This window comes from Tachypleus tridentatus, chromosome 6 (genome assembly GCF_004210375.1).
Source record: "Tachypleus tridentatus isolate NWPU-2018 chromosome 6, ASM421037v1, whole genome shotgun sequence".
NCBI lineage: Eukaryota > Metazoa > Arthropoda > Merostomata > Xiphosura > Limulidae > Tachypleus > Tachypleus tridentatus.
The window spans coordinates 46371524-46515702 of NC_134830.1; the positions used below are offsets into that span (position 1 = coordinate 46371524).

Genomic DNA, 144179 nt, shown 5'->3' on the forward strand with positions numbered 1-144179 from the left:
ATAACAAAAAAAAAAGAATTTGAAAAGGAACATTTTAAAGCATTTCATATATTATCTTATATGAACAATAATGATGTAAGCTATATTTTTATGTTTTCTTCGTTTGTTTCCTGAAGGAATCAGCTAATTACGATGATTACGTAATAGTTAAAAAGTTTACGATAAGATAATAATCTAGAAACTTAGCGTAATGTTTAGAAACAAGAGTATTTATAAGTACGACTAGTGAGTCAATGAGTAGCTATTGAATAATGAATGAATGGTTCAGTACGGTATCAGAAAAGTGATTTAGTGGTAAAAGTGAGAGATATCGCATCTATTAAGTTAATTGATTAGCAGAGAAATTACAAAAGTTTTGTGTTTTTAAGTCACCATGAATTTCGGAAATTTTGTTACATTATTGTTTGTGAACTTGGGTCTCAACATGAGTGAAAATAAAATAGTCTATTGAAACATTATAATAGAAATAAACAAATTAATGACAGAACTAGTCAAATGATAGATCACGTTACAAACATTTTCCTCTTCATTTGTGTTGAGTAGACAACAGACAGCCCACTGTGTAGCTTTGTGCTTAGCCATGAACAATCTTCTCATGCAACGAAAGGTTTGGAAGTGGTTTATTTAAGTGAATAGACAGTACAGATAGAAATAAAATTCACATAACTATTAACGTATGATTCATTGTATGTTCATATAACATAATGTCTAAGGACAACAAGGGACCGATTAGCCCACTTAGACTATCCCATCTTCTTAGCTAAACTAAATATACTAAACAAAACTCAAAGCCAGCCATTATAATTTATTTAATTATCAAGCTCTCACTTAAACTCACTTAAATTTACTGCCTCCATTACATCCGCAGGAAACCCATTTCAAAGACTAAGGACCCTGTTTAAAAATAAAAGTGTCTTAACTAAAGATGATTTATATCCTGACAAAAATTAAATTTGTGTTTTCTAGTCCTATTATTCTCATTTTTAACTATGAAAAACGATAATATATCAACATTATCAATTCCTTTTACAACCTTTAACACTTCAGTCAGATCCCCTCTAGTTCTTATTTCTTCAAGAGGAAACAATTTCAGAAACTTTAACCTTTCCTCGTATGACAACCCCTCCATCCAAGACACAATTCTAGCAGTCCTCCTCTAAACTCATTCCAACATTTTAATGGCCTTCTTAAGATAAGAAGCCTAAGACTGAATACAGTACTCCAAAAGTGTCCTGTTCCACCCATGGCTTATACAATGAAATTATCACATCTTTAGACTGGTATTCAATAGCTCTGTAAATAGAAACCTTTGATGTGGCACCTTGTCAAATGCTTTCTGTACCGTTACTCTTATCTATGTAAGCAGTAACCTTTTCAAAGAATGTCAAAAATGTGTAAGAAATAATTTTCCTTTAATGAAATCATGTTGATTATTTAGTGAAAGTCTAAACATTGTTAAATGATGTGAAGAAACATCTTTTATCAGACATTTTAAAACTTTTCCCACAGCTGATGTAAGACTAATAGGTCTGTAATTACTGGGAGAATTTTTATCATTTTGCTTGAAAAGAGGCGTAAGCTTAACCAATTTTTGATCCTCTGTCACCTACACATTATCCAAGAACTTACAAATATACTAACAAGTGGCTTACTTATCTAGTCCTTAACCTCTTTCAAAACCCTTGGGGAAATAGTGTCTCGTCTAGGAGCCTTATGCTCCTTTAAATTTCCCAATTGTTTTTTTTAACAAGCTCAGAATTAAAGTGATCATCTTGTTCAACCTTGTTTCCATCTATCAACTGTTAAAGATGTGGAATATTGTTTTAGTCTCCATCAGTAAAAACTAAATAAAAGTAGAATTTAATAACCCAACTAGCTCATAATAATCAGATATGAGCCTTACTTTATCATCTATCACAGATTCTACACCATCTGAATATTTTGTTTTTCCTTAATGTATTCAAAGAAATCCTTAATATATAAATTGTTATATTTTCAGCTAACCCTTTTTTATGTTTCAATTTCCAGCTTGACCAACATTCTTGAGTTTGTATAACCTTCTACATCTCCTTTCATACCAGTCAATTTAAATTTCTTAAATTTGTGATCCTTTTCTTTAATTTTATCCTTTATACACTTTGTTAGCCAACCTGTTTTTTCTTTTTTGTACCTGCAGTCAACTTTTCTCTCTCTAAGAAATATACTTATTTTAAATGTTTAAAAAATAATCCTAATTTCATCAGTGTTTCCATGTCTCCCAGCAAGCAGTTTACAAGAGGTAATCATACAGTACTTCAACTTCTGCTTTTTGTGAAATTTGTAACCAAAATATCATTATTCTTGATCTCTATATGCAGCAAAACATCGAACCTAATAGAGCAATGATCACTTGCACCTAAATATTCCCCACATTTCACCCTCATGCCATTTCTATATTAGAAGTTAAAAATAAATCTAAAATAGCATTCTTTAGTAGATTGCTTGACTAACTGGTGAAATTTGTGATCCAAAAAACTTTTCGCCCTCATGGTTTGTCTTCAACGTTTCCCAATCTATATGCTTGAAATTAAAATCACTATAAAGTACGACCTGTTAAAAATAAAATCTTTATCCCTCCTGCAAAGGTTTCATTAATTCCATCAATATCATCTGGTGGTCTTTAACAAATTTCCACTAAAATTTTTTTTCCTTATATCCGTCAAAAGGAACTCAAATTAATTCAATTTCTTTACTATTATCTTTAATATCCTCAACTTCAGTAGGATGTATTTCACATTTTACATATAAAGCCGCATTCTTTTTAGTAATATTCTTATTAAATAACCTATAACTATGCATTTCAAATACATTTTTGTTATCAAAATTGTCTACATTCAACCACGTTTCAGTTATTCCCATTATTATCAAAATATTTCATTCATACCAGCGCTGTAAAGTAACCTATTTAATTTACTAAACTTCCAACATTACATTTGTAAAAATTATGTCTGCTGTTAGAGCTACTTCTATACTCATGTGCTATGCTAAACATTTCTCTTGTTATTATTTTTTTTGTATTTAGTTTATCTTGGCCATCACCGATGTCCACTCCCACTTTAAACCTTCTTTTACAGCTGAGTTGATAGCCCTTGCAAAAGGGATACTCCCTACCCTATTTAAATGTAAACCACCCATTTCAAAAATTATCCTGCTATTACCGTTAAGTTCAAGTTACAGCCAAGTCCAATCTCAGTCTCTCCCTCTCTTCCTTTGTTCTCATATCACGACTTTTTCCGTTTGCTGTACAATATTTATATAGTTAGTCTGTTAGTATTAGCCACCTTAATAAGTAATAATTAACAAATGAAAGCTTAAAACTATCTCAGTATGTATCATACCTGCCATGTATTTTTCATATTTTTCTATCCCCAGTATGATCTAGCCTTAACTAGTAGTGGGGCTGAAGAGAAACATTAGTTTCTGAGCGCCCTATGTTCTCCTCCTCGGGGCTTATAAGATACAAAAAATAAAGTAATGCTAAGTTACTTACTTACTCCAAAAAGCTTCCTTCTTCCACAAGTTTAAACAATGATTCTGCTTATCCTTACATATTAATCTAAGCCTAGCATTCAGTTCATATTTATGATTTTATACCCACAATTAATTATCGGAAGTATACCTGACACAATTAAGTTATAACTCTTTTCTTTAAACGCGTGTATCAACTCCTTGTACTTAACATTTAGCGCCACAGACAGACCCGGCATGGCCAGGTGGTTAAATCCCTTGACTTGTAATCCGAGGGTCGCGGGTTCGGATCCCTGTCACACTAAACATGCTCGCCCTTTCAGCCATTATAATGTGACGGTTAGTCCGACTATTCCTTGGTAAAAGAGTAGCCCAAGAGTTGACAGTGGGTGGTGATGACTAGCTGTCTTCCCTCCAGTCTTATATTGCTAAATTAGGGACGGCTAGCGCAGATAGCCCTGGAGTAGCTTTGCGCAAAATTAAAAAACAAACAAGCTCCACAGACCAACCTTTTCTTACATCATGAAGTAGCTATTATCATACAACAAAAACTACATCATTGCTCGTTCCCTTTATTATATCTGGCCTGGCATGGCCAAGCGCGTAAGGCGTGCGACTCGTAATCCGAGGGTCGCGCTAAACATGCTCGCCCTCCCAGCCGTGGGGGTGTATAATGTGACTGTCAATCCCACTATTCGTTGGTAAAATAGTAGCCCAAGAGTTGGCGGTGGGTGGTGATTACTAGCTGCCTTCCCTCTAGTCTTATACTGCTAAATTAGGGACGGCTAGCACAGATAGCCCTCGAGTAGCTTTGTGCGAAATTCCAAAAAACAAACAAACAATTATTATATCTCTTACTTTTTCTATTACATCCTTCATCTGATTAGCATAATATAATGTATTTGTTTCGCAATTAAATTTAGTAATGTGTGCATTATATAACATAAATATATTAATAAAGTAGTAAAAAAAACTTTTAAAATTATGTGATATTCTAGATTTTGACTGCTTCGCCGCCTTTCAGTTCATAGTCGAGTTACCAATATCTTTGGTGGAGGTCAAACAGTTATATTACAGTTTGGAAGACAATAAGAATTAATTGTAATCGTCCTAACATTATTTAACATTAACAACATAAGTCGTTATGAATTATTCTCGCGTAAGTACAAAATTTAAAGACAAATATTTTATAAAAATGTAACTTTTGTAGATGAACTTTAAAATTTAGTTTTTCAATATATAGGCTTCGTTTAACTCCATAACTTAAAATTTTGAGTCTAACCCTAAACTAAAGTACAGAGTTGTGCAATTTGTTTCTACTTTACAAATTGGGGGATAAATTGGATATTATCATAGTAAATAGTAGAGGAGATAAAGAGGAATCTAAACTGTGGGAAATGGCAGCAAAGTTTAACGTGAAAGGGAGGCTGATCTTGCACTAAATAACATTAGCCAATCACTTCACACGAGTTCCAGGAAGTTAGAGCGTTTATAATTTGTATTAAGGCGAGATCTTAGAATTAGTTGATGTAATTGCAATTACCAGGCTCTGTTAAGTAACAAATTTCAGCCTTGCGGAGGTAAAAAGTTATATGCTGAAAAATAAAATTTAAGAAGATAACTGAAATTGGAATGGTAATGAAAACTTGAGGCTGATAGTATAGGTGATTCTTTGATATGGTACATGGAGAGATTGGTTTGCAGAATGTATGAAAAATAGATTATGCTGTGCATGTAAAGTGGAGGAGGATAAAACTGATAGAACAAGTGATGTAGTAAGGGGTGATAATGGGATTTTAATCTTTTCAAATTTATTGTGTACAAAGGAGTTAATGATGTAAAGGATGGATTGATTAGAGGAGTTAAATGATATGCACAGTGGGGTTGAAAAGGACACTTAAAGAAAAGCTGTAACTTAAATTTGTTGGGAATTTTGTCAAGATGTAACTGTGGCAATGAAATTAAAGTAGATTATTAGGACTGAATGTTAGATTTAAGTTTGTTTGTAAGGACGAACAAACTGGTTGAAAAGTAAAATAATATCAAATTTTCATATTTTTTTTAGATCCAAGTACAGCTTAGTTACTAAGTTTGATAAATGCAGTAAAATTCTGTAAAAGCTGAAACTTAAATTTGTTGGGAATTCTGCAAAGACTTAACTATGGTGATGAAATTAAAGTAGATTAATAAATGCAAGTACAGCTTAGTTACTTAACTGTGGTGATGAAATTAAAGTAGATTAATAAATGCAAGTACAGCTTAGTTATGCAGTTAAGTCTTGGCAGAATTCCTAACAAATTTAAGTTACAGCTTTTACAGAATTTTACTGCATTTATCAAACTTAGTAACTAAGTGGTACTTGGATCTGAAAAAATATGAAAATATGAAATTAGGACTGAATGCTAGATTTAAGTTTGTATGTAAGGATGAACAAAGTGGCTGGTTGGATCTGCCAGATGTGTTTGATGGAAAAAGGAAGACATTTGGAATGGATTGTTAAAATTTAAATAAGGTATGGTTGGCTTGTTTGCAAAATATATTAATTTAGCTGGAAGAACAGCTTTAACCTAGGACTAGATTGTGGTGAGAGCCAGAATAAAAGTAAGATGTGGAGGAAAGTGTGGTATTGGAATGACATACAGAATTATTCTTGAAGATAAGCTAAACTCTTACTATTATAATACTAAAAGTAAAAGAAATAATTATTTTAGAGCCCTAAATGGAATGGGGTATTTTGATGTAATTAGAATAACTTAAACTAGGTTATTTTATAAAATTTTTATGACAAAAATTTGTTTGAAGTGCAAGTTATTTAATAGGGGGTATAACTAAACATAGGGAGGATTGATTGTATTTTTAAAATACCAGTTGCATCTTATTGAAGTTGAGGATATTAAAAGTAGTAATAAGAAAATTTGGGTTTCTGTTAATGAGGATGGAGGAAAAAGGATTTTAGTTTTAATTTCTTAGAGAACACCAGATGCAACTGATGAAATGAGTAAATAATTTTAGAAGTCAAACTCAAATTTCAGCTGTTAATGAAGTCATAATTATATGAGATTTTAGTTTCAAACATGTAGACTGGAACATTTTAAGATTCAAACCATGTAGAAGACCGGTTTCCAAGAGACTGTTCTTGGTGAATTTCTTCAACTGCTCAAGGATCCTGCCAGGAACATTGCTATTTTAAATTTGTTTACTTCTAATATAGAATTGGTTGAGAGGATAGAGATTTGGCAACATTTCTCAATTAGGTTTCATGTTTCCTTGCACATGGAGTTCAAGAATAATGAGGTTTTGGTTTCTTGCAGGTTTTAGAGTGGATAATTTGTTAGAAATTGAACAATAATTATCTGTTGTGAATTGGACAACTGGATTAATTAGAGATACTGATGATAATATATTTTAAATTATCGAGTTAGATATGTTCCTTACACATGGAAAAATGGTAGTTGAAAGTAAGACTGTTGGATTGCAAAGATTGAGGAAATAAGCCTCAAAAACATTAAATTTAGGTTTAAACTGACTGTTATAATGGCAAACTTGGAGAATTATGGAATATGAAGAGTTGAACATTAGGAAATGCAAGATATATGGCAAAATATTGAAAGTATTAAAACTAACAGTAGGAATTCTTTTCAATACATTAAAAGTAAGCACAATGTTAGGATAAAAGTAAGTTTTTTTTTTTTTAGGGATGATACTCATTTCTGATTGAGGATGTTTACTATTTGATAAGTTGAACTTATAAACAGTAGGTGGCTTTTAATTATAATAACAATAAGGTAATGCATTGGGATTATCATGTTTGTCTTAAGAGTAATTTTGATAGGAATAGTCTTAACATTTTTTATGGAAAAAATAACTGGTATTTTAGTTGACTACAGAAGCTACTGATGGTTGGTCAAACAGGATTTAGTGGTATTTGCAGAAATATTATTGAACACAAGTCTGAAGAAGTTATAATTTCATCATGTAAGTCACTGATTAGGCCTTGTTTGAGGTATCTATCTTGTATTAAGTTCTTTATTTTGGAAAGGACATTGAATTGTTGGAAAGAATTCAGAGAAGCTTTACTAAGATAATACCTGGATAGAAAGGATATCATAATGGAATCCCCAAAATTGTTTTGTCTTGAATAAAACTATAGGGATCTGATTGAGGTGTTTGGTTTAAGGGAATTGATAGTGGTGATGCATTATCTTTTTTTACCCTAATCTCTTAAAGGAAGATCATTGCATTTGTAGACTTGTTAAAATTTTATTGACTTGCTATTTTATGAATTTATATCACGAAGTTTGGTATCAAATTGTAGATTGTAGTTTAAATTTTATTATGATTTGTTAGGAAATATTTTGATTTAAAAGTACATCTTACAAAATAATTCCTAAATATTGATCTTTGGATGTCATAAGGGATGTTGTATTCAGCTTGTATCACTTTAAATCATTGTGATGCCTAGAAATAAAGTCTATAGTTTTTGTGAAATATGAACTCAAATTACTGATATTTACATGAAAGAATATCAAATAAAAACCTATTTTCTATTTGTTGAGATAGCTGCAAGAACTGAACATTGAGGCCTACCCGCCTGTTCATTTTTAGAAAGACATACTATATACACTTCTAAATGTGTGGAAAGTAATCAACCGTTCAAAATGTCCCTTAGTGACTTTCTTTTAAACCTTGAATTTGAAAAGTAAAATATCAAATTTTCATATTTTTTTTTAGATCCAAGTACAGTTTAGTTATTAAGTTTGATAAATGCAGTAAAATTCTATGGGTTTGATACAGTAACTTATGATGTTTGGTCATTTCAAAATGTATATATAAAATTAAAAAAAAAATTTATTTCACATCCTCCAGGTGCAAATTTTGATCCCCTTGGTGTGGATTCCTGTACGTGGTGAGGAGACCTCACAGGGAAGGTTCTGTTCTTTCAGTTTTTCTCCTTTGGGATCTAAACATTCACCTACATGTTTGTGGTGTGTGGTGACCCATGAAGGGGAGGAGAGGATCCTGGTAGTTGAGGAGTCCAACTCCAATACATCACTTTGGCCTTGAATTCCTGTAGACAGGTGGTCTTAGGGTAGTCCCCCAAGATCATTCGGCTACTCCATTTGAGCCAAATCCAACTGAGTGCCAGCATAGGACATTCTCAGCAGGTGTAGTGGACATTATGTCTGATACTGGTGTTTGGGTATAGTGTTCACGAAACCCTGGCATTGCTGCAGTGACCTTATATGACACTGTAGTGTGTCCCCTTGTAGGACTTCCTGTTGGGTGGGGTCAGTGGACACAAATATTCTTTTTTTATTATGGATACCCCTCAAATAAACTAAACAAGCATGACAGCATAGAGAAAAATCTAACTAGTGGCAAACGACCAGGCATTGATAACTCTGTATGGTCAAACTCACAACTTGAATCTCTCCTGCGATTTTTAATTATACATTCTTTAACTGAAAAACCTTTAGGGCAAATGTCTCCATTTTTTATTCAGAAGGGTTTGGAAAAGCTTACTAGCTCTCCTAAATCAGTAAAAAAATTAGTCTGGGGACATTTTAGTGGAAACATTTTCATCACAACATTCCAAAATTCCTCTTGAAGTCAAAGGTCATTGTGGATATACCCATTGAGGTTACTTCTCATTCTACTTTGAATTCTTCCAGAGGAGTTATAGTTGAGAGGGATTTAAAAGCCAATTCTCTGTCGGAGATCCTCGCAGGATTCACCAGCCAAGGTGTTACAGCTGTGCACCAAATATTTACTTGTAAAGACAGGATTATGGAGCCAACAAATATTAAATTTTACAACATCACATCCTTCCACCACAATCAAGGCTGGATATCTGAATTGTAAGGTATGGCCTTATATTCATAACTCTTAGATGTTTTCATTGTCAATGATTTGGTCATTCGAAAACATTTTGCTGTTGTTCCTTGACATGTGCCCATTGTGCTGGTAAAGACCATGATGCTTTTGAATGCCAATTAGAACCAAATTGTATTAACTGTAATGGTCCACATCCTTCCTATTTTACTTTTTGCCTTGAATGGGTAGAAGAGAAAGAAGTACGTGTAAAGACAGTTCACAATATTACTTACCCAGAGGCTCGAAAATTACTATTTCTAATTCCATCTTGGACTTATGCTGCTGTAATCCGCTTCACTACTACATAGGAGTCCAGACAGACCTTTCCGTACCTCCTAGAGAATCCTTAACAGCACATCTTAACCTAGTACCCTCCAAAATCAAAAAAGTTAATGAATCAGTATCTATTTCTATCTCTGTCCCTATCATATCTTCCAGTTATTGTACAACTTCATCTTGTTCAAGCCCAGATGTTTTCATGGTGTTTTTCTCTCTTGACACCCCAAAAATTAAACCATTTGTTCATGCCCTCAATCACTGGAATGTATGCCTACAAACACCGACCTGCCTACTCAATCCAGAGCAGGATCAGTAGAGGGTGACTGACCCACATCCAGTAAAGAAAAAAAAAAAAAAAAGTGGCCACAAGTAGAAGGTATTTTTGCCATATTCTCCTCCAAAATAAATAAAATGGCCATGCTAATCCAATGGAACTGTTGAGGTTTTCAGTCAAATGTGAATGACATCAATGATTTGACTTTTATCATCCCAAATGTCTTTCTTTGCAGGAAACATTTTTAAAATCTACTAATACAGTCACAATTTGATAGTACTCCTCATACCGAAATGATGTAGGACAAGGACATAGGGGACTAGCACTGCTGGTTGATTAGCATGTGCCCACCCAGTACTTGTCATTGAATATGCCCTTGGAAGCTGTAGTCATCCATATCTCCTTGGGTCATACCATCAATGTTTGCTCTCTGTACCTTACCCTGGAAAAAAAGTATAAGCTATAAGACTCTGATGCCTTCATTGAACAACTGCCAGCCCCCTTTTTAATTTTGGGGGATCTTAATGGGCATAATCCCCTCTGGGGTGGTTCTAGTATTGATGTGAGGGGTTGCGCTATAGAGCATATGTTCTTGAATCACAATTTCTCTCTTCAATACACTTGTTTTCATGCTTCTAGTCAGTCATTTACTGCTATAGATCTTTCTGTCTGCTTCACTTCACTTTTCACTTGCTTTTCTTGGGAGGTTGACATCAATCCACATTTTCCTATCATATTAAGAGAGATTGACTATGATCAGTGCCAACCGACGCGTGTGCCTAGGTGGAAGTTGAACCAGGCCAACTGGCCCTCTTTCAGTGCTCCCTCGGAACTTGATCCTGCCATCTTATGTAAATCATTGATAGGCGATTGTGTAGCAACACTAACTAATTGTATTGTCCAAGCAGCTGCTCATTGTATCCCCAAAACCTCAACATCTTTCTCACGGCTTTCCCGCCCTTGGTGGAATTCTGCTTGTTATATAACACAAAAAGCTCAGATATGCTTGGGATAAATTTCGTAGATATACCACGCTTTCAAACTGCATTGGATTTCAGCAAGCCTGTGTACAGGCTTGGTGAGTTAGACATCAAAGCCAGAAGGAATCTTGGTTTAAATATACCTCCAGCATTTCTTAAACCACCAGTTCAAAAGTCATATGGGACAAGGTTTAGAAGATCAGTGGATGGTATACTACTGCCCTCCTCTCTATCTTAATATCCAATGGCCATGAAGTTGCTAATGCTCAGAGCATTGCCAATACTCTTGGTGAATGTTTTTCTCATGTATCTAGCTCTTCAAACTCATCTCCTTCCTACTTAGCTATTAAAACACGAGTTGAACATCTACCTCTTTCCTTTTCAACTGATCATCCCTATGACTACACTCACCCTCTTACACTGGTGTAACTCAAACTTGCCATTCATTGGTCTGGCAATACATCCGTTGGACCTGATGATATATATTATGAGATGCTATACCATCTTTCTCCTGCCTCTTACTATTCTCCTGGCTGTCTTTAACTATGGCAGAAGAATGTCTTTCCTGATGCCAAGCTATTATACTCCCTATTCTTAAACCTGGGAAGGATCCAAAGATTCCTTTGAATTACCATCCAATTACTTTAATGGGTTATCTCAGTAAGATCTTAGAGAGGATGATTAATGCTCATGTTTGGTTCCTTGAGTCAAACAACCTTCTCTCATCTGCTCAATGTGGGTTCTGAAGACAATGCTCCATGATATACCACTTAAGTTGCCTTGAAACATCAGTCAGAGAAGCCTTTTTGAAGTGACATCTTTTATCTTTTTTTTATTTATTTAGAGAAAGCTTATTATACAACACGGAGATATGACATCTTGTGGAACCTTCACTCGTATGGATTGTGTGGCAGTTTGCCACTTTTTATTAAGTATTTTTTAATGAACTGCCGATTCCAGGTCCATGTGAACTCGATACTTTCCTGTTTTTTCCTACAGGAACTTGGAGTCCCTCAGGGTTGTGTTCTAAGTGCCACACTTTTTATTATAAAGATTAATGCCATCAGTGAAGAGCTACCCCCTACAGTGGCAAATGGTCTTTTCATTGACTTTCACATCTCATTTCAGTCATCAAACATGAGGTTTATTGAGCAGCAGCTACAAACTGCAATCAATTATATACTTAAGTGGACCACAGCAAATGGTCTTCAACTTTCTCTCCCTAAAACTGTTTGTGTACATTTCTGCCACCAACAGGGTATTCATCCAGAACTTTATATTGATGATGTCATACTTCCTGTCATTCCTGAGGCAAAGTTTTTAGGTTTTATATTTGACTGTAAATTAAACTTTATTTCCCATATCAAGCAACTTCGTGTCAAATGTATGAGAGCACTGACCATCCTCCGTGTCCTCTTTTTCACTTTTGGGGAGCAGATCGATACTCCATGCTTAAAATTTATCATGCCCTTATCCGATCCAAACTTGACTATGGGTGTATGGTTTATGGTTCTACCAGAACCTCAGCACTGAAAATGCTGGATCCTATACATCATCAGGGGTTTTGGCTTTGCACTGGGGCCTTTTGTACTTCTTCAGTCCATAGTTTGTATGTGGAGTCCCATGAATACCCTCTATATATACTCTGTTTACAACTGTCTCTTATGTATGCTTCCCAACTTCACTCTTTACCACAGCATCCTACTTGGGGTTGTATTTTTCATCCTCAGTGGGCCACACTTTTTTATAATAGAAAATCTGCCATTGTTCCTTTTAGTCTTCTTATCCAGGTACAATCAGAAAAATTGGATCTATCTTTGAATAGCCTAGCAGTATCCACAGATCAAACTCTTCCACCATGGCTAATTACTATCCCCAACTGTGACCTATCTTTGAGTCAACTGAGGAAGGCAGATACTCCTGATTGGAAATATCACTCTTTATTTGTTGAACATCTTTCAAACAATCCATCCATTCCCATATGTACAGATGGTTCAAAATCAGGTGATTCTGTAGACTGCCATGGTTTGTTACAGTTTGGTTACAGCACACAGAATCCCCTCTACAGTTCTTGTATTCACTGCTGAATTGTATGCCATTTCTCTTGCTCTGAATCATATTGAAACTATGCAATATACGAATTGTATGATCTGTACTGATTCACTCAGCTGTCTTTTGGCCCTGACATCATTCCATGTTAGTTACCATCCTATTCTTATCAATATCCAAAACAAAATAGTTTTTTTGGATACCAGGTCATGTTGGTATTTGTAGGAATGAGCTAGCTGACAGAGCAGCAAAGTCCATCTGCTCTGGCCTATCACCACCGTACTTATTCTATACATGGACTATGGTCCAGTTATCAAAACACAACTGTACACCAGTTGGTAGTCAAGCTGGATTGAGGAATGAAATAATAAGCTTTTTCAAATCAAGTCTTCTATAGTTCTTTGGCCATCTTGTTTCTGTAAAGGTCAAAGGGAGGAAGTTGTTTTGGCTAGGCTACGCATTGGTCACAGTTTAACTCGCCACTTCCTTTTGTCTGGTACTGATGCACCAATGTATGGTCTGTGTGGCACTTAGGTCACAATCATACATATTTTCATGTCGTTACAACCAAGAACGACAATGCCATTTTAAACATATTTTTAAGGTAGGTTTGCCCTTGACATTAGCCAATGTCACAGCTGATACTGCCCACCTTACTCATGTTTTTACATTTTTAAGAGCCATTGGTCTTTTTCACTTAATTTAAGGTTTTTATTGGACTATATACTGTTTTAGCATGATTTCTTTTACACATTTTAATTTTTATTTTAACCTGAACCCAGGACTGGAAAGGCTAACTTCAGGTGACTGACAGCAAGTTTAAACTTAATGCTTTAGTCTTCCTGGTGGGTCTTAATTTTACACATTTTGCATATTTTTACCTTAATTTCCATATACCATTATGGTATACTACATCTTGTTTGGCACAGATAGTCTAGTAGCTTTGTGCCAATAAACATGAAATACCTACCTACCTGGCACTATCACTGGTGTGCTTGTTCCATATATGGACTATGGTCCTGTATTCAAGGCTAGGCTTTGTGCCAGTTGGCAGTTGACTTGAAGTGAGCAACATGAAAACAAGCTTTTCCAACTAAAACCCTCTATTGGACTTTGATCATCTTGCTTCTGTAAGGATTGGAAAGAGGAAGTTGTTTTAACTAGACTATGCATTGGTCACAGTTTTTTAACTCATCGTTTTCTTTTATCTGGGACTGATGTACTAATGTGTTGTCTGTGTAACACTCAGGTCACAATAAGCCACATTTTACTTTCTTTCTGTCGTTATGACTCTCAAAAACTGCACCATTTTAAACACGTTCTGTCCCAAGGTTTATCAGTAATGTTAGATGGTATTATTGGTGATAGTGACACTGTTCACCTTAGAAATGTTTTTAGTTTTTTAAAGGCCATTTATCTTTTTAATGCTATTTACGTTTTTCAATTTATACATTAGACATTTTTTTTAATGTGATTTCCTTTTAAGAATCACAGTCTATCTAGTTCAATTTGAAATTAGAAAATGGCCATAATGTCAAATAACTTGAAACCAGGACTGGAAAGGCCAACTTCAGGTGACTAATGGTGGTTATTGAACTTACGTGTTAGTGTCTTCCTGACAAGTTATAACAATTAAAATTATGCTACAGAAGTTCTTTACAACTTTTATTATTGTAGTTTTTCTCTTACTCCTGTAAACTAGATATAAAAATTGGTTTTAATGTTTGTTTTTAATTCAAAAATTAAACTTTGTTTTGTTTTACCTTAATTTCCTTTTATGAATTTTAATGATTTTACTTTAATTTTAACTTTTACCAGATGTTTGGTGCAGATAGCCTTGTTGCTTTGTGTCATAAAACACCAAACCAACCAATCAACCAATTCTACTTATCTTTTACTTGGTTTATATTACCAGATGTAATTTTGGTTTCCATTTTTTGTAATAATCATATATAAGAAGGTCGACAAACACTTTGAGAAAACTAGTTTTGCAAAATGTTTATTTTTAGCTAATTTTGGAAGAGTAGGAACGTTAGCCAATTATATTTTTCATATTTTCTATTAAAAAGCAGTTTATTTAGTATGTTAATTTGCTTACTTGTATATGGAATAAACTTTTGTTGTAATGTTGCTTTTTGTAGGTATGTCATGTTTAATGTCTATGTAAATTTCTGAATACACAATGTAAATATGGCTATATTCATTGGTTGTAAAAGGTAAGTATATTTTATTTATAGAAGGGTAGGCCATCATTCCTAATTACTTGTGTAGTTTATTTAAAAATTATTTCAAAGTTAATAGATTAAAAGAAAGGCTTGGATAACCTTCTTTACCTGTAGACAGACAGGATGCATAAAATGGCTAAATCTATTACAATGCTTCTCCAGATGAGTAAATTCTGTTCAGGCTCCTAGCATTGAATATGTTTTCCATCAATTGCAAGTTAAATTTGAAGTCTTGAGATGTGTTAAAGAGTGTATTAATGATTTTCCTACCAGAGATTCCTTTAGGTAAGAAAAAATATTTTGGTAATCAAGAAATTCTTGAAACATATCAGGCTACATATATGTTTAAAATAATTCCACATACTATATTTTGTTTGCTTTTAAAGTGTATTAAGGTTTAAGTGATGTTTGTATATATTTATATCTTCTCAGGCTCTTGCTCGAATTGCCCAACAGAGTCGGAAACTTACTACAACTTCTAGTTGTCGTGCATCAAGACAAGCCAGAATCAAAGAATTGCAGAAAAAATTTCAGGTAGAATGATATAAACAAAAGACAAGCATTTTATCTTGCATTACAATACTCCATTTAGAGTAACTTACAAGAATAATTATACCTCTTTTTACTTGTATGTGATTTGTTTTAATTGGAGCACTCCAAATTCTCTGTCTGTACTTTCATACTTGTAATGTTTGTTAAAAGCTTGTCAAGTTTTGTGAAGATATGCTCAGTGTGTATAGCTGCAGAATTACATTGTGATGACAAGGTTGATTAAGTTCACTGAATGTGTACATATATTTAAAGATATTCACAAAATATTCCTCATTGAAAAGATTTGAAGATCCTTTCAAAAATAGTACACATCTTCAAAAATATATTTTTAACTTACAGAAAAAACATTCACTTTCATCTTTTTATGTTTATTGGACAGGGATTTCTGGTATTTTTTTAGTTTTTCTTCTAAACTTTGCATCTTTTCATTAACTATTTTAGCAGCTCTGGAAGCCTGGTCTTACAAAAGCTGTTTTTAAATGTCAAGATTTTATGGTAGATTTTATCAATAAAAAGATGCCAATTTGCACATATTGCCTGAATTGTCTCCAAGAACATTCAATTTACCAAAATGTCTTACTGTAACGTAGGAGGTTATGAATATTTTTTCTAATTAACTTTCTAAATTTGGTGGGATTCTCCGAACCAAGTGATGTATGCATCCAAAGGATTGTAAGAGTTTGTTTGGTCTTTAAGTATCCACCAGTTATATCAGCAACAAGCTGATATTTTTGGTTCTAGAATATATGGCTCTGGCAGTTAATGGTTGATTCAGTATTAGCTTAGATTGTATCTATGTGCATATCTTTAGTTCATCTTTGTTTTGTCCTCTTCTCTTCTCTAGTTTTCTTTACATATATAAAAAACAAGTGTTGCTTTTCTTATGCATCAAGACTTTATTTTGTGAAATTGTATGTATTTTTGATACTTCATTAGAATTTCAGAGTTCACTCATAGGTTAAAAAAACCCCAAAACATTGATATGTACAAGTTTTGTTTAAGCTTTATGAAACTCTTTAAAACTGTAAAATGTCAACTTTACTTTCATTGCTTTAATGTTTTATGAACTAATACCAATCGTAGAATAGTTAAACGAAACAAATCGTGTGTCACTGAGATACAGGTTGGCTGACGTGACCTTTTGTTGTTGTTGAGTCTGGGCCACAAAGCACAGTTAATGTTCCAGTAAAATAATATATAGCAAAACAATAAAGACCTATTTGTTTCAGATGCAAAGTGCTCCTTTATTGAAAGTCATTCTTTTTAACCCAGTTTTTATGAAAATTGCTTGTTTAAAAATTCTGATTCCACTTTCTTTAATTACCTTGAACACTTTGTGAGTCCTGTGGAATAGTATATTGCTGACTGGCAGTGTTTCTTTACCTTTGTTAATATTGTACAGAGAATCATTATCCCATGAATTATGATTTAGTTTTTATTTCTTCTCGGTACATTCAGTTTCGTGTTATTTGTGACAGATTTCATCATGTAGTTTTGTGTTATTATGGTAGTATTCTCTCCACTTCTTCATTCTACAGAGTTTTCTTTATCTTAAGGTTCTTCATTTTCTGCACATAATTTTTACTTTATGGTTGCCTGATGTCACCTTTAATGATTTCAAGTTGATGAATACACGAGTTGTTTTTTTTCACCTTGTAATTTATTTCCAATACTTCTGTCATATATAAAATGATGGTGGGATTGCGATTACTTAATGTATGTCCTATGTCCGGTACATTTGTCATTACATGACAGTAGTATAATCGGTTGTACAGATGTATAATCATTGGCTGAAATGTAGAAAACATTAATAGATAATTCTGTATTTTATCCTCTTGTTAGTTTAGTGGATGTGTGATAAAGAAAAAAAACTTGTTCAAAAATATTTTGTTGAAACAACACAAATTTGAAAATGTTCACAAAATTTGAGTGTACTTCTAATTGTACTTTTCGATGGCTATGATTGCATGGATTGTTTGATAAATATTTTAAGAGTATTTTATCAATCATAACTTGTTTCATCTGCTCCATCTCTAAAAAGTGCTTTGTTTAGTACTGCTTGTTTGCACTGTTTTATAAACTTCTAGAACATTTCAGATATACACAACATTTAAGAAGTATCTAGAATTTTCTACAGAAAATAATAAGAAACTTTATTGATTATTCCATACTGTTCTATAATAAGAATGGTAAGATTCTGAAATAACCTTGAACACACAGTAAACATGGAGTATGAGCAAATAATTTGTAACATCACATAAGAACATATTCTTACCAGATATACTGTCAGTTGGATTTACTCTTAAGACATAATTTCTTGTATGAAAGAATATATATATGTGAAATTATCCTTGTCTGTTAATAGGCCTGAAGTTACTCCAGTAAAATGGATTGCTGGAGACCCATATTTGTTATTCAGAAGATAAAAGGATAATTTTGAAATTATTTTACAGGCCTTTTCAAGTTACAGTGTTATTGGTCAATGTTTTTTTTTAAGTATTTCTTATCAGTCAAAAAGAGATATTGGTATATCTTTAATATTCAGTCCAAGTAATGTGCAATCAATATATTTCATGTGAAAATGGGTGAGAAAGTTCTATTAATAGGAAGAAGTATATAGTGTTAACACTAGTTTATTCAATATCAACTGAGTATTTTACATATGTATTTTCACAAAAGATTATTTCAAGCAGCTTTAACAAAATGTTGTTTTTGTATGAACTTAACATTAATTCATGGAAGGACTTTATATTTTGTAGTGAGTTTGAAATTATGGTTTGGATTTTCCTCATTTCAATCTATTTGGTTGTACCTGCACCACTAAGTTTCCCTGGTATTGCTTATACAGACTGAAAGAATTAATTTAATTAAAACCTATTAACATATTTTGGTGGTTTAATTTCATCAGCTTATCCTAACTAAGTTAACAATCTGTATTTCAGGATGGCTGGTATGGGTATTAACACTTTTATTAATAAAACCGAGAATAACGTTTTGACCTTCTTAGATCATCTTCAGGTTAACAAAGAGAGAGTTTGCAACTGACTGCTAGTCATGTCTTAGGGACAAGAATATAAATGGATACAGGATTGTAGGGGGTGTTGCAGTTAGATGTTAAGTTATTAATTAATATAGGTATAAAGGTGTTCCTTTATAGTGCATTAATTTTGGTTTGAGTTGTTGTATAAGTAAGGCTTCTTTGATTTTGCATTTGAGTGTTTCCTGTGGTAATGTTGTGTTTATTTGATTTGAAGTGTTCAAAAACGTGTGGTGTTTTTTGTTTTTTTCCTGCATTCTTTGAGTATAGTTTCCATTTTTTGCGTGTTTCTCCAATATAGAAGTCATGGCAGATGTTGCATTGTATTTTATAAATAATGTTGGTGTTGTGTTTGTCAGTTTAGTTTTTACATAGTATGGACTTCAGTTTTGTACCTGGTTTTTGAATAAACTTGGTGTTAACAATCACATTAGTGAACTAAGTTTCTTATCTTGCATGGCTGAAGCTTGATAGATTTTGTGAACTACTGTATTCTTTGACCATCAGATATGATTGTTTGTAATTGGTTCCCAATCCCTGAGGGAAAGTTATTGATTTCTAAACTGTATACTTACACTATAATACAATTGTTCCTCTTGACCCATTGGCACAGTCAGTACCACTCTGAAAATGGATCATTGTCTGAAGTTTGTAGAATGCCTTAACTTTGAAATAATAATAATTATTAATCAATTATCACATGCCTAAAGTTGTAACCTGCACTTTAAGTTATAAAAAGTAGATTTAAAGCATAAACACATTAGTTTGGAACATGTATGTTCTGCAGTAGTTAATTCTAACTTTTTCTTTTTTAGGTTGATGATGGTCAACTTGTACATGTTAAGGGAGGAACATTTGATAGATTGATGTATCATGGAACTCTTGGACTATGTGTTTTTGCTTTGTGCTCTTGTATTTATACAATAGTAGATCTTTCTTTCCCTCCAAAACAGCAATAATTATGTAACTTTGTTTCATATCAAGAAAGAAATTATAAATTGGTAGATATGGTTTGGTCAATGTAAATTACCACCAGATCAAATACAAAAATATTAGACACCAGAATGTAATAAAATTAGAAATGATTGATGTTAAAAATGATTAAGTTATCACTAACCAGAAATAATGGAGAATAAAGTATAATAAAATAGAAACTGTTTCCAAACAGTTTATTTGCCTGATTTTCCAAACTTCACTGAAGAAAAATAAAATCTAATTAACAGCACTATATTAAATTTTGTGTATATAAATATTCAGACTATTTTGGTAGAAAGTTTCTGAAGTTTGCATTATGCAGAAGGTCACTTGTAAATGGGAATGTGCCAGTAGGTTAAAATTTACTTGTTAGGTGTACAGACATCTAGTGAGACATTATCAAAAATACAGCCAAAAAACGTTTCTGAATACACAAATTAATTGAATCATACAATAGATAAATGGGATATTTTCTGTAATGAAAATATGTAAATCTAACAATAGATTTCCCATACATGGACTGCCCACTTTAACTAATCTGTTATTTACAAAACATATGCAAGTAACATTTAGATCTTAAGCCAGAATGTAAACATAAGCCTCAAGATAGTTTGGTAATATTATTATTACCTTTTACAACAGTTGTAAATATGGCAAAGAAAGCAATTAGAAAAAAAGTTATATAGCTATTGTTAACTGGATATACTTAAGAGTTTCAATGAATGGGAGGTAAAACCAGTAGTATTCAAAACACTAAAGGTGTTCAATATTATCCTAAACAATTAAGTATTTATGATATTCAATAAAAGAAACCTAGTTAGTGAAATTAGTGATTTTATGAGTTCTGTCTGAGAAATCTTTAGCTGTGAGACAACATACATTAAGGACTTCAACTATTGACACAAGATGCTAAGGTTTGTTTGGTTTGGTTTTTGGAATTTTGCACAAAGCTGCTCGAGGGCTATCTGTGCTAGATGCTAAGGACTGAAGCCATTAAAGAATACACAGTAAGGACCTCAAACATAAACACAATTTACATTTATTTCAGCCATTACTAAATCTGTCAATCAGTTTAGTTTTTGTAATTTTTTCCATATTTTTAAAATTGATTGTTGATTTAGAACTCACATTTTAGTTTTTCAATCAGTATAAGAACAGACTACTGTTTAAAAAACAAAATAGCAAACTTTTGTGACATTAAAATATGTAAAGTTGAAAAATAAATTTTAAATTAAACAACTTTCAAAATATTAGAATCAGAAACAGGAAACCAGATGTATTAATCCACTTCTCACATTTAGGTGATAAGGAATTTACCAATTCTTGTATAATACCTCATATACCTGTCAAACTTCCAAAAACATTATAAATACCATTATGAAACTTGGCAAGCTTACCATATGATCCATTCTTTTGCTTGTACTGTAAGCTGAGGTCTAATATTTATAGTTAATGGCAATATTTCATAGTGAAAAATACAGTACAAATATTCTAAGTCTTAAAATGTTCAATATATGTTGTGTGTGATTAAAAATAAAAGTATTATCCAACTTTCATGAGACTAAGCAACTGACACAGACAGAAATCAAAACATTTTTAATGAGATTTTTATTTCAGAATAAATAGCATTTTACACATTAAAAAAAAAGTACTTACATCCTCATATACATATGAATTATTGTTATTTGTATGAGGTATTGAATTACTGGGTAACACAAGAACACTGGGCTGGGGATTCATTAAACTTAAAAATAACTGTTCAGAATGTAATTTCAATAAAGATACATGAAACAAGGTGGAATAACTTCATTTCCTAAGTCTTGTAAACATGTCTTCTTTATAGTAGGAAACAATCTGGATTTGGTTTTTGTCATCAAAATAATACAGTGGTGAATGTTTAGTGCACACATGCTGTTTCTTCAGTGTTCCACGTAGCCCTCTACAAAAGTGAAAGTATGGATGTCAAACTAGATTTTATCTTATGTGGATCCCAAAATGTACTATTTAAAACAATGTGATATTAAAAATGGTATTTTACATTAAACTATATAGATAATGTGAAACTCAAACCTGTTTTAAATGTCCATTTAAATAGTGGCTTATAAAATTGCTTCCTAACAATTTAATAACTTAATTAAATATACTTTTCCTTATATAATTCAGTTTTGTTTTCAAAACAAAAGGATACACAGGATTTGATGTTTTTGTTAACCTTGTTTTAACTAAACTTACATACATTAATGGTTAGTTTGGTGTGGTTTGAACAGAATGCAGCTTGGTTTTGTACACAGCAAGCAACATATAATATTCTACTAGGCCAGTCACACTACTAACACAAGAAAATTATTATATACATATGTACAAGCTTGATGAAGTATCATAAGGCACTTGAGAATTGCAAACTAAACAAAACAAGAGTTATTTCCCGTCTTTTTCTCGTTTTACTGTGGTTAAGTACTGTTGGCTGTGGAGTCTATTTGCTCCTGAGGTAGTCTTGACAGTTGATGATGAACCATTCTGGCTGAAGCTTTGGAACAACTGCTACTATGACAATGGTACAAGAAAGATATTAAATACAACACATATTTACATTATTACAATAATATGGATACAAAGTGACACTGAATATAATATTACCATATACACAAATATAGAAGCACAGTAACACCATCAGATTTAGTCAATTTTCTAGTATGCTATAAATCTTAAACATGTATCCATACGTGCACTAGTATAAAATGGAGAGAAAAGAACTGTTGGGTAGTAATCAAAATAATTCCATTTGGCAAAAATATATAAATAAATAACATTAAAAATCTAACATTTAAAGTGGTTTTTAAACACAATTATTTTAATGTACAAAGGATGGCTGTAAGTTTAGTGATATTACTGATAACATGGAGTTAAAACAGTGACTAAACTGACCTAATGAACAATGAACCCACCTGTTGCTGAGCAGCTGTAAGTGTCACTGGCACTGGGATTGTAATGAACTGCTGACCACTAGCTGCAATGTAACAGTCATTTCAAAAAACCTTTTAGCTACTTTTAGCTTCATATCATCCACTGATAAATAAAATATGGTAAATCCAAAATGTCTCACTTAAGGGGGATATTTAACCACCATTGAGGGATATATTTGTCAACTTGATTCAAGCTTATTAATTCATTTAAGAGGAATTTTGACTGTTCCTAAGGGATATATTAAACTGCTTGACCCATTTGTTTTTTTAAGGAGAATTTTGACCATTACTAAGGGTATACTACACTGTCTGGCTGAAGCCATGTTTTCATTTAAAGGAAATATACTCTTCAAAAAAAGAAACGCAAAAGGCAAAATATGAGACACATTGTTAACAAGTTTATTCCGGGTAGTTCTGTATGACGTGTGAAAATTTGCACATTCACTGCTGAACATCCAAAGTCTGCAAATGCGAAGTCCACGCTCACTAGGTGAAGTTTAACGTCAATAACGAGTATGCCCCCCATGAGCATCAATAACTGCTTGGCATCTCCTGCCCATGGAAGTGATGAGATGACGAATCACATCCTGTGGAATGGTTGAGGTTGTCGCCCTCGCAGACGTCGGTCCAACTCGTCCCAAAGATGTTTGATGGGGTTTAAATCTGATGATCTGGAGGGCCAGGGAAGAACGTTGATGTTGTGGTGTCTCAAGACAGTGGTGATTCGGGCTGTGTAAGGATGGGCGTTGTCATGTTGAAAAACGTTGTTGACGTTCACCATGATGGGTTGCACATGGGGCCTAATAATCTCAGTTGCGTACGGTCTGATCAGAAATCCTACACAGCCCTGGTATGGTTGAGGCAGTAGACATTGCAGTGGTGGTCCTATCCCGAAGGTGACATAACTGGATGTTGCGATCTTGTGCGGGCGTGGTCACACGAGGTCTGCCAGATCGTGGATGGTCACGAGTTGATCCATGTTGTTGGTGACGATTCCATAGCCTTGTGATGGTACTTGGGTGGACATTCACAGCTCTGGCAACATCTGATTGAGATTCGCCTGCTTCCAAGCGATCAATGGTTTTGTTGCGTTGTGCTTCAGTCAGTCTTGGTGTAACTGTATTGTGTGTTGGTGGCTTAACACTGAGCTATGGAAACCGAGAACCTGTCACTTTTATAGGGATTTTGCACATGTTGCACTTGCAGATCTCTCAAACAAATTTATTGGACACGCATGCGTTTTGGCGAAAAATCCGATGTTTTCCTCCGTTTTCAAAGTGCACAACTTTTATTGTCATTTTGGTCTGACAATCAGTGCCTTAACACGTGTAACATCACATACTCTGAGCTTGTAACATTATTACATATATTTCTCTTTAAAATAACAAAAATATCCCTTTTGCATTTCTTTTTTTTGAAGAGTATATTTACCATCAATGAGGGATATATTTGCTTGACTTAAAGCAAAATGATTAATGTAAGAGGTGATCTGAATTATTGTTAAGGGATACATATGACAACTTGGTTAAAATCAATTCATTCATTTAAGAAAGATTTGGACTATTAACAAATGACATATTCCCTGCTTGACTGAACCCCATTAATTAAAGATACTAATTTTTATGAGAAAAAAATCTACTAAAGTAAATACCCAGTCATTGTGCTATTGTATCATCACAAAAATTAACATTAAAAGCTTGCTAATACCAGAAATATAATAATAAACATGTAAATGTTCTTAAGTTGATTTAGTGTAATTAAGTTCTATCTAAATTATTCTTCTGAAAGAGATACTTTCAGAAATGTCTGAAGTAAAATATATATTAACAGACAATATTGTTAACACAAGCATTATAAATACCTGAGAAGATAAATTAATGTTGAAAACTGAATTTATGGTTTTAAAAGAATTTATTAATAAAATTCAAATGAGATTGTGATGACTGAAATAAGTTATAAACATGATAATACATTAAGCAACTTTTTGACAGCTCTAAAAAAAGTTGTGATAATTATATAAACAATGATCTATTAGTTATTGTATAAATCACAGAATAATACATATAACCTTAAAAAATTAATATTTATTGCTATAATTCAAAGATTTGGTTGGTTCACATAGTATGTTGTAATGGCCTTTTTTACTTAAAAAAACCTACTGAAACTGAAAAATTTTTATGTGAAAGAATTTGTTTCTCAGGTGAAAGAACACTTCATTTTTGAAGTCCAATGACTTCAAGTTATTCTAATAAAACTGCAGTTATTTTCACATGCTAACTGGAACACTCAAACAACAACTTCCATGTGCTAAACTTTCAAAGTTTATTTATTAGTTTCTTTTGTTTTTGAATTTTGTGCTAATCTACAAAACAGCTATCTATGCTATCCATCCCTAATTTAGTAGTGAAAGACGAGAGGAAAAGAGCTAGCTAGTCAGCACCACCAACAAACAGTGGAATTCACTGTCATATGACTGAAAGGGCAAGAATGTTTGGTTGGGTAGAAATTTGAACCTGCATCCTTCAGATTCCAAGTTGAGTCCCTGTACTTTCTGTCCATACCAGGCCTACCTTTAAAGAGCAACAGTATTGAAAAACTGTCTAACTTTTAATCATACAGTAGCAAGGCTATATTAAACAACAGGCAGAAAGTTTATTACACATTCCAATAAGGAAAAAGGATGAGAATGAGGTGGGTGATATTAAGCATTATTTTGTGTTGTAAACAACTGGCATTTGTCTAAAGCACCAGAATGTTTTGAACAGAATTGACAACTGGTTGCATACACATATATTTGCTCATAATGCTGTTTAACAAACATCTGTTGTTAGGTTTACATATAACTTGTCTATGAGCACCAAAAACAACAAAAGTTTATAGAAATATGTCAGAACATTATATCAACAAAGACTAATGAACAACAACTAACAACTTTGAGGCAAAGTTGTTTTTAAAAAGAAACAATAATCTAGTCTGATAGTAAAAGATTTAAATAATGTGTAGGTGCATCTACACTAAAAACATATGAATTACCTTGATTCTGTGGGACAGTAAATGCTGTTTGAGAAGACTGTCCAAGGTTTAAAATAATCTCTGGTAAACTACCACTTGCAGATGTAGCATATACAACTCCATGCTGGGCATGGTACATGACTGTGCCTAAATAAAGGGAACAGGAAAAAAAATATGCATTTTATTGTTACAATAACAATGTAGTGTGGATTCTGTAATAGATAAATTTCCACAATCTGTTCTACTAACTTTAGTAATAAGATGAATCATATTTCTAACAGTAAAGATCAGGAAAAGGGAAAGACGTGTAGTTAACCCTAATATTTATTGATAAGGTAAGTTACTTGGGAGGCTTAGACATTTGGGATAATTTAATGATGAATTTTTCTTATACTGTATGCCAAAACGTTTCTTGTATCTTTATACCATGGGCTGCAAATTCTTTACAATAACAATTCTTTTACAATATGTTGCATTTTGCTCACTGCAGCTGGGGTATGAATTATTGCAGATCTCTTCTTGGATGGTTCTTATGCTTCATTTGATCCACATTTCTTTGTTTTCCAATGCTAGTAAGTCACAGGCATATGTCTATATTAAGAATTCTAAATCCCAAACTGGAAAACATTTTTTTTAATCTAAACATATGTATATTTTTAGATTAGAAAGGGCTCTCAGTTACCTTTCTCAAAAGTGATCAATTTTTGGTGGCATCATCTTATGTACAAAGTGCCACATGATGCCAAAATTCAGTTTTGATACATGCTGTTCTATCACTTCATACTGGCTGTAGTTGTTGCATGACTTGCTAATTTTTACGTTCAAACTCACTTTAGCACAATGCACAATCCTCTGTGATTTGATAGTTTCCACTGTTGAATATAACATGTAGCTCAAGAGAATTCTTACTTACCTGGCATAACTGAAAGTTCTTGTGTACTGGGAACCATTGTAACAGCAGTAGGTTGTGATGCTCCTGAACTGGAGGCTTGACTATTTGATGTCCGAACTCCTTCGTTATGTGATAATGTGTAAAAAAGGAAGAAAAAACCTTTTAATCAATTTAACCCCAAAACAGAAATATTAAATGTATAATAATTAAGATCAACACATATAGGGAAATATGGGAAGTCTTGAATAGATATTGGTCATTAGTTGTACAGTGGAACCCCTCTAAAGCAACCACCTTTGGGACTGAGACAAACTGGACTGATTAGAGGGGTTCCACTGTACATAATTAGGGATTATGTAAACAAAAAAAAGGAACTGTGATTGAATGACCGCTTTCAAGGGGTGACCGAATCTGAGGGGTGGCCACTTAGAGGGGTTCCACTGTATTTGCTTCTTGATTAATTGATGGGCCCATTAACAGATTAGTAAGGTGTTCTTCAAACTGTAGTGTACACTCCTCTGCTCACACATCCTGCTATAAGGAAAAAAGATAGAGAGTGAAAAAGAAAGAAAGAAAGTACCCCATAAGCTGAAAGGTGGGTAATAGCCACTTACCTTCTCTCTGGTCAGCAGACATTTTTAATAGCTTTCTCATTACAAATATAAGGTAAGTAAGTTTACTGGAGATGGATATTGAACCTGTGATCCATGAAACACTACGTCATGCTGACCCCAAGCTGAACATGTTTGAATTTTAAAAAACATTATAATGGAAAAAACTGAATTTCAGTACCTCCAGTGAGCAGATCAGATAGCCCATTATAAAGCTTTGTGCTTCACAATAGCCAAACATAATGGCAATATTTTAATTAAATGGATAGTTGCAATAACAAAAATAGTGACAACTAGATGATCTAGTTTTGATCAGTTGTTTTTGAAACATGAACCAATTTTATCATAAAGTTTTAAGAAGCTATTAATTTATGGGATGCTAATAAATGTAATCAATTAGGTCACTTGGCTCAACCCTTGACCACATGGGAGGCTTGACCTATCTTTGAGTTTTCTTGGTTTTTTAAGAGATGATACTGCTTACCACTTATAGGAAATTATCAATACTGTTGAGGCAGAAAAATATCAAAATGTGGAGGGTGTGAGTTATGATACTGTTGAGGAATTCATGTATTTATTTTTTCTGTTTGAAAAGTATTTTCAAAAATATCTGCAAGATTACAAAGTAGCTTATTTCAAAAAACATAAGAGTTGACTTGCTATGTAGAAAATGGACTGCCAAATATTGTAAAGATAATAATGGAGCATAATGCTGTATACTTAATTTTCAAAATGGTCACCTTGGAAGGCTTAGTTATGGTCATGCTTCCCCCACCTAGAATTTAAGTTGCTGGAAAACAACAGTAGAAAAGGAGTTATGAAAACCAAATAATAAAACAAGAATCTCTGTAAATTCTGTGTCTCATAGTGAATGTTCAAGTTGTGTTTCTTTAATCTGAATGAAACACAGGCTAGAGTTTTGCAAACACATAATTTATTCAAGATAAACATATTCTAACTCTTATTTGTCATTTCAGAATGATATTCCTTCAGAAACCAAAAAGGCAATGTAAAAAACATTCACCAGAAAGAATGAAGTTTGCAATTAAGAAAGTAGTTATGTAGGATTAACCATCAGAGCTGCTGCCATGAACTGTGCATCACATAGGAGTGTGATGTTAAAATATATAGAGATGACATTTGAAAATATTTAGTGAAGACTTCAAAGCTTTATGACAGGTTTACATCTAAAACTACTTGCCAATCTATGTGCCTGTATGGAAATGCAATCAACATAAAAATACCAACAAAAAGTGGGAGGTAGGTAAACTTGCCAGCTGTGGCTCATTCAGATGTTCATGTGCAGACATAAGTATCTGTAACTGAGAAAACTTGAAGCTATCAGACTGAGAATAGCAACCAGGTTCAATAAAATAAATGTTAGATTTTTTTTTACCAACCTTAAAAATGATATAGAGAAATGCAAGTATAGTCCTGAACCAATATATTAGTTAAAAGAGGTGTGAGCAAAGTGAACAAACTTGGTAAAATAATTTCAACAAAAGGAGAAAACAGGTAACTGTATTTACATCTAAGAAGCGAGGTACCATAGTAACAGTGTAATTTTCTACTACTTATGTTCTTCCTCTTAGGAAGGACATTGAAATGGGAGATTTTATTCTTGTAAAACTTTAAATGAAAACAAATGCATTATATTTTGTTGCAACAGTGACTATAAAAGAACCAATCCCAAATGAATATGAAATTATGTTTCTGAGAAGGTATACATCAGGTTATTCCTTACCTTGAATGAAACAATGTGTCTTTAAAAAGATATTATCAAGTAACCCATTCAATTTGAATTTCAATTCTTTTCTTTCAAGAATGTAAAATAACTACACATGAACCTCAAAGAAATACCTCCACATGTTGAAGTTTCTTTTCTTTATTTTGAGAGGTTAATTAGTGTATAATTTTTAGAATTAATATTTTTCTTTGTAACATGCATAAATGTTCAACTTTGAAATAAAACATTTTAATTCCCATAAGTTTTTATTGTTCAACTTATTATTTTCAACTTGGGTTAAGCCTTCCTAATTCTTTGTCAAGACTGCTATACAAAAGGACAAATGGTATACAAAACTGCTTTCATCCTTGGATAGGAAGAAAAAATAAAAAATTAAATATTTATTACAAATATGGACAAGGTTTCCCAGATTTCCATACCTTTTATAAATGACTAAACAGAATTCAAAACCACTGAAGATACTGGATAAAATTTTGTAACAATATAACACTGACATTGTAAAATTGTGATATATGTTACAAAAAACAGATGTACAATAATTCATACCAAGTAAAAATCAGAGTAAACATTATTACATTATTAGTATACATGTCAAAAATTAAAACTGTTAGAAATCCAGGTATGTACCCAAACAAATTAAAATGTTCTCTCTAAAAGGATTAACTTTGTAACAGAGAACACATATGACAATAAATTGTGATAAAAGTCAGTATGCATTCTGATTGTAATGTAGCAGATATACACAATATATTGTATAAATCTAATTTAACTTTTGGCAAGAAATCAGGAAAGATCTGCAAGGATGGCTCTTAGATTGGAAGGGGTTATTATATAAGGATAAGCTAAAATCCACTGACTTGCTTTTACTTGATAAAACAATAGCTGAAAAGAACAAATAAAGTATTTTAATACTGTTTAAGTTTTGGAATTCACAAGTCCAGATGTTAGTTTAAAGTGTTGAAGACTCAAATTTCAGATACAAGACATGACCCCAGTATGCCTCTAAAGAAGAAAGGTCCACCTTTCAAAAGTGCTCAGCTTATAAGGTTTTTATCATTTTATATCAACACTTATTGAACCTATATGCTTTTTCAACACCATGAATGACTCCAGTTAAGGTGGTATTACTTTTCTTAAAGGATGTTTGGCTTATTAAAATATTTTGCCTTCATATGTAACAGAAGCTCCAACATTGATAAAGTTTAACAAAAGTCTGCCTAAGCATCTCAGATATAAGGGTTGTATATACTGGGTTTCTTTATGCAGTTTGGAGTACAGTGGTATTAGAAAATGGAACATCTTAGATGGGATTAAAAGCTCCTCATTATCCCTTGGAATAAACAAATAAACTGGGATACTTATAAATAATAGAGAGTACCTGCAATAGAGGCTACTGAACCTTGAGGAATCCTGTACACTGTCTGAGTCTGTGAACTTGAGCTGGTTTGCTGGCTTGTGCTGTTCTGAGTGGTTGGTTGAAGATTACCCAGCTGTAAAGCTGTACCTGAAGGCACAGTCCCACCTAAAGCAGTTTAACTTAATCATCAATACTGAATTTTAATTAAACTACTACATCTCAAATGAGAAGTATTGAAAACAGTTGCTTCACAAAAAATGCATATTTATTCTCTTTTCATTTGCACTTAATTTCACTGAAGCCTGCTGAACATCTTTGTACTTATTAATGATAGTTAAATTACACAAATACTATACTCCATTGTCCCTTAAATAAGAAGAGTTTCTTCCTAGTAATGGACAGAAAATTGTGCTGGAATATTTTATATTACATTCTTTAAATAGCAAATACAAACAGGACCTTAGACTCAAATTTTCCTGAAACATCTATTTCAGATTTATAGCAAAAACTTCTTTAAATTACTTGTTTATTTATTCAATGTACACAAATCATGTCTCTGTCTCGTTTGAATTACAAACATACCTTGTCTGCTTTGATTAAGTCATGAGGTTAAGGAGGTAGTGTTGATACTGTATTCTAAATGGTTTAGCCTGTGTTAGAGAAATAATGCTTTTTTTTTATCATTCCTGAGAATTTATCACACTGAACAACTGTCAAAGATCAGGGGTGTTGTCTGTGTGAGAAATATAAACTAGTTGTTAGTCACCTGGAGCCAGTATTGTTGCAAAATTGGCTGTCTGGGGGAGTTGCATGGAAATAGTAGGTGAAGTGGTCCTGGAGGAAGAGGAACTTGTAGTGTATGTTGTTCCTAATGATGAGAGTGCACTCTGTGGTAGGAGAGGCAATGAGGTGATAGGGATTAGACCTGGCATTGAGGATGCAACTGTTAGCACAGGAGGAGACAAGGAGGCATTTGCACTGCTGCCACTAGATCCTCCACTCTGTACACCAGTATCTGGACTCTTTTCTGAGCACCCAAGAACTCCCTGCAATGCGAGTCAAAAAATGTCATTGTAATTTTTTTGGTGTCATCAAGTTCCTTCTTTGTAAAAAACATATTTTTATAGTTAAAATAATGTATTGCAATGCAATACAGAGGCTAATCTGTAGGCTGTACTAAAAACAGCTCTTGTAGGTAGTTTGAAATTATTACTTTTATACAAAAATGGAGCTTGTACAATATAAAAAATACAAACTTTGAACTCTCACATACTACAAGGGTGTAAAAAAACAAAATATCATTCTGTAATTAAATCATGTGGTAAAATATATTTGTATAATCAGAAACCAAAAAAATCTTAAAATTGTATATCATCAAGTTTGAACTAAAACAGAATTTTTCACTCCTTACATATGAATTAAATATTAGTATAAGAAAAAGAATTTGACATAGACATTAATAAAACAATATTCAATGAAGTGTGATAAACATTCACAAACTAAAGGTTTTGAAAATTATTCAATATAAAAAGTAGGAAAATGATAAAAAGCACAAATATTTATATAATAAACATCAAAACTATATTGACACAAAAAAGCCTAAAAAATTAAAAACTGTATAACTTTATACATTGTGAAAATGAAATATGTTGATTGTGAAACTGTATTGACAGGCAAAGAGTTATATAATGGGCTATCTATGCTATATGTGGGTATCTTAAACAAAATATTTACATGACAAAATAAAAACAGTATTAAAACTAGATCATATAAAAAGGTGTGAAAATTACATAAACAAATACAAAAGAAATTTATATATCAGAAATATAATGCATAAAAACTTGTAGTTTGTTGTGTTTCTTCATAATGTCATTATTAAAATATTTTTCTTAAAAGATACAACACTTTAAGCCATCTGAAATACAACAGCAACAAAATTGGAAATACTTAAAATTAAATTAGCAATCACACAGCTCACTTCAATGTAAATTTGCTGTTACTTCACACATAATTTGTGCAGCTGAGAAATATAAGCAAAATTTAATTTTTTTACTAATGCACAGTGATATACAAGGACTCATACATGAAAAATTTGTATACAAAGGTTCCTCTAAGTATAAAAACAATTATTTATACCTTTGTTGCAGTGCTAAATCATCCTACTTATTTGAAGGATACATTGTAAGTGACTAAAGTCTTATTGTTAAACTCGTATGTAATCCCATTCTCAAGTCCTTATGTATCAGATACAAGGGTAGTACCCACTTCAAACATTTCTTCTAACAAACACTGATAGTGAATCTGACTGAAGTCAAAATATATTTTAAAAGAAAAACAACACACATAAATAGCTTAATGGTTTCAAGTAGTATACTAACACTGTAAGTATAACATATTTTATTTATGTTTTCTTTTCTATGGTGGCTGTAAAAATTCATTTTTTGTTTTATACAATTGTCCATGAGATACAGTTATTCAAGTCTTGACTTAATGTTTTACCTCACATGTCATAGTGATGAAGTGATCAGCTTTTGAATAAATATATTCTAAGCATAAATATCTAAGTCAAAGCAAATTTGTTTCTAGCTCTGTGTTTCCCACATCACACGAGTATGCCACAAATAAGATGGTAATATGCCACTAAACATTCCACTTTTCTACAGACATTTTAATAAAATAACCAATTACAGAAGTATGTTAGAGGAACTCTAATGAGGTAACCAAATGAAAATATAATTACAAATCAGTTTATTTATCACTGCTTACTTTGCTATGTTTTGTAGTTTCAGGTGTGCCTTGGAAAAAAATATGTTTGGAAAACACTGAGTTAGTTGATACAGAAAAGAATTCACTGAAATGTTTTTTTTTTTGCTTTGATTAATATATTTAATGATTGTTCCAAAAACAAATTAAATTTGATTTTCTTATTTCCAAAGTATCAAACAGATGCACATGGCAACATGATTTACACTATGCCTTTCTTGACTGTTTAAAGTAATATGTAAATAAAATACAGGGTGTTCGGAAAGTCACTGTGCAGTTTTGAAAGCAGTGATAACAACATTCATTCAGTCTATTTCAAGCCAGCAACTGATAGCAGTGTTTAGAAACAAAATAAGAAGGATCCAGGCCTGTATTGATGCCAATGGGGTTTACTTTCAACATTGTTTATAATTGTCATACATATTTACCTCCTGTATTCTATATTGAAACATGTCTGTTAATAAATATATAAGTGCACAGTGACTTTCCAAACACCCTGTAGTTTCTTTGACCATTTTCTTCATGAAAAAGCAGTTAATTTTGAGATATGACTAGAAGCTTCAGAGTCTTCGTCAACTTAAAATCTTTATTGCATTAATGATATGTTCAAGAAGATATATCCAGCCTCACTGCAATGACTAATTTTTGGGCTGTGGGGTTCTCTAACTTCACCGAAGCCTCTTCCACATTGCAGAAGAGAGCATTTATTCTGTCTGGCTTGGGGTGTAATTACAAGTTTGTTGTTGCTCTAAAAACCCACTGTGAAACTTTTTCACTTCCATGGAGATCACCAAAGACTCCCTTCTATTGTCCTCTGGTTCTACACAGTTTAGTAATTTGGCTATATGAATATTTCTCTTAGGACAAAATGATTACTGACCATGTTTTGGGATGAGATTGGTCAATACAGTTCACTTTACATCTGAAACAGATTTATCACAGGGTATGCTATTGAGCTATTACATTATTTGAGGAAATCAGTAGTTACAGATTCACCACGTGAGAATTGGAGTTCAATTAAAACCAGTGGCACCATAACAAAAATTTTAAATATATTTATTCAAATCACATCAAAATCTACAGACTTCATCATCACCAATCTGCAAAAATAAAAAAAATATGTACAATGTGTAAAAATATATATTTACAAAATGTATGGAATAAAAGAAGTATACAACTGTTGTTTCTGTCTTTGTTCAAAACCAGTAGTTGACTTACCTATATTTTTGTCATCTGTAAACAATCCTATGTATTTAATATTTGAAAAATCAAGTCCCAAATTTTAGCACTGGTAAGTCTGTAAACATATCACTGTTCTACCAAGGGGACAGCATAAATGCAACATATTACTTATTTTAGCTCAATTTTTTAAACAAAATGCTGCTTAAAATTACACATTTTGTTTGTGATACTAGTACTAGCAGGAATGTTTAAAACTATGATCATGCAAAAAAATTAAAACTATTCAATACACTTTATTTCTATGCAGAAAATACAAGCTGGAATTGTTAACTTTTCTTGGTTATAGTCACCGTTATTACACATTCTCAAAAATCACTAAGGTAAACCACCAGGACCACTAGACTCATAACCTGAGGGTTGCAGGTTTATATCCTCATTACATCAAACATACTCACCCTTTTAGCTTTGGGGGCATTACAGTGTGATGATAAATCTCATTATTTGTTGGTAAAAAGAGTAGCCCAAGAATTGGTGGGTGGTAATGACTAGCTGCCTTCCTACTAGTCTTACACTGCTAAATTAAGGATGGATAGCACAAATAGCTCTTCTGTAGGTTTGTAGGAAATGAAAAAACAAACGACCAGAACACTATATTACATTTACCTTAAAATATTAATTAGACGAGCAGTAAATTTAATAAAGTTGTGCCATATTGTTATTAGTAATAATATTTCCTAAAATGCTAAAAAGTTCATACAGAAATGATGTAATGGTGCCATTTTAAAAAAGAAAGGAAAGAAGTTGCACTTCTATAAACAAGAAATGATGCTAGTTGTGCCATCTTGTAATCAATAATAACTTAGCAGTGGATTCACGATGGAGAAACTGAATATAACATAATGATTGGTTTATTTTACTTTTTTATGTTATATTGTGTTATAGTTATAGTAATAATCACCTCTGTAACATAATTTTCAGATTTTGCTGATGATAGAATAAGTTATCAATAATAACTTTAAATGTTTAGGTATCTGTGAAATACAAACAAGAAGCACATCTGTCTCAAGGAAGACTTGTCAGTGGTGTGTTCTGTGATCAGTAAAAACATTTTCTGAAAGAGAAAGTCTGATGTAAGGTGTGCACTGGCTTATATTTTAGCTAAAATACTTTAATTACCCCTCAGGTACTTTTTTTAAATTACTTTTAATTTTGTTATTACCAAATCACCTAAGAAAGCATTATATTTATTGTAGTATACTGAGATCACCACAGAATTGCTAACTTTATGGATCAAACATTACAAAAGAAATAAGCCAATGAAAGTAATGTAGAAGTAGAGGAACATATATCGTATTCCATCAATAAGTAAACAGAGCTACAAGAGTAGATAAAGCTCTAAGATACATAACAAACTGCATGCTAAGAACTACTTAGCATAAATGTAGATTACAAATCAACTTTCATCTGAAACATTTGAAAAAACTTGATTCTTTAAATAATTACAAATTCAAGTAGCATACAAGTTAATTTTTTAAAAAATCATTTAAACTAAACTTGTATTTCATAATAACAAAAACTATGTTAATATTGCTTAAAGAACTTAGAAAAGTACAGAAGAATTACATATCCATTTGAAAACTTGCCATATATGAAAATATTCTCAGAAGTTTATTCTCAAAATGAGAAATTGACATAAAATATCTGATTCTATGTATGTGTCAATTTGATAAAACAAACATGTATAGAGTTAATTTGCATTACTTGTTTGTTTGTTTGTTTTTGAAGTTGAGCACAAAGCTATACAATTGGCTATCTGCTCTGCCAACCATAAGTATCAAAACCCAGTTTCTAGCACTGTAAGTCTGCATGCACACTGCCGTGCCACTGGGGACATTTGTCATCAGTTAAATTATATTTGAATCATGTAATATTATTTTAAAATTAAATTCATGAAGCATTATGAGTATCACTAAATATAGGGCAACATATAAAATGGTCAAATCCATAAATTTTTTCAACATGTATATGTGTGTGTATATATGTATGTATATATTTTAGTGAAATTAAACAAATATGTGTAAATTAAGTTAAAGTATACATAATCATGAGAAAGGGCTGCATTATAAACAACAACTCCCAATCTCTGATTCATTATATTATAACCATAAATTTTTAAATGCTAAAATAAAACACATTACAATTAAAAAATTAAGCAAAACATGCTGCATTTAAAAAAAAATCCTTGTACAAACTACAATGTGGGATTACAAAGTGTATCCTAGGTTTTGAAGGTGACTGAAAAAGTAGGACGAACATTGCAATGGGAAGACACCATTTATCAGTCTTAACCTCCAATTTGCTAGTCTCACATAAGAAATATACACAATTAGACTAGAAATTTTAGTGCCTCTACCATATTGGGAGCAGAAATGCTAACATAATGAGGTTTCATCTTACTTACCACCAAATGGTAGTACCTTATTTCCCTTATTTTTATCTTTCTACCTTTATCTTTTTCTTATTTTTATTTTAACTTGGGAGAGTAGTCACCTTTCCACAATTGTGATATAGATGTGGGACATTGTGGGCTTAAGCACCCACATCTCACTCTCCTAATTTCTAATCTAATTGTGCCTGTTTCTCATGTAAGACTAACAGATGGTGTATCCCCACCTCAATGTGGGTCCTACTTCTCAGTCACCTCCAAAACCTAGGATACACTTTGTAATCCCACATTGTAGCTTGTACTCAAATAACTTTTTTAAAAAATGCAGGGTATTTTGTTTAATTTTTTAAATTTTAATGTGTTTTGTTTTGGCTTTTAAAAATTATGTGTGTGTGTACGTGTGTGTGTGTATATATATGTGCGTGTGTGTGAAAATATATTTTTATTACGGATATGTACATCAAGAAACAAATAACTGCACCAGCAAACCTTTAACAAAATGATGTATATATACACTCTTTATACTTTTCTATAAAGTAACTAAACCATGACTTATACCTACAGAAGGTAACTTTATTAGCTCAATATTTCGCTATTACAGCTTCATCAGGTGCTACCAGTACCATATAAATTTACTAACTAATCCAGCGGATGAAGGTGTAACAGCGAAATATTGATTTAATAAAGTTATATTTTGGAGGTATTGATCCTGATTTTATTTACGTTTATAGAAATGTTTTATAATAAACTCCAATTTGCATTAAACAAAGTTAAAAAAAAATGCATAATTGGTCTACGGCCATATCATCCAAAAAACTACTGGTGCTACAATCCATAACATCACAGATCCTAAGCCTGGCATGGCCAAGCGTGTTAAGGCGTTCGACTCGTAATCCAAGGGTTGCTAATTCGAATCCCGGTCGCACCAAACATCCTCGCCCTTTCAGCCGTGGGGACGTTATTATGTTACGGTCAATCCCACTATTCATTGGTAAAAGAGTAGCCCAAGAGTTGGCGGTGGGTGGATATGACTAGCTGCCTTCCTTCTAGTCTTACACTACTAAATTAGGAACGGCTAGCGCAGATAGCCTTCGATTAGCTTTGTGCAAAATTCAAAACAAACACAGTTCCTAACTTTTACTGAATTTCTAGATACTTTTATAATTTTTCATCTGTTGCTTTGATTATGTCTTCTATCTGCTAGACAACGTACCCCAAAAGCTTTTGGCTGTTTTGGCCAAAAACATTTTCACTTTTGTATAAATGATATAATTTTACATTGTTTTGTTACAGATTTGCTGGTGCAATCATGTATTTGTTGGTACGTATATCTATTATAAAAATGTTGTATTTCTATGACTATCTCGACATGGTTGTGCAGTTCTCAGTAATCTCCTTACACCTTTTGATGCAATACAGATAATTGTGAAATACATACACAAGCTTTTAAAGTGTCTCTCAATTCTTCAGCATCTTAAAATACTTAACATAATATTCATTTATCCCTCAACGTGTTATAAAAGCTTGACATGTTCTTCAACGCCATCTGTACACAAGAATTAGAAGACTGATCAGCGTAAATGCCAAGTACGTATACTTGTGTGAAATAAACCACTCTTGTACTTCTACTTGGCAGAGTTACAGTTACACTACCATGTGACGTAAATAAACTATCAAGAAAATACGCGAGGAATCAGAGCATGTAAATGAAAACAATTAACGATACAATGAAAACTAACAGTGCAAGCTGATAAAAAGAAATAAAACCAAAAACTAATGTAAAACATGCTTAATTATTTATTTACTAGTTTTGAAAACTCTTAATGTAGAAAATAAATGCATCGAAGCACATACTATGCACCAATCCATTTATGTAGTTATTTATGGAAGGGGAGCTACGTAAGTATTCGTCGTAAATTCACTTATGAATTATGCCCACAATGAAGACTGTTGAGACTGTCCAAGATACACACTTCAAAAAGTGTTAGCTTTTTGCTAGTAAACTCTGACTCATTACACGTGATCATTTGTTCTAAGCACGTCTCCTAGACAAGGTACCGTACAACTTCACTGTTAACATGACACCCAAACGTTTCGCACTTTTAGCTTGGGCGGTACACGTGGCCTTTCAACGGTGACCCTGGCAAAGGTGTATCTGGTGTGTTCCAACCTCATTTCGCAGACAGAATCCATTACCACAATGCTTTGAATGTGGGGTGAGAAAGTAGAACATGTAATTATCTATTACTAGATGTATTTCCACAGGGTATCCGAAAATGCTTTGTTTCGAGAGTAAATAAAACCAAAATTAAGAGTAAAAATGCTTTTATTTCTTGTTTTCGAGTTAATACGTCATGCTGTGTTGTAGCCTACAAAGAGTATAACTCCTCTCGTGATTCATGGCATACGCAAGTTTTACTGACAGTACAAATCGCAACGGAAAGCGTCTCTTATGTGACGGCATTTTATTAATTCGTGACCGACTTGTAGACAACACTTTGTTGCATAGTGGTGCGAATCGTTAAATAGATGATCACTCCCATGCGACCTCAGGCCCTCTTTCAGAGAAATAAAGATATTCTTTGTTATAAAATAGGTTTACGGAATACTTTATAAAGCAATCACGCTAAACGAAATATTCAAGAAAGTTAGAACAAATTAAAAAAAAGAAACGAGAAACACCTCTTATAAGAAAGTTACTTTTTTAATAATCACGTTCTTGAAAAAAAATATATATATAATGCTGAATATGCTTGTCTTGGTGATGATAAACTGAATCAAGCACATTGACTAAAGTTATCTGTTCTAGCTGTCCCTAAGTTTAAACTGATAAGACTAGATTTTACCAGTCAAAAGTAACCAATCATTATCTCTTGGTATACTTTAATCAAATAGTAGGAATTTACCGTCACACTTATAACACATAGACGGACCAAAGGCGTGGATTATGATTTTTTGGTAACGGAACAAAAACCGCAAACCGGTATGCCAACCACTTGATCACACCCAGTCCTTCATCTTATTAGAATGGTGATATCACGTCTTCATTTCCTCTTTTCTAGTCAAAGTAAGTTACACTTATAAGATTTGACTGATGTAAGAGCTTTGAAGACTATGTTTACTTTTTAATATACTAATCACACGTACATATATAACTATCTATATATAAACTTATCCCGTTTCGTATCATACAAGTGAATATGTTAGTTGGTGCTTATTTTATCTTGTAAAGCCTACTATGCGTTTAGGAACGGCTAGACTAAACTACGCTATCATACTAAATTTCGCATTCCTAGCCAAAAAACAATATAAAAAAGTAACATCCCCCCACTGCCTTTTAAAGTTTAAAATGTTGGGGCCACTTTCGATACTGAGACTCTTCGCTCTGTAAACTCCGCAAAAATTGTTCAAGGTTAACTTGTATATATACATCTGTCTTTTGTTTCAATATCCACTTTCTTTTAGCAGATTAATTATGTCTTTTGTTGTTATTGTTGTTTACTTCAATGGTGTGATAATAATTTCGCTTCTCCTTGTCCTGGTTTTGGTCTTATAGACCAGGGAGGGTCAGATTCGCTTGGACCTCTTCCTCCTGAGAGGATGTAACACGATTTGGGACGAACACACGCGCGCTAACTTAATTAATCTGTTAAATGCAAGAGAAAGACAGAGTCCCTCACCCTCAAGGTGACATCTCAGAGTTGGTAATAATCAATCTAGCGTTTACACTATAATTGCGTATTCACTCTTATATCCTGGTCGAAAAACTGCATCATGATAATAAATTAAAATATTTCTTTAAAATAAGTTAACGGTGCTTTATCAATGAAGATTTCGTTTTGAGGTAAATACAAATAAGCACTAAAAGTTATGCGTTTGCGAAGTGCTACGTAGACGTATTCGAAACTAGAAAGTATCGTCATTAGACAAGTGAAATATATATATTTATTATGAAATACAAAATAGGCCCTTCCATAAATGGAAGTCAAAAAACGAAGCACCCATATATTTGTTGTTTCTTTACTAAAACACGTGCCAGATAGCCCGAGAGAGGCATCTATGACTCACGTTTACCAAAAACGTTCCTTCCTTCTCAAACATATGAAGAGTTTAGCTCTCCAAATAGGCTTCCTTTCGACGTCAAGACTGTGACTGAAAAGAGCCACTGACTTTAAACTGTGTTACCTATTTTGGGCTTTCGATGTGCAGGAGGGTTTTTATCCAAGTCTACTGGTAAATGTATAAACGTTGATGACGTCTGTTCTTTAAAAACACAACACCAACTTTGTCTCACACGTCAACACTAACATCTTTAGTCCAGAAGTGCTAAATTAGATCGGTAAGTCTATTGAAAAATCCTAGAGAAACAGTGTAGGTTTACAAAATCAGAATTAGAATGTACAGAATAGACAATAAGTGGAAGCTCGCTCGCTACAGCCCCCCTCCCACTAGGAATGTGCATGGGTTATACCAAAACGTAGTTCTTACGTGTAAGATCTTCATTTCAAACTAGAGCCGCGAGCTTAAATATAGCCTTTTAAGACCTGGATCTCAGAATCCATATTTAGAAGATCCCTGCTGCATGGCAATTAGAAAGGGGAACCAGGTCGCGGAGCTACAGTGAGGTAGTTTACATAAGCCCATACAACACTCGGGGAACAATATTTAATATATATTTCTGAAACAGGTTCTTTGTTGTGGCTAACCCTAGACTTACAAAATTGATAAGAATTACAAAATACTCACTTCATATGCATAAAACATAAAAAATATTTAACTATGTGTTCGTTTTGTTTTAGCTCAAAGCTAAACAACGGACTATACACGTTTTGTCCATCGTGGAGAATCAAACCACGAATTTTAACGTTATAAATTCATAAACTTATTGCTGACACACCAGGGAAAGGACTCTAATAGCAATAAAAACAAATAAGAATGTTTGTTTTTAGTTTCTTTTATCACAAAGCCACACAATGAACTATAAGTGGACTGTCCACTTCAGAAAATCAAACTCCGGATTTTAGTGTCACAAGTTCGTTAGCTTACTGGTGACCCACCAGGGGACTCTTATGAAAACTGTTTGCTTTTTAGCACAAAGCTCACAATGAGCTATTTGGGTTTTGTCCATCGCAAACGAATCGAACCTCGGTTTTTAGCGTTATAAGTCCGTTAATTTATCGCTGACTTACAAAACGACAAAGTGTGAGATAATATTATAAATGTAAGATAAGCTAGATGCATTTTTCACGCACGAGACAATTATGAAGGGTTGTAGAATAAATAATCTTTAAAGTACAGATATCAAAAATACGAATGAATACCGCTGTTAGAACGTACAAGAACTAAAAATATGTAGATAAAAACCATAAATAAATCTACAAATGTTAAAATCTGTTGCAGGTTCATATAACCCCACACTCAGTTGTTAAAAAGCATCATTACTATTATTCACACACTCACATTATACGGCTATTTAGCTACATTATTATTCGCTTCTTCTTTGTGGATATTTGGGTATTTTTAAATACCCAGGAAGGTCAGGTGCACAAAACCTCTTCCTCGATCCCTAACTTTCATGTCGGCTACTACTATGTTGTTGTAGTGCTTTTGGGTCAGAGTAACCCACAGTAATCCGGCCCTTTTTGGGGCAATGTCTATGTATTGTCTTGATTTGCCCTTTTTTTCTTTTTTATGTATGTTCTATTTTTTTCCATTATTACTTTTATTTTTTAAAATTATATATATATAACGGAAAAAGAGAAAGAAGAAAGTAAAAAAGAAAAACATATTAATAATAATCCACATTATTGTCCTTACATCAGTTTGGTTTGTTTTGAGCTTCGCGCAAAGCTACAGGTGGGTTATATGCGCTAGCCGTCCCTGATTTTGCAGGGTAGGTAAGACTAGAGGGAAGACAGCTATTCATCACCACCTACCGCCAACTCCTGGGCTACTCTTTTACCAACGAACAGTAGAATTGACTATCATATTATAACGTCCCCACACCTGAGAGGGCGAGCATGTTTGGTGTGACGGGGATTCGAACTTGCGACCCTCGGATTACAAGTTGAGTGCCTTAACCACCTGGCCATGCCGGGCCTTTTACATTAGTTTACTAAAGCAGTCCAAATTTCATGAAATAAAAGATCACCAACACGAATAAAACACTTGAGATTTCAGAGTGGGCGTAGCTTCTAAAAGTCGAGGGAATATGGTATAAGTCAAAACGCTCACGTTCCAATCAAGCACGATGAATTATACAATCTTATAGGTCGTTTGATACATGTGAATCTGACAGTAAGAGATCCCTACTTGTATTTCAAAGCACCGGTTACAAGTAGGAGTTGATAACGCGAGTAAACCTCAATAATCTGTTTTTGTTTTTTAATCATTCCTTTCTAAGTTGAAAGTTAATGTTCTCACCTAAACATAACAAAGCAGTATCTATTTTAATTACCTCTCATCTGTGAATACGTGCATGTAAAAAATCTGGAAGATCATATACAGTGATATTAATTTTCTCAGTTGTCGAAATACTATCAGTTTGGTTTGAATTTCGAGCAAAGCTACACGAGGGCTATCTAGTCATCACCACCCATCGCCAACCCTTGAGCTACTCTTTTACCAAATAATACTGGGATTGACCGTTATATTATAACGTCTCCATGGTAGAAAGGGGGAGCATGTTTAGGAAGACGGGGATTCGAACCTGCTACACTTAGATTGCAAATCAAGCGCCATAACCACCTGGCCATGCCGGGCCCCGGACTGTACTATAACTTAATCCAATTCGTACAATTTGTGTACGGAAAATTAGTTAAAGACTATTTCAATACAAAACTGCTTTTCGTGCTTCAAACCTGCACGACGAGTTAGTTATAATACTACACAAACGACTTCGTCGGAAACTTCATGAAATGTGTGGTTATGTTGCTTTTAAATACACTTTTTCTCGAAACGTTTCTGCTAGCTCAGCGATAAGTCTAACTGTTTATAACTCTAGAATTCGGGATTCGATCACCGCAGCAGACACAGCGACGATTACCCATCATGTGGTTTTGCGTTAAACCAAAAGAAACCTCGTTTATTTGTTTTTTTCTGTACAGCAGATTTATCTCAGTCCAGTCCGCCGACGGAAAGGATTCCGCGAGACATTAAAGCTTCTTAAAAATCGTGGGGTAGCATCAAAATTACAATCAGTCTTATCAAATGAATTTACATGATCACATATGTATCTAAGGTAAAAAAAAAAGGAGGGTGAGAGTTTAAAAATAATTGTATATTCCTCTTTACGTTTTGTAGTGTTATTAATATATTTTATATATATTTCCGTATCATGATTTATATCAGCACATGTTAAGCACGTGCTACTTAAAATATTATTACTATACTACGTGTTGACTAAATAAACAAATATTAGTGTAAATTCTTATGTAAATACGATTATACTGTGTTAAATCACTTCTGTTCACAATCGTCAGTTACCGCGTGCCAGATTTCGCTACAGATATTTATGTTTTAAAGTGATTGGCACTTACCCGCCAGAGCGTTTTCATTTTAAAAGATTTCGTATTTCTCGAAATGGTCGGTTTAGCTAAGGCATATAACAAAAAACACAATAAACCGAAACAATGCTACATACACCTCCTGAGTTTTGTTACTTATGAATTACAATGATACCAACAAGCGCAAATCTTGAATGTTTTGTTCTTAATGATACAATTTTATTTCGTATACACATTGCATAAGCTTTGGGCTTAATTACACTTTTAATTGTAACGTACTGTAAATACGTAAAAAATTCAAGAATAACAACAGCCTTTTTAGTAATTTTACATTAACTATAGGTTAGGCTCAGGTTAGGTGGTTAGAGTGCTCAGCTCAGAATCTGAGAGTCGTGGGTTCGAACCCCCATCATACCGAACATGCTCGCCCTTTCAGCCGTGGGGGTGTTATAACGTTCGATCAATTCCACCATTTGTTGGCAAAATAGTACCCCAAGAGTTGGCAGTGGGTGGTGATGACTAGCTGTCTTCCCTCTAGTCTTCCACTGCTAAGTTAATAACGGCTTGCACAGATACCCCTGGTGTGGCTTTGTGTGAAATTCAAAAACAAAACGACAAAAAACAGAGAATATTTAATTGCAGCTTGTAAAGAAATAAAAGCTTCTTTTAAGTATTATGTAACTTCCCCTATATTTATTTCATAAACAGCTACAATTAAATAATGTATCGTTTTATGCTTATGTACTGTTGTTTAACTTGTCATTTAATACCCATGTTCTAATAAGGATGAATCCATTAAAATGATGGGTTTTATTATGAACAAGTTACATGGAAATTATGGCATTTTCTAGAGGCTTGACACTTTAAGTTTTCTTGTAAAATTACGACCTGATGAAATAAATGTTGACAAATTATTATGCTCAATATTTGATGTTTCCCAAAACAAACCTTTCTCATGTCTAAATCTCACTTCATCATTTCATAATGCATGTGTGCATCCATACACAATGGGCAAGACATAGTTCTGACAGACCACAAAGATATCCTCGTTGATATATTCTTTGCAAATATACCAATTAAACCCATGGAAATTAGGGATTACCTGACATTACTTGTGGCTGTATCAGTGACAGTGAGGATCAAACAAAGTACCAAGAACAGAGAAAACCAGCAGCAACTTCTACAAATGCATAGTTTCTAGAGATTAACAAACCTTGGAGACATCAAGCCAAGCTCAATACACCAGCAGATGTAGCATCACAAGAAACTTGACATCACCTATGGGATAGGAATATCAGTATCCTGCACATTTTACTAGATCACAGGTGTGACAGAATGGCTATTATTACCAGCATATCATAAAATTGAGGTGAATGTTTCATCTGTGATTATCATAAGCACTGAAAACAGACCAGTCCATGTCAAGTTCCTTTTCAGACTAGGAAAAGGTATAATCCATTTTGTCTCAATATCAGGCCCCAAGTTCCAAGTTGAGTATGGTCACCAATCTGGACGGAAGGTTAATCTTCATGTCAATAAGTGTAATGGTATGCTATGCACAAACTAGTATCTAACTTATCCTACACATGGATGCATGGTTGAACAAGAAGAGTGTTGGTCCATCTTCTTACAGTTCAGTACTTTCAGTAAAACCATCATTCAACCTAGTGAGCACCAACACTGAAAGAACTGCACTGATATTTGTGTTTCTCTTAGTTCAATATGTTTTGTATATGACCTTTAAGAAGTAAAAGAATTTACTATGATGGAAGTATGGATGGTATGTCTGTTTTTGACCTTTAGCCATGCAGAAGTGTATCATAAGACAATGATATGGATTCTGCATAGCTTGTTTCATAGTTTACTGTTCAGAGTACAAATGGAGACACATCTGGTACTAGCCACAGCCTTGTAGATCAGGAAACCAAAATCAATAATGCTGATACCATTGACTTACAAGTACCTATGTAATTCTGGTTTATAGTTTAATTATCTGTATATTCACAAGAAAGAATGAAGTATGGCCCACTTGCTGGAAGTGGTATGTCTGATGATAATAGGAAGAGAGAGGAAACTTCTTGCCATGAACAAAACATAGACACATTTGAAGTTGAAGCACATAAGTGTCAAGCCATACTTCAAAATAAATAGATGTTTTATAAGAGAGAGAGGTGACAAAAGACACTGGAATTACACTAATTCATACACATACCTGCTACATACCTCAATACAGTTCCACTGAACTTTTGTACCTTTGTTCTTTCCAGGTCATCTTGGAAGTTGTAGCCCACATAAGTAGAAGATCTGTGAATAACTTATGATGGATGTATGATCTAAGATTGATATTGATTCCTTCATAGAAGAAAGCTATTGAATTGGGCTTGCAATGCTCTGTAATAGTGACATCAGTTGTGTGCAACCAATGATGGAAGTAACAGTTTCATAGAACTTGAAGTATCATTTTTATAATATGTAATTAATATTAAGTATAAATCTCTGAACATGTTGTGATGGGTATTATTTTCCCACATTATCTGCAGTGTATATTTCAATGATCAGCAGTGTATAAGATGATGTACATATAACTAATAATAATACTATATACATATATAGAAACAAAGTTCAAAAACACAAATTCTTAAACAGTACTCAGACTACTAAGATCTTTTGCTATTTAACTGTAGCAGCAGAAAGCAAAGTTTCACTAGTGATAGTCTATACAGTAAAAACTACGTAGCACTGAGAGAATTACTGTGACAGTTTCATATTTTCAACACCATCTACATTTTAAAAGATATTTATGTTAAATTATTTAAAACAACTAATGTATTGAAAATTTTTAACTAACATCATACTACTCATAAAATTATCATGCCAAATTTTGGGTGTGTTGGTGTTTTTACAAATACAATAAAATTTTCATGCAGAACTTTGATTATGTTTTATAAGCACTATAAATTTCTTATTAATTTATTCAAAGCTTCTGACTAAAAATTATACATTTAATCTTCTGTTTTAAAAATTAAATTATCCAATTTTAATGAAAAAAATTATTTTTTTTCCACATTACTTAATCCAAACTTCAGAAACATTATAACAATATTTAAATGACAACTATCACAAATACTAAAATATACTGTTGCAATTATAAAAAACATAGTAATAAAATAAGAAATAAATGTTTAATTTATAAACATAACATTTTGGGGCAACATGAAACATAGTGGTCTGTTTGGTTCCACATTATAACATTAATCTATTTTGATCAATGTTATAATTATTCTGAAGTTTGGATTAAATAAAGTGCACAAAATAATTTTGTTCATCGAAGTTGGATAGTTTAATTTAAAAAAAAAAAAATTTATAATTAGTCAAAAGTTTTGAATAAATTAATAAAAACATTACCAAAGTTTCACATGAAAAATGAGTTACTGACTTACTTTCACATTCATTAAGGCATTAGTGTAATTTTGACACTGCAACAAGTATTTTATGGGAGTGAAATTCCTCTTGTGACAACACTATACAACAGTACCCTGAAATGTACAGTTACGACAGAAAGTGTTCGTTCCACTGTACCGTGAGTAGTTTTTTCCTCATAACTTAAAAAGTATCACGATTAGGATAATGAAAGTACAGTATATTACAAATATTATACTAACATACATCTACATAAATTTTTATGTACATTGAATGACAAATTATGACAGTTATGAGCAAAAACCACTCAGGACACAGAGGTATGAACACTTTCTGTCTAACTGTATTACCAGCATCCCATTTCTAAAATGCTATCATAGATGCTTAGGTATAAACTTTATTTCTGTGGGAGGTACCAATAAAAAAACTAGTAAAATAAGCAACAGCCATTTTAATTTAAATATACTTACCAACCTGGTCATTTTAAGTTTCACAAATGAAAATAAATTGTGTAAAATAAGTAAATTATCTTGGATGGTTATTCCAGACTTTGTAAAAAGCTACACAGAACCCACCTGCAAATACTATCTTTAATTCAAAATCGATATGGTTTGGTTTGTTTTGAATTCAGTGCAAAGCTACATAAAAGCTACTTGTGCTTGTTGTCTCTGATTTAGCAATGTAAGACTAGAGGGAAAGCAGCTAGTCATCATCACCCATCCACCAACTCTTGGACTACTCTTTTATCAATGAATAATAGGCTTGACCATCAAATTATAGCACTTCCACAGCTGAGAGGGCAAGCATGTTTAGTGAGATGGGGGTTCTATACCACAACCCTTAGATTATGAGTTGAGCACCCTACCTCATAAGAGAAGGGGAAGATAGCTAAATGAGAGCATTCACTATCAAATCTTGGGATATACTTATCAGATCAAATTGTAGGATTTGACCATCATTGTAACAATGCATCCATGGCCCCAGAATTTGAAATGCATTTTTGCATCAATGTTATAAACATTAGTCTCCACATTCACAGCCTGAGTACACTAACCACTGGGTCATATCCAAACTACAAATTATCTTCTGAAGTTAATAACCTCACTTAACTGCACTCTCAGACTTGTATCTGATAAGGTACTTAAAATGTTGTCTGTGGATTATTCTTTTAAAAATTATGTTTTGCTAAAAAAAAAAATCCTCACAAGTTCTTTTAGAATATGGGCAAAAAGAATTTATTATTGAACAACAACCATAAAATTATAAACAAAATCTACTATCATTTCAACCTATTTTTGAAATATAATCATGATATCTAACCTTACAAGCAATTCTGTTTTTACGTGGTCTGTAAACAGTAAGAAAAAAAAAAAAGGTGTTCTATGTAATTTATAGTATGTAAAACAAATTAAATGTTTCCTATGACAAACAGTTTAGGAATTTCAACTTTATTAAAGAAGTCATGTAACAACTAATAGCTTGTTGGCTAATGTAGCAACATTATAGTAGCATTTGAAGAGACCAGACATTTTTTATTAGGTTAATATATTCCTGCTGATATTTCTTCGAGCTGTATTTCTGCATGTATATGTGTTCCATTGTTCATTCAGAAAGCATTTACTCACTGACACTCAAATTGTCATTATTTTAATCTTTACATGTATATATTTTGTATTTTTTTTAAAAATGTTCATCTCACCTGACTGAGTACTCTACTTTTTTGAGAACTTTATCCCTGATTCCAAGTGTATATTCTGACATAAAAGACTTCCAAGAACAAGAGCTTTCTGCATAATAGTTACTTAGCAAGTAAGTATCCAAGGGAAAATAGCCAAAATTTCATGAAATTACATAGTGCAAAGTAGCATTCAGAATAACAGTGCTTGCTACAGAAACCTCTTCTAGTAAATGTAGAAGTACATTATTTAACATCATTCAAGAGCATGAAAAATGTAATAAATCCTGAATCACAAAAATTACTGTAAAAATGTGTTTAAGACAGAATGACATATTCCATGTAACATTCCTTGTTTTTATTCTAGTTTAATCCAAAAGAAAAATCAACTTGAATTCTACTAAGTCATAAGTATATTTTTGACTCAACCACCTTTCTGGAAAAAGAAAATGTTAAACAATCAAGTAACAACTTCTTGAATTTCCAAAAAAACAACCTCTCAATAAGTGAACAGGTGAAAATTAGGATCAATGTGCAGCTTGCTCTAGTGAGTTCTAAGTATCATAACAGATTAATTTAGCTGTTAGTTTCAATTAGTTGATATGTTTAAATGTATATATGAATGTATAAAACTATCCCATTATTATTATATATATTAATACACAAATGGTTGTAATTTTAACAGTGTGTAATATTTGTACTTTCTAGCAAATACAAATTATTTTTACTTGAATACTCTTTCATTTATTTTTAGACATAAATAAAATGACCATTACAAGAGATGATGATGAAATATAGTCTAATAGACCAGTGCAGCTACATCCAAGTGCACAAAGATAACTCTTGCTAGTTACATAACACACTATACTGATGATATGACTAACTTTGAGATACAACGGAACATCACTTTATGGAGCAAGCTTCTCAGTGAAGTTAAGATGTGAAACTGGGAAAACACTGACTTAGGGAGAAATATTTTGAATCAGCTATCATAACAAGTGCAGATCCTACCTCACATGAAACAAATCAACAGAGCCACAACTATAAAGAAATCAGGATGTTGAAGAATGATGTTGGACTCTTCAAACCAGACAGTATGCATATGAACAGGTTTAAACATACAAATACACAGTAATACATCAGTAGCCCAAGACAATGTAGGCTACTTACCCACCACCGATGGTCCCAATAGCAAAGTAGTAGTCCATGGCAATGTAAACTATCTGCTTATATTGACACTCCAGCAATTAGTATGGCAGCTGTGTATAAAATTTTTGTCAGACAATCCAAATTGCATATGCTTTAATGCTTAATGAGATTGCGTGTCTCTGATCAAGTTACAAATGCAAAAGCAACTGGCCATGTAATAGTGTGAAAGCACCATTACCAGTTCAACAGTGTTGTGTGGTGGCTTTGTATCTTTCACACAGCTTGTATGCTTTTGAGATTTACTGTGAAATGCTTTGTTGATGCTGGGTTTTTGCCTAGAAGTGGAGGTAATTACAGAATGATTTACTTCAGCCATATTTGAAAGTCATTATTAAAGTCATTCTGTAAGACTCCACAGTTCAATGCATGAGACATTTATGATGTTAGTTTAGATTGAATTTGTACTTTGGATTCTCAAAAGCTATCCTGAGAAAAGTCAACAAGATTATCCCATGGTTACAATCATTGCTTCCAAAGACTATGTGAATCCTGAATCATTCTCAAGTATCATCAACACTGACTAATTTCTATTTATTGCAAGGATAATTGACAGAGAGCTGAAAACTATCTCCTGTGACAACAGCAGCATGTCATCCTTTTGGGTGCCATGTACTGACTATGTTGAGATCTTCCTGAATCTTGTTCATGCATAAAAGAAATTAAACTGGTCTCTGCATCTTGCATCAGTTAGTCACATATATTGTAAGGGTTTGCAAATGAGCAAATCAACTATGTAAAATATCTCCCACAATATCTGGTGGACATGATGAAGTTGCCAAACAGTCATTCAGAACAGGATAGACAACTCAAAACAAGTAGCTTTTCAATATAGTTCAGATCTTAGAATTCATTTGGAAAGATTCCAATGGATCAAAATTATGAATGAAATAACTAATCATGATACATAAACCCCAGGAATCACCAGCTGTTTCAGTAATAATTTAGAACTGTTGGGAGGTACTGTATGACTTCTGAATACTGAAACACCTGTATGCACAATTTCTGAGAAATTATTTGTAAAATCAAAGATACATTTAATCATCTTGGCACATGCTAGGATTCTCATAGATGAATCAGATAAAAAGTCTCTATTGGACATGTTTCAAAATAACAGAACAAACTCATTAAAAACTAACATGTTGCACCTATTGAAGCAGATTTATGAAATGCCTACTCAGCAAGTTTTTGAGAACAAAGTATATAACAGAACAAAACATACGAGCTTCATGTTCATCTACCAAATCTGGAGTTCAAAGCATTCTTTAGCTAAAATTAACTGCAATAGTTACGTCAAAGAGGATTAATGTAATGCAATAGTAGAAGTTGACAGCAACTTATTTAAACAGCCAAATATAACTGTACAAAGTCACAAGCTAATCATGAGAGAAGCACTGGAAGAAGGTCTACTGGATGTTCTATTTGGGCTTCTTCCTGGAACCTTAGTACTTAAGATGACGCTCTAAGAAAGACCAACAAGGCAACACACATACAGAAGGGTGCTGCAGTTCCCAACATCACTGCTTCCATTATTGGTGCAATGAATATCATTCAAATAGCTACAGGAAATCAAAGCATGTTTTCTTTTCTAGCAGACATCATATTTAGAATGGTAATGCCACAGGGTTTTCACAGCAGAAAGGTGATACTGTTTTTGTTGTATACTGAGATGCATCAATAAATAATACAAAAATTAAAAGAAAATAAGATGCAACACATTTCAAGAGTATTTTGAGCAACAGTGAAATATATATGGCTCTCAAAATAAGATGGGCTTTTACTTTTCTTATGCAATGAGTGGAACATAACTATGTAGAGAACAAAGCTAAATGAAAAATGATGTAAACAGCACATAAACAAGAATGCTACAAAGATACTGAAAATGATGTAGATTTATTTACAGCTCTGATGTGTACACATAAAAAAACAAACACTCGTATAGTTTTGCAAGCTTGTCAAGCAGCTACATTGACAAATAGCTACAAAGGAGCCATCATTCCTCAATTTGCTGTGAATACTGCTGTAAGATACCTCTTATTCTGAGTCAAATGTAAAAATGGAAAATTGTAAAAGGTACATGAACACTGGGATACTTACACAACATTAGTAACTGCTGTATTTAGTGCTTTGCCTGGCCTGCACATATTTATAAAATGGTGGCACTTTTGTAAACCATGGAATGCTGTCTATGCTGAAATAAGCAAATGGTATTTCATGAAGTTAATTACTATTTGTCAGTTCCTGAAGAACTCAAGTAACAAGAGGCTTTCTTTGATATGCTCTATGCTCAATATAAATAATTTATGTTATCTTCATTTTTGTACTAGAAGGGGTAAGGTTAAAAGAAACGGTACCATGACCATTTCTATAAGATTGCTATCCAAGCAAATAACCAGGCTTTCACTTGGCATAATTCTTTGTCCAAGTGGTCATGGGTAGAAGACATCAAATAAAGCAAATCAGATTATACTGACTGGATGAGTGGACTTTCATCTCCTCAAACAGTGCTGTAACTGCTAACATGCATATGCTTCAAAGTGTAACTGTCTGTGCAAAACATTTTCTCAAATGGAGTGAAATGTGTCACTTGTAAACATGTAACACAATGCTCAGCCAATGAGGAGGGCAATAATTTTATTTTTTATGAACACATAACAGACATGGATAACATTGAGAATGAGTAGCCTCCTCTGGTGGTAGGAAAAGAAACCAAATCAATAAATTATGCAGTTCATTGCTGAATGGTAAGATATATTCTGCCTATACCTGAATATTGAACACCTGTATACAGTAATATTTGAACATAAATTATATTAATGAGACTGGCTGCTATCTTTAACAACTGCAGAAATGTAATAATAAAGCATTATTTGCATTTTTGAGAATTTTTCAATTTGTGATTTTTTTCCAAGAAGGCTACAAGATTAATAAAAAGTCTTATAATTTATTACAGAACCAAGTTATAAAGTTTATTTTTCTTTTGAATTAATAAGAATAACAGATAATTAAGGTACTTGTATAATATTGTTATAATGATAAGCAAATCTTTAACAGTAATAATACTGCTAGATTTTTTAAAAAACCACCAGAACATTGTAAGTTTAAGACAAATAACAATTTTATGATGGGAATACTTTATTTGTTTCTTTATGCTTTCTTATGAAGTTAAGTTGTATAGGTAAGCATATAACTGCAACTTTCTGTGTTCCTAGAGTTATTATTCAGAAAGTTACCTTGCATTATGCAACTTTGTAGGTGTTTTTTAACCATCTTTTATTTCCTTTGGCATTTATTTTTGAAGTGATTATTTTGCAGAAAGCTGTATCTTTTTTACAGGAGTCTATCAGCTCAAAATGTAAATTTAAAATAATAACCTACTAATTCTGATTAGTCACTCCACATGGTACTAATAACTTAAAATTTGGGGTTCAACACCTACAGACATGAGCATTTGCAGAAATGTTTCTGGGGGGGGGATCAAAGTAGTGTGAAATTGTAAACTGAATAAAAAAATTCATGAACATATACTGAATGAATAAAGAAAAGAATGTTTGTTATTTTCTGGGGAGGGGCAAAATTCATAAATAATAATAATACTTAAATAACAAAATAATCAAAAGCAATAGAAATTGATTTATTTTAATTGACTGTTGAGTATTAATATTCTATATATAAATGTGTGTGAATGTATATATAATAGGAAAACTACACTCAAAGTAATTTACATACACCATCAAACAGTGTCACAATATGTTTTGAAAGATGTACAAGTATGTATGTATTTACATACAAATAATATGTATGCACACGTTATTAGCTACAGGCTTAAGCTGAATGTAAAACAATTTAAAAGGATCAGTTAAAAGTCCTGCATGAAAATAGTTTACATTTGAGTGAAGTACAAGAATAGCATAGATACATCCTTTAATTTCATACACCTAGAATATATATATATGTGATCTTTCACAAATAAACCTGAAATATTGTTTCAACGCCTTTTATAGTCAACTACATTGCAATATGTTTCAGAGTTGGTTCATTGACAAACCCTAGTAACTGATTTAACCAAATCTGGTTTCTTAAACCATTAGCTTATGTAGCCATGAGTCATCAGACCTTGTGCAAGGCCTCAGCTACTGATACCTGCCTTGCGAAGGACAACAGGCTACAAAACTGGTTAACTTTATTCATTCCTATTACCTTATAAGGTCATGATGAACCCTGAGGACACTCTTTCTCTACTATTAGCGTTGTCCCATGAAAACAATATATAAGACAGTAGGATCATACGAATATGACAATAATTTATTTTGATATAGATTGTACTGTACTTAGGCGTGAATATGAACTAAAATATAAGTCATAAATCAACCCTAAAGTTGGCCACACACTGTGAACAGGTGGCTACAGGGTTGTTAGAAGTAATAAATTATAGAGGTGAGCGAACTCGTACTCTCTCACCTACTTCCCAGACCACCAGCACCGATTCCCCTTACACAAGTCGAAAGAGGCTAAAATGTATTATCAAAGTGCAAGCAGTAAGGGATTAACTTACAACCTTACAATGTACATACAAGTGATATGGACAATATACATCATCTTATATATCACATCGTTCATTCTCGATATATTTAACATGTATATTTGTTATTAAGCAAAAAGCTTTACTATGAACAATCTGTGTTATTTCCATCACGAGTATCGGAAACAGTTATAAGACCTCAGACATACAACTAAGCTGTCGGAAGGCTAAACAAATTTAGGCCAATTTCTTTCCCTAAATGTACGGTTTGTTCATAAAATCCATAATTTAAACAGTGCTATTAGCGAAAAGAGCATAATGTGAACGTTGTATATTGTTGAAGTTACACACACACACACCTTGAATATGGATGTTGTGGGTTCAAATCCTATTGCCAAATATACTCACTCTTTCAAGCGTGCCGGTAAGTTCCACTATTTGATTAGAATAACTCGAGCGTTAACGGAGGGCGGTGTTGACTAGGTGCCTTACATCCAGTCTATCACTTAATATTAAATTGATTACCAACGATTTACACGCACGAAGTGGTTTATTGCTCCAAGTTTAGAGATAACATACTACATTCTTAACATAGTATGTTCCCTAAAAATAAACCATTTTATTTTTACAGATTTTACAGATTTATACAGATCGTTGCTTATCAAGTTACTGTTATATTACCATAATGTGCTTCCACACACAAATCGTCTATTACTTCTAACTTAGGAACAGCAAACGCAGATAACCGTCAAGTAGCTTTGCTCGAAATTCAATACACAAGCACGCTGTAGAAAATGTTATCTATACGTAAATAAATTTGTGGCTTAAAATGGCACTCATTTACAGTGTTGTGTAACTAATCCATCTGATTAATTAATATATTAATATATGAAACTTATTAATAAATCATACTCAAGAAAATATATCGTTTATTTTATAAGGTTTAGGTTAAAAATTAACTCAATGCGAAAAGTGGATTTACATTTTGAGACATTATTGTCATTTCTTCCTATCAGAGTCCAGCATGACGAGATGGTTACGACGATTTCAGCCGTGGGAGCGTTATAAAGTTACCATCACCCGCTGGTAAAAAAAGAGTAGTCAAAAAAGTTGGCGACGGATAGTGATGACTAGCTGACTGTTTTCCCTCTAGTATTTCGCTGCTAAATCAGAGACGGTCAGCGCAGAGAACCCCCTTATAGATTTGTGCGAAATTCAAATCTTCATATTACTGAGTGAAATAATTATTTTCATTACAGAATACACTAATTACATCAGCATACAGAGTACCTAAAACCACTTCATCAAAGTTCATGCATAATTACTCAAACACACAAACAATACCAGATAGACTTCTACAGAGTACAATAAAATATTTTGATAAAAATTGGCGAAACAATGAGTTGTTATACGAACTAGACAGGTATTGCATATATGATGAAGAGAGACCTAAACACCTTTCCCCGTTAAATCTATACATTAGATCATTAAGACAAAATCATTTAAAATAATAATAATAATAGTATTAGAATAGAGATAAAATAAAACAGGCCACCTACGTTCTAGACTTATTAATTTAAATAAAATAATAATAGTATTAGAATAGAGATAAAATAAAACAGGTCATCTACGTTCTAGACTTATTAATTTAAATAAAATAATAATAAAATCAAAGAACAATATAAATGGACATTGCCCTGAAAAGGACCTAAGTTTATGATATTACTCCATCCATTCTGTATTTAAATCGAAATATATATTAATCTGGCAAATTATGCGCAATTATTATGCAAAATTATTATGCGCAAAGCTACACAGTAGGCTATCTAATCTGTTTCGATGTTTAGCGCAATACGCTTCCAAATTTACCGTTGAGCCACCAGGAGGTTTTGTTCTGTTTGCTGGTTAGTTGTTTTTAAGCGTGCAGCTACACAACAGGCTATCCATGTTCTGCCCAACATGGGTATCGAAAACTGATTTTGTGTGCTCTAAGTTTAGACTTTTAAACTGAACCACGAATGTGTATCACTGATAGAAATAAACTATATCAATGTTGTTCATATAACTGGCGCTATGAGCCTTTAGGTCACCATGCACCTCAAAACAACTGGTACTGGTATTAAAACGTTTACTGAAATGAAGTATAAAAGAACGTTTCGACCTTCTTAGGTCATCTTTAGGTTAACAAGGAGATTGCAACTAACGTTGCCGGGCACACGACTTGAGGACGAGAGCGAAAACGGGTACGGGATTGTAGCGGGCATTGTAGTATATGTTAGATTATTAATTAGTATAGGTATAAAGGTGTTCCTTTATATTGGTTTGGGTTGTTATATAAGTAGGGCTTCTTTGATTTTGCGTTTATGTTTGTTTCCCGACTTACTATCTGGGTGTCTTCTATGGTTATGTTGTGTTTATTTAATTCGCAGTGTTCAAAAACAACTGTCATAACTTTAATCGCACCAGCTAACAGTGGCAAAATCTATATAGTAACTATATAAATCACATCAGCTTTGTGAATTGGTGAAATATTCCATTTACCACAGAGCCACTAGAGTAAGAAAGTTTCATGAAATACATAAATCGGACACACTTCAACAATTTCTGCTGGTACTTTATGCAACAAGGTTTGAGTCATAAGATTATGTTAGTGAGACCTTGGATTCCTACTCATTAAAAACAGTTGTCAATTTGTGTGTGTAACGCTTATACTATGAGTCAGTTTTAATTTATACTGCATCATTCCCATTGATATTTTGAGTGTCATTGAAAATTTTTATTTTCTAAATATTTGATTGTTTATGTTTCATGATGAAGAGGGAAGTTTAGTGAACAAAGCTTCCTAAAGGAAGACTGCTCCCCTACCCGGCTTTTCTTTACGCAGCTCTAACCTGTAATTTTTTGACGAGTAAGGCAAAACGCCTACACTACTACTGTGTCTATATCGACCCAGACGAGCCCCGGTATTCGACGAAAGACCTCGTCGACAGTAAATATCGCAGATGTAGTGCGACTGATATCAAACATATTCTCCTTTGCTTTCGTTATGACAAGAAACCCAGTTGAAGTAAAAACGAATCCCAGGACGGCTTGTATGGGTATTAACACTTTTATCAAAATATAGCAGAGAACAACATCCCAAAATACACATCTTATTCGTTTTGTCTTATCTGTTCGTAAAAGAATTCATACACATTTGTTCGCACACAAGGTAATTTCCCCACATTACTTGTGTGTTGTTTGTGCATTTATAAAACTTTGAAAAATTAGTTTGTGTTTGCACATAAACACTTTTAAAATTGATAAATAATTTTAGAAAATGATAACACGGAACTCCATGTCCTTCACCTCTTCACTAATGTTATCACTTGTTCTGTCGTTTATTTTGAAGCATTATAAAAAGTTGTAAAACAGCAAAATAACCAGTTCACATACTCTTACTGTGGCTAACCTATCTGAAATATAAGCATATCACTCAGATCAAATGATTAAGGTATTGAACGAATGTTTCACACTAATATCTGTTACAGCAATAATCAGATTTTGTTTGTCCTGAAAAATGCGTGCCTTCTTTATTATTGAAATGCGCATGCGCACGCACTTAATTTCGTCGGATGTAAATATACTTTCAGTAAACATATCGTACAACAATATATCAAGAGTTTTAAAAAGGGTCTAACGTTAAATCGTAGAATAGTATTATAAATTTATTTACTGATTGTATTAAGTAAGGTAAAGTTTAGCCCTAACCAAGCTAAAGCAAAAATTTACACAAGTTAGTGTTAATTTACCTTTTATCAAATACAATACGTACTTAAAGGTTTAACTAGCACTAGGCTTAAGAAAAGTGGACTTAAGATTTCGGTATTTGCGATTAGAATTCTTTTGGATTATTTTTTATAAGTCCCGTATTTACAAAAAGGACTATTATAATAAGGTTACTAATGTGACAACAAATGTTTCGCAGGTCTCTGCTAGTATACCCATATTAGACACAATATGCGACTGCAGTAAAAAAAAAACAAAAAAAAAAACAAAACGTAAATGATTGTACACCACACCACTACGATGAAACCAAGAACACAAGTTTCATTCTGAGTTTACTTGCTGATTATAAGTACAGTGAGAGCACCAACTTTTAATAAAACAATAATAATATCATATTGGAGTATTTCATGTAATGATATTAAAAGTTAGTTCTGATAAAATTTACTGTACGTTTTAGGAGGTTATTAGTATTCTTTGAGTGTATGCTCTAGTATACACATTTAGTGCATGGGTGGGCCCGTAACATGTGCGGTCATAAATGTGGACTCTGTTCCTCATACAGCTTGTGCAATCATCAGCCCACATGCCAATTCTCTCACAACATTAGTAGCAGTACTTTATTCGCTCGTTTTGAAGTATTCTACAAAATGGCAAATTGTTTACATATGTTAAAACATAGACACTTTTGTATTGAAACACCAAAGATGATGAATTTGTCGTGAGTGTATAAGAAGGGATCTAAAAATGTAAATTCATATTTTAAAATTTACGAAAATGCAATATATAAGTTTCTTATTATTCTTTCAAGCTATTTATTACATGGGCAAACATATGGTGATTTTCTGACTGGTTTACCTAATAAAATTATTAAGAAAAAAGTATGTCAACATAGAACACAAATGAGCTTAGTGGTAACAAAACTTTAATGGACTTTCTTCCTAAAAACTAATCAAATAATGAATACCAGCGTTATAAAATAATTATAACTGAAAACAAATGAAATCAATGGTGAAGTATTGAACAGTATTATGCTGAGTGGCTAAAGTTTGCAACTGCATTAATCACAAAGAAATAGTACAAAAGATTAAAATGATTGATTATCTGAACGTATACTATATCTTATTGCAGTTCTGTCTGTAACTTTAATATCACTTTTTAATTTTGTTTTCAAAAGTTGGCACCTGAAAAAATAAACTGCCATTTTAAACACTGAAAACACCTGAATAGTGATTTATATACAAGATGCACATACATGTATTCTGTAGTATATCCCTTGCAGGGGCATTCTATCAGTGCTTTTTTTTTTGCTTGTATCTAAGTGCAAAGCAACACATTGGGGTATCTGTTCTGTGTCCACTAGTTTATGGTGTTATAAGTCTGCAGACTTATCGCTGGAGGGAACTATTAATGCCACCTCACTGAAAACCAAAGAATCTTAGTTCTCCACTATGTGAAAGAAACAATCTTAGATGCATTATATGAGGCTATTGTGTTTGATTAGTTGCAGTCAACCATTTCATGACTCGCCTTAGTCATCTTCGATCCACAGCAAGCATGTATGTTGACCAACCCAGTCTTCTTTGCATAAAGCATTTGTTTCCTCTAAACCGTGGGACTCTTTTAATTCCAGCATGTACATGATACACCGCTTTGGTCCTGGCAGGTACAAAAAACACAATAGGTGTTCATAGTACACATAAATATTGGTTCCAGTGGTCAACTGTTCAGAAACTGTTATATGTAATATTTCCTACATAATTTTCACTTTCTTATCGCTACTTTCCAGGGCCTTGTTTTGCCAAACCCAATTTTATGGGTGCTTTCTGCTTCCACACCCTCAATGCCGCTACATGTATTGCATAGTAAACTTTAATTTCTGCAGGTAATTTAACAGACATCCATGACACCCCTATGAAGAAATGTGTCACTTGGTCCTTAATCAGCTTTCATTATCACAACTGAAGTTGTAAAATATATATATATATATTTTCTGGTTACAACATATATTTGTTTTCCACATCACGTTTCAATTAGTAAACATTTCAAACATTCTTTGACGGTTGTTTTGGGTCTGTTATAATTTCACATGGGATACATGCAGATATCTAAGACACTGCCATTGCTGTTTTGTTTCTTTTTAAGCACAAACTGAAGTTATGGGCTATCTATGCTATTTGCACCACTGGTGTCAAAACCCAGTTTTCAGCATAATGAGCCCTTAGATATATTTCTAAGCCACCGTGGTGGTATTATCATTGTTTTCTAGTGAAAGAGCTATATGCGAATTATTTCTTGTCACCAGCTACAGAAGACAATGACTGAATAAGTCAGTGTTAAAAATATTTGCCATCAAAAACATCAGGGAAAATTCCACCACACAAAACATCAAAGTCTTCTTCAACTTTCATGACTTTCATCCGAGGCAAACTGAGGGTCATTCAGTAAGCTCACTTTTCCAAACTAATCTATACGAGAAGGAAGTAAGATGTATTTGCAATTGCACTAAAACAGGAAGGCTGAGCTTACCAACTACACTGCTGAGGTTGTATAAGTTTAAACATATCCATGAGAATTTTCTGAAAGACAAATATCTGATTTTCACTTTAATAAAATGCTCAAAAATCAAAATTTATAATATGAAATGATCCTTTAGTTTGAGAGTCAGCATACAGGATCATACACAAGTTTTTTTTTAAAAAATGAAAAAGAATAATACATTTTATTTGTTGGCACAGAATCTTAAGTGTTGCTTTGAAACACATTCTTAAATATTTCAAACTCATTAAAAAAAACAAAAAAACATTACAAACATATCAGTATATCCATTCTTAACATAAAATTAGCTATCACAATCAGATGCCCTTTTTGAAAACTGATCTTTTTTCAGAATTAAATCTCAAATAATGAAAAACTTATTTTCTGAAAATTATTGGGCTTCTATATGCACATGGCTTTTTTAAATTATTATTTTGTCCGTTCAATTATTAGCTATTTTTCTACAGTCAAATGCATTTATGAAATTTTAATATAGTTTCCTGCAAACACAAAACTATGTATAATTATGTGAAATATAAGTATTTACTTGTTCCAAGAGCACATTCACTAAATACATGAATAAAATTTATAACATTAAAAAAACTTCCATTCTAGACTAATAAATTATGGATGTAATTATTTTAAAAATAAAACTTCCAAGTTTCCATAATTAATTAAGAAAGTGTACAATTGACAAAGTGACTCGATACTTAAACAACGTGATGAAACATTTTTTTCTAGGGCAGATAACTAACCTTAACTTGTGTCTTGTGAGGATTAGATAGCTACCATTATTTCAAATGGGAAAAAAATGTCATCTGACCTATGCTGTGGTATTGTTCGTTTCACTTTTTCATGAAACAAAACATATATAATTATGTGACAGATTTCTTTCCTTTTCATTAAAGGTAAAATTGAAAATATAAGATGTAGAGGCCTAATATATTATTTCGTTTGTCGTCCCATCTGCAAAGGTTCATTAGTACAACTTGGACCAGAAATAAAAATACACATATAAATCTTGCTCTTTATTGAATTAACTATTTTGCTACTATTGTGTAAAAAATTTGATGCAATATTAACAACAAATAACAATTAATAATACATTGCATCAGTCACTACTGAATAGATTTTTAGATTATGTATTTAAAAATAAGTTCTCTGTTGGCTTAAGTTAAAATACAGATACAACAAATTAAATATAGAATTTCTAATTGCTTCCAACGTTTTTAATAATAAGATGATCAACAACCATAGTTTAAGAGCAAAGCATATGTTTTAGAAAGTATGTTATGTGGTAGCAAACAGAAACTTAAACTAGTCTTCATATTTTTATTTTGTAAGAAGTATTTTGTAACAGAGCACTGCAGTGCATCTCATAATTTTCCTTTATCACCTAACAGAAAAAGTGAAATATAAGATGTAAGAATATGGAAATTATTGACTATCATAATTTTTGTTTCAAAGCAAAATTACTTTAAGAAACCTTTACTCTAACTTATAGTGTTATAGATACTATCAACAAATGACTATCTACTTTTATGACTTGATGTAATAATTCCAACTGTTTCATATAGTACCTAAGCTACAGTCACATTTCAAAAGAGTTCTGTAATGAAGGTGGGATTTAAATATCATTAGCATTTAAAGCTGTAGAAAATGGCATGGCATGTTCCTGCTTGTTTGTTTTGCATTTTGCACAAAGCTACATGAGAGTAATCTGTGCTAGCCATCCCTAATGTAGCAGTGTAAGACTAGAGGGAAGACAGCAAGTCATTACCACCTAACATCAATTCTTGGGTTACTCTTTTTCCAATGAATAGTGGGATTGAACACAACATTATAATGCTCCCATAGCTGAAATGGAGAGCATGTTTGGTGAGACAGGGATTTAAACTTATGACCCTCATATTATGATTCAAGCACCCAAACTACTTGACCATGTTCCTGCTTATTTCAATTGCTTTACACAATTGTAATCAATTTAACTTTGGGTCACATAAAATTAAAAGATCAAAGAAAAAAAATGCGTACTTGTTAAATCAAGTAAAACATTTTCTACATAAAAACTAAAAACTACAAAATGATTAAAACATCTCTTTGATGTGTAATACAAACTTTAGGTAAAATTTTTATAATATTGAAATTTTTTTAAACAGCCATGTTATGGTGTTAGAAGTACAATACTTTGAAATTCAGCAAATTTATAGAAAAGGTAATAAATCATACTTTTTTATAAATAGAGTTTTCATACTAAAATTAATTTAGTACAGTTTTGTTAAAACAAACAAATTTTAGAAACAAAAACCACTATTAAAAGATATTTTCAGCCTGTAAACCACCAGCAGTGAAATCAATGCATTATCCAACACACACTGCTACATATGGCTGAGATGCTAGGGAAATAGTTCAACAATTCCAGACCTTTGCAATTTCCTATTAACATGCCATTGTATTTTGTATACCAAGTAGAGGCACTTAAAATATAAAGAGTAAAAAGTGTTTGGTTATGATACTTCTAGATGTATCAGCCATGTAAAATATTTTAGTAAATTTTGAAGTGAGAACAAAGTGATGCATCTATCACCACTGCCCAAAAAAAGGGGCAGAAGGAAGGTATGTTGTTTAGCTTCCTAAAACAACCAAGTTACTGAAGTTAAAACAACTGTGCTTCAAAGACAAAAGAACAGTAGCTGGATAGTAACACCTTATAACTGAAACGTGACTGGTTCTAAAAACGATATACAAGGCATTATTCTGTTAGGTTATTGGCATACTGTATTACATTAAAACATGAATAATCCTACTATATCAGCCAGATCTTTTCTTCTACTCCGGAAAAAAAAAAAAGAAAACCAGGGAAATCTTTACTAGCTAGTGTGACAATAATAAAGTTTGGTGGCAGAACAGGAAAACATTCCTGGTGGAATTGTCTGAATGGTTAGCTACAGTAGATGCAAAACCAAGTTACAGCTACATCCATACTGAATACATATATTGTAGTTTGATGGATGGTCCTAAAAAAAAAAAAAAGAAGGAAGATAAGCTTGTAAGAATTAATATCTAATGTGTCTCTTCATATTCCCACAAGAAACTTTCACTAAAATGTTTTGTAAATCAACAACACAGATCAAAAGTATTTCTTTCTATATTAGCAATGGTGAAATATAGCTATTAATGATAGACATTCATTGTTATAGTTACTCTCACTTTGAAGTTTTTTCAGTGGCTTTTACTGAAAATCAGGAGTAAGATTGATCTAAGGTTAAACTTGTAAAAGGAATTTCTAAGTAAAAAAATTGAAGAATTTTCATAGATTATTATTAATAGAACTTTGTGTAGACAGTAAATAATACACTTATGCATGATATCAGTTTTGTATTAACAAAGAAAAAGATAAGAGAAATCACTTTTAATTTCTGGAAATATTTTTTTTTGAAAGGAGTAATTCTTTTTCTCACAAAACTGCTGTACGATAGATATCATTTAAATTTTATAATTCAATAATACGAGGTTATTGAACTTCTGGTCTATTCTGAAACACCACCACCAAGTCTGTGAGAAGAGGATCACCACAATGTGTTACACTGAATATAACAGCAACATTACATGAACAGCAAAAGTAAAACTGTGTGCATGTGTGTAAGGATATAATTGATTTCTAGAGTTTCATTAAAATAATAATATATGATGTGCACAAATTTCAGTTTTCTTAAACACTGCCAAATGTGAAAAGTTGTCTTTCACCTAAACAGTATATTTCTCAACAACTGCACATACTATTTAACTCAAATGTTACAATTACAGTGCATAAAAAAAATATTTATTACCACAAGTGTTCACTTGTTTTTAAACTGGTTCACACCATAACAGTTATTATTCACAAAACTTTATATATATGATTTCACTTGCATTAGATTTGACATATGTAGTACGTATGGTTAATATATTCTCTTTCAGTAAAGGGCTCTTAGGATTACTAATGTAGTTTTCTCCCAGTGATGTAATAGTTGGAACAGGAAGGCTAGCTTGATATTTAATCCAATGTTATGAGTGATAGTAAAGTCAATAATAATAAATATAAATAGAGAAATAACTGATTGGTGTTAAAAATAAAAATAGTGTTTTCGTATTAATTCTTACCATAAAAATCTGGTTTGTACATAAATTAAATAAAATTGATAATTACAATTCACTTGGTTAATATGGTTTGCATTATAACAGTTGCTCACAGAAACTAATGATACTATCTAGCACCTAGACTACTGCCATGTCTGTCCTATCCCATTCAAACTGGTAACACCTAGTATTGGGTGGTATTGTTGGAATTGGATATAGATGCAGTGTGATTGACATATTATAACATACTTTCCTTTGCTTTCAATCATGGGTTCTTTGAATGTAACGGAGATTCCAAAATAAGCATGGCTGTTATTAGTACTTATTATGAAACAAATCAGAATATTAGTTTCTGCTTGCTTCTATTTCACATAAATAATGCACACCTTAACACAGGTTCAAATGATTTATTTACTGTATAAAATATTTAGTTTTACAGAAATGTAACTTTCTCAACAACTCTCTCCTTCTAATATTGCTCTCAAACATCCAAAATTGAAACTGGAAACCAGCCAGTTCAGGCAAATATATATACTGAATGTTTCAGTATGCATCTGGTACAAAAATATGGCTTATAATTTTATACTAAAAACTAATATACCAACATGGTTCCCTAATTGCAACTTTAAAGCCTGCTACACAAAAATAAAGTGTTAACATTGTTCTTGATAAAAAGTGGACATGTAACATAAGATCAAACACAAATGAAATATCTATCCCTAGAATCTACTAAAATGGCACCAGTTGTCTTGACTGAAACAAATCAGGTTGGAATGTTTATTATTTTATATTTAGTTTACTGGTTACACATACACACAGCGCTAAGTTGATTGTCACCTTTAAAACACCACGAAATTTAACGGTATTTTATAAGTATTGTAATTTTTAGAGGTCACAAATGTACAAAAATCTAAACTAATTTAGGTGAACAAGAGAAACAACTAAATTAATTACTCGAATGACCTACTTTGGACGACTTTTTAAAATGTTATCGGTCAGGTAAATCTACCGAATAAGTAAAGTATAATCCAAATATAATAAAAACATTTTATATTAAAATAAAGTAAATCTTTACTCTTAAGAATAATAATTATACGTTACATATATAATTCTAATAAAATATCAGTTCTGTCAAGTTAAACGTTTCCTAAAAAACTATATTGTTCTAAATGTTGGCGAAATGTTAAGGATAACAAAAAGTAATGGTACTTTAACAACATCCGAGAGTGAAAAAAATACTAGAAATAATGGATTAACTATTAAAGTTCACGAAACTCTGTAAACAAAATTATACTAAAATTTATTAAAATAATTTTTGACCTTGTTATAAACGAAAACTAACAAACCATGCTAGCCACATAGTTTAATTCCAAACCGATAAAGTGAGAGGAAATAAAAACCACTGCCGCCCTTGTCTAATTTATCCAAGGGTATTTATTAACCCAACTTACACCATACTACATTTTATTTCTCCTAAGCAATTGAAAAACAAATCTAAATAATACGGAAAAATTATAAAGAACATTTATTACTGAACGTAAATGAACATCGAATGTATAATGTCAAAAACCAGCTTCGACATTTTCCATGTTCAGTACATTTATCAACTAACAACAAAGTCTGTATGTTTAATCCACCAATCGTTGAAAACTTGTAGCTGCAGAGATCATGTGATTAAGTACGGTCCAGCCGACTTCCTAGTAAGGAGAATCTGGTCTCACACTGGATCCACTGATACCACAGAAAAAAGCCGGTTTCCATTTTAGGGCACTTGGCCTTTCACATGGCCCCTCCAGCAAGGCCGGCTATGACTAATAAGGAACGAAGACAACTATAAAAGGAAATGGATACACCCTCCCTGGCCATATATGGAAAGACGTCTAAAACCCGCGAGAGAAAAACCATTGACAAAATCTCAAGGACAGATACAGAAGCTGAGGTTTTCGACGTCGTGCCTGAGAACCGCGGCGCCCGGCGCTACATGTGCATCAGGTCCGGTGCTGAACTGGTAGCTGTTGCTGCGTCTCGCTGGTCTGGATGTCAAAGGTTGTCAGTCGAAGGAAGTCCACACTAAATTGTATAGAAAGGGGGTAGTTTCTGCATGTTGTATTCGGGAACCTGGGCGAACATTTGGGGCTGGTGGTAGGACATCTGCAGAAAGGAGGGAGGAGAAAACAGAAAGGGGAAAAACATGCATCAGTGCAAACGTCTAATGTTCAGGTCTCTCTAAGAAGTCAATAATGGTGCAAACTAGGGCTGGCCGATTTAACCCTTTGGTTTTTTGTTGAACATTACTTATTCAACCAAGCTTGTTTTAACTAACGGCCACTGCTCATGTACCCTGGTGAGCGGCCAACGCTAATTGTGCACCAATATGACAACCAGACATCACTACATCGTTGATTGAATAGAAGCAGCTCACAACTAGCAGCACCGGACCTTCTGTTGCTTACTTTCTTTAGTTTACTTAGCACTGCAATTAGAAGAAATGTCTTTCTTCAAGTAGTTCATACTTAATTAATTCCTGTAGCACATACACCTTGAATAATTATAATATTATTACTAATAACACAGAAAATAATTCTTAAAATTTATTCAAGTGAATGCAGTAAAATCTTTCTTACTGCCATTAAAATGTTTAAAAATATTCAACAATGAATCTCCAAGTCAACCATACCAAAATGGTGTAATTTTAAGAGTAGGGTCCATACGAGATTCTTGAACATAAGAATAAAACACATGGATAAGTAGGGTTTCATTTGAAGTGTTTTGATGTTGCTTTTTCTACAGATGTAGTGGTTGTGGGTATTTTATATCACCACTCTCTCTGCTCTGGTTATAGCTGTTCATATTTTCTCACAATTCTTTAGACAACATAGTTGGTAGGAAGATGTGCCTTCTTCCTGACCACATGGCATTTTTCTCAGCATTAAAACAGAAATATTTCTCTGGTCTCTTATTTGACTTGCTTTCTCTGCAACTGGTAGTCTGTCATGGTCATATACATCTGTTAAACTGGATGCACACTTATTTGCTATCTTACTCTTGCTGAATCTGATACTTCTGGTATATATTCAACTTCAACAAAACCTTCTGTTTTTTTCTTCATGATTACTGGTTTCATAAGAATCTCTACAGATATTGTATTACAGTAATACCAAGACCTCAGGTAAACTTTATTAACACAGTTCTTCCTCTATCAAAATAAAGTCCTTGTATCTCTTCTAAATCATTTTTTTGGATAGAGAAGCACAGTTGAATCCCTCAAATAACAAACACAAATTAAAATTTCCAAGAGTTGATGAAATATGAATGTGTGCCCCCAAAGGTGAAACACTGTATATGGTCTAGTTGATTCAGAGATTCATGGTTTTAAAAATATACTATCAGTTACAAATATACATTTTAACAGTTGAGTAAAACTAACTAAATTGTATGTTTCAAAAATCAAATATTATTGGAAGAATAAAAGGTAACATGCTGCACACTGTTATCTGGTTTTGTTTCCTTGGTGGCTCATGTTCACAGAAAATAAACTGAACCATTATTGTTACATTGCAACGCCCACCAACCAAAATATACAACATATACGATGACAAGAAACCCACTTGAAGTAAAAAATGTATTCAGAAGACAGTTGGTATGGGTATTAAAACTTTAATAAAAATAACGTACAGAACAATGTTTTGACTTTAGGTCATCTTGAGGTTAACAGAATTTACAAATGAACATTTCTGGACATTTTTTAGGACAAGTGTGTGATTGGCCAAGATATTGTATGGGGCATTACACTTGCATATTAGGTAGTAATTAATATAGGTACAAAGGTGTTCCTTTATTTTCTTTTCTATGGTTATTTTGTGCTTTAGAATAAACAACATACTGAGTAGGGAAACAAATGCAAAATAGAAGAAGCCCTTCCTATACAAGAACTCACACCAATATAAAGGAACACTTTTATACCTATATTAATTAATAACCTAACATATAACTGCAACACACCCTACAGTCTCGTACTCATTTACACTCTTGTCCCTAAGATGTGTCCAGCAACTGTTAATTACAAACTCTTTGTTAACCTGAAGATGACCTAAAGAAGGTTGAAATGTTGTTCTGTATTTTATTTTAATTAAAGTTTTTAATATCCATACCAACCATCTTATGAATACAAAACATAACATACATTCAACACCACAATTATTGACCTTCAAGATAATTTTTTTCTGAAGTGTTTAGGCATAGACATAACATTGCATCAACTAACACAGACACTTTTGTTTTCTACCTCTCTAAAGCCTAACTTTAAAGATAAAATATTTTTTAAAATTCCATTCATTTCATAAAAAACTTTCAAAATATAACAAATGATTTTTCTGAAAAACAAATAAGTTTTTATATCCAATAAACTAAGAAACTATTATTTGAACATTAAAAACAATTAACTTGTAGAAATCTAAAAGGCAGGATAAAACCTAAGTTATCTTCCAATCTACTAATGATTCCCAAGGACAAGTAATTCCTTCACTCAGCATTCAGTGTTTACAGGCTTAGAGACACTTTGAAGTCTAGCAATTTACAGTTGAAATTTTCCTCAAAATGTCTTTACAAAAATCAAACGAGGACACCAAAATCAGTTGGCGAAAGTTGACTGCATGCATTTGTTTACTAAATACATTTATATATATATATATATATATATATATAGTGTTTTATCTACCACCTTACATAATTTTTTTCTCACCCATGAAACTTAAGCACAATAATTTTCTTAATGTGATATACTAAACCTTGCTATTAAACAGATCTACCCACAATAAAATACCACTACACTGTTATTAATACATAATGATATTTTACTTACTTTGTTTTCTGTATCCTCATTTACACTGTAAACAAGTTCAGTTTCTTCAAAACCAGTAGCACTCATCCTCTGGTCAGGTCCCGAGCCACCTGGTCCAGCCGGGGGGATCAGGAGAGTTTAGACAAGTTTGGATTAGTGCTTTTCCAGCCTCACTAGTGATCATAGGTTGCAATTTTCTAGTAGCAAACGTATAAACATGTCCAGTTTCACTAGCTACCAGAAGCATCACTTGTGTGCCTGTCAGTGTTGACAGCTCATAGGCCTGACAATGGAAAAGTAAACCAATGAGCAATTAAAACCAATATTAAATAGATCACGTCTATTACAGTATATATGTTATAAAACCAAATGTGTACTTCTACTCAAACATGTTGTTTACTCTGCAGTTTAAACCATAAGTAAAGATTCTGTTGGACTAATCAATATTATAAAAGTGGGTTAAATGCCCAGTTGCTTAAAAAATAAAAAGTACAAATGTTTTTTCTTATAATCTGGAAGGTTACATAATATAAAGTATAATTAATCACAAAACTTAAAGCTGACTAGCATGCATCAGTGAAAATTTCATTTCTAGTTTATTTTTGACCTGAATATAATATTTATTGTATATTTTTACTGCAAAATTTGGTATTACTAAAGACTGTTCCATGCTTTAAAAAACCAAAAACGAAAAAAATTTACTTATGTAAAATAATAAAACAAAAGTCCACATAGCAGGATAATCGATGCTTTGAATCAACTCTATCTCAGTAAATGTCTAAGTTTGTCTGCTACAGTTGGAGACAAGATACCACTAAGAAAACATTTACACATTCAGAAAAAAAATAAATAAACAAGGAGGGTATTACAAGTATTGCTTCATCTACCTAATAATGCTTTTAGAAATGCTAGAGAGCCCTTTTAACCTAAGAGCTAAATGTATAGTGTTTAGAAATTGTAAAATAATACAAATTATGCTTAAAACTAGTATTTTCATGTCAAGATTAATTAAATAACAGTTGTAATTTGTGGACATACTGGTATTAATATGTACATCATGTTACATGTACAGTAATTATTAGATAAAACTGGAAAGATGGAAAGTCATTAACAGATTGAAATGCACATACAGATATTTGGTTAATAATGTAAGTGGACAGATATTAACAAATCTCAAGACCTAACATGGAAAACAAAAATATTTTATTATCAAATATCATAGTTATAACCTCAAAGAACTAATCTCATATTCAAGTGTCTAAAAAGAAATGAACTGGGTCTCATTATACACGATTAGACATACATTTTACAATAACAAAATGAAGTACATGACAAGAATATGAGGGAGGAAGGTAATGGGATAGATGTAGGGTGTAGTTACAAAATTAACTTTAAAAAGTTACAGTATTATATATTTTACTATTTTTAATAGTGGGTGGTACCCACCTGATGAAGCAATACATTCTAGTATTATAAGCAATATCATTTGAACATCATATTTAATTATTCTTAGTACTAGGTATATATCTTTAGTTTAGATATACACAGTTTACTTTGATCAGAAGTAAATATTCATAAATGCAATTTGTACATTTCTGCCCTTCACATTTTTCATTTTCACCTATATGATTTGGTTCACTTAATAACTATTACTTCTCATATATTTAACTCTACAAAAAATTAAAGCCACACTTGCCAACTCTTCATGAGCTTGTACTCCTCTAACTTCCTATACTAAAAAATATAATTTTGAGTTAAGTTAAGCATACATTCTGGAGCCGCTTTTAACTCTGGTTGAATATGAACAAAATGAAAAGCATTAAATACAATTTCTTCATAGCTTGTTTCACAAATGAGCTAATAGTAATATTAATTGTATTTTTGATCCACATAAAATAGTTATACTTCTATTAAATCAAAGTACAGTATTTAAGTTAGAGAAGCACAATTAACTCAATACCAAAGAGCACTGAGCATGTTGATAAGTGTCATGTATAATAAAGTTATGATAAAAGTTTTTAAATGTCCTGAAAATAAACAAGTGGCTGAAATATGCAATTCCAATTATTACATTATTATCATCAGAATATAACCATTGTGATTCTTATTTTTTCTTTATTACTTTAGGGTTATTCAATTTAATAATTAAATGCATATAATAAATTACTAAGCCTCACAATTAACAACTAACATTCCACTGATCACTCAGGTTTTGTTAAAGTTCAAAGATGATAAACCCCTTGATAAGGTGTTCAGTACAACCAACTGATAATTTAACAAAGTTTATATGACAAGTTACACAGGATACATGGTTTTGTAGGGTTAAAAAGAAGGGTTTACACAGATTTATCCAAATATTTGGCAAATTACATTTAATTATATTAATTGCAAAGTAATGCATTCAGGTTATAATTTGAATCATGTTAAATACAGATAATATAATTACATAAAGTATTTACAAACATATTGAAGTCAATAGAAGTAATCATCTCCATAGGAATCACCAGTTAGGCCTTGTTTAGAATACTGTTTAAACTTCTGGTCTCTTTTTCTAAGAGAAAATACTCACCAAGAGGAAATGGTCAAGGAAGATCACTAGGATATTTTAGGAGTAGAAGGGTTATACCATAGGAATAGGTTAAGGTCTAATTTGTGCTGAATTATGTAAATAATGATATAAAAGGATCTAACTAAGTTTTGGAAAAAAAGCAAGCTATGCTAGTATTATAAGATAGTATTAATTAAAGCAAGCTATGCTAGTATTAAGATAGTATTAATTAAAGCAAGCTATGCTAGTATTATAAGATAGTATTAATTAAAGCAAGCTATGCTAGTATTAAGATAGTATTAATTAAAGCAAGCTATGCTAGTATTATAAGATAGTATTAATTAAAGCAAGCTATGCTAGTATTATAAGATAGTATTAATTAAAGCAAGCTATGCTAGTATTATAAGATAGTATTAATTAAAGCAAGCTATGCTAGTATTAAGATAGTATTAATTAAAGCAAGCTATGCTAGTATTATAAGATAGTATTAATTAAAGCAGCAAGCTATGCTAGTATTATAAGATAGTATTAATTAAAAGCAAGCTATGCTAGTATTATAAGATAGCATTAATTAAAGCAAGCTATGCTAGTATTATAAGATAGTATTAATTAAAGCAAGCTATGCTAGTATTATAAGATAGTATTAATTAAAGCAAGCTATGCTAGTATTAAGATAGTATTAATTAAAGCAAGCTATGCTAGTATTAAGATAGTATTAATTAAAGCAAGCTATGCTAGTATTATAAGATAGTATTAATTTTGTAACAAAGTGAATGGCTTATGGATCAAGTAAATATTGCCAACAGTGGAGATCTACATTTTATAGGAGTTTAGGAGGGAAGAGGGTTTGATTTTTTTTTAAAGTAACAGGTAGGTTGAAGTTTTTATTTTTTCAAGGTTGCATGCACAAGGACAGCCTAGAAAGGTCAACAGGTCCTTCATGGTTCATAGGTTACGTTATGCAAATTAATGAAAAATTAAAATTTTAGCCTAAACAATTAAACTTGAAAAATTCTTACTAACCCAAGAAAGAAAACTGAAAGTAAACATTTCATATTAAAAGCCTATTCAAAAATGAATGACACTAAATACTGTAAAATAAGTAAAATGTCACACTTCTAAAAGTATGGAACTTGTTTGTAAATTGATAAAATAAGATCAAATATAAAAAGAAAAATTCTTAGGCCTTAAGTAGCTATGAAAGTCTATTAACTTAAAACTTTACATCTGACTTAAAAAATACTTTACATGGTCTTCAAAATCATTTATTGTTAATACTGAACTTTTAAAGAATTCACATATACATAATGTAACTTGAAATTAAGGGAAAAACACTTTTATATTATTACTAGCAAAGTGTAGGCAGAATTGGCTATAATAATGATATAGAAGCTGCATTTTGTTTTTATATAGATGTTTGCTAGAGGGTGCTGGGGGCTAAGACTTACTAAATGCAACTAAGAACTAGGCAGACAATTAGTTACAAATATGAGCAAGCAGTTTGTGCAAGTGCCAGCCAATTAGTGAAGCACAAAGTTTAGCTCATTCAATGATTGAGAAGTTTTGTTTGTTTGTTTGTTTTGGAATTTAGCAGTGTAAGACTAGAGGGAAGGCAGCTAGTCATCACCACCCACTGCCAACTCTTGGGCTACTCTTTTACCAACGAATAGTGGGATTAACCGTCACATTATAACGCCCCCACGGCTGGGAGGGCGAGCATGTTTTGGCGCGACTCGGGCGCGAACCCGCGACCCTCAGATTACGAAGCGCACGCCTTAACGCGCTAGGCCATGCCAGGCCCGATTGAGAAGTTAATAAATAATTCAAGTTGTTTTTTATTGCTTATATTCAGTTAAGCTATTAATTATCTGTGAAATTGTACAAGTAAATTTGCTTATATGCTAGTACTATTAGTATTAGTAAGGAATTTTATTAAAATGTTACTTGTGAACCTAAGCCGACAACAGTACATGTATCAAAGTGAATACGTTTCACAAACAATGAATTTATTAGATGAGATTTGAATTTTGAAACTTAATATATTGCATATATTAACCTCTCATCATTAAATGTTGTAACTATAAATTTTGTATTGTTTAAACTGTAATATAATTTACTAAATATGATACACGTATAATCAAAACATTGAGGTATTAAACATTATACATCTTTTTTACAAGTGTCAAACATTTTTTGCTTTTTTACTTACCGTTAGTTTTAATAACATTGTTACTTTTGTTCACAATCACGTTTCACAGGTGTGTAAATAAAAATTAATTGCATTTAATGAAAACAAACTTTTCATCTATTCTAAACGTCGAAAAGGTGAAAAAAGGGTGCAAATAACTCACTCAAAAAATTATTTATATACAATTTCAAGTCTCGCCAACACCCAAGTTATACACTTATCAACGATCTCATAAGAAACACACAACACTGATCAACTTAAATTTTTAATTGGTAAATACGCAAACCTTTTTCATAATTCCAGTCTTTCTTTTGCTGAAAGTTGTATATCGTCGCAGTTTGTTATCGATAAATTCCATTTTTATTTTTACACGACCCTTCGTTTTCTTCCCATTTGGTGGAGTTGTTTTCTTTGATTTGTCCGTGTTTCCGCCTTCATTTTCAGAACGGCCAGGAAGTCCAGCTGCCTCAGCCGTTCGTTTTTCGCCACCAGGGCTACCCGCATCTTCTTCCCTTGAATCGTCTTCGCTGTCACCACTAAATCCTTGTGTTAAAGAGTCCACATTTTCTATCATGAGTCCAGTGTGATTGGTTTCGTGTCCAACTGATGAAACTCTCTGCATTGCTACCACGTCACTTTACTCCATTCACTCTTTCCCTTTCTGCTTCTACTACACAAATAACATTCAACCCTTACACTAAATTACACAATACGAGAGCACGAGGAAAAAAAGAAAAAAGCGCATGCTCTAACAGCTTCGTGGAATTATGTGTTCATGCATAACAAAATAGTTCCACGTAACTATTAGAATTTCTATTATTGTTTCAAAATAACATTTTAATTTTATTAATACGAGTCAATAATTAATTACGAAGATAAAATATTATCTATAATATAAATAACGCATTATAAATAAATCTATGTTAAAACGAGTAATGATACATATGAAACATGTTAACAGGGGAGGGCGGTGTCTCCATGTTTGGAAAACCATGTTTCCGTATAAGGAATACGTGGCCATATATGGAAGGCGATAAAGAGTGCAAGGTATTTGCTTAATGTTATTAAAGTTGTTGCTGGACGACTGCCGCTAAAGCCAAAACAGCTAAGTAATATAAAATTAACAAATATTCTCAGTGATGTCGAGAAACCCACTTGTTGAGAAATTTATATGCAAAAACGGCTCGTTTGGGTTGAGAAAATATTTTACATAGAAGAGCGAACAACGTTTCGACCTTCTATGTAAAATATTTTCTCAACCCAAACGAGCCGTTTTTGCATATAAATTTAACAAACATTCTGTTGAATATTGAAGATAGTAAGTATTTTAACTTACAGTTCTATAATTTCTTCATTTAAAGTTTGATATATTCTTTAAAAATACTTTTCGAATAAATAATTCTACCCTTAATTGTGTCTTTTTTATTTTATTTTGCAATTTGTAACTGTTTATGCCCTGTGATAAATAAGGTGTAAGTAAACTTTGTGTCTTGTATAAGGACTTTAGAATCGGGAGTTTTCTTAATGTGCAGTTGTTTACAAATTGTGTATCTGTAAACATATTTGTGTAGTTAAAAATTCACCTATACATATGAAAAGTGGATAAAAAAAACATATTTAAGATTATCATATTCCATTCCATAGTTGATAAATACGTGTATTTAGTAGAATATTCATCATTTGTTAAAACTACGCTTGTGTGTATGAAGTGCTATAAGGCGTCAATTATTAAAAAATGATGAGATTAAAATATAAATTTGCAGTTGGAAAAAATCCTTACGCAAAACTCTGTTTAGAATTATAAAACAAAACTTTTCAAAGTTTTGTATTTCCCATACACTGATTTTACTTAGAGTCAAAAGTTAGAAACAGGTTCGAAAGATAATAAGTTACAAAGTGCCTTTCTGTGTATCTATTTGATCATTCATCGAGTTCGTCAGGAAGAAATAGTCGAATCACGAATAAGTATAATAAGAGAATTTAAGAACAATATAAAAGCACAATAATAGTTTCTAATTCAACACAAAATAAAACAGGAACAGTGGATCTGTATTAGACTAGCAAGAGAGAAATATTTGCCAGCTCTCTTTCAACAAATAGTCCAGTGTATGGCCCTACCTCTCCCCGTAAGCCAAAGTAAGATAAATTTGTAAAATAAAAATAGACTTGAAGTTAAAATAAGATATAAAAATTACGAAAGGTTTGCCTAAGGTTCAGTAAAATGTAAATATTAGCAAAAGAAAGTAATAAATAAAATTTCCCATTTTTAGCAAAAACAACTTCTTAAAAGTTAAGTCACAAAAACATTTCATCAAAATATTATGAACTAAGGAAAAGCTGACTTTTAATACAAAACTTAATAACTTAAGCCAGGTTTGCACGTGACCTCTGTCCACTTATGCTAAAGTGCTGAGGTAAGGGTTTGTTTGTTTGTTTTGAATTTCGCACAAAGCTACTCGAGGGCTATCTTTGCTAGCCGTCCCTAATTTAGTAGTGTAAGACTAGAGGGAAGGCAGCTAGTCATCATCACCCACCGCCAACTCTTGGGCTACTATTTTACCAACAAATAGTGCGATTGACCGTCACATTATAACGCCCCCACGGCTGAAAGGGCGAGCATGTTTGGCGCAACGGGGATGCGACCCTCAGATTACGAGTCGCATGCCTTAACACGCTTGGCCATGCCGGACCCAATGAGATGAGGGAATTCCCAGATCATTACTCATTTAGTTGACCCCTAAGATAGCTTTCTGTTTTTGGATGTCGCATGCTATCTTCCTTGCAAGAAGCTCGATTAATCGCCAACTAGTAAAGACCTACAAAAAGATGAAGCTGAGATGTGTTTACTGAGATGATTTTATAGTTGTAAACTAAGAAAAATACATAAATTCCAAAAAATTGCATATTAATCAAGAGAGTATAAAATACACAGTGTTGTCTTGTTCTACAATGTACTTTGTCAATGCAGATATCATGTAAACTACTTTATTATTACTTTCTATTTTAGATTTTGTTCTACAAGTACAAATGAACTAAGAGTAGAAGGAAAACTTGAATGATACTTTTTATTATGTATTTCTTGGTGATATATCAATGATTACTTTCATTGTTATACATTAATTACACTGATTATTGTTATGATAGCTTTGCCAGTTTATCATATTATACATTGGTTCTCATTTCACCAAAGTTAACACAGAAAGCATAATTGTGATGTAGAGTTGTCTGTTTATATGGACGATAGATTTACTCCTTAAATATTAATGTTTTTTTTTCTAACAAATAACAACCTTTTGAAATAATTCTTATAACAATCCAAACTTTCCCTAGGTTTTTGTACACATTTATGATACTCGTATGAGGACAACAGTGATCTCCACCTGGAAATTTAATATGCAACATTTTTTTTTCAATTCAGTTCTATATAACCAAACATTAGTAGAAATGTACAAGGAAACCAGTTTTCAAAGTTTAGGTCACTAGCTTTTAAGATAGTGTATATGCATTAAATGTGCATATAATGTGACTTTTACACATCTCACTTTTCAACATTTGTGTTTTACATCACTGATATAATCATAACTACAATTCGCACTCAACTTCAAATTATTTTTTTATTTTTCTCAAGGAAGTTCTAATAAAATACACTATATAATAAATAAAGAAAGTTAGTAATTATATTTTCATTTATAACAGCTTGTATATATAGTTCAAGTCACTGTATTTACATTCCGGTTCCCCTTTCCATCTGTCCTAACACCTACCTGTATAGACCAAGTGTACAAACAATACACTTCAACAGACTTCTGTTTCCAACTTTTGTAATTCTTTGATTTGTTGCACTGTCTGCTGTGGGTTGCAGTTTCATCTGTTGAAAGCTCAATAACATTCTTTAATAATTACATTACAGATACCGTTTATTTTCACCAAAGGTAAAATTGAAAATAAATATGTGACATAGACGCCTAATGCATTCTGTGATTTTCTGTTCTGCTGTGGACTATAGTTTCGACTATTCTAGGCTTATCAGTGCAGCTTGGGTCAGCAAACCAAAAACATACAAAAACAATGAAATCTATATGATTATTGTAATAAGGGCAGAAAAGAAAATGTGACGTATTGATTATTATATATCTGTTTTAATATCGATATTTGTTTAAGTTAAATTTATCTTTAGAAATGTATATAACTTGTACTGTTAAATCTGTATTACAAAATTCCCACCTATTCACTAAAGTCGTAGAAAATTCTCGAGAGTAAGAAACAGCATATGTGTGTGTACGTAAACACTAGTGTATCGTCTTTATTACTGTTCAGGTAGAAATTTCTAGAAACTCTCCTTACAGGTATAAATGAAACTAATGCGACTCGCCAAGAGATCGTATATATTGTTGGTTTGCTATAGTTGGTATACTATAAACCAGGGAAGCTATAACTGTGATCAACACTTATTAATTGGGAGCTTCAGAAATTTGACCAGAAATGTTTATAAATTTCGAACATTACAAACCGTTTAACTTCAGTGCATTCACATCAGACATTAGTATTTTTACGAATACATTATGCGACTTAAGAGGTGAAATATTTGATGTGTGGTCAGCGAAGACTAAAGAATACAGATCTAGCTAGCTCCATATTAAATGAATAATACCTACATTAACTTGAAATTAACTCGTTCATCGTGAACCCTCGATAAGACATCAAGAACGTTCTACACCAGAAATAAGACTCGATATTGTTTGTAAGTTTGTAAAAGTTTTGTACATACATCATTATCTGGAATAACCATTATTGTAAATTATATTATCGTTTTTATATTAAAATATATTTATAGTAAAAAAGAAACTGTGTTTAATAATCTTGTTGGCAAATATAATAAATTGGATACATATCGATATTTATTTAACCTCTATATCTAAATTACAAATTAACTCAGTTTCAGGCTATATGAAACTGTAACATAAAAAAAGGAGCTTCTGGAAATTCCTTCAAAACATGTTTTGGAATGCAATTGATGAAGTGATAATGTAGCATATCACGTTTTATTACATTAATATAGTATTATCTTAAATTTATTATTCATTATGGATCTACATAGTTCTCATATAACACGTTGTCAGGAAATACGTTAAAGTGATATTGTTTTATCTGCTTTTATTCTTTCTCATTCTATTCAGATCACACCTCTTTCATCTTTAATATACCGTAAATTGTAAAAAAAGGTAAACAGAGCTGGTGTTCTTCAACGGTAATTGATATAAAATGTCAAAGCTATAGCTACTGTAATGTTAGAATAAGAATGTCCAGTCGTGTAGGTTTGGCTGTGTTTTGAATTTCGCGCAAAGCTACACGATGGCTGCCTCTTTTAGCCGTCCCTATATCAGCGAAAGACTAGAAGGAAAGAAGCTAGTCATCATCATCCACCTCCTACTTTTGAGCTACTCTTTTAACGACGAATAGTAGGGTTGACTGTCACATTGATAACACCCCCACGGCTGAAAGGGCAAGCATCTTTCTTGGGACGGGGATTCTAACTCGCGATCTACAGATTGGAGAGTGCTTCAACCACCTGGCCATACAGATAAAAGTATTTACTCTGGGTAAATTTGACATTAATTGTGATGTAAAAACAACACTGAATTTAAATGTTCTAGTTTTGAGACCTCGAGCTGGAGAATTTAGAAAAAAAATTATCTGATCCAGTAGAAGCAACGTTTCTGTGCCTATAAAACAAATATATATATTGTATTTGTGAATTAATAAAGATTGTATTTTACATTGTATCTAATCACCTTATTTTATTATCACAATTACTCAGAGACTGAGTACTACTTTATGATAGATATCTTGTAGATACGCTTCTTGATCAGTGGACCTATCCAGAATTCAGTGTTTTAAAGTTAGCTAGTTTAACATAAATATTCAGTAATAATTGTATGCACTGCTTGTACTTAAAATATCGATCACGTTTAACCTATACCAAAAAGGGAGAAAAATAAATCATTATTGTTTTGTAACGTGAAATCCCTTATCTAGGGGCCCGACATGGCCAAGCGTGTTATGGCGTGCGACTCGTAATCTGAGGGTCGCGGGTTCCCATCCCCATTGCATCAAACATGCTCGCCCTTTCAGCCGTGGGGGCGTTATAATGTACTATCAATCCCACTCTTTGTTGGTAAAAGAGTAGCCCAAGAGTTGGCGGTGGGTGGTGATGACTAGTTACCTTCCCTATAGTCTTACACTACTAAATTAGGGACGGCTAGCAAAGATATCCCTCGAGTAGCTTTGTGCGACATTCAAAAACAAACAAAGAAACCCTTATCTGGCAAAAAGTTTTCACACCATTCTTGGACACATTTAGAAACGACAGCTTACCTAATTACATTAGACGAGGACTTTCTGATGCAAATCACTCCAATTTAGAAATTTTACAAGTATAGTATATTAATATTATATTTATATTAATTTACTTATTTATTTATAAGTAAAGATCATCTTCTATGGAATAGGTGATATAATAGGTTATGATTCAATCAGAATAAAGCACCCATCAACACATTATGCCAATTGGAATTCCATCTGTAGTGTTGTAAGCTACATTTTTAGGACACTTAATTTGTTTTGTAGTTAGAGGATATATTCCATTATGATAACCTAGAATTTCTAGAAAGTTTTATGTTGACGTTTTCTCGCACATTTGATGCTGGATTATAAATACAAGACAGTTTTTTTTTTTTTAGAACGTGTGAACTGGAAGATAGTCAGAGATACAGTTTAGATCATGCGAAGTTACAAGAGGTTAGACAGGATTGTTTCAAGATAAAAAGTTGAATCAGTTAGCTTGTGTTCACGATCCATGTTTGTTATCATACGTATTGAAATAATCTGTACACATGAGCCAGTTTTATTTAATTCTGTTATTGTTAGGGAGGTTTGGGTGTTATGTGTAGTGTATGACTACAGCAGTTTGTGACAGTGTACAAGCGTCTAAACATATTGAAATATTAAAGGAGGAAGTAAAATAATTTGTCATCTTACTTTAAATGAAACAGTTTTTGAATTATTTATAGCAGATAAATTAAAAGAATCCATAAATGAAAAGAGTAGAAATACTATTGTCTGAAGTGGGGCAATATTTTTGTTAAAATAAGAATAGAATTTCAACTGTTGATGATTATGACCACGTGCACGAGGTAAGTTGTGAGATTCGATCATTACGTGAAATGATGAAACTGTTTCAGCTATATGTATATCTAATGCTATAATTTGTTTGCTAGCTCCGTGACGTAAAATGCATAGAGAATTCTAGGCTTGCGTCAAGTTTTTCTTGCGCTTTCTAAGCTAGGTTATAAATTTGAACCAGTCATTGTGCTTTCACGCAATATGTGGATATGTTTCTGTTATACTGTTTATTACGATACTTTGTACAGGTAAGTTGATTTTATATTAATTCTAGTACTGTTAGAGGGGTTTGAATGTTATTTATAACGTAGACCTACGACAGTTTATGTTCAAGTTTATACAAACGTTGAAGAAGGAAATAAAGTAACGTGCTTCGTGCAATAAACGTTGAATTATTTTTACCATGTAAGTTAAAAGAGCCTGCCAATGAAAGAAGAATGTTACAGCGCTTGGTATCAGACGTGACGTATTATTTTGGTGAAGATAAAATAAAACTTTAAATGTAATTAAAATAAAACTAAAACCGCTGAAAAGGATTACCACGAAGCCAAACAATAAAAGGGAAGCATTATTTGAGATAATGAAATTGTTAGGACAAGATCAAAAGAAAAGGAATAGAAAACCAGAAGAAAAAGAAAATTAAAACATCACATAGAAAGAGAAGAAAAATGAGAAATAGAAATTTATAGAAAGTTGAAAGAGGATAAAGAAGGCAAAGATGGAACTTACAGAAAAGTTTGTTTCTACCTTCCGTTAAAATGTTATCTATACTGAAATGAAGGTATCATGAGTTGGGAGTCAGTTTCCTCTACAATGTTAAAAATTAGAATACTTTCTTATGCGGTTGATCTAGGATTGTGAGAAACACTATTTTATTACGAAATTAATTGTTAATACTAGTGATCGTGAAGCGGAATAAGGGTTCGTAATATAAGAAATTGATACAGGCTGTTAAGTTGCTGTTAGAATGTGTTTTTTTTTTTCTCGGTTTGAATATATTTTTTTGTTATTGTTTATCTAATATAGTGCATATTTTGATACCTAGATGGCAGGGCAGTACTTTTGCTTCATCCTTAGTAATTCTGTTGCATCAGACTTGCTCATAGGATTATTTGAGTAATTAAAAATAGTGATCTAGATAGTGAATTATAACACAAACGTCCACTTAACTGTTGTTATCAGATATTGCTTTAGTTTCTAGTGTGCTGAAAAAAACTAATGCTGGCTCTGGTTGTTATGCTTATTGGTGTTTATACGGAATGGTGACGTCATTTACTGAAAATATATGTTGATTAATAGTTATGTTAAGCCAAATAGTTATGCTCGTTCATACATGTGCAATTAATATTATATATGGAATGATTTATGAATTATTTATTACGTTTTCACACTTCAAGCATCCAAGAGCAGAGTTTTTCAGACAAAGAAGAAATTTGACTTCGATATTGAGATGTTTGGTAAAGGCCACAATAACAGATGAAAACATAATGTTTTTTGTGTGTATTTGCTTAATTTCGGTAAATCATGTTTTCAGTTTAGCCCTAAATGTGTGGTTTGTCACATACACAGAGAAAAATAATAGACTACAAGTTCAGTTTCCTCCACGCTAACTTAGAACACGGCGGAACCACTTTTTTCATTTGCGTTGGTGAGGCATTATCCGATCTTTACAAAGTAAAATCACAATTTGTTCATTAGGAGTGAAATAAAACATGAAGAATCCGTTTCCAAACTTTGTAGATATTATTGAATATTTTATTTAAGTGTTAATCTGAACAATGTAATCTCCTTAGTTTTTATATTTGTAGATATTACTGAATATTTTATTTAAGTGTTAATCTGAACAATGTAATCTCCTTAGTTTTTATGTTTGTAGATATTACTGAATATTTTATTTAAGTGTTAATCTGAACAATGTAATCTCCTTAGTTTTTATATTTGTAGATATTACTGAATATTTTATTTAAGTGTTAATCTGAACAATGTAACCTCCTTAGTTTCTATATTTGTAGATATTACTGAATATTTTATTTTAATGTAACCTCCTTAGTTTTTATATTTGTAGATATTACTGAATATTTTATTTAAGTGATAATCTGAACAATGTAACCTCCTTAGTTTTTATATTTGTAGATATTATTGAATATTTTATTTAAGTGTTAATCTGAACAATGTAACCTCCTTAGTTTCTATATTTGTAGATATTACTGAATATTTTATTTTAGTGTTAATCTAGACAATGTAATCTCCTTAGTTTTTATTTTATTTTAATGTTAATCTAGACAATGTAATCTCCTTAGCTTTTATATTTTTGAACTATTAAGGAAAAAAAGAACTTATATTCATAGATATAACTGTAAGTTTCAGAATGATAAAGCATGAAGTCACAACTTTACCGATACATATTTATAGTGTTTATTTGGTTACATGAAATACAGATTGAAAAATCCCCAAGAAACATGTGTGACGAATATCAAACTAGCTACAGTTGATTTCTGGTGGTAGAGAAATGTGATATTCAACGTTTTCTCGTAAATTCAAACACTTTAAGTTTCCAAATACTTTATTGTATAAATAACTAACACAGTAGTATTGATCCGATATGGTAATACTATGTTTCATTAATTCTATATAACAAATGGCTATTGATTTAATTTATAGATTGGCACTAGGAGGCTAGCATTACATCATAACTGTCCTAGCTGTACCTTGACGGGGTAATAGAGATTTATGGTCTTTTGTGAGACTTTCTAAGTTTCATATATCTGTAAAACCCTATGTGAGTTTGTTTTTTTTAATATTTATTCCAGAGTATTCAAACAAAGAAACAGTGAAATGTATTTAAGAGAAAACTTAGACGAAATAAAGGTGTTTGGTGGAGACTGTTGGATAGAGGCGGCGCTAAAGGGAATTTAAGGGAATGGAACAATAGTTACTCGGCGATTTGCCTCAGCCACCGTCCCGGCATAGTCTGGTGGTTAAGGCGATCGACTTGTAATCCGAGGGTCGCGGGCTCGAATCCCCGTCACACCAAACATGCTCGCCCTTTCAGCCATGGGGGTGTTATAAGTGAGGGTCAATCTCACTATTCGTTGGTAAAAGTAGCCCAAGAGTTGACAGTGGGTGGTGATGACTAGCTGTCTTCCCTCTAGTCTTACCCTGCTAAATTAGGGACGGCTAGCACAGATAGCCCTCGTGAAGCTTTGTGCGAAATTCAAAACAAACAAACACTTTGAGGCTGTCGACATATTAGAAGAGTGATTATTTGTTAAACAAGAGCTGGCGGTGGGCGCTGTTGACTTAATGACTTCCCTCTAGTTTGTTACTTCAAAATTAGGGACGATAAATAGTGTGATAGGTGCGTACATGTATGAAAAAACTACTTGGTACAATTCTTTGGAACACGTTGAGAAAAATCAGCATTCACTTTATATCGTATGAAACGGTTAGTATGCAAACCTTCAGACATGGAAAATTAAATTTGTTTAGTTTTTATTGCTTTTAAGAAATACTTCGCAGCCATTTACTTAACATTTTCAAAGCTGTAGTCTATAGAAAGTTCGTATTGTGTTAAAAATGGGCAAAACGTCAGTTTATCTTTTGCTTTTTTGTTAAATAACCGAAAAAGTGAAAATCAAACATAAACCAGGTTTAATCTCGTGTCGCAGAAACGTGTAACAAGATCTACAATTGTACAAAATAGATTGTTGACATATCGAAGCATAGTTAAACGCTTTCGCAAGTAAACTTAATATACACCTAGAGTTTTCCTTCTCACACTGAAAGTACAACGTGTAGAAGTTTATGATTTGACCCCCTGAGCCCAGAAATACTACTTCAGGTGCTCACATTCAAGTGTTTACAGAACAGTGAACCTGTACACCATACTTAAACAAACAACAACTTCGGATCCCGATAACAAATTTTTCTCGCCCTTTCAACAGTGGGGTGTTATAATGTGCGCCAATCCCACTTTTCGTTGGTAAGAATATGGCCCAAAACTTGTCGGTGAGTAATTTTAACTAATTTCCTTTTCTCTAATTTATCACTTTTAAATTAGGGATGACAAACGCAGATAGACCTCGAATAGCTGTGTGAGACATTTCAAAAACCAAACAAACATACAAAATCGTGACTTCTTCACTTTATATTTCTATAACTTTATTACTGAGACCCCTCTCTTGAGGGCCCGGCATGGCCACGTGATTAAGGCACTCGACTTGGAATCCGATGGAAGGCTAGCACAGATAGCCCTCGAGTCGCTTTGCGCGAAATTCAAAACAAACGAAACCAGACCTAATGTGCTCCTCAGACACATCCATCTTCATAACGCTTTACTTGATTATTTATCTGAAAAAGTGCAGTTGCGTTAGTTTCTTTTATTTGTCTGAACATTTTTACGCACGTCTTACTGCATACTTTAGTCATTAAAGCCCTCTACAAAAACAGAATTGATGATGTACTTTCTGTATTAACTTTTCGGTTATTACTTATGGGATGACGTGATATATATATATATATATAGTCATTGTGCATTGTTAATTTGATAATATTTTCGTTTTGGGTTAGCGAAAGACCTTACTTTAATATTCGGATTGTATTGATTTCGTTTATAAAGGCCCCGGCATGGCCAAGCGTGTTAAGGCGTGCGACTCGTAATCCGAGGGTCGCGAGTTCGCATCCCCGTCGCACTAAAAACATGCTTGCCCTTTCAGCCGTGGAGGCGTTATAATATGACGGTTAATCGCACTATTCGTTGGTAAAAGGTAGCCCAAGAGTTGGCGGTGGATGGTGATGACTAGCTGCCTTCCCTCTAGTCTTACACTGCTAAATTAGAGACGGCTAGCACAGATAGCCTTCGAGTGGCTTTGTGCGAAATTCAAAAACAAACAAACAAAATCGTTTATAAAGAGTCATTTTTATGACGGTTTTCCTTTCTCTTTTTAATGTTTGATTATGGGCTTTAATTTTTTTTCATGTGTCACGTATTTGATTTTAAGCTGTTTTTTGTCTAAAGATTATGGAATTTCTTATTTATAATGTTTTTACTTTTATGGTCGCATTTTTTTCTTTGTTTAATGTTTAATTTTCGTGTGTGCACTGTTTTATCATTAATTGATTTGTTCATGTACTTTGGCAAAGGATGCTAAATTACCGACCCCTAGCGGTGATAAGTATTTATTGTTGATGCTTGTTTGTTAAATGCCATGTTCTAACCTATGTTAAAGGATGTTTTTGTCTTTATGAGCGTGCACCTACGAATTGCTTATTCTTGGGTGAAGGGTTTTCATTCTTTTTTCCTGTCAGACGGTTGGGCAGTCGTAAGTCTTCGGACTTACAACACTAAAATCAGGGGATCAGTTCCCCTCGGTGAATATGGCAGATAGCCTGATGTGGCTTTGCTATAAACACACACACACATTTTTATCTCATACTTTGTATCACGTAATATTTTATTACGTTTTTTTAATCAATGGTAACTTTTTCGTTTTTAAAGGCATTATTTGTTAAAATACCATATTTTAAGGAAGTTTTTCGAGGGTTTTCTTTTTAATTACTTCATTTTCTAAAAGATATATTATTATATCGTAATTGAAGTTGTAGTTATATCTTATTTGAAGTTGTAGTTAAAGCACTTTATTTTGTGATTAAGTGTGATTTATTATTAAAGGATTTTTGTGTGTTTAGAGTTTGTCTTGTGTGGGCGTTACATGAATAAGGTAAAGTTAACACATTTCTAAAGCGTGTTGTGAGTTTAAAGATAGTTGAAATTAAGGTTATTTTTAATTGTTGACCTAAGGACAGGACTGAGACAGAAAGACAGGAGTGTGCTATGTGGGCATATCACGTGTTTCCAACCTTCTATTAGTAATTTAGAATTATTCAAAATTATTGAATGTTTAATTTCCAAACTAACTCTAAAAACCTCAATGGAACACGTTCACTTCGGAAACTCGTTTAAATTACTGGGCCAATCCTGCTGTTATTCATCCATAGAGTGGACCACTTTGAGTAGTTAAAAATGTCTTAACAGGAAAAGCGTGGAAGATGGTCCTTTAGTTCAGTTTAGCCATGCGAAAGTTCTCGTGTTCAAACCCGAAGCGAGGAGAAACATATCGTGAAAAGAAAGTGAAATATCAATATAAAATATCCATGTTCTGGACTGAGATTTCTGTAGTCCAACCACAATCCAGAGAGGCTCCGTTGTATTGAACAAGCTCTTTCCATCCCTTTGCCCCAAACAGATTCTTACCAATAAACAAACTCATAAACCAACTGTTTATGGTACCTAAGTACTTGTGAATAATTCGATCATGTTAGTGTGGAGGTATGAATAAGTTTCAAAAGTAGTACCCACAGAGATGGCCAGGAACACAAAACAGATTCGATTGCAGCAGCCCTTTCAGGGCCTGCTTTAATTTGCCACGGGTTTAACAAACCAACGTGTCAAATCAGGAGCTGTCCTGCATAATAACTTCTTGCATAACTTTGCATATCGTCAGACTCACCATTTTCTTCAGAGACAGCACTTTCTGTGGAATTGTTATGGCTCAGATCACCATCACTGAGATATCCTTTCTCGAATCTAGGAATTTAAACCTTGTCAAATATATCCTTCTATTGACCGTCTCACCCATTTAGTATGCGCGTGTCAACCCCATAAATGATATTTCTTTCTCTTCTTTTATTCAATGCATATTTTCCCATCTTGCACAATTAGATTTTCAAGTAAAATACTCAAAGCCTCTGGAGTTTTGAGCTACGCAGTAGCTCAGTAGTAAGTTTGAAGACTTATAACATTAAAGAATCAGGTTTTGATACCTGCCATTGGAACAGCTCAGATAACCCACTGTGTAGCTTTGTACTTGTTTTTGTTTGTTTGTTTTTGAATTTCGCACAAAGCTACTCGAGGGCTATCTATGCTAGCCTTCCCTAATTTAGCAGTGTAAGACTAGAGGGAAGGCAGCTAGTCATCATCACCCACCGCCAATTCTTGGGGTATTCTTTTATCAACGAATAGTGAGATTGACCGTCACATTATAACGCCCCCACGGTTGAAAGGGCGAGCATGTTTGGCGCGACGGGGATGCGAACCTGCGACCCTCAGATTACGAGTCGCACGCCTTAACACGCTTGGCCATGCCGGGCCTGCTTTGTAGTGAACAACAACTATAAACTGACCTTTGGCATAACCATAAGAAGAAATTCGTTTGCTAAGACAATCTAAAGTGAGTCAACTGACATATTTGAGTCGCGTTTGTACTACCAAGACTGGTGAGGAAGAATTCGAGTTAATCGTGAATAATAGGAGTTACCTGCACATGTTGTTAACTATTCACGCAACATTGTTTAACTAAAAGCAACTTGAAAGTAGTGTAAAATATACCCATATAAAGTTAAAATTTAAAAAAAGGTTTGTGAGACTCAGCCTATAATTTTCACCAGCCAGTTAAAGCTAAATGTGTTGTTTCTCTATTAATATCTAAGCTGAAAAAAAGAAAAAAAAACGTTTAGCCTAATACACGTTTTTTTATACCAGAAATGACGTTTTCTAAATAGGAATTAATAATTCCTAACCATAATCTAACTTAAAGCCATATTTTTAACTTTATATTTTATTTTATAGTATTTTTTTTTATTTTCGTAAAGGAGGCTTGAATCTTTTGACTTAGTTCTGAATAATATCTTAGGTTACGTCGCTTAACTTAACTATTGAGTTCAAAACCCATTCTTTTCCCCAGTTTTAGATTTAGTTCAAACACACACTGTCTCCTTCAAATAGTCCACTCTCTAAATATAGCCACGTAATAACGGCGGTAATGGGTGTATCCAATTTTGTTAGAGAAATTGGGAAGACAATGGTTTACTTATACGGGCAGCTCATGAACACGAGACATGGCCCAACTAACATGTTCTCCACATGAACTCAGAATAAAACTATAGAGTATAAATATCGATGAGTAGTGTAAAAGAAGATGCGAAATGTATCGTGAAATAAGTTAACTTCAAATAATAGGGACAATAGTCCTCGTTCTTAGTTATCCACGAGTTACTACTTAAGGGTACTAACAACGTGAGAAGACGAGGTGGCCGAGTGGTTAAGAAGATGGACTGCTAATCTCTTGGCCCGGCATGGTCAAGTGGGTTAAGGCGTTTAATTCGTAATCTGAGTGTCGTGGGTTCGAATCCCCGTCGCACCAAATATGCTCGCCATTTCAGCCGTGGGAGTGTTATAGTGTGACTGTCAACCCCACTATTCGTTGGTAAAAGAGTAGCCCAAGAGTTGGCGGTGGGTGGTGATGACTAGCTGCCTTCCCTCTAGTCTTACAGTGCTAAATTAAGGACGGCTAGCTCAGATAGCCCTCGTGTAACTTTGCGCAAAATTCAAAAAACAAAACAATGTGAGAGTACGCTACCTCTGATTTTAGTTGAAATTGTTTTCATATTCTAAGAAATGTTGACACGTTAGGAACGTTGTAACGTTATTCTATTTAATATAGCCAGATGTGAAAAGCTATCATCTGTAACTTCTGTCAGATGTGTTTTGTTTTGTCTTTGGTGTGAAGTCCATGTTACTAGAGTCTGGAAAATGCGTCAGAAAAATTGTGGATTGATATGAGTAACTTCATGAAGTTTCAAAATGATGACTAAGTCTACAGGTATATATGTGCATAATTCAACCATATCTAACTGCGAATATTTATGTTACGTTGTGGTGCATATACCAGGGAAAGGACCTTCGTCTACATAACTAAATACCCACTGATAACAAGATTCAATATTAATCAAGTTACAAACCTGTTTTTTGTACCATTCAGTTGGTAGTGTCCATATATTACACACGTTGAGTAATTCTATGCTTTTTACCCCTTACAGCACTCACATAATAAACTAACTAAATAAGATGGCTAATATCACTCACTCTTGATGTAAAGTATATAAAAGATTTGTTTCAAAGTCGATTGTGTTTTTGTTTAAAAAATATTATTTATACGTTATAATAGAATCTGTAAACCCCCCTCCAAAAAAAAAAGACAAAAAATGGACCACGTGCAACTTGATGAATAAATAGTTTCAGAAAAGCCTACTGGGATCTTATAGAGCACATGCCTTGAAAATAAGTAGTAATCGTCCACTCCAATGGTGTTGTCATACCCATCATGAATGACAAAATATTCGGAGGAAGAAGAAGTCCAAACAGAACTTGACCTTCCCAAGTCAAAACGAGATTTAAACATAGATCAAGCAAAAAAGTAAGAGTAAGAAACGTGAGTCGGTTTACAAAACTTGTATTACATCATGGTCACTTTTTTGTGTGCCATTTTAAAATAGTTACATTTTTAACAATAATAATAAAATACTGTGTCTTGTGTATTAAACTTATAAAACTAAATACGACTTGAATGAAACAATTTTTTCTTTAGAGACTTCCTTAAAGAAATACATAACTCGTGTTTGTAGTTACTACTAATTTTTCGGACTGCTGTGACTTTCACACTAGGCTGTGCACAGAAGGCCCAAGGTTTGAACTTCATTATACCGTTGTAACCGTCATAGTCAATTCATTTATTTGATTAAATGTATAGGCGGTGTGTGTTTTTCAGTGGTACACTTACTGTTTCAACATTCATAAGTCAGGGAGGGCTATTCTTGAATCTTAAGGGTCTTCGACTAAACCGATCAGCCAATGTGACACACAACACCCCTTTTAGGTTGAAGATATCAAATATCTGTTTTGTAGTTAAATTATGAATTCAAACAGTTTGAATATGTTTATTTTCTTGTTGTTTTTATATTATTGGTCACTGACAAAATGTTTAAAATCAGTACGTTTTCAGTTTTCTTACCACAACATAATTATACTTTTCTATCTTCTTGTTCACTAAAACTGTACTTATTACCAACAAAAAAAACAAAAAAAACACGAAATTTTAGAAAATCTCTCATGCAAGTGTGGACTTAAAATATCTAAAGAAACATAACCAAGCAATCTGATTTTTTTCTCTGAAAATCATGCAAAATTAAATGATTATAAAATACACTTCTGAATTATACTAGCTGACCTTTTCAAACGCTGACCCCAACGTCACTTTCTGTGGGGCCCTAAGGACACCTGCCAGGTTTGGTGATAACAGGCGCAGCGGTTAGTTAATTATAAACGCACATACACAGACGTTTGTGATATCGTTATTATTAGTAATGTTCTTGTTCATGTTTCTTTTTTCTTTAATTCACTGTGTCTTATTGCTTACAAAATTCACTTGATTGTGTTTGTACATATGATTATGAAATGCACAAACACGACCATTTAAATATACGTAGCTCATCCCTATCCACTATTTTCAACCTCTGCAGTTTGAAACTTGTTCCCGCGTCTTCAAATAACGGTTTAGAACTTTGACTCATTGAAAATGTCTATTACCCTTTAATTACAATTTTCATACAATATTTTGTTGAAATACGATACGCTGATTACAAAAACAAAAGCTCAGAGTACGTTACTAAATATCTAAGTGTAATATGACATATTAGAGCTTCAATGTGGTCCCTCTGGAATGGAAAGTTTTCTGGTAACAGTAGCCAAGCTCCTTCAGATGGTTGAATGTGACCTGCTGCCTTTCATTTCCCATTCAGAGTTTTAAAAATGAATAGTAAATTTGGATCATATATGAACATGGTAGCCAGATAGTAAATAATTTTATATTAATTTAATATGGCTACCTCTAGGCTTACATTTTATTGATATTTTCAAGCAGTTTTCACTGGGAATATTTTTTATGATGTTGAAAGCTCTGAAATAATAACATTTTTATGTGTTTGTTTGTTTTTGAATTTCTAGTCTAGTGTAAGACTAGAGGGAAGGCAGCTAGTCATCACCACCCATCGCCAACTCTTGGGCTACTCTTTTACCAACGAATAGTGGGATTGACCGTCATTTTATAACGCCCCCACGGCTGAAAGGACGAGCATGTTTGGTGCGATGGGGATTCGAACCCGTGACCCTCAAATTACGAGTTGAGTGCCTTAACCACCTGGCCATGCTGGGCCAACATTTTTATGAAGCTCTGGATTTGGTTGTTGTGAAGCGCAGAGCTACTCAATGGCCTATCACGAATATCAAGACCTGATTTTAAGAGTGGTAAACCAAACCTATTTACCACTGAGTCACTGGAGGTATATACTGTTTTATGAAACAAAGTAACCAAAATTACCAATCCACTGGTGGTAATTTGCGGGAGACAAAATATTTATCTAAAGTGCTATTTTTTACATGTCTCTTATTTTAAATCCAAAATTAGTAAATTAAAAGGAATATGGGTAAAAAAAACTACAACCATCACCACCACCAACAACAACAACAAAAAAAACAAACACATTTTAAATTATGTATCACCAGTTTTAGGTCTAATGCAACTTTCAAGTAGATTTTTCGAAATCCCCCATTTTCATTTATTCACTGGTATAGTGAATTATGGGCCATACTTTTTAGTTCGGAAACTATTTAAATGAATAAATAATCCACATGTAAAACTTAATTAATTGTGGTGGTGAAGTTCCCATTCACTGTGTGTGTGTGGTAATTGTACCCGTACACTAACTATATATTTATTTTTAATATATAGTACTTATAATAAATATTTTAAAGAGCGTAGTTCAATCCACATAAAAAGAAAAAAATGAGACAATTATAAGTAGAACATGTTTACTGTTAATTAATATATATTAATAAAAAACACGAACTTATGAATATACTTTTTTACAATATTTTGCTGTTGCAAAACAATAACTATTTTAATGTTCTTCATTGCATCTTGTGTTATGCCAGTAATCGTGAGAAATTATGAAATAAAATGAGAAAACAGTATGAAATTTTCCGATATTTATTTGGTAAGCATTATACATTATGCATAAATCATACTAAATCTTTTTACTCGTATAAAACAGTCAGATGATAAATACACATTATTCGCGTTTATTAATATAATTCATACAGACATATTTGAGAAAAACGCCCACAACAACCAAACAATTTCACAGTAATTTTTTTTTATGTGCTGAGTAAATTCATTCCAATAAATATAAATTAGTTAAAAACGATCTTGTCACAACAATGTAGTAAATCGATGCGTCACTAGATGGCAAGATAAAACAACACATCTTGCAGGAAACGAACCGATGCGTGCCGCAAACAGAAGACGAATATCACATAAGTACTGGTTATGAAATAAAAAATACCAGTACCTGATGTAATACTCATCTACTGGAAGCTGTCCCACCATGCTTTGGGAATGACCAAAACAAAAATACAAGCACGATAAAGCAGAGTTTAAAGTAGTTTCGATTTTATTCACTTGTGGAATGAGTTCCAAGACAGAAAAAACAAAACAAAATAAAAAGGGTTTATTGCAACAATATATTTACTTTATACAAAATACCTTAATAGTTTTTAATCTTTCAAAAATTATTGCATAACGAAGAATTAGTTAACTGCCATAAATATAAATGTATTTACTTTAAAAGAAAAACATGCAGCAGTAAAATTTGGCGCCAATAAAAAAAAGTGTCAAGTGCAAAACCAAATAAAACACAGTTTAGCAAACAACTCATTCAGCATGTCTGTAAACATGTCTACAAATTAATGTTACAAATTGGGTTTATTGCGCGAAATACTTTCAAGCATTTAAAAAGTATGGTTAATGTTCAGAAAAATGTGAAACGATTGAATTATATCATCGATTACTTTAATACAAATAGTTCATTCAATTTTAGATTTTCCTAAGAGCTCAGAGTTAATTTATGTATGTGGGTTTTCAACTGTTTTATTTTCAAAAATACTTTGATCCACAATATATTTTCTTATCTCATTATATAAATAGCAGTATTTACATTAAATTAAAGCTTTTAGAAGTTTTCTTTTCGCATGAAGAATTATACTAATTTATACAAATTATGTTTGTATGATTTCTCTTATTTTGTTAATGTTATGATTTCTGTATTATTTCTTAACACTGAAGACAAGTGTTAGGATGTTACCAACTGATGAAGATTCCTTCAGTTTAACTACCATAGTAAATATGGATCCTGTTCATTAAATCCATGTGTATAACGTTACTATCTGATGAGATTAAACTTAAATTCACAAAAATTAAATGCGTGTATTTTAATAATTTTTAATCAATAAAAGTTAACAAATGAAACTACTAAACTAGTAATAAATTTCAAAACTTACACTATTTTAAATATTTATTTAGTTTTATTTTTTTAGTTTTATTAATACAATTTGGAATTTTCGAATGTTTTCCTCGTGAATAACTTGGAATAAGAAAATATTCATAGGAGAATAAAAAAAACATTCGAAAATTTATAGGAAAAAAGAAAGAAAAATAAAATATTTCAATCCACCACCATTAATACAAGACTAGTCCTTGCTGTATGTTGATTTCAAACAGAAGTGAAGATGGTTAGATTGGTGAGAAACATGGTGCCTATCGCATCTCACTTGGTACCCCGAAATAGGCCTATCCAGAGTTACCTTATGAGATTAGACCGCCACCACTACAGATAGTTTGGAAGATGGTGCAAAAACAAAGAAGATCAGAGCTCGTGCAGAGAACCACCCATGCAAGATTTTTAAAAAATCAACTATTTCAAACCTTGAACGAAATCATCAGAAGAGCACGTTTCCTCTGTTCAAACATCTTTTCATCTACAAAACAAAAAGGAACGTAACGAATTCAGTACAACATTCAGTCTATTTTATATTTATATATAGAATTTAACGTCGGTAACCTTAGTTTATAGTAATTGCAAGTAAACTCTCGCTGTGTTTTATTACACGAGACTTCCTGTTTAAAAACTAAAATTGTTTTAGCTAAAACTTGAAACTTAAGGATAATGTTTTACGATTAGTAAAGAGACTAATAATAAAGAAGATTTTTTAAAAGATCAAAATGAACAGACGTAACCACACTATTCTAAATTATTAATATCAAGCATTGTTCTTGTAGGCATATCCTTTGGTTCACTTTTGAAATAAATTTTTGTGACTAAAACATAAGATTGATTAGAATAGAAATCTTTTGATGTTTCGTTACAACGCATTACTGGGTACAACACGTACATAACGCTGCTTAGAACTGGAACATTATCTGTTTCGAAAAACCAGAGTTATCAATTGTTCATTAGCTGGGTAGCTTATTATAGCACTAGCTGTCATGTCACACCTAAAACACACAATGATTTGAGCACTCCTAAGTAACCCACCCTTATTTATTTAGTGTTGAAAATTTTATGAACAGGCCGTTACGTGTCGCTGACGAACATACAACTGCACGTAAAAACGTTTTTCGAGTTGCAATATGTTTGTTTGTTTGAATTTCGCGCAAAGTTACACGAGTACTGTTTGCGTTAGCCTTGCTTAATTTAACAGTGTAAGACTAGAGGAAAGGCAACTAGTTATCCTCACCCACCGCCAACTCTTCTGCAAACGAATAGGGGAATTGACCGTCACACATAATGCTCCCACGGCTGAAAGAGCGAACATTTTGGTGTGACAGGGAATCTAACCCACGACCCTAAAGGTTACGAGTCGAACGCATTAACCATTTCACCATGCTGGGCCAAGTTGCAATATGTGAAATGAAGTTTGCCTGGACAAGAAGCTAAATTTTGTACATTTCTAGAATTTATTTCGTATAAGTTAATGAAAAGACAGAAAACCAATAATACGCCCATATCTCATATATATATTAGTACAAAATATACTATTTCAGTAGTATGTTAAACGTTAAATTCAAAATTTCATCAAATACAAACATGTGCATGTAGAGATAAAAGCTAACATCTTATTCGTATTTGTTTATGTGCTTTCATTATACATCAAAAAGATAAACACTTTTTGAACATAAGTGCAAATAACACGAGAAAATTTAATAAGTTATTTTTTATTAAAGCCTTTTATGTATTACTTCTCTAAAAGGGGGCCAAAGATCGTTTGGAGAGGGTTACATGATTTAACCACTCGCACTATTATAAAGTAGAGCGTTGTTTGTCAGTCAGTAGACTCTAAAATAACACCACATAAGGAATGCTACCCGTTGCAATTTCTACTGTTTTGATGTCATTAAAACGTGCGCATGTCACGAATCACGAAAATAATTATGCACCCTGTAGGCTACAACACAATGTGACATACGACCTTCAAAACTAAAAATAAAATATTTGTTACTCTTAATTTTGGTTTTATTTATTATCGAAACAAAACACTTTTAGGGCTCTGCTGCAATATTTTATTATTTATAGTAAAGTTATACAAGTGAAAACTACATGTGACTAGATTATGCTGTTTCTTACTGCTGTAGGATTAGGGTTAGTAGGGTAAGAAATAACTGCGAGTAAACGGTTAAAAAATTAATCAAAATACTTTGAATTCTGTAATTGTTAAAACAACAGACAGCTTCGTATTCCTACCAACACGCCCTCTTTCTGAGTGTGTTATAAATATACCCGATATATCTAATTATTTAAATATGTGCTCTAAACAGTGACAGAAGATTGATAAATAGTCAGGTGCTAAAGAATTTCAGGGTTAAAACTATTGCACAATCACTCTGTTATATCTGGATTTTACTGAAAAAATTACACAAGTTCCAATCTTATACTAAACAGAAGATAAACGATTCTAAGTGTTATCAGCAGAGATTATACAGAGATTATGTTAGATAACAGGTGTAGAAAATTTGGAAGGGCGCTAAATCTACCACTTGTGTCGCGCCACCAATATAAGTAATAAACTTGTCTTTGTCTCTCTGTACGAAACGTTTCTCTCAAATGTCTCGACTAAAAGACTCGTATAGTTAGAAAACCCTTTGTCCGATGAGTCCAGATTGCATATTGGTTTTTCCCATTTAGAATCACCTTACGTATTTTCTGCTTACTCAAAACATTGTAATGTAACGAGTATGTTACACGACATTACAATATTGTTTTCATTACGTAACGGCTGGCTTGATTTCAACTTTAGCGTATACATTTGCAAAGAATTTCACACAAACAACACTTTATTCGGGTGAAATTTCTTAAGAAATAACATTACACTAAATTCAATGACTATGGGCTTTATCGACTTATTTGGGTCTAAAATACGCATGTGAGTTCTTTTAAAACCACAAGTTTATCACTTTGTGAACACAAATTCAGACGTTTTTGCATAATCTAATTTTGCCTTCATTACAACTTTACATTTACTTCACAATAATGTACCTATAACTCGTTCCAAGTGCTACTATAAACACCTTTTAGCTACTTTTTTTCTTTAGTATGAGTTTTATTCTTCGTTTTTGTAAGTTTCTTAGTTTCAACTCGTAAAACCGTGTCACACTCTGAACGCTTGCTTACTAACCGTTTCATACGATCTAATATAACTATACACACCTCACACAGATTACATTTATCAGACCTGAAAGTTAAGAAGAAAGTTCATAAATTTCTATGAGTACAACATTTTAAAAGTGAAATGCTGATTTTTCTCAACGTATTCCAAAGAGTTGTACCACGTAGTTTTTCATACATGTACGCACCTTTCACACTATGTATTCGTCCCTAAATTTGAATGACAAATTAGAGGGAAGGCATTAAGTCAACAGCACCCACCGCCAGCTCTTATTTGACCGAATAGCCACTCTTCTAATGTGTCGACAGCCTCAAAGCGTTTGTTTATTTGTTTTGAATTTCGCACAAAGCTCCTAGAGAGGTATCTGTGCTAGCTGTCCCTAATTTAGCAATGTAAGGCTAGAGGGAAGGCAGATAGCCATCACCACCCATTGCCAACTCCTGCGCTACCCTTTTACCAATGAATAGTGAGATTGACCGTCACATTATAATGCCCCCATGGCTGAAAGGGCGAGCATGTTTGGTGCGACGGGGATTCAAACCCACGACCCTCAGATTACGAGTCGAACGCCTTAACCCACCTGGTCATGCCCAAAAGTGTGAAGCTTGATTTAATCAATTCTTTGTTGCAATTAGGACGCGAACGTGGGTTCACAGACCTGCACCCTGGCACACTAAACACTGGGCCACACTTGATTCAAACATTATGAAACTCTTCGAAGGTGTCTAAGAGTGAATACATAATACCAAAATATACTTTTTACAATAGTCAATGTGCTGTAAATGTAACAATAAAAAGGTATCCGAAATGAATAATACATTGAAAACAGGGTCCGGTCAACAGTTTCAAAAAATTATCGAGATTTCTACAGACACCTAACATCATTAAGGTGCATATTCTCACACACATTACTCACCTACAGAACTATTTAACAGTCTTAATAAAGGTTTGTATGAACAAAGTTATGTACGTATCTATATATTACAAACTCAGAATTAATTTCACTGTTATCTAATTAAAATCACGACAAAACAAACTTTTTTTTTACTTCTTTAACCCCTTGGTATGACCAACAGTACGTCTTCTATCCTATATCTGTCATCCTGTAACGGTAATCTAACCTATATAAATGCCAGTGTGCGTGTCACGCACGCGCACGTCACCTTGATTTCTCGAAATAGGAGGAGCAATAAAAGCCAAAATGCATTTATCCAGGTAGAATAGTTAGATTACTGTCTGTCCATTTCGATTTTAGTGACGGGGTGCAAGATGAACTGTGAAACCTTATAAGTGTAGTGAGTGTTGGTATAATAAAAATGAGTATGACATCACTTAGCCTTGATCTAAGTGCATGAAATTTATCATGAAAGATAAAACCTAAATTTAAAAAAAAACATTTTAAACCTAAATCGTTTCTTTAACCAAGAAAAGCTCTGAATTAAGAAATCAACAAATATTATTCCTGTTTTGTTATCTATAAATTTCAATTTATACCTTGAACATAAAATAACAACATTAGGAGTTACCTAAACACACTAGTTTTTCTGTATATGTTAGAAGTTGTTAATCTAACTGATTTTCACTAATAATTATTCTATGAATATTCGACAAATTAAATTTATAAAATGTTCGAAATTTTGATTGGCTCACAAAGGAATTTACCAACGTTTGGCTGCCTCGTCTGCACTTTTCTATTTCTCTGTTGGTCAAGTTTTATTTCGCAAAACTTATTTATTTCAGTTAGCTATGAAATTTGAGGTAGAGGTGGTAGTACTTGCCTTGTAATTTTTGACTGGCCTATACACTAATTGTAATAGTTCTCTTAAAACCTTATGAGCTGATATTTTTAGTAAAATAAAAATGTTTAAATCATAATTCCCTCAAGGAGCTCAGTATTTGTACTGTCAGCACGATTCCATTTACAAAATTAAATACAGTATTAAACAAACAATGTTAATATATAACATTTAAACGAGACAAACAATTTATTTAAATCTGTGTAACAACGCTACCAAAAAAATGAATAAGCGTATCCATATCAATATGGTGGTCTCCCAGTGGCTGAGCGGCAAGTCTATCAATATGGCCGCCTCCCAGTAGCTGAGTGACAAGTCTATCAATATGGCCACCTCCCAGTGGTTCTGCGGCAAGCCTATCAATATGGCCAACTCCCAGTGGTTCTGTGGCAAGTTTATCAATATGACCGCCTCCCAGTAGCTGTGCGGTAAGTCTATCAATATGGCCGCCTCCCAGTGGCTGTGCGGTAAGTCTATCAATATGGCCGCCTCCCAGTGGATGTGCGGTAAGTCTGTTGACTTGTACGCCAAAACAAGGTTTTCATACAAGTGATGAGCACAGCACAGATATTCCATCGTGTAACTTTCTACTTAACTATAAACAAACTAATATGGCCAATTATGAAACTAATTGCCACAATAAAAAAATATCGACAAGAAATTGTAAACAAAAAGCTACCCGGCATAGCCAGGTGGTTAGGGTGCATGAATCGCAATCCAATGGCTGAGCGGTTTTGAATTCCCATTCTACCAAATATGCTCGCTCTTTAAGCTGTGGAGGTAATATAATGTTACAGCCAATTCCACTATCTGTTGGTAAAAGAATTGTCCAAGAGCTGTCGATGGGTGGTAATGACCAAATGATAATCCGTGATAACGAGAAAACCCACTTGTAGAGAAAATTATATATTTAAAAACGGCCGTTTTTAAATATATAGTGATGACCAAATGCTTTCCTTCTAGTCTTTCACTGCTAAATTAGGAACGGTTAGCGCAGGTACCATTCGTGTAATTTTGCGCAAAATTAAAAAAAACAAACTATTATTCTTTTAAGGTACCAACAGCTCTGAATTGCAAAGCGTGAACAACAGAGTCCCAGATTTATAGTTCGACTCGCTAACCAGTGAGGACAGCTAGGCCATGAAACTAGAGGTATCCTTAAAATCAGGCCTGAAATAAACGTGAAAAGAATACTTCACAGATATTACCCCTTACCTCAAGATTAACATTCGTAGGGTAATGAGAAAAACAATTTTAAAGTACTGTAAAAACCAACATTTTTCATTCTTCTTTCTTCAGTTACGAAGTCATGCCGCAATTAAGTTTGACAGTGCACTGTAGAGGTGGGGTGGCGCCATCCCTAATTTCGAATCACCAACCACTAGGAGGCAACCTGTCGGCAGCAACCAATGTAAACAACAAAGGACTGCAATTTTAATAATCAAAATGAAAAAGACTGCTAATCGCTGCTTGACATTCTAACAACAGGACGGATAAATGCAATCCAAACTTAATATCAACAACCAAGTTTATTATTTCTACACCAACTATAGTAATTTAATTCAAGGAAACTACCATAATATTAAAATAACTCGAAACTGATTAGAATATTTACAATTATAGGTACCGAGTAAAAAGGTTATAAAGAGGATAGGCCTACTACTTACTGTCGATAGTATGGCTGCAGGGGAGACAAACTTAAGCCTAATTTAGTATTCATTTATAATAAAATTGCACGATCCAAATATATAGATTCAAATTGACTATTGAATTGTTTTTTAAAAATTAGAATAATTTTAATTAGACCATAAGTACACTGAAATACAAACCAAAACTCCTACAGCTTAGCTTTCAATCGTCTTCACACTTCAACACCTTCCCTTGCGATTCACATAACTATGGTAAAAATTACTTGGTAAGTTTTTCTCAAACTATTCAAAAGGCTTTGCTGATGGTTAGGAGATTTCTGTGCCATTGAATAAAATCGCACATAGAACACGCTTAACTTGCTCAATGTCAGACTTATAAGCACGAAAACCAGTGAATGTTGGCACGTTTATAGGTAGTAGGCCTAATATTCCACATACAAACTGTGACCCTTATCATACACTGTTCATATGCCTATGGCAAACAAAAATGTTAACGTCATGCCAGCAACACTTTTTCGCTTGTCTACACGTCCCCAAAGTACCTGCTTTCAATCATTAAAAACTGGAAGTTCGAATACATTTAGGATAAGCATGCATGGAGGAGAGCGTTTTATCTCTTGAAAAGTGCATAGAAACATGACTTAGCTGAGTCACTGACGTAGGGTGTATTTAAAAAACACACATACACACAAAAATAGCTAATTCATTGTTATACATACATTTACAGATGAACACTAAGCATGAGACAACTTACAAGTCATCCCTAAAGAACGTGAGCGAAGATATATTAAATTACTGTGATTTTGTCGAAAGACATCGAATATTCTTCTCTTAAACAAGTATCTAGACTTCTACCAAAAACGTGAATATTAAACAGTCGAAAATCAAAGATGAATATCTGAACTATATTTCTAGCTACAAGTAATTTTCACATATCTTTTAATATAAATCTGAGATTGCAATGCGTGATAAGATTACATGACGCGATTTCAAGTTATCGTTCATATATTATAGTTCAGTTTAAGCTTCCAACAAATATGCTACTATAGGTGCTCTCAAATTACCAATAATTTATTGCCCTGTTTATTTGCCGGATGTCACTGTGTATCAGATAAGGTTCAAACTAAATATACTAATATGAAAATAATGATGAATTGTTTCTTTGAGTTATATGAATCTCATAAATGCTTAGTTTGTCCTTGTCCAAGTTAAATGAAATGGAACGGTGTTTTATTATGAACTAGGAAGTCAACACAATTCGAATAACATCGAATTGTTTATTAGATTTTCTTTCATGATTTTCCATCCTTATAAGTTATAGAAAGTAAATAATATATAAACAGCTATTCCTACAATTATGTTCCTGACCATCGGAACAAAAGATAACTATTTTTTTTTTAATCACTGACATGTTGGAATGACCAGCCAATTATTGAGGCTACTGGTTGAACGTTGGAATGAAGTCTTTTTGAATTAGTTTATTGTTATCTAAGTTGCGAATGAATGTTTCCGTGAGAGTCTTAGAAAGATCAGAGAGATGAAAGTTTCTTTAGGGTCACATAGAGCTGGACATTAACTTGTTTTCTTTGTAGTAAGGAACTTTCTTCTACGCTTGCTAATAGTGACACCTTTTTGTTTTGTTTCGGTCAAGACACGGCCTTGAAATGGCGCGACGCAAGTCGTTTCCAACTTGGCATCAGGTACAGGTAGAGAATTGGTTGCTTTTGCATCTGTCACACATAGAAATTTACGGTACTGTTGCCTGAGAAAATTACTGATTAATTCCACAAATGAATAAAGTTTACCTTTCTGGATTCATAAAAAACACAACCTACTAAATTTTAAATGCTGTTTTGAGATTTAGATGGTTAGGCTTCCACTGAAAAATGTTACATCTTTTACGAATTTGAAAGATCAAGTTGGCAGAAAGGTAAATAATAGACTATATACTACGGGGAATCGAAATCCAGAATTTGCAACCTAAGTTCGTATACTTTCTGTCGGAGGAGAGTTTGAAAGTGAGCTATTTGTGCAATAGGCAGCGGTGGAGAAAATAGTATGACATAAACACTCTAGGTACAGCTAATACAAAAAAGTCACCTATAATTAGTTTTGTGAACTAAACTCATATTTGGTGTGTGAGTTAGTTTTTACCAGGCTGAAAGCAACTTGTAATTCACTATTTAATTTTTCTCAAACCAAAAGACATCACATTAGCTAGAAGTGAGAGCTTCATGTTACTTATTGTTCCTCATGTGGATATGGTCTTAAGGGCTTTAGTCCAAAGTTTTAAAACCAAAGTACAAGGACATAGGTTCTCCAGCTTCCAATTTTAGTTATGTCAGTGACGTAATGTAATGTGAAAATCGAAAACCTCTAAGATAAACAGTGCAGCTCTCTTTGTTCATCTCGTGCAGTCAATGTACGATGGGTTTAAGTTTTTAATATTATTGTTTGTATGTATTTAAGTGCAAAGCTAGCCAATAGACTATATGTATTGAAACACGTTATTCAGAGTTAAACTTCTTCAGTTGTACCACTGTGCTAATACCGGTTGGGGAATATAATATTATACAATTTTCAGTTTATTTATTCATTATACATGTTTATATTATGACGATTTGTGTGTGTGGGAGGGGGTGTTGTTATCATAATACATTTATTTAGGATTAACTTAAATCTCTTAAGCTTGTCGAATATTATGAGTTATTATTGGAATTACGGGCGAAAGTGTCGATAACAACGAATATACTTAACTGGTGTTTCAATGCATTCCAGTCATTATCAGCTTTTATGGTAACTGGGCACTTCTATTGATAGTCACAAATGCACTTGAAGGTCGACTTTCTGAAAATTTTATCACTCAAAGTCAATATTAGTTCTAGTTATACGAAAATGAGTATCAGTTATCATTATTACCGCGATCAAAGTTAAAAGTGTGTGACTCCAGAACATAGTTAAAATCGTAACATAAAGCAAGTCAGTATTTCTGTTCTAAGCAAGTTAAGAGGTGCAAAGATTCCGCTTCGTCTGGGAGTGTTTTATTACCTTTGCTCCAAAGTCAATAGAATGGTGGTAGGAGGAGCGCGTTTTAGCTACCATAGCAACGTGGTCTCTGGAAAGATTAAAAGTAAAATTAAATCAGTTGCGTATAGTTAATAAGGGTTTCTACGTTTTAAAATATTTTAAAATTAAATTATCTGTTGGCAGCTGCTTGCTAACGAATCGGGCTACTGAAATAAATAGAACAAAGCAAAGATGACAATATTTCTAAAGTGGTCATGTTAGCTAGGAGGGGAAGTTGCCTCCCATCGCTTAAAAAATCACTGTGAAACAAGACGTTGCATAAATAATAAAAATTATATACTTTCTCTACCCGTTTTAACAGGTGTGACTGTTTTCGTAATAACTCGTACGCATAAAGATTTGGGTAGGTGTTGCCATGGTGATACGCGCGCGCTTCCCGGAGATGGCAAACGCAACGTTTCCTCAGCGATAAGCTTACAACAATCCCCTATACTGCTTTACACCCACATTGTAGGTGTAAAACAATACGGGCTTGAGTGCTCGTACGATTCCTTGAGCCTCAAACGTCCATAACTGATCAACAACTTTACACTTCTGAGAAACTTATTTATGATCAGTTATAGTGCAAAAACATGTTCATAAAACAAGAGTTGCTAGCGATCAGATATCGAATGTTAATCATATCAAATACATTTGTGTGGAAGCTATCAGGTTAAATTTTGAAGCACATGCGGGAGGTTTAACACCATACTTTTATGAAGTATATATAAATTAGATGCCCCCGCTAGTACAGCGGTAAGTCTACAGATTTACAACGCTAAAATCAGGGGTTCAATTCCCCTCGGTGGGCTCAGCAGATAGCCCGATGTGGCTTTGCTATAAGAAAAACGCATAAATTAGATATAGCATTTCACTGATTCACTTATTGAAAACGACTATACCACTAGAGTACAATTCCACCAATTCACTGCTTAAAAAACATAGAAAAATTGGTTTATAAAAATTATACTAAAAACTGAAGATATATTAAAATTCCGTATCAACGTAAAACATTTACTTGACATCGAAATGCTCCAGAAGAAAATGGCGTGACTTAAAAACAATCACTCTTCCAAGCCTCCTGTTGCGAGGATGACCAAGTGATCCTATAGAAACTACATTTTAATTTGTTTTTCACTAATAGTGTACACTATTATAGAATAACGTAGCAAATTTAACAGTTACGAAAAATTAACAAAACTAACACTAAATATATACTCTTTGGCTCAACTTGCGTCCGTTCTTTATTGTGGTAAGCTGGGTGGCTTTGAGTGTTCTAATACCGCTGCGCTGTACATGCCGCCCAAGCTGGACAGGCCAAGGTGGAAAACGTAATCTCTCCTCGTGAATAACGGGGTTGGGCTTAGGTTAACCACCTCAACCTGCCAAACAAAGAGGGTTACAGAAACGTTGACGAGGAACTCAAGACTTGAGAGTGGAATACGAAGTACTTCAGTGTAAACAGAAGATACACAGTAGAAATATTGAAACCAGCGAGGTGGAGGAGACAGCCCAGAATTGAGTTACCTGGAGAAGAGTCAGTAATGATCTATGCTCTATATAGGGCGATTGGCTTAAATAAGTAAGTAGCAAAGATTCTTTACATATCTGAATATGATAATATGCTCATAACTCAAATATTTGAAAACTATAGCAAAGCTTTCTGTTTAACGCTTTACTCCATTTCCTTAAAAAGAGAAAAAAATTCTCACAGACTTCCCTGTAGTAGCTGTAATAGACAATGTTTCTTTGATGCTCTTTACACAAGGTGTAACACAGAACATGAGAACTTATCTAGGGAAGCGGTTCTCCAAACCTTATTTGCAAATATTCATAGCCAGTCCAATAAAATAGAAAACATTATCTAGCTTACGAAATAGAAAAGTAAAACATTATATAATTTCCCAATTCTATTTAGGTTATGTTCACACATTTTGACGACAAATCAACTGAGAATTTATGATATAGGCAAACATGCTTAGCTCTTTAAATAACTTAGCAGTAAAAATACAATAATTTCAAGTTAAAAGTAACATGCTTTATAAACAAATAGTTTCACAGAAACTCATAAAAAAATTCTTCTAATTAAGGCCCTGGAAGACTTAGTGGTTATAACGCTCTATTTTGCAATCTGCCTTTCACCGGATCTAAACCAGTTGTTGAGCAATGTTTGACCTTTTAGCTTATAATTTGATGGCTGATCCCACTATTTACTGATAATAAGAAACCAAAGAGTTGACAGTGGGATGTAACGGGTAGCTAGTTAGCAGCCTTTTCTCTGGTGTAGAATTTCTCAATTAAAGACTGTTAGTACAAATAGCCCTCTACAACATTTTTCACGAAATGTAATAAAATAAAAATTCTTCTCATTCACGGAAAAATAACCTGTAAGCGATAACAATTATTTGTGATTATAGGGATACTGTTTTCTTTCACTTGAACTTAAATCATTTAGTTGAAACTTTATTATCAAAATTCAAGTTATTTGTACATTTAGATAATTATATTGGGGTTTAGCTCCCTCACTAACTTAAGTGTTTGTACTATTTTGGACTACAGTAATTTAGACTGTTACTACTGTGTTTTAATAATAATAATAAATAAATTATTTAAAGAAATATTGAGTCAGGCCCACAGAAGTGCTTCTGATAAAGAACAGTCTATAGAGGAGTGGAAAATCACCGAATCAAGAGCCTTAGGTTAAAAGTAAAAGTCATAAAGAATTATCGATATATATATATGCATATGCACCGTACGAAGTATCTATTGAAAAAACATAGTTATTAGCTAAAATTTCACCAATACAACAAAACTGTTTGAAATGGAAACTGCTTAGGTCATAAACCATTCAATACAATTAATCTAGTTCTAATACCTCTTGAAGAAACCTCACTGCCCCATAATTCAGCTTCTACCTTCTTGAGAGAGGGTTGATTTTTGTAAATTATAAATTGAACTTGATGAAAAAAAAAAAGATCAAAATAGAGTTTTTATCGTTTTTATCGCTCTAACTAAACTCACTTTGCGACATTTTCGCTTTAGGTCTACTCCTGGTGTAAAAGAGATAGTTTGAAACTATTTCTATTTGCTATGAAGATCATTGTTGGTCGAGCATTATTGTCTTTAAACAAAATACGTTCATAATATCTCCCGTTAGGTATGCCCAATTTTTTTGCATGTTGCTATCTTGCATTCTCTTGATATTTAGTCGTCAGATCGAAGCTTTAAAAAACACACGCATTAACTCAAGAATAACTCCAAAGTAAAAGATAAACTTTTATTATCGAAGCTGGGTCTCTTACGAGCGTACTGCGCGTTTGTCGAAAGTAAAACTTGCGCTGATGTTTATCATTTATGTTTTTTTCAACCTTAGTTAGGCCCTATTCATTATTTTGTTAATTTAACGACAAATTGAAAGACTGGAGGTTGCAAAAAGGAGCAGAAGTTTCTTATTCTGAGAAATATATTTTACCAACAGGTTGCTTACTAATTCAACTATTGGGTTTTAAAGGCCTAAATATTTATATGATATTCACTTAGTTTTAAAAGCTTAAAGATTAACTTAATATTCACTTGGATTTAAAGGTATAATTATTTATTTAATGTTCACTTTGTTTTAAAGAGCTAAATATTTAGTTAATGTTCATTTTATTTTAAAGACCTAAAGATTTACTTAATGTTCATTTAGTATCAGCTATTGTGAGTTAAAATTTTATTACAACTTTGGAACAATTCACTAACTTACAGTCTTGAAACAGTACCAGAATTCTGCCAAGTGTTTCACATCTACCTTGCACGTCTACATGGGCACATGGGTAGGTGCCCGAAGTAAATGTAATACACGGGCGTGACTGTTTCATTTAAGTTTGAGGACAAAGTAACAAAGAACAACATTTTGAACAGTCGTGTATGTTACGTAACTAACTGATCTTTCTTCACTTAAATTAAAAAAAACAACTAATTTCATAATTGTACTATGCATACAATTAGAACGTACATAGTTACATTGTTATTACATTTAAATATCAACATGCGTGCACATAAATAATTAAAAAATAAATATTTTGATAGCAACTAACTTGATTTAGGTACTAGAATGATTCGTTGAAAGATCTCTACCATGTTATATCACTATACAACAGAAAACAGTGCTCCACTAACTACATTACCTTCCATACCTCCTCCCGGCAGTGACTAAACACTGATTGCCACAGACATACGTGAGTTGTTCTTGTCTTACAGGCTGCACCTCCTTTATGCTATTGTAAATTCAACCAATCAGGGTACGAAGTGCGAGTTAGTAAATATGTGCGTCACATGCAAACTGGAAGCGCAAGTGTCACACGTCGGTAAAACGATATCCAACTACACACCTGTATTAGGGTTCGCTACGTACGAGTCCTATGGTTAATAAAAAAAAGCTCGAATATCTGGCGTCTGAAGTTAAAAAGGTGGTCATTACAATGAGCGATGACTTCTGCCACACTTGGTAAAACGTCAACCGTTCTATAAATAGATGTCCTACCAGCTGTTGACTTACATGATTGTCAATACTTGCAGCGAATTTTGTTGTGCACAGAGAAACATATATACGATATTTCGCGTACAGTACCAATCCAACAGTAACTTCAAGGAAAATAATTAGTTAAATGATCAAAACTGGTCTTCTTACGAGCTAACCTAGTGTACGCAGAAAACAGGTTTTGTACATATCCACTCAAATGGTGTAGTCCACTGTTAAACATTTCTATGATTGAAAATATAATTAAAAGTAAGATAACATTTAAAGGTTCAAGAGTACAACTGTTTACACTAAGTTTAAAAAGCTTGGTAGAAAAAATTAAAACATATTGAGTAATATAAGATTCAAGTTATATTTTTAATTAAAGTAACGGGTATTAAATATTGAAAACCTTACTCTTTATTCCCTTCATTCATTTGAAAATTGCGAAGCTTGAAAATATTAATTTAGTTTAAACTTCAAAGAATCGTGCCAGTTTCGTTTGTGAAAAAACAACAAACAGCAGAAGACTAAAGATCGAATAAATTCACTGGCTATAGCACAGACAAACAGAAACAGAAGTTCTATCCCAGTTCAATATCACTTCTTGCTTCTAACGAAAACAAAGAGTATGTCATTGGAAACACAAGTTATTTTTACCATCTCAGTAACTGGTGCATAACGTAACAAACCATATTACTGATAGGATTAACATGATATAAATACTGAAATAGCAAAACGTTTTGTATAAAACACGAGAGACTATTAACAACATTGCATGTCTGTTAAGACCACTGAGGTACCAGAAAGATGTATGTGAAACACGAGAGAGTGTTAACAACACTGCATTCTGTTAAGATCACTGAAGTATCAGAAAGTTGTATATGAAACACGAGAGAGTGTTAACAACACTGCATGTCTGTTAAGACCACTGAGGTATCAGAAAGTTGTATATGAAACACGAGAGAGTGTTAACAACACTGCATGTCTGTTAAGACCACTGAAGTATCAGAAAGTTGTATATGAAACACGAGAGAGTGTTAACAACAGTACATATCTGTTAAGACCACTAAGGTATCAGAAAGTTGTATGTGAAACACAAGAGAGTGTTAACAACACTGCATGTCTGTTAAGGCCACTGAGGTATCAGAAAGTTGTATATGAAACACGAGAGAGTGTTAACAACACTGCATGTCTGTTAAGACCACTGAAGTATCAGAAAGTTGTATATGAAACACGAGAGAGTGTTAACAACATTGCATATCTGTTAAGACCACTGAAGTATCAGAAAGTTGTATATGAAACACGAGAGAATGTTAACAACAGTACATGTCTTAAACCACTGAAGTATCAGAAAATTGTATATGAAACACGAGAGAATGTTAACAACAGAACATGTCTCTTAAACCACTGAAGTATCAGAAAGTTGTATATGGAACGCGGGAGAGTGTTAACAACATTGCATGTCTGTTAAGACCACTGAAGTATCAGAAAGTTGTATATCAAACAGGAGAGAGTATTAACAACAGTACATGTCTGTTAAGACCGCTAAGGTATCAGAAAGTTGTATAGGAAACACGAGAGAGTATTAACAACAGTACATATTTGTTACGACATCTGAAGTATCAGAAAGTTGTATATGAAACACGAGAGAGTATTAACAACAGTACATGTCTGGTAAGACCACTGAAGTATCAGAAAGTTGTATATGGAACGCGGGAGAGTGTTAACAACATTGCATGTCTGTTAAGACCACTGAAGTATCAGAAAGTTGTATATCAAACAGGAGAGAGTATTAACAACAGTACATGTCTGTTAAGACCGCTAAGGTATCAGAAAGTTGTATAGGAAACACGAGAGAGTATTAACAACAGTACATATTTGTTACGACATCTGAAGTATCAGAAAGTTGTATATGAGACACGAGAGAGTATTAACAACAGTACATATCTGTTAAGACCACTGAAGTATCAGAAAGTTATATATGAAACATGAGAGAGTTTCAACAGTTCATGTGTGTTAAAACCACTGAAGTATCAGAAAGCTGTATACGAAACACGAGAGAGTATTAACAACAGTACATATCTGTTAAGACCACTGAAGTATCAGAAAGTTATATATGAAACATGAGAGAGTTTCAACAGTACATGTGTGTTAAAACCACTGAAGTATCAGAAAGTTGTATATGAAACACAAGAGAGTATTAACAACAGTATATATTTGTTACGACATCTGAAGTATCAGAAAGTTGTATATGAAACACGAGAGAGTATTAACAACAGTACATATCTGTTAAGACCACTGAAGTATCAAAAACTTCTGTATAAAAAAAGGGTATTAGCAACAATACATGTCTATTGAAACCACTGAAGTGTCAGAAAGTTGTGAACAAAACACAAGAGTGTTAGCAACAGTAGTTGTCTGTTAAGACCACTGAAGCAGCTGTTTTTCTTGTTTCCTGGAAGTTTACAAGATGTAGGAAAACTTACATTTAGTGATGGACTTCAGGTTTTGTTTAAAATATACCATTAATTAATTATTCCTTATCTGTAAAGTATATCATACACGTATAAATTAACGTTAAAATACCTGTTGATGTATGCTTTCCCTATAAAATAGAAAGCATTTCTTGTTATCTCTCTCATGTTTACGTGTTTGTTTGTTAAAATGAAACACTGACATTTATCTTAAAACGTTTAATTTTCACTATACGTTTTACAATTCCAATTTATATTCTATCAAACCTAGTCAAATAGAAGTAGTAAACTTTTTATTAGGTTTCTCAAATCTTTGTTTTGATGGGAAAATCTTTGGGCGTGCGTGGAAGATGTTTACAGTTTTCAGATTCAATTAAGAATGTTAATAAACAGAAGAATAGAAGGAATAAAACATTTCTCCCTTCCTCTCCCTTCCAAAAAAAAACGTTCTATTTAAAGTATCTCTTAAAAATTACAAATTTTTTACCCTCTTCAAAAAATCAAATATTAGATATCAGGAAGAAGTTATAGTCTTTTGTTTTGTTTGGGTTCTGCAACTAGTAGTCCCTAATTTAAAAGCGATAGACTTAGGAAAAAGGTAGTAAGTTAAAATCACTCACCACTGTCTCTTTGAATATTCATTACCAACAAATAGCGTTATTGATCGTTACATTACAACGCCCCACAGCCGAAAAGGAGAGCAAACAAACAATAAATGTTGGTCCTTTTTAGGAAGTTTAGAAAAATCAAAGGATTTTTGTGTTATTCTTGTCAATATTTTATTTTAAGTAGAGTTTCTTAGTTTTAATTTTTAGACTATGAAGAGAATGTCAAAGTATTTTCTTAGATTTTCAACAAACGAAAGAGCTAAAAGAAAACATGCTGCGAAATTAACTAAGTAGCTAGGTGTTAGGTTTTGAAGTTTAGATAACGAAATTGACAAAAACGTGATGTAAATTTATCAGAAAACATCGATTTTTTTTCACCAGCTTCACCTTTAAACACCATGACGGGGGATAGCCTTGTCTGGTTTGTTTGTTTGTTTGTTTTGAATTTCGCGCAAAGCTACTCAAGGGCTATCTGCGCTAGCCGTCCCTTATTTAACAGTGTAAGACTAGAGGGAAGGCAGCTAGTCATCACTACCCATTGCCAACTTTCGGGCTACTCTTTTACCAACGAATAGTGGGATTGAGCGAACCTTATAACGCCCCCACGGCTGAGAGGGCGAGCATGTTTGGTGCGACGGGCTTTGTCTGGTAAGTTTTTTATTAATATATGTTATATGAAAGAAATTACAGCTACAAAAACGAACTAATTTAATCCGATATCAATACACGTAATGTATAAGTTTGTTTGTTTGTCCATGAACTCCTTCTACAGTTTTGAAACTAACAGGACCAAACTTGATATGCAAACTATGCATTGAAACTGTCAACATATTAATTTAAAGTAAAACAAAAACCAGAAAAGCTACACATAGTTCAATAAATCTCGGATTATATTTATTACATCTAATAATTATTAAATATTTTTAGGTATGTGTTGTTCTGCTTCTTTTTTATAATTTGAGTCCATAGTGAGGGAATATATTGAGGGTATTTAGGCATTTTTGTAATAAAGTTATTAAAAAGACTACCTTTTCTCTCAGGATAATAATACTCTTGTTCTGCTAGTCCTGATGAAATCGCAGAGGCGAAACGTTGGCTGAAAGAAAACTCTGTTCATTATTACCTGGAGAGGCCCGGCACAGCCAGATTGTTATGGCGCTCGACTCGTAATCTGAGGGTTGAGGGCTCAAATCACCATTACATCAAACATGCTAGCCTCTTCAGCCGTTGGAGCATTATATTGTGACGGTCAATCCCACTATTCGTTGTTAAAAGAGTAGCCCAAGAGTTGGCGGTGGGTGGTGATGACTAAGTGTCTTCCCTCTAGTCTTGCACTGCTAAATTAGGGACGGCTAGTGCAGAGAGCTCTCGTGTAGCTTTGCGCAAAATTCAAACAAATACAGGTACATAAATTATATTCGTTTAGTAACAATACCAAAATGAGAACGAGATTATATTGTTTGGAGTATTTTACGTCTTGTTGATAGTGAACATTGATATACTGGAATGTGTATTATCTCAAAGTACGCCCAAATTTAGTATCAAAGTGACAAAAAATAACTTACTTCTTGCTTATATGAGATTAAATATCACCAACTAACTTTATTTTTGAATATAAATTATGAGCAGTGTGCTTGGTTTATCGTTATCTCGCTTGAAAATAAATAAATTGTTCTGTGACGTATGTTGTTTTTTATCTACTTCAGTGTTGTTTTAAAAAAGACATTAAGAATGTATCTATTATTTATTTTGTAATAAGTACTATTGTGTGATTCATATTTGAAATATGCTCATGCATATGTATAATATTAGAAAAAATACACATATAACTATTTCACAAACATATTGAAGTTGAACTATTTCGTCCAAACTCTCGACATGGCTCGATTGTTTACTCTAAAGGGCAGGATAAAATATTAAACACGGTACAATAACTAAACAAACTGTTCCTTAAAAAAATAACAAAAACACCGACAGCGCTCGTTTCATCAAGGCCACGTGCCTGGCCAACCGACCAACCAGTTTTCCCAGCATTCTTCATTAGCAAACAAAGACCGTACTAAAGTACAGGGCGGAGGTTAAATAGTTGACCGTGTAAACGCGTAACGCACACTCACACATATTTTTACATGCATGTAGGTATGCCAACTCATATTTACAGAGGCAGTGCATTTTAACGTCACTAACATCAAATCATACACATCTATGATGCTAAATAAATATCTAATCTAATGCAGGTTATGTTATACACAGGCAGCTAAAACTACAGAGAAAGTATTCCTGTCCACAAAAAACTCTTAGATTATTATATATATATATATACACAAAACATTATACCTGTTCGACAAGAATTATCTGTTTCCATGTTTGGTGATTGATAGTTATGTCTCTCGCTGTGTTACGGCGGAGGGAAATTATTTGACAGAGCTGAACTTCCGGTTCTTTCTCCTGGGAACTTCCTGTATGCTGCCTTCGTGTTGTTTCATCACTGAGTGCTACGAGAAAAATTTAATCCATCTTTTTTGTACAGGTCACTGAGGGCGTGGTCTGAAGAACGGAAACCACATCTGATTGTGCATATATTTATATATATATACAGTTGCAATAGAATATTTTATTGAACCCAACGAAACAAATAATAACATCAGTAACTAGACAAGTGATTACTTCTTAAAAAACGAACGTATGTTGTTCATGTTTTTAATACACGAACTTAAGTTTGTACATAAAAGTTAGTAATAAAAAAAGTTCTAAACAAGCTTCGAATTTGTTTGGTTTTTAAGGACACAACGGGCTGTCTGGTTTGTGCCAATCATTTATATCGAGTTTTAGATTTTTAAACCTAAATTACGACTTAACCAATATCGTATTGGTGATAAACCTGGTGCATGTAACGTTTAATAACGTATGAAAACGCTAGAACAACAGCTATGAATTAAAGCTTTCATCTTGTAACGATTTTCACTGAAGAGGTATTTAACATTCTAAAACATATAATTTAAGTTTCTGGCTAAAACTCAGTTACTTTTTTTCCCATGCTCTTTCATTTTCTTAAAACATAAAGAAACGAATATAGAACACTATGCAAACGTCAATAAAACGCCCTTTGACTCCTGTTGCCAGCAGTTGCAAAGTGAAAGGGTTTATCACGTGCGGTAAATGTATTTGCATGTGGATGTGACCACCATGGGATATCAAATTATTAAGGAAAAGACAGCAGAGTTTTTTTTTTTAAGGTAGACAAAGAAACTTTAAAGCTGAAAGAAAAATCTTCTGTTGTCTTGGGTTTTGTACATCTTCAGATATAGATTAAAGTCATATGTTGTTAATTCTGCTAAAATATTTCGTAGAGGTTATCTTGTGTAGCGCTCCGTTGGGACAACAGTAACTTTACGAACTTACACCGTTAAAATTCGTGGTTTGATTTTCCGAGATGGACACAACAGATTTTCAAGACAAGGATATCTCTTGTGCTTAATGGCAATGGAAAACAATGGAATATAGGTCAACATGTAACACCCAGATCATCTTAAATGATACCAGCAACAAGTCGCACCCCAGCCGTTGTAAGCAAGGTGCAGCGTATTGTATGAGATGATAATCCACGAACACAAAGATCAGTGTCAAGAGCCATTCACATGCCCCTGGCAAAAGGTTTTCTCCATCCGGGAAAACGACATGAGCCACGCGTAAACAAGGTGTTTCCATGATGTACAAGTTCAATTGTTTTACACTTCATGCACCTGAAGAATGCAAAAGCTAAGCATTCTATTTCATATGAGGATATTGTAGTTGAGTTGCCACCTTCAGCAGCTATGGAGTTCGGTGCTGTTGAAACAGGCGTTGGGATATGGTTCGTACGGGGAGGTAGGGTGTGCTTTAGACATGACAGCCTTACGACATAGCCTTTTGCAATATAAGTCATGCTGTAGAGTTATTGTCAGATATACACTTTACAGATAAAATATGATCGAACATAAAGTACTTAACATCTGTTTAACTACGGTTAGCAGGTAAACTTAACTTTTTGTTACTTCCTTAAGCCTGTTTTCTCCGAAGCAAAAAAAATATTCAAAATATGAATTTTCAAAAACCGTTTTTGTTTTTCTTTCTCTTGTTTCGTTTGTACATGATCAACGGAAAGATGGAGATAGTAGCCCCGTACAGTTCGAATGCCTGATGTTATTTGATATTAAACTTTCAGGGGAGGAGTTGAACTTCGCCCACCAGTTTTGTTATATAAAAACTTAAATTTAAACTTAGTGTATATCTCATATAGTTTCAGCATTTTTTTTTCACGTATATGTTTTGCTGTTATAATTTGGTGTTACAAAGATTTTCCAGTTATTACTGTCTGAGTTACTGAGATAACAATTGCTTGTTTGTTTGATTTAAAGCAATGTCACATTCAACCATCTGCAGTGTCCAATGCGGGAAATTGAACCTTGAAATGTAGCGCTATAACGCCATAGGCTTATCATTGTCTCACCAGAGAAACCGAATAAAGAACATATTACTTCCATAACACATTATGTATTCACATTGATGATAGAATAATGACATACATGTTTGTAGTGATAATGTATACATTTTGATGGTAGAATACTGATATACGTTACTTTGATGACTAGCTGCCTTCCCTCTAGTTTTACACTGCTAAATTAGGGATGGCTAGCGCAGATAGCCCTCATGTAGCTTTGCGCGAAATAAAAAGAATTGATGGTAGAATACTGATATACGTTACTTTGATGGTAGAACACTGACATACGTTACTTTGATGGTAGAATACAGACATACGTTACTTTGATGGTAGAATACTGATATACGTTAGTTTTGACAAGAAAGCATATGTTCTTACGTTTAAATACTAACTACACTAATTGTGATGGTAATTTACCTATTTTGATGATATAATTGTGACTAGCTCACAACTTACCTCTGGATATATAACAATCATTTTACTGAAGGATTTATACAATCATTTCCACACCAGAATATTGTCACGTGGTAAACATTTCTTACGATTCAATACTAAAACACCAACTGATGCATTATAAACTGGGAATAAGACAGAAGAACTGTGACAAATATTGGCAAAGACACACCTAGTACTGGACTGAGCGTGGCCCAGTGGTTAATGTGTCGGACACTAGAATTAATTGAGTGAGGTACTGTGGTTTGTATCCCATTACCGCCACAAAATATAAACATGATCTTCAGACATTGAGATGAGGGAGAGTTATAATCGTAAGGGTCAAATCTCACAATTCGATGAAACAAGGCTAGCCCAAGTGTGGCGAGATTCACTAGTTCCTTTTCCTCTTGTCCAATTAGAAAACGAGGAAATAGTAGGTATGTGATAGTCTCAATTTTTAAAAGCGTCGTATTAACAGTTCAGAAATGAACTCACTGGCTTTTGTTGATACGGGTTTGGATTCGATTCCAATATCGAGGATTACCAGAGTAATGTGAGGAATCTTCGATAAAGCCCGAGGACATTCCTTACTTGTAAGAAAGGGAAGAGTGTGGTAATTTGATATGTTAAAAAAAACTCCCTTAGTAACAGTAACCAAAGGGTTTTTCCCGTATGTCAGTTGGTAGTCTACTGACCTGGCAAGTGAAAGAACCTGGATTTAATCCCACATACGAAAGTCGTGGAATAGTAACACAGACTATACCTCTACTAATACGAGCAGTTAGCATATAGAATTTTGACAGACGCTTCCCTTGGTATACTAAAAGTATGTGGTGATACAGCAATATGAACGTGGTGAAGCCGTGATACGATAGTATCGATACATCGTTCGATACAAATTGTATATTTTCACGAACTTTTATACAGAAAAAATCAGAACTTCTAATAAAGTATTTTTGCTAACAATTAATAATTCAATAAAGGAAAATGTACATGTTGTCTTTATTTATTTTATCGAAAACTTTACATGAAAAGTAACATAAGAAATTAGAAATTACAAAATAGAGAGACAGGTATTGACTACTTTGTTTTACTTCTCTTGTCAGCTGCCGTTTAGTCAGTCAAACCTGATAATTTGACAAAAAAACCACTGCAAAGTGTGAAGTACTTATATAAGACAATGTTAGTAATATATATATAATAAATTACAGACAAGACTGTCAAACCTTGTAACTAACTGTTGGTAAAAACGTCTGTATCTGGATACGCGTCGTATCGACTTCTGTGATGAAATAGGCACCCCTACATTCTACATTGACAGTAAGATAACAGCTGATAAGCACTGCTTCTCTGTAAAAGAAAGAACTTTGATATCAGAATACTAATTAACAACCAAAGAAATCATACATTAGAGATAGAATGATGCTATCAAATGCGACTCATTTTGCGCCTTTGTTTTTAATCCCTGTTTTTGAACAAAATATATGTTTGTTTATACAGATATTTCTTTATATAATTACATTAGTTATACATTTAGTCCCAACCTCCGCGGTAAATCTGAAGATTTAGAACGCTAAAATCTGAATTTTGATACCTGTGATGGGCGCAGCACAGATAGCCAATTATGTATATGTGCGCTAAACAACAAACAAACATTTAGCCTTCATTGATTCAAGTAATTATGAAAGTTTATAACAGTGAAAACCGTGTTTCGATACCGCCTGTAGGTACAGCACAAATAATCCTCTGTGTTGCTTTGTCAGAAACACGTAATAATTACCCATGTGTTGTTACCTACGACTTAAAACTTCTTTACGTTTTCTGGTGGATAGTTTGATATTGTTTTAGTGTTGACTGTTTAAACTAGGAAAACAGCATTTGGTCACAGGTCTCATTATAGGTACGTATTTACTACTCACACTTTCAAGTAGTTTATTTAACAATACTTCACCTGGCAATTTTTTTTTTTTAATTACAAAAATGAATTAGTTGTAACATAATACAGTTTTCACTACAACAGTTTTATTGAGTTATGGAACAAATTGACTGCCATTGATACGCCGTCTTGAAGAGTTCAATGTTACATACAGGGCATTCTATTAAAACTCGCTCTATGAAACACACACGCCACCAGGTATTGACAGTTCCTATTTTTAACCTGCCAGCTTAAATAAATCTACAATTTTCCACGCTAGAGAGGTAACAAAGTGACAAAGCTATCACATACAGATAGATATATTTTTAATACGGCTATGTTGTATCCACTAGAACATCTGTTGGTGTGTATATCCCAAGTCACAGCTGAAAACAGTGTTTCAAGTTCTGTACAGAGATTAAATACACGTAGTCCATCTGTTCATGCGTCTCGTAATTATAAGTATTTCCACCAGGGTGTATCACTTTAGGGTTAAAGTTACAAAATATTTTATTGTATATATGTTGTAAAGAGCAAAAAACAATAAAAACGAATGGCATCATTACAACACAAAACTATTATAAACCACGTGACTCAGTGGCACGTTTGAGTGGCTTATAATGCTATATATACTTGAAGGGCAAATCACAGGTAGCATCTTTGAATCCATTTATATAACGGAAACTGGTTTCTAACAGTAATAACACGACGGATTTTTGTTTATTTTTGTATCAATTATATTTTCTGATGTTTAGCTTTACTGTAGGAATTCGTCCCAATTTTAGTATAGGAGGTGTTATGAAGTTACATGGTGGTTGCTTAGTGACTGTCTGTTTATTTGATGATTAGATATGCAGAGAACAAAGTTTTGATCAAAAAAAAGGAGCGAACTAAGCGTAAAGAGTTAAACCTGAAGCAGTTTACAAGAACAATAATCAAATGAATGTTTGTATTATACGAGTATTTCATACTGTCTTACATTGAGTACACACTCATTATATTAGCCTAATAAACTGATGTAGTCTAGTCTAATGCTCATTAATTACCACTGAAACGAAACAGTAATATTTTGTTTATAAATGACTTTATTAATTACCATTATCCTAGTAAACTGAAGAAGTCTAGTCTAAAGCTCATTAGTTATCACTGTAACGAAACAGTAATATTTTGTTTATAAGTGACTTTGTTAGGTTTCCTTTATCCTAATAAACTGAAGTAGTCTATTCTAATGTTCATTAGTTACCACTGTAACAAAGCAATATATTTTGTTTATAAGTGACTTTGGTAATAACCATTATCCTAACAAAATGAAGTACTCTAACGTTAATTAGTTACCACTGTAAAGAAGCAATAATATATTCTTTATAACTGATGTTGCTAATTATTGTTATTCTAAAAAAATGAAGCAGTGTAGCCTAAAGCACATTAGTTATCACAGTAACAAAACAGTAATATTTTGTTTATAAGTGGCTTTGTTAGGTTACCATTATTATAATAAACTGAAGTAGTCTAGTCTAATGTTCATTAATTACAACTCTAACGAAAGAGCAATATTTTATTTATAAGTGACTTTGTTAATTACCATTATCCTAATAAACTGAAATAGTCTAATGTTCATTAGTTACTACTGTAACGAAGAAATAATAATTTAATTATAAGTGATTTTCTTAAGTTACCGTTATCCTAATAAACTGAAATAGCGTAGTCTAATGTTCATTACTTACCACTGTAACTAACAGTAATATTTTGTTTATAAGTGACTTTGTTAGGTTACCATTATCCTAATAAACTGAAGTACTCTAGTCTAATGTTCATTAGTTACCACTGTAACGAAGCAATAATATTTTGTTTATAAGTGACTTTGTTAATTGCCATTATCCTAATAAACTGAAGTACTCTAGTCTAATGTTCATTAGTTACCACTGTAACGAAGCAATAATATTTTGTTTATAAGTGACTTTGTTAATTGCCATTATCCTAATAAACTGAAGTACTCTAGTCTAATGTTCATTAGTTACCACTGTAACGAAGCCATAATATTTTGTTTATAAGTGACTTTGTTAATTGCCATTATCCTAATAAACTGAAGTACTCTAGTCTAATGTTCATTAGTTACCACTGTAACGAAGCAATCGTTTTTTGATTATAGCTAACTTTGTTTGGATACTATTATCCTAATAAAATGAAATAGTCTAGTGTAATGTTTTTGGTTTCTGTTGTAATTAAACAGTAATATTTTGTTTATAATGACTTTGTTAGGTTCCCATTATCCTAATAAACTCAAGTAGTCTAATCTTACTTTTATTAGTTTCCACTGTAACGAAACAGTAATATTTTGTTTATAAGTGATGTTGTTAATTACCATTATCCTAATAAAATGAAATAGTCTAACGTTCATTAGTTACCACTGTAACGAAGCAATCATGTTTTGTTTATAAAAGACTTTGTTAATTACCATTATTTTAATAAACTGAAATAGTCTAATCTTCATCAGTTGCTACTGTAACGAAGCAATAATATTTTATTTATAAGTGACTTTCTTAAGTTACCATTATCCTAATAAATTGAAATAATGTAGTCTAATGTTTATTAGTTACCACTGTAACTAAACAGTAATATATTGTTTATATGTGACTTTGTTAGGTTATCATTAACCTAATAAACCGAAACGGTCTAGTCTAATGTTGATTCGTTACCACTATAGCGAAGTAATAATATTTTTTTATAAGTGACTTTGTTTGGTTACCGTGATTAATAATAAAGTATAATCTACTGAGGAAAAGAACAGAGAAGTTCCTGGGTATTATTTAGCGTGGGTTGCGTGGGGAAAGAAGGCCAGATTATTTTGTATAATTTTAGCACTATCTTTAAACACATGTTTGTTTGTTTTTTTAAATAAAGAGATCTTAGAGGACGCTTGTTCAGTTTGGTCTCACGAATCGCTCTGAAAGCACCATGGCATATCTTCTATATAACGCTCAATGAAACATAACCGTTTCGGTAGCAATTTAGTTGCAGTATGTGGAGGCAAGGTTATAGGAATTAATGTTTTTTTTCAAAGGTTGCTTAGCCCTTAACAATATATTAATGTAATATTATAAAAATACTATGGCTTTTCCCGATGCAATCAAGCTAGACTTTTTTGTCGATGTAGGATAGCACGAGACGTTTTGTTGTCAGGATTGTATTATCGTGAACAAGATAATATAGAGATTTTATAGACTGAGAAATATAAATTCATGATTGAAACTCGAAGTTCTCTGTAAGTGGACACACCAAGCCACGACATTATGTCAATATCTGTAACTCTTTGTTATCTGTAAGTGGACACACCAAGCCACGACATTATGTCAATATCTGTAACTCTTTGTTATATTAGTAACACACTAAGACACTACATGATGTCAGTAGCTATACCTTCTTGTTATATTAGTCAACTAATATAACAAAAAATGTTTTGAGTTATATCATATTAGTAGCTGTACCTCCTTGTTATATTAGTTAACACGCTAAGCCACGATATGATGTCAGTAGGTGCATCTCTTTGTTGTATGAGTCCATACACTGAGACACGAAATGATGCCGGTAGTTGTACTTCCTTGGTATATTAGTCAACTAATGTAACAACAAAAAATGTTTTGAGTTATATTGTGTTAGTAGCTGTACCTCCTTGTTATATTAGTAAACACACTAAGCCACGATATGATGTCAGTAGCTGTAACGTCAACACATTAATACACGATATAATATCAGTAGTTGTATCTCCTTGTTATGTACGTCAATACATTAACACACGATATAATATCAGTAGTTGTATCTCCTTCTTATATTAGTCAACACATTAAGACACGATATAATATCAGTAGTTGTACCTCCTTGTTATGTACGTCAATACATTAACACACGATATAATATCAGTAGTTGTATCTCCTTGTTATGTACGTCAATACATTAACACACGATATAATATCAGTAGTTGTACCTCCTTCTTATATTAGTCAACACATTAAGACACGATATAATATCAATAGTTGTATCTCCTTGTTATGTACGTCAATACATTAAGACACGATATAATATCAGTAGTTGTACCTCCTTGTTATGTACGTCAATACATTAACACACGATATAATATCAGTAGTTGTATCTCCTTGTTATGTACGTCAATACATTAAGACACGATATAATATCAGTAGTTGTACCTCCTTCTTATATTAGTCAACACATTAAGACACGATATAATATCAATAGTTGTATCTCCTTGTTATGTACGTCAATACATTAACACACGATATAATATCAGTAGTTGTATCTCCTTGTTATGTTCGTCAATACATTAACACACGATATAATATCAGTAGTTGTACCTCCTTCTTATATTAGTCAACACATTAAGACACGATATAATATCAGTAGTTGTATCTCCTTGTTATGTAGTCAATACATTAACACACGATATGATGTCAGTAGCTATACCTCCTTGTTATATTAGTCAACACACTAATCTACGATTTGATGTTAGAATTATGAATTACAATGACTTACGAGAAGTGCAGGTTTCTTTAAAAGGTGATTTGATGTATGTTTAGAAGTTGTACCAAAGCTAAAGTAAAAAGTGAATAAATAAATAGAATAAACGTAATCTTAAATAACAGATAATTGAAGATGAAGGATGTCACCAACACATCCAGCCGAAGACATCAATAATGACATAACTTTTTTGATAGGTATTTTACCCTTTAAGCCTTCTCACTTTCATTTTAACCTCATCAACTTGTTACTAAACTGTCTATTCGTTTAATGAAGTGTCTTGTACATTACTATTTATTTTGAGTGCGCACTCTAGGCTACTTGTAATACAGTTCCTTCAAATCACATGATTCTTATCGTCTGTTACTAATGTCATTTTTACCTGTTATTTCGTAAAGACGGGGTTTTTACTAAAATTCTGTCGCTTGTAAGAAAATTTCTATACATTTCAAACATTGCATGTGGTAACCCTAAACATAATAATAATAATAATAATACGAATAAAATTTTAAAAATGTTTTTCGTGCATTCTTCAAATGAATTTTCTTTTGTTAAGTTACAGCTTCATCTAGGAGCGTGATGTTTTACTGTTTGTATCAGAAACATTGCCTTAAGTTACAGCTTCATCTAGGAGCGTGATGTTTTACTGTTTGTATCAGAAACATTGCCTTAAGTTACAGCTTCATCTAGGAGCGTGATGTTTTACTGTTTGTATCAGAAACATTGCCTTAAGTGACAGCTTCATCTAGGAGCGTGATGTTTTACTGTTTGTATCAGAAACATTGCCTTAAGTTACAGCTTCATCTAGGAGTGTGATGTTTTACTGTTTGTATCAGAAACATTGCCTTAAGTTACAGCTTCATCTAGGAGCGTGATGTTTTACTGTTTGTATCAGAAACATTGCCTTAAGTTACAGCTTCATCTAGGAGCGTGATGTTTTACTGTTTGTATCAGAAACATTGCCTTAAGTTACAGCTTCATCTAGGAGCGTGATGTTTTACTGTTTGTATCAGAAACATTGCCTTAAGTTACAGCTTCATCTAGAAGCGTGATGTTTTACTGTTTGTATCAGAAACATTGCCTTAAGTTACAGCTTCATCGAGGAGCGTGATGTTTTACTGTTTGTATCAGAAACATTGCGAACAAATTTTTCAGTTATTGAAATGTTTTCAAATTCAGCAAAAAGGCCCCTTCATAACTCTAGAAACAGGTTTTCGCGTCCGTTGTAGACACAGCACATTGTGTAGTTTTGTGCTTAATAACAAACAAACATATAGCAGAAAAAAGTGATTTAAATTTTACTAAATTTCAAAATGCCAAATTGAGTCTTTTTCCTGCTTGAAATATTTCCATGGGACATAATACATACAGTTTTCAGTATACCGCTTTGTAGTTTCTTCAAACGCTTTTCGTATCCGACATTGATTATAAGTTCCTTTTTATATTTGATTAAATCTGTCCAGTTTTTCATACCTTGTACAGGTACGATAAGATATAAACACACGTTAACGTTACTTTATGGGTTGACGCGTGGGCGTGATGACTTTGAAGGCACGCCTTGAATAACTCTCAAATAAACAAAGGTGTTTTCTCTCTTTTTTTTGTTTGTTTTAGACAAAATGTCTCATAAAAATCCTCGAGTTCGATTTTTAATCTATTCTACTCGGTGCGACATAACGGTTTGATTTTCAAAACTTTATAAGAAAACTTTGAGATGAAATTAAAATATTTCTTGCACAGTTTAGTCTCTTAAAATATACAACCGATGCTGTTTGCTTGTTAACAAATAAAAGTATTTAAAAATATCCTCCTCTTGTCGTAAACAAATCATAAACAAACAAAAACTATTGAACTTAGTGTTTTAATTCACTTCTTATTGTTTGTTATTCGTATTTCGTACATTTTGAAGGAATGTTTCTTTGCTTGCAAATACTTCAGGAAAAATCTACATTCAGGGAATTTTACACATTATTATATTAGTATAGAAAATGTTTCAATTTCAGTCTCAATATTAAGCAAAATAAGGGAAAATATTGTAGCTAATTTCTATTCTCAGTAAGTTAAAGACGAGAACAATCATTGTGAAGACCCAGAGTGTAACATAGTAACTATTACAGAAACGTTATTTTAACAGTAATGGGGACTGACCCTACCCCTACCTTCCGCAGTTATAAAAATACTTAGAATACGGATTTTACTGTGAGATATGATACCCCTTCAACCACCCGTACGGCGACACGAATACTTGCTTTGAGGTATACCGTTCCTCCTGTCTTCCGTACTGTGACACAAATACTTATTTTGAGGTATAACTTCCTCTCACCTTCCGACAGTGACCCAAATACTTGTTTTGATGTATAAAGTACCCCCACCGCCCGTACGGTGACACAAATACTTGTTTTAAACTGGATATATAAACATCCGGCTTATAAAGAAAGAAAGGATGTATTAATTTCCAGAGTCTCAGATGATTCACGTGTTTTACAGCAACTATTCTTGCAACCACATTATCCAAGTCTATTATCTGTGGACTTTGGACACCTTTATAGTGCAGGTTACATGACAAATGGCACACCAACCTTTAGTAAACATCATCTCGTTTCAACGCTGTTTACTAAACACTCTATACCAAGACTAAAATTAAGCAGAAGATATTACAGTAACCATAAGGCTACGTTAATAAACGTTTTTTTTCTACAGCTAAGCTAACCATTATTAGTCTGTGAAAGGGTCAGGGCTGTTGTTATCAGAACAAATAAAACTTTCTAGCTTGTAACATATGCTCCATAACAACCAACGTTATTTTAGAATCTTTATTTTCTCTCTCTCTTTTTCTATTTTGAATATTTTAATTCATAACTTCCATTTAAGGGAAATGCAAATAAACGTATAAAGGCTTTTTATCTGATGTGAATTTCACGAATTACGAACTTGTTTAAGTAACTGAGAGTAAAAAAGGATGGTTGAAAAATAATATGAGGGAAGTTCTCATCATGAATTGAAGAAGTAACATGTGACAACAAACTTATTTCATTTGAACATTGTCTTACTAGTAGAAAAGGAACTTAACATCTCTGTGAAGTCCCCTTCCTGACAAGAAGCCAATCGGTAAGTGTCATGGCTTATAACGCTAAAAGTTTCGATACCCTTTGTGAGCACATAACAGATAGCACACGGTGTTGCTTTGTGTTTAACAACAAACATTTAGCCCTCCAGTAGCTTGACGCTAAGTTGGAAGGCTTAAAACGCTAAAAACTGAGTTTCGATACCCCTAGTAAGTGCACCACAGATAGCCCATTGTTCTGCTTTGTGCTTAACAACAAACAGATATTTATCTTTCAAGTGGCTCAGAAGTGAGTCTCAAAGCTTATACCAGTGAATACCAGATAGCCCATTGTGTTGCTTTGTGATTAACTATAAACAGTTGTCTAAAATATTTTTATAAAAATATTTAAAAGATCCATTAATTGCTTTTCTTCACATTTTACTGACACCTGTGATTTTAATGTCTAAAAAGACGAACATAACACTTTTTATACTTATCACAAAGAAATATTTAATTTATACTTAGAGGTAAATATACATTTTTATTATACCCGTTTGCTGAAAAATGTTCGTTTGAGTTGAAATTTCGCTCAAAGCTACACGACAGTTATCTGTGGTAGCCGTCCCTAATTTAGCTGTGATTGGAGGGAAGGCAACCAGTCATCACCGTCCACTACCAACTCTTTTACCAACGAATAGTGGAATTCATCGTAACATTATGTCTCTCTCACTGCTGAAAGAGCGAACATGTTTGGTGGGATGGGGAATTCGAACCCACGACAGTCATATTTCGAGTCTAGCGCTCTAACTACCCGACCATGCCAGATAATTTGCTGAAATAACCATATCCTTTGTCGATAAGTACTCAGCTCTATATAGAATTAAATTAACACACGACAAAAATAAAATCACGTTTGGTTGCTGTTAAGCAAAAATTTAATCACTCGGTTAATCACAGTGAATATCGAAACACAACATTTTTTGTTATAAGCCCTCAGTCTTTCCACCGATAACCTGAGTGGGTAAAAGAAACCAACAAACAAGATAACATATTTTTATTTTTTGAAACAGAGTACACGACAGCTCATTTTTCGTCTTCATTAAAACAAAATTCTTCAAACGTAAAGTGTCGTCAACAGGAACTCCTTTATATCATAAGCACTCGACTCTTAGTCTACGGGTCGTGAGTTCAAATCCCGACATTTGCCCTTGCAGTCCTTAGGTGTTATAACATGACGGCCAATCTCACTATTCATTGGTACATAACAGTTCAGGAGTTGATGGTGGATGGTATTGATTAGCTTGCTTGAAGTCAGTCTTCAGTATTTCTGTGATTGTTGGCCTGGGAGGGTGAGATACTTACTAGATCTCTTCCGAACTGTTGTTTTTAGACGGTCATTACTATGGGCTTCAAGTAAGTTGCCTTTCCTCTAATTTTTCATTTGAAAATTGGGGACGACGAAAAAATTTCTTAAGCTAATTAACTATGCATACTTACAGTTCGCATGTGCACACTGTCTTTCATTGTTTCCAGTACTCTGTTCCTTTGGTCACTAATGGTTTTTCTTGTATTATTTTTACAGTTTTAACCGGCAAAATCACTTTTCTTAGACTGTATTAATACAACTATTTTATCATCTGAATACGGAGCTTGTAATAAAATACTGTTTCTTGTTTAGAAGAAGTTTTCTGATTTTCGGTTGAGTTATACCTGTTTTATTATTTTCATATAATTCACTTCAAGCAATGACATTAAACAAGACATTGGAACAGAAGAATAGTAAGAAGCAATGTCTGATTCAGTCCAACAACATTGTGAAGAACTATTGAAAGTCTACAAAAGTAACATGAACTTCTCTCTCTAAGATCCATGTGGTCTTTTATGTAGATGCCATGTTTCGTTATGTAGCTACGAGAGCTGGAACCATTGGATTATCAACCCATCACACACAGATCTGCTCCTATTCTCTCGTGATACGGGAATATCAGACACAAGTTCCTTTCTGGGAAATTGTACATTGAGGATAGGAAGCCCAAAGTAATATAGCTGCTCAAGCTAGTATAGCCTAAACTGGTTATGGTGCCCAGCTTGGTTATAGCGCTCGACTTGCCATCTGCTGTTTGTATTTTGGAATCCCTTCAAAGAACGTACTCATTCTTTCAGTCAAGAGGCTTTATAAATTTTAAGGTCAATTCCACTGTTCTTTTGTAAAACAGTAGCCCAAGAGTTGGCGGTGGGCGGTGTTGATTAATTGCCTTTCCTCTAATTTATCAGTTCAAAATTAGGAACAGGTAGAGTAAATAGCTCACGTGTAACTTTGCGCGAAACATATGAATAAAAACAAACATAAATTACCTACGCCAGTAATCATTCAATTATCCATGGCCCGGCATGGCCAGGGGTGGGTTAAGGCGTTCGACTCGTAATCTAAAAGTTGCGGTTTCGAATCCACGTCGCACCAAACATGCTCGCCATTTCAGCCGTGGGGGCGTTATAATGTGAAGGTCAATCTCACTATTCGTTGGTAAAAGAGTAGCCCAAGAGTTGGCGGTGGGCGGTGTTGATTAACTGCCTTCCCTCTAATTTATAAGTTCAAAATTAAAAACGGGTAGAGTAAATAGCTCACGCGTAACATGGCGCGAAATTCAAGAAACCTATGAACAAAAACAAACATAAATTACTTAAACCGGTGATCATCCCTTTATCCATATCTAATTTCCCTATTCATTCTAAATTATATATACTTCTCTCTTCCCCCTTCATTTGGATATAATCAACACTTCAGAAGAGCAATTACACAAAAGTATAGTCAAGAAAGTTTAAGCGGTATCGAATGGTTACTGTTGCACACAACTCTAGTCCGAGACAAAGAAAAACGGAAGTTTGTGTCTATTGGCACCCAGTTTACAAGAAACGTCAGCTAAATGTTATACACATGCATGTAGAATTCGAAAATATATATATATATATATATGAATAAAGATACATTATTTTCTAAATTGTAGGATGGTCAAATGTGTGAGTTTGTCAATTATTACAATACAAACTCTTGATTTTTCTTTTTACAAAACCTTCTGTATTTACGTTAGAATTTATCAGACGATGAAGCAGGATTATCCAAGAAAGATAATAAATATTAGTTTTGGTCGTTGTTTTTTTTATATAGATTTTGTTGTTTAGCATTAAGTTAAGGTTCCATCCTTATATGTGTTTAGCATCTGGTTCATAGTCTCATATTTGGATTTATTTATTGTTCAGCGTTAGATGAGGCTTTCCTTTCTCCACTTATGAAAAATAAACTACACTCATTTTGCCAGTGGAGAGTATAGGTAGCGGGATGACATCTGTCCTTAATTTCGACAACCTGTCGGTAGACACCTAGTGTTATTTTTATATATTATTAATTGATTAATATTTTATCGTATTTGGTTGTATATTGTTAGGTAGATTAATAGTTGAATAATTCACTTCAACGCCAGTTTATTTGCCATTTGATTTTATTGTTTGAACATGAAACTGTAGAATAAAGTACCTGGACTTTATCTACTGAAAGGATCGAACCTCAAATTTTAGAATTACACCCTTGTGCAAATTAATTGAAACAAGACGGAAAATTGCGATTTTTTTCAATTTTTTGCGTTTTATTTCTGAGAATCCAAAAATTACTCACAAATTAATACATGATATGACAGCCTTTATTTTTCAGAAGATCATTAATCCGCTTTGGCATCGAGTCCACGAGTTGACTGCAATTTTGTGGATCGCGGTACCACACCTCAATTAGCTCATCTTTCGTAGTACAGTCTTTTTCCCGAAGTATTTCTTTACAAATCGCCCAAAGATTTTCAATAGGATTTAAGTCCGAAGAGTTTCCAGGCCAGTCCAGCACCTTTATTCGCGTTGTAGCCATAAAATTCTTCACAAGTTTCGATGTGTGGCACGAAGCCAGATCTTGCTGAAAAATGCCAGATCCATCTGGAAATCTCTCTTTCAATTCTGGAACGACTCTTCTCTGCAAAACTTTGATGTACTGTGGTCCTCGCATCATACCTTCTACGATATATAAGCCTCCAACGCCATAGTAGCTGAAAAAGCCCCAAAACATCTTCTTCAAGGGGATGTTTTACGAACTGATTGATGTGAGATTCTCGAAGTTTCTCACCTGGAGATCTGCGAACATTCAGACTTCTTTGACCCTGTACGAAGAAATGAGTCTCGTCACTGAATAACACCTTTCTCCATTGTTCTTGCATCCAGTTCTTGCATTTCAGACCTCATTGATACCGTTTTTTCTTCATTGAGTTGGCAAGAAGTTGTTTTTTTGACTGGTCTCCTTGACCTTCTAACGCAATTTCGAATGACGTAATATTCCTCAAAAATTCGTCATATGTCCCAAAAATAGATAGGCCGTACTGCAAAACACAGCTAATGACGCCGTCTGTGTGAAAACAATGACTATTAAAGGAAATCAGCAGGTCCAGCGAGCCTACACCGGCCGCCATGCTGAAAATATTGTAAAATGACCATTTGTTTCAATTAATTTGCACAAGGGTGTAACATCCTTTAAACTTAACTTGATGTTTTAACTGTACAAAGCGCCAATTGGAGTGTAAAATTAAATTTTATGGTGATGATAACTCATTCTATATGTAAAAAGGGTTCTCTTCTCTTAGTAATACTTCATTGTATTTGTCCTCTTCAGATTATAGTAACACACTAGACAAGAACTAAGTACAATAGCTAGTATTATTTAAAATAATTGTTTTCAGTGTACAGCTGTTAACATCACTTCAACCAACACTTTCTTAATGTCTTTCACAAAACTATATTACACGGTAAAAAGCTATTATTTTTCAAAACCGCGTTGCTAACATTATTTGGGTTTTGTCGCTCATAGAGATGCGTGTGTGTGTTTTTCCTATAGCAAAGTCACATCAGGCTATCTACTGAGTCCACTCAAGGAGATGCAAATATTATTCTAAAAATATAAAATTACTAATCTCATTTACAGGGAAATCAATTTTCTGAGAAATAAAAAAAAAGTCTAAAATTTTGGTAGATACTAAATTTATCATGGTGCTATACTTTCACTTCTACTTTGGAAGAACATATTAACTTTTATCAGAAAATAAAAAATATAATGGCACCACCAGCCTTTCGTGTTTTGCACACGTCTCTTCACTACCTGTTACAAACGAGAGAATAAACTTGGCTATAGAGGGCAGCATAAGTCTTTATTTGCTCTGTTTTCAGATAATTAGTAATAAGTTTAACATACCTTGATACAGATGGCATTACTGATGACATGAGTATTAGCAGTTTTACAAAAAAAGCAAAAAAAACCGAACGTTTCGACCTTCGGAAGATAACCTAAAAAGGTCGAAACATTGTTCTCTGCTTTATTTGTAAAAGTGTTAGTTAATACCCACACCAGCTGTCCTGAGATACATTTTTACTTCAAGTTGGTTTCTCGTCATCACGAGTGGCAGCATTTAAATATGTATTGGACGCAGAAATATAATTTCTAAGGAAACATTTTGTCTACATTAACAATTTAGCGTCGAAGGTATTTATGTTTTAGTTTCCAAATAAATATAAATATTTGCCTTTTAAACAAAATGTTTTAAAAGCACAGATAACAAAAGTTTTTCCCAATCGCAATAAAATATGAACTTTATTTGTTCACAAATTAAAGCTTTGTATCTAATTTATCATAAGATTGAGTAAAAACAAGACTTCACTAAAACAATTACACTTGTAGAAAGTATGTAGAAAATTAGTGTTATGATTATAAAGACTTATCTTTACTCAATCTTTTAATTAGGGAAATGACCAGGTTAGTGAAATATGATATATTTATCTCAAATTCTGAGATAACCTCATTAAACTGTAAAATAACTGACGACTTAGGGATGCTTTTTTGATATTAAATGTTGTATACTGTGTTAAAAGTACCTATAATACTTCGGTATGTACCATGTTTCCTGCCTATTACACCGACCTTATATTCAGTATTACGTTATTACGTGAAGCTTAATTAACATTGAATATGGAAATAAAATATCAAGCTATATATATTTTAAACAAAAACACGTCTCATACTTTTGATTTAGCGCAAAGCCACAGGGAGCTTTGTTCTGTCCACCACGAGAATCGAACCTTGGGATTTTAACGCTGTAAGCCTACATTTGCTGCTGACCCAAGGGAAATAGGCACGATAATTTGATATCTGATAAATCATTCTAATGACTGTTTGTTACCAAAGGTTAAAGTTATTGGAAAATGAATCAAACTTGAAGAGACAGAAACTTTTCCATAGTGCAATTTCACATATTTATCCGTAATAACAAATAAATGTCTTCTGAAAAAATGCTTACCAAGTTATATTTTTTCTCTGAAATTCTACTTTTTCTAACTTAGAAAATTTTATCATAAAGTACTGTGCAAAAAACTTAAGTGAAAACCATAAAGGGCCTGGCATGGCCAAGCGCGTAAGGCGTGCGACTCGTAATCCGAGGGTCGCGGGTTCGCGCCCGCGTCGCGCTAAACATGCTCGCCCTCCCAGCCGTGGGGGTGTATAATGTGACGGTCAATCCCACTATTCGTTGGTAAAAGAGTAGCCCAAGAGTTGGCGGTGGGTGGTGATGACTAGCTGCCTTCCCTCTAGTCTTACACTGCTAAATTAGGGACGGCTAGCACAGATAGCCCTCGAGTAGCTTTGTGAGAAATTCCAAAACAAACAAACAAACAAAACCATAAATTAGATTTCAGGTTAATTTCAAAGAATAATTGAAACATCAACATTTTATTAATCTTTATACTTAGAGCCACAAAAAACTCAGCAGAAGTACTTGAGTTCAGCAAACAGTTGCTATTTTGTGTGCCTCCCATTTGCGTTAATAACTGCAAACACTCTTTCAGACATTATTGCAACATAATTAATCAAAGTGTCTTTGGGATTTTACTCCAAATGTTTCTAATACACTTCCACAAAGTTTCTTTGGGAGTAAATTTGATTTGTCAAATTTCTGATCAATCGAATCCCAGATCTGGGCAATTGGGTTCAAATCGGAACTCTGTGGGAACCATTGCATCATTTGAATAACTCCAGTAGCCTCTTTCTTAGTTAAATAATTTCTTGATACATTGAATGAGTGCTTGGGGTCATTATATTTTTGGTAGTATAATCCTTTACCAATAATACATAAACCCTTGGGTATACCATGATGGATCAGTATCTGATGGTACTTGCGCTGGTCTATTATCCTATCTATTTTGCAAATATCTTCTGTCTCCTCAGTAGAAAATTATTTCCAAACTATCACACTGCTTCTTCCATGCTTCATGTTAAGTGCGTGAAGTAAGCATCTTTCACCTTTCTTTCGCAGGCTGTGCAATCTACGCTTTGAACCAAATATTTCAAACTTGAACTTATCCATCCATAACACACTTTCCAATCATCAATAGTCCAGTTTCGTACTTTTTAAAGCAACTTTCAGTATCTTGAAAATATATGTTGATGGAAGAAAAGGGCATTAACTGCTACACAATCAAATGTTCCAGTCTCGTAATCTTCTTGATACTGTAAATCTGAATATTTTACTGTAATTTGCTACATGGTCGTTTATCTCATGCTTGAGATTAGAGGATGTGACCTGGGTAATGAAATTTTCAAATTTACCCAATTTCCAGAACATTCCAGGTAGGTTCGGTGCTGAGTAGCTGATAGAGAATTTTCTCGATCTTACAAGAATTTTCAAGAACTTTCTAGAATATTGTAGAACTTACGAGAATTTTCTAGAATTTCAATAGTTATATATATAGGGAGCTCACCACTCACTACTTCAGTTTAGTTCTAGCTACCTAAGTGAACACATAGACCTATCTGATTTTATCACAGATGGCATCAAGAAGCTGCAAGCATTCTTCAGACGCACTCTGCTTTGTATGTGGCCAATTTCTCAAGACAAGAGCGAAAACGTACTCTGTAACAACATTTGCTAAAATGTGTGAAGTCTACAAGCCATATTTCGGCATGCCTGTCGGGGATCAAGATAAACCCTTAGCATTTCATTTTATCTGCGAGCACTGCAAAAAAACTCTAGAAGATAATACGGATAATTTTTGTTTGCTTGAATAGTAAGATTTTATATTATACAAATTTTAGACTTTTTAAAATTTAAATATCTCTTTTTTAATTTCCAATAGTATAGAAAAATATCACATATAAAATATTTTGCATGAACCTCTTATACATTAGTTGTGGGTGAAATAAATTTATTCTTCATAATAATAATTTTATTTTGCTCTTTTGCAGGATGGTACAGAGGGGAAAAGAGAGCTATGAGGAATACAACAGTGTCAAGACCTTGCTAGAAGTCTTCAAGTATGATGAGTATGGCTGGTAGGTTATCAGAGACTTCAAAATGGTGGCATTTCTGATGGGTCTCCAAGGAGGCTTTACCAAGTTTCGCTGTTATCTTTGCCTTTGGGACAGCAGGGACACCGCAGCGTACTACAACAGGAAGCACTGGCCCAAAGAACCGAGTTCTCTGTGGGGAGGCACAATGTCAAGTGTGAGCCACCAGTGGACCTCCAGAAGGTGTTGTTCCCACCATTGCACATAAAATTAGGTCTTAGGAAACAAGTTATCACAGCTATTGATAAGAAGTCTGCAATCTTCAAGTTCCTTCGAGACTTCTTCCCTAAGCTATCTGAGGCAAAGGTCAAAGCTGGTGTCTTCGTTGGACCGCAAATAAAGAAGATCCTGGAGTGCACAGAATTCCCCAAGAAGCTCAATAGCAAGGAAAAAAGCTTGGGGCAGCTTTGTCACAGTGGCTCGGGGCTTCTTGGGCAATCACAAGGCCGAAAATTATGTGGAACTGGTTGAGGCTCTGGTGACGAACGACGGCAAAATGGGCCGCAGGATGTCCCTGAAAGTCCATATTTTTAACGCTCATCTTGATACGTTCAAGGATAACATGGGAGCATATTCAGAAGATCAAGGTGAGCACTTCCACCAAGATATACTGGACTTTAAACGCCGCTACCAAGGAACGTATAACGAAAACATGATGAGAGACTATATTTGGGGGCTGATACGTGATAGTGATTTACATTACACTCGCAAATTTCGAAAAATACTCACTTCTAAATATTTTGTACAACTTTAGTATAAATACATGTAAATATTGATTCATATTTTGTTTCATTCAGACCTTATGTAAATGAAAATGTACAAATCTGCCCGTTTATACATAGAAAATAGGTTAATTTCTAAATTTCATTATCTAGGTCACAAAAGCAAAGTTTGAAGGGAATAATGGCCATTTACTGTACTTTTACAAAATAAGCAATTAAAAAATAACACATACTATCCAGGAACAAAATTTGTGTTACATAGTGAAATTAAAGATATATTTGGATTTATATGTACAAAACACTGCACTTTATTTTCGAAATTTAACAACGTATATTTGTTAAAATGTCGAGTTCCATTAGAAAACGTTTTCCAATCTCAGAAAATGAAAGGAAGAGGCGTCAGATCCAGCTGTCATTATCTGTCGTCATGACCGTGAACAAATCTCAAGGACAGACCTTCAATAACGTTGATATAATCCTGCCAGAGCCTGTGTTTAATCGCGGACAGTTTCTTGTAGCTTTAGGTCGAACTTGAAATTAAGAACACTTGAATGTGGTCATCGAAAATCAGGGAACGCATGGTGGAATCCGCGTATTCTCAAGAAATGTCGTACTGAAGGGGTTTCTTGAATAAAAATTGCTTCTTGTCCAAGATTTATCAAACATACTTTTTGTCCAAGAGTTGGTTATCAATTGGTCACAATCCATCTATGCATCTCCTTCGCCAGTAATTTTTGACGGGTATGGCGTTAGTCCAATTATGATACATAGTTCGTCGGTGATGCTTATGAACATTGATGAATCTGGCGATCCTGAATGATGAACCTGTCCTATGTGAATAAATTGCAAAATTCATAGACAATCGTAATTTACGCCATGTAAGATGCTACATCGTGGAAGGCTCACCCGAATTTTGGAAAGACAATTCTAAAAAAAAAAAAAAAATTGACTCAGCATCCAACACCTTGATACAGCCCTGACTTTTTTTTTTCAACCTACTGAGTAAATACATACAAATACATAATATTCTTCACAGTATATCGACAATAATAGTTAAATTAGATGTTTTATGCTATTGAAAATACTGATAATTGGTAAGTAATGAGATTACGATCTGTATGACAGGCCTTTTGAGTAGACCCTAAGCTGACCGCTTGCCTTAACCTATCACTTTTGTCTTGGAAGACGCATGGGGATTTTTCAAGAAATGTTTAAAGAAAAAAGTGCGTTACAAAGCGTAAAATACGATATTAAATCTGCTTAACTTGATTGTGCACAGTGTTTACAGATATTAGTAAAAGTGGCTGAGCTGAACGAATCTGGCTAACTTTAGTGAACTGACGAACACAAACCATGTAAATAAAGTAACAACGATGTTTATTGTTTTTTTGTCTCGAATTTCGCGCAAAGCTGCGCGAGGGTTATTTGCGCTTGCCGTTCCTAATTTAGCAGTATAAAACTAGAGGGAAGACAGCTAATTATCACCACACACCTTCAATCTCTTGGGTTACTCTTTTACTAATGTATAGTGGAATTAACAGTAAATTATAACGAGTCACGGCTGAAAACGCGAGCACGTTAGGTAAAGGAGATTCGAACCAGCGTCCCGCAGATTACGAGTTGCCAGGTCCACCATACGCATACACAGAAAGTAATCGTAAAAATAATAATACAAATCCCAGTTACCTCTCAGTATGGTGCCGCATGGCCAGGTAGTTAAGGCGCTTGACTCGTAATCTGAGGCTGTGGGTGCGAATCCCACTCGCACCAAATATGCTCGCCCTTTCAGCAATGAGGGACTTATAGAGTCAATCTTATTATTCGTTGGTAAAAGAGTAGCTCAAGAATTGACTGTGGGTAGCGATGACTAGCTGCCTTTACTTCAGTCTTACATTGATAGATTAGGGACAGATAGCTCTCGTGAAGCTTTGCGCGAAATTCAAACCAAACGTGCTACCCCTTTCAGCCATGGGAGCATTATAATGTGACGGTCAATCTCATTATTCGTTGGTAAAAGAGTTGCCCAAAAATTGGCAGTGGGTGGTGATCACTAGCTTCCTTTCCTTTGGTCTTATACTGCTAAATTAGGGAGCTAGCAGATAGCTTTCGTGTAGCTTTGCAAGAAATTCAACAAATAAACAAACAAACAATGCATATAAACATAAGAATTACCAGGAAGACCTGTGAAGAAACTAGATATTTATTAAACTGCTAACGAAAAATATTATCAATTAGTAAAATTATATAAATATACATGTGTTTGTGTTTCCTAATAGGAAAGCCACTTTGGGCTATCTGCTGAGCCCACCGAGGGGAATCGAACCCATGATTTTAGGGTTGTAAATCCGTAGACTTCACCACTTTACTAGCGTTAACGTTAAGAACATGATATTAAACAAGTGTTCCTTAATCACTGTTCAATTAACTCAGTGGTTCCCAACCTTTTTTATGCCCCGCACCCCTAAAAAATTTTAATATGTTCTCGAACCCCTCATAGCAATTATTTATTTAAGAATAAAGGTGAAGGTGGCCAAACCAAATTTTTATAATTAGTTTTTAATGATATATAAACAAAAACGAAACATTTGGAAAAGAAAAAATATTACAACAAACTAAAAGTTGCATAAACCCTACATGGTCTACAAAAAAATAAATTTTCATCCATGCATGAAATGAAATTTCTTTGAATTTGAAATGTTCAAATGTTCATAAGCCAATTTAAATTTAATGACTGTTTTGTTCCTGTTTATTTCTTACAAGTTTTTCAAAGCATGGCACTTTGTTGCTGATAGCAATCCGCAAGTCTGCCTGTGCACCCAAGCGCAGATTTTGTCTTGATTGACAAAAGGGCACTAAATCCAAACTCGCATAAGTATGTCGTCACGAATGGGATGAGTACATTTAGTGCTTTTCACAAAGTCTTGGAAACATGTCCATTGCCGAACACCAATATTGTTCCAAAGTTTTGCTTTCAAACTGCATTTCAAGAACTCTATTTGTGCTCAGTTCAATATGATCTTCCTTCAGTTCTTCATCATCTGACATGTTATCCAAATTGAAGGAGTATGGATTCATAATCCATTCTTCAGAAGTTTCCAGTTCTCCCCCAGACCCGGCATGGCCAAGCGTGTTAAGGTGTGCGACTCGTAATCTGAGGGTCGCGGGTTCGCATCCCCGTCGCGCCAAACATGCTCGCCCTTTCAGCCGTGGGGCGTTATAATGTGACGGTCAATCCCACTATTCGTTGGTAAAAGAGTAGCCCGAGAGTTGGCGGTGGGTGGTGATGACTAGCTGCCTTCCCTCTAGTCTTGCACTGCTAAATTAGGGAAGGCTAGCACAGATAGCCCTCGAGTAGCTTTGTGCGAAATTCAAAAACAAAACAAAACAAACAGTTCTCCCCCAAAATATCCATCAAATGACTTTCATAGTATTTTCAAATGATCCACAATTTCTTCACACACACATGGACTCATCCTCACCTACCATTTCTTCAAGTGATGGAAAATTTGAAAGATTTCCTCTTTCAACTCGTCGACACCAAAGATGTAACTTTTCTTTGAAAGCATTTAATTTTTCGCAGCATTTCAATATGTTTATGTTTTTCCCTTGAAGAGATACACTCAGGTCATTCATATGAGTGAAAATATCACTCAGATAGGCTAGTATTTGGTTGAATTCTCGTGATTCTATTTCTCCGGGCAGATCAGAGTCACGTTCCTTCAGAAAAGTTTTGACTTCTTCTCGCAGTTCAAAGAAGCGCGTTAAAGCTCTCCCACATGACAGCCAGCAGACTTCTGTGTGGAAAGGCAAAACTAAATGCTTATTTCCAACATCTTTACAAAGCGACTTGAAGAGGCGGTGGTTCGGAGCGCGACCCCTAATCCAGTTGATGGTCTTCACAGAAGTGTCAAGGACCTTTTTCAACTTTGGAGGCAATGTTTTTTTTTTTTGCCAAAGCATGTCGATGAAGAAAACAGTGAGTACCTTGCAAGTGTGAAATCTCTTGTTTCATCAGTGCAAAAAATCCTAATTTATTTCCTAGCATAGCAGGGGCAATGTTGGAACACACAGAACTAATAATTTAGATATCTAAATCATATTTTGCAAAGAAGTCCTTCACACACTGGAAGACATCTTTCCCTTTTGTGGTTGTTTTCATATCTTCACAGAACAGGAAATCTTCCATTACGGCACCATCATGGACATACCTTACTAGTGCGATGAGCTGACTGCAATTTGCAACATCAGTTGTTTCGTCCAATTGAAGAGAGATTTTCAAGGGACTAGCCCTGATATCTGCGATAACTTGGCCCAAAATGTCCGAACTCAAATCACCAATTCGGTTTTGAATAACATTATTTGATAATGACACTAATTTAAGCTTGTTTGAGGCTTCTTTTCCCAGAACAATTGTTGCCATTTCTAATGCACACGGTTTTATCACCTCTTCTGCAATTGTATGGGACTTCTTTTATTTGGCTACTTTATACGCTACGTGGTATGAAGCCATCAGCTGTGGTTTGTCAGCAGATATAAAACCTAATTTTGGAAGGGTTGCTCGAGAATCAAAGCGGGCCCTTCTACCTTTCAACAATTCAACATCATGGCCTGCAACAGCTGCTCCACCATGCCGGTTGCTGAAGTGTTCCTGCAGCTTAGATGGCTTAAAATTTGCGTTTGAAAGGACAGCGTCACAAAGCATGCACTGGGGTCTTTGCAAATCCCCAGTTGTCCCGATGCAAGTGAAACCAAACTTCACATAATCATCATTCCATTTCCTTTTCTTTTACATAATGAAGTTTTTTTGCACGAACACAGAATCAACAATGCACTGACTACTATAGCATCATGCATGGGTTTATATACTCTACAAAACTTTATAGAACATTCTCGAATATACGCCACATGACGTCATCGATTAATTCTGGATACTTCTAGAAGTTTCTCGAGTCACAATCACGTGAGTACATAACATAAATAAATAATAGACATTATAAGACGGGGTTCACGAACGTAACCTAATTAGTTGTGCCGAGTATTTAGGTCACGTTTACGTTTCGTGTGTTGTTTGTTTACAGGTGTACATTAAGATTTCGGTCTGCGCCGGTGACGGTAGAAACGATAGTTTATCGTAACATGGTAAAAAGCTACGTCTGTAACAAGAAAAATAAGAAATAAAAATCGAACGTAATTTTTGAATATATAGGACAATAGCCTTAATATAAACAAAAAACTGAAATATTATCTCGCACCCCCTGGAACGCTATCACACACCCCTAAAGGGTGCAAGCACCCCTGGTTGGGAACCACTAAATTAAATCATTACTGATAAAAATGGCGCATTTCACAAATATAGAACGGCGTATTTCACACACGTAAAATGTTTCTTTCGCCAACACACATAAAAGGTTACCTGTTATAATTGTAAAAGTTTTTCTTTATTAATGTTAAGTACAAATCTACGCAATGGATGAAATCAAGTTTCTAGCGTTGTAAGTTGCGGACTTCCCGCTGTGCCACTAGGAGGCTTATTCTCGAAAATATATGTGTTTTTAGTTTCTTATAAAAATTGTAATTCTTCATTATATATAAAAAAACTTTTTATGTTTAAGCACTGATTCATTCTCCCTTCTTCATATTCTATGTAAGCATGTTGTTTTAAGTATTTATTTGAAGTTAAGCACAAAAATAAACAATGGGATATCTGTGCTCTGCCCACCACAGATGAGAAAATCCGGTTTCTAGCTCTGTAAGTAAGCAGACCTGCCGCGGTGCCACTGGGAGGCCGAATGAAAGAGAGATAGCGTTAAAGTTACGCCAAGATTGAATACCATACCTTATCTTTTGGTGGCTTCAATAAGTTAGTTGTTCTTATAAATAAATAACAAATCTAAATATTTTTAAAGTTTGAAACACTAGGCTTGTTACTTCTCAAAAAGCGGATTAATACATCCGAAAATTTAATAAAAGCCTTCAAAGAAAAATATAAAAAAAAATTTTAAAGAAAAAATTACATAAGCAACACAAATCTTCACGTGGGTTTTGTGGCTTTATACTAAATAACACGATAGAGTTGTGTTTTTCTAGAATTGAGATGATAAATTATAATTACAGAATTTAATATTATAGGGATTAATAATGTTTATAGATGAAAAGAGAACCGATTAAGAACAGTTATGTAAGAAAACCAAACGTCCTTGAGCGTGACTTCAATTAGTAATTTAAAAAACTGTCAAACTTGAGTTCTGTATACTGGTTTGTTTTTTTTTTTGTTAAGAGAGAGTTTTGTACCTTGTAAAGAAGCTTATATAAATCTCCTTATAAGAATAGACTTTAACAACAATATGGCGGCTTTTAGAGTCTTATGTTGTCATGTTTTAGGATATTAGATTTCGTTGTTGTTCAGCGCAAAGCTACACAATGGACTATCTCTTCTGTGTCCCTATGGATATCGAAACCTAGCTTTTAACTTTATAAGCCCTCAGTCTTTAGGGGACTGTTGAGAAGAATAACACAGATGTTTTTTGTTTGGTAAAAAACTGAATTACAATCAGTAATTGATGTCAGTATATTTTGCTTTTCTAAAGTAATTGTGGTGGTTATCGTGTATATTATTTACTATCTCTTTGTATCTCTGAGAATGTTCTAATTTTCTCTTTCCAGTAAGTACATGGGTCAAGCAAATAAATGTTGAGATATTTCGTCCCAAACCTCTAATACGGTCAGTAGAGAATGATGTTCGTAAGGGATTATTGTAGCTCGAACTGAACCCCATTGAAATTGTTTGGGGGTGGATGACAAGGGAAGTCTTTCGAAATGGACGTTAATTCCAAATAGTGCATGATCTTCGTGAAGCCATCTTCACCACTTGGAATAACATTCCAGTCAGCCTTCTGCAAACGCAGAAAATGAAATGCCCAGGGTTTGTCTTGATCCCCGACAGGCATGCCTTGTAGACTTCACACATTTTAGCAAATGTTGTTACAGAGTACGTTTTCGCTCTTGTCTTGATAAATTGGCCACATACAAAGCAGAGTGCGTCTGAAGAATGCTTGCAGCTTCTTGATGCCATCTGTGATAAAATCAGATAGGTCTATGTGTTCACTTAGGTAGCTAGAACTAAACTGAAGTAGTGAGTGGTGAGCCCTCTATATATATAACTATTGAAATTCTAGAAAATTCTCGTAAGTTCTACAATATTCTAGAAAGTTCTTGAAAATTCTTGTAAGATCGAGAAAATTCTCTATCAGCTACTCAGCACCGAACCTACCTGGAATGTTCTGGAAATTGGGTAAATTTGAAAATTTCATTACCCAGGTCACATCCTCTAATCTCAAGCATGAGATAAACGACCATGTAGCAAATTACAGTAAAATATTCAGATTTACAGTATCAAGAAGATTACGAGACTGGAACATTTGATTTGTAGCAGTTAATGCCCTTTTCTTTCATCAACATATATTTTCAAGATATTGAAAGTTGCTTTAAAAAGTACGAAACTGGACTATTGATGATTGGAAAGTGTGTTATGGATGGATAAGTTCAAGTTTGAAATATTTGGTTCAAAGCGTAGATTGCACAGCCTGCAAAAGAAAGGTGAAAGATGCTTACTTCCAGCACTTACCATAAACTATGGAAGAAGCAGTGTGATAGTTTGGAGATACTTTTCTGCTGATGAGACAGAAGATATTTGCAAAATAGATGGGATAATGGACCAGCGCAAGAACCATCAGATACTGATCCGTCATGGTATACGCAGTGGTTTGTGTATTATTGGTAAAGGATTCTACAACCAAAATGATAATGACCCCAAACACTCATCCAAACGATGCAAAGTTACTTAGCTAAGAAAGAAAAGGCTGGAGTCATTCAAATGATCCAATAATACCCACAGATTCCCAATCGCAAC

The 144179-nt window shown here is 33.4% G+C and overlaps 2 protein-coding genes and 2 long non-coding RNA genes across 8 annotated transcripts; 2 read left to right on the top strand and 2 right to left on the bottom strand.

Annotated features, from left to right (window-relative positions):
• The first annotated feature begins 4506 nt into the window (after nucleotides 1-4506).
• Nucleotides 4507-19931, top strand: LOC143252393 (cytochrome c oxidase subunit 7A2, mitochondrial-like). 2 transcript variants are annotated; one of them, XM_076504435.1, is made up of 3 exons: nucleotides 4507-4666; nucleotides 15621-15722; nucleotides 19593-19931. In XM_076504435.1, exons 1-3 carry the CDS (start codon nucleotides 4652-4654, stop codon nucleotides 19734-19736), a joined length of 261 nt encoding a protein of 86 aa, XP_076360550.1. In that variant the 5' UTR covers nucleotides 4507-4651; the 3' UTR covers nucleotides 19737-19931. The 2 variants fall into 2 exon arrangements, with proteins under 2 accessions (XP_076360550.1, XP_076360551.1); XM_076504436.1 differs by lacking the exon at nucleotides 4507-4666 and adding an exon at nucleotides 5024-5142.
• Nucleotides 19932-21343: 1412 nt separating this feature from the next.
• On the bottom strand, nucleotides 21344-75797 carry LOC143252392 (uncharacterized). 3 transcript variants are annotated; one of them, XM_076504430.1, is made up of 8 exons: nucleotides 75338-75797; nucleotides 70337-70598; nucleotides 31101-31380; nucleotides 30356-30499; nucleotides 26641-26739; nucleotides 25749-25874; nucleotides 22698-22759; nucleotides 21344-22293 (listed from the first exon to the last, which is right to left on the bottom strand). In XM_076504430.1, the coding sequence occupies exons 2-8, from the start codon at nucleotides 70400-70402 to the stop codon at nucleotides 22171-22173; spliced, it is 900 nt and encodes a 299-aa protein (XP_076360545.1). In that variant the 5' UTR covers nucleotides 70403-70598; nucleotides 75338-75797; the 3' UTR covers nucleotides 21344-22170. The 3 variants fall into 3 exon arrangements, with proteins under 3 accessions (XP_076360545.1, XP_076360549.1, XP_076360548.1); XM_076504434.1 differs by having other exon boundaries at nucleotides 21344-22296; XM_076504433.1 differs by lacking the exons at nucleotides 70337-70598; nucleotides 75338-75797 and adding an exon at nucleotides 52886-52957.
• LOC143252394 (uncharacterized) lies at nucleotides 40347-46736 on the top strand. Its single transcript, XR_013028973.1, has 2 exons — nucleotides 40347-41064; nucleotides 46498-46736. It is a non-coding gene; the product is annotated as an uncharacterized LOC143252394 (long non-coding RNA).
• Nucleotides 75798-94101: 18304 nt separating the features above from the next.
• LOC143252395 (uncharacterized) lies at nucleotides 94102-109734 on the bottom strand. Of its 2 annotated transcripts, XR_013028975.1 has the most exons (3): nucleotides 109217-109717; nucleotides 105120-105186; nucleotides 94102-95941 (listed from the first exon to the last, which is right to left on the bottom strand). It is a non-coding gene; the product is annotated as an uncharacterized LOC143252395 (long non-coding RNA). The 2 variants fall into 2 exon arrangements; XR_013028974.1 differs by lacking the exon at nucleotides 105120-105186 and having other exon boundaries at nucleotides 109217-109734.
• Between the last annotated feature and the right edge of the window lie 34445 nt (nucleotides 109735-144179).

Excerpts from the sequence above, each read along its gene's own strand:
- LOC143252393 (XM_076504435.1), top strand. Across the intron at positions 15,723-19,592 it reads AATTGCAGAAAAAATTTCAG|GTTGATGATGGTCAACTTGT; the intron begins GTAGAATGATAT and ends TTTCTTTTTTAG.
- LOC143252392 (XM_076504430.1), bottom strand. The coding sequence starts at position 70,402 with ATGAGTGCTACTGGTTTTGAAGAAACTGAACTTGTTTACAGTGTAAAT. Across the intron at positions 25,875-26,640 it reads AGAACTTTCAGTTATGCCAG|GCACAGTCATGTACCATGCC; the intron begins GTAAGTAAGAAT and ends CCCTTTATTTAG. Across the intron at positions 22,294-22,697 it reads TTACAGCTGCTCAGCAACAG|CAGTTGTTCCAAAGCTTCAG; the intron begins GTGGGTTCATTG and ends TTGTCATAGTAG.